This window comes from Plecotus auritus (genome assembly GCF_963455305.1).
Source record: "Plecotus auritus genome assembly, chromosome: 8".
NCBI classification, from domain to species: Eukaryota; Metazoa; Chordata; class Mammalia; order Chiroptera; family Vespertilionidae; genus Plecotus; species Plecotus auritus.
In genome coordinates this window covers 170,233,885-170,378,063 of record NC_137782.1, presented here as the reverse complement: position 1 = coordinate 170,378,063, position 144,179 = coordinate 170,233,885, and the positions used below count along the sequence as shown (strand labels likewise).

The 144,179-nt window shown below is 46.5% G+C and overlaps 1 protein-coding gene across 5 annotated transcripts; it reads right to left on the bottom strand.

Annotated features, from left to right (window-relative positions):
* Nucleotides 1–48,684: 48,684 nt before the first annotated feature.
* Nucleotides 48,685–140,458, bottom strand: CYRIA (CYFIP related Rac1 interactor A). Of its 5 annotated transcripts, none has more exons than XM_080684743.1 (13): nucleotides 140,342–140,458; nucleotides 98,582–98,622; nucleotides 96,455–96,604; nucleotides 74,674–74,753; nucleotides 63,725–63,846; nucleotides 62,361–62,466; nucleotides 60,323–60,459; nucleotides 59,793–59,870; nucleotides 59,299–59,415; nucleotides 59,129–59,208; nucleotides 57,332–57,458; nucleotides 54,088–54,158; nucleotides 48,686–52,516 (listed from the first exon to the last, which is right to left on the bottom strand). In XM_080684743.1, the coding sequence occupies exons 4-13, from the start codon at nucleotides 74,741–74,743 to the stop codon at nucleotides 52,453–52,455; spliced, it is 972 nt and encodes a 323-aa protein (XP_080540869.1). In that variant the 5' UTR covers nucleotides 74,744–74,753; nucleotides 96,455–96,604; nucleotides 98,582–98,622; nucleotides 140,342–140,458; the 3' UTR covers nucleotides 48,686–52,452. The 5 variants fall into 5 exon arrangements, with proteins under 5 accessions (XP_080540868.1, XP_080540869.1, XP_080540867.1 ...); XM_080684744.1 differs by having other exon boundaries at nucleotides 49,182–52,516; nucleotides 96,455–96,607; nucleotides 140,342–140,434; XM_080684742.1 differs by lacking the exon at nucleotides 98,582–98,622 and having other exon boundaries at nucleotides 48,685–52,516; nucleotides 96,455–96,607; nucleotides 140,342–140,450.
* Nucleotides 140,459–144,179: the final 3,721 nt, after the last annotated feature.

The following is a 144,179-nucleotide window of genomic DNA, read 5'->3' as shown; positions in this document are numbered from 1 at the left end:
AACTTGCTCCATAAAGCTTCTCTGAGAAGTAGACTCTGCCTTTCTCTAAAAGGCATATTTGCCTGGAGAATTTGGCTGGAGAGCCATAGGTGGTCAGGCAAATTGCCTTGGTTTGGTAAATAAATTGAGCATTTTGATTTACTGATGGAATTAATTTGGGGCCAGTTAGGAAGAAAAACAGGAAGAAAACACAGTCTCCTCTTCTTTATTTTTGCAAGTTTTACCAAAAATGTATCTATAATCCCCTGGCCTTTTTTCAAATTACTGTGGGACTTAGAGACCTGTTTTATGGTGGTTTGAGGGTTGTCCACCCTTAACCAAGATGTTCTCTGTCTGGGACATTTCATAGGTGAGGCCACACAGCCTGGGTAGCATGTAGGGTGGTAAGTTCAGAAGATTTTTCTATGGACCGTTACTTATTTTTATGTTTAGAGCTCTAATCCCTTAATAACAAGAAAATATTAGCATTGAATAGAGAAGCATAAAGCAGCAACAACAACAATAACAGAAGAATCACAGAGAAACAAAAAACAAACAACAACAACAACAACAAACAAGTATAAACAAAACCTGCCTTGTTTTGAAGTCAACATGGAAAACCATTCTTGGAAGAAAAAGCATGTCCATACCGAAAAGGCTCAAGGAAAACAGCTGGGATTGCATGAACGTTGACAACTTTGATGTCATCACTTTGTTTGTCACCTAGATTTGCACTTACTTCTCTCAGAACCCAAAGGTAAGCAAGTCCTTACTGACACCTCCCCACACTCACACACAGCAGATTCCCAACCATCTCCAATTCATATATATATATATATATATATATATATATATATTGATTTCAGAGAGAAAGGAAGAGGGAGACAGAGATAGAAACATCAATGATGAGGGACAATCATTGATTGGCCGCCTTCTGTATGCCCCTCACTGGGGATTGAGCTTGCAACCTGGGCATGTGCCCTGACCAGGAATAGAATCTTGACCTCCTTGTTCATAGGTTGATGCTCAACCACTAAGCCAGGCCTTCCAGGCTCCAATTCTTGATCTACGACCTTGGACAAATCATTCTCCATCTGTCTGCCTCAGGAGCTAAGTGTAAATGGGAGGATTAAACAAGCTGATTTCCAAGACCTTTCATGCTCTAAGTCACTATGACTCTAATATTTATATTAACTTCTACCTTTTATTTGGCCAAGTCACTACTTAACATCATTGCAATGGGAAATCTGTCAAAATAAACAAGTTAATAACTGACTAGGTTATTCTGCTCATTGCAGCCAGCCTTGAAGTTATTGATCTTCCATTCTCATATTCTTTGCGCTCTTGAGGGATTGTGTTACTTTCATCATAGTATCTCAAATGCCTGGCTTCAAAACGTATTCAATGATTACTTGTTGAACAGATGAAAGAATGAATAAAATTTTATCACCACATGGAAATCTGAAATCTTGCTTTAAGTCGTAACATCTCTTAATGATATGTATGAAACAATAACCATCGTCTCAAATCCTTTAGTAGAATTAGGTGGGAGAAAACAAGATAGGAATAGTATCATCTTTGTATTAATTGCTGTGCTTTATTTTAATGTGTTATTTTCAGGAACAAAAATCTGATTTATTTATGCATTATATACTTTATGGCTCAGGTAGGAATTCAAACCTGTTGGCTCCTTTGGCCTAATCTAGGCTCAGTTGAAATGCAAGCCTGATGCTAAGGAGAAATATATACAGTAATCCTACTCCCTAGCTGTCTAAAAGCACTATCGTCTGAAAAACACTGAGGGTGAAAGTCCTTAGTTGGCACTAAAGGATTTTACTCATTTTACTAAAAATAAGTTGGTGGAGAAAATAACTGAAATAGTGCTATAAATAGATTTTAAAATACAATAAATAAAACTTCCAGGAAAAAGATCTTCACTTTCTAAACTACTTGTGTCCAAGTTAACCCTTTGGTTGCTGAGGTGTCCTCCTCCCATTGTTCAGGAAAAACTCTACGGTAGATTTTCACACTGGTGACCTCTTTTTACACTGTTTGAACCAACTGTAACTGTAACCAAGTCAAATTGTACTTTTAGTCTCTCTTTAAAAATTGTGCATATCTTAGCAAACATGCATGGGTAACCTCCTAGCTTTTTCACAAATGATTGTGGAGCCTACAAACCTGCTTTGGTGGTTATCAGGCCACCTGCCCTTACACTGGGATGTTCTCACTCTGCAACACCTCATAGGTCAGACCACGTGGCCTGGACAGAGAGAAAGAGTGGTCAGAAATGATGTTTATCATCTTCTCTTGCTTGAGAGAACTGAGTAAAACCTCAAAGAATAAAAAGAAAGTCATGAGTTTAAACATTTTGACATACAATCATAAGCTGATATCAGTGCTAATCTATATGTTGGCAAGAGATTGAAAGTTTCTGACTGCATGTGACTGAGTAGAATTAAGAAGACTGCTCCCTCCTCCCATCTTTGTCTCCCCATCTCCCTCTGAAAACTCCCCAATATCTTCAGGGGGGCTAAGTAAACACCATGAGCCTATGGGAGAGGAGCACCTCCAAGTCCCAGGAGCACCTCCTACACCAGTTGCAGCAGGGAGGCATTTGGGGATGTGCAAGTTGAGATCTGCGGATAATTAAACCGGAGAAAAGATCCAAATGGGTTGTCAAAACAAGGAGGGCCTGGGGCTCATGTGAGGAATCAGATAACAGAATCAAAGTGTGGGAGAGCCTGTGAGACTGAGCAAGGGCAGCAGGAAGAAGGAACTTGTGGAGGAGGTTCTCTGGGCCACTGTCAGAGGCAGGGCACCATGGAGCCTGGCTGGGCTCTTCCATGGCCCCTGTGATGGGGTATGTGTGGGTTGGAGCCATTGGAAGGCTTGGGGATGAAGCCAACCCATGATCTTTTCCCCTTAGTTCTTTTCAGTTGCTTATTTTTACTTCCTTACACACCCCCATGAACCTTCCCTTCCCACACCCTTTCCTCTCCCCACTGGAACTCTGATCTAATTTAGGTTTTCTAGCATAACAGACCTGATGGTCTTACTGTGCCTAGGGCCCAGTATCAGTGCATCCCGTGCCTGAGGGATAGAGGGTGTAGATGGGGGAAGATGGAGAATACCATCTGTAGCTAAGGCTCATTTCTAAAGGAGCTCTTCTCCCCAGATCCCCGAGGTCCACATTGAACACCCACCCCCAAGTCCTTGGGCTGCTAAACATCCTGCTGGTGATGTTCTTCCAGAGGCCAAGTGTGATGTGGCAGACCACACACAGGGTTTCCAGCCCAGGTCTTCTGGCTTCCAGTGCGAAGCTCTGTCCCCAATACTGTACTGGAAATCTTGACTGGGCATGTGTGCTGACACACCCAGGCACTCAGGAGTGACAGAAGACGGAGAGTCCCTTTCTTTAAGCAAAATATTACATAGTAAGTGAGATGGCGCTAACACCCAGTGCAATGAGAGACCAACACAAACGCCACACAAAACTTACAAGGTCACCTGAATGTCATCTGGCCCATAGGTGCTGGGAAACTCCAGAGGGTCAGGGCGGGAGGGTGCTGGAGATGCTCATCTTTGGAGCCAAGATACAGACTCCAGGAGAAAGTTCCACATGCAAATGATAATGATTAAAAAATCATCATACAAATAATAACATAACTATTTTGAGAGCCTAGTATACGTTAGGAATTGTGCTAGGTGCTTTATTTTGGATTGTTTTAATCCTCACACAAATCCACAAGCTAGAAGTTTTTAGTCATATTGTATAGATGAGGACATTGATGCTCAGATGATGATTCTGACCAATGTCACATAGGCGGTGCTAGGTAGAGCATAGGATTTGTCCCAAATCTGCCTGTCACTGATACTCCTATGCTTTTTCCTTTGTATTACAGTGTCTCAAACCGGCAATGAAAGCTTAGTCCAAACTCCTTCATTGAATAAAGTGAAAGGAAGTCAGTCTTTCAACTGGGCCAGCCCTCTGAATTTCAAGTTATTTGCTTTGCTTCCTCAGTTCATTTATTTAAAAAACCATGGCCACAAAGCAGCCCACAAATAGAATTCTTAACCAGAAAGTAAATTGAAGACAGGAGTCTCTGGAATGTCTTTGTGTGTCTTATTTCCAACTCCTTTACTGGGCTCAAAATAACCTATTAAACCATGTGGTCAGAATAAATTGACAGAAATATTTATTCTTTTAATTTCCATTCTAAATCTTTCATCATTCTTATTGACTTGTTTACTTAAGAATCTAAGTTTAATTACTAAGTGACATAGTCATTATTAATTCCATTTGTTTTTGTAAAAGAAAGCACTTCTTCAACGGGAACCTAAACTTCCCATGCCCAGCAGTTGGCTGCCTCCATTTCAGCTGCGGAAGATTTTGCTTTTCCAGGGAGAGCGTCTGCACACAGCAGAGGGGCACCTTTGCTCTGAGTCAGCCTTGGGGCTTCCACAGCTGACCTTGTTCAGTTTGCTCTGATCAACCAGGGTTTTTTGATGCTGCTTTTGAAGATGTCATTGAAGTATGAAAGTTATGAGGACAATGTGTGCAGTATGTGTGTCTAAGAGGAATGGAGAGAATGGTGTGTGATCTGAGTGTGTGTGTGTATGTGTGTGTGTGTGTGTGTGTGTGTGTGTGTGTGTGTGAGAGAGAGAGAGAGAGAGAGAGAGAGAGAGAGAGAGAGAGAGAGAGAGATTTCATGGCTTGCTTTCTTTGGAGGTGATGCTTGTCTGGACCCAGATTTTTATCTTCATATATGGCACTCACTCATCTGCTTCTTCCGCACATCCTTTAGATCGGGATACTGTTTGCGTCTTTCAACTCTGCTTACTGCATATTCCCAGACACATAGTCCACAGCAGGAGATGGCCTCCCTGAGTCAGTAAAGTTAGATGTCTTTCTTACAGGGCTCCGGACTCATCAGCTGAAAATTTCTATTTCCTCTTAGACCGAACAGAAGACTGCAGGACATAGCCAATATTTCTCTGAATTTTTATATCACCATCTCTAAGGCTATAGATTTGAGGGTACATGATCATCTTTCTTTTTTAAATTTTTTTATTTTTTGTTAATCCTTACCCGAGGATGTTTTCCATTGATTTTTAGAGAGAGTGGAAGGGGGAGAGAAAGAGAGAGAGAAATATTGATGTGAGAGTGACCCATCAATTGGTTGCCTCCACTACACACCCTGGCCAGGGCTGGGGATTAAGCCTGTAACCCAACTATGTGCCCTTGATCAGAATCGAACCCAGGACTCTTGAGTCTGTGGGCCGATGCTCTATCCACTGAGCCAAACCGGCTAGGACTCATCTTTCCAAAGTAAGTGTGACTTAGTTGTTGTCACTAAAGTTTTCCCAATGTAAAACCAGAGATCCCTAACTTCCCAGCCTGACCTAAAAGAGTCTTATCATTATTCTTTACTCACTCCAACAGCTGAGCCAACTTCCCATTTTAGAGCCTGTTATTTTAAGAACTCCCACTTCTTGCTGCCTGATTCTATACCAGTTCGGATTCTTTAGGAGCATGATTCTCCTCCCTTCATCTCCCAGTAAATACAACACCTTCTGTTTATTTTAAATAGTTTGTAACATCCCCTTTATTATTCTGTGATTGAATCTGTAGAGAATTTAAGGCATCTATCATATAATGAAGAAAATGTATCCTGCCCTACCAGCAGTATAGTTGAGAAATAAAAAGAAAGTACAATGTAAAGATGAAGGACTTGTCAGAATTTGGATCACCCAATAGAATTGCTGTGAAAGTGACAGCTACAAATGCAGACTAATAAAGGAGTATTGTGTTGACAACTCATGCCCCATAGTGCCACTGTCATTGGTAGCAGGATTTTCTGAAAAGGTGAACAAATCTTGAAAGAGTTTCAAACCAAAGTTTAATCTTCCCTCGATTTAAACAATAGGAAATTTGGTGTGTATTAAAACCAGACAAAAATTAAAAATACTTGGTGTGTATGTAAAATGAGTTAGGCTCTAGGTTCAGATAATATTAAATAAGTTGTCATCTACTTGGAATCCCAATGGATCATTGAAAAATTGTGCAGGATGAGGGAAGAGTGTTGGTCATGCAAGCTTATCTCACAAACTCTAGCTTCCTCGGTTTTCTTATGTTAAGTGCCAGGCTCCACTGCCAATGACTTGGACAACAAAAACATCCTTACAACTTTCCAAAGGACACTCATTGAGAAACAGCTGTAGGTCAATTCAAACTGACTTAAGTTTGAAGGGGGTTTTGTTTAAAGAAAACCTAGCTGATCATAATAAGCAGGAGGAATTGGAGGGAATTCAGTTCTCTCTGCAAGAGTTTCAACCTCCAGCTAGCAGCAAGATGGTTGCTGTAGTTCTGGGATGCTGACCTGCACAGAACCTCACCCACAGGGAGAGAAATACCTTATGTTCTGGTGGCTCTTTATAATGAAGAAGCTACTATCCCAGAAGCACCAGGACGTATCCCTTAGGCCCCATTGGACCAAGTTGTAGCCTTACACCTCCTAAACCAATCAGTAGAGTTCCTCTAACCTATCAGACCTGCTACTGGAATTGGGAGTGGGGTTAGCTTTTTTTGAAGTAGAGAAGTGAAGGGAGAATGTGTAGATATGTGAATAAAAATTAGGGAGGAAGGAAGAAGTGAATTCTGGGTAAGAAATCAAAAATGTCTCCTGCATATTTGCGGGGTTGAAAATTTATTTTATTCAGGGAGATTCCAGGTTTGTTTATGCCTTGAATGACCACCTGGGCCAGAGGTTACATATAGGTGGTATGTGATGGATTCCAAAGGCATAGTTGGAGTAGCTGAGAATGGGACTTGGGAGCCCCAGAAAGGAGGAGGCGGCACCACAAGTCCGGACGAGCTGCCTCGTTAAAGGATCAAAGCTCTGAGAGCTCCCTCTGCCAAAGCTCTTGCAGCCTGTGACAGGAACCCAGTGAAAGATGGGTGTGAGTGGAAACTAAAAGAGACCCCTTGATGATTTCCTGGGGAAACTCACCTGTTTGGCAATGAATCTGCTCTGCAAGTTTTCTATCCTGCATCCACATGTCCTAGTCAACCCCACACTCCCAGGGAAACATGATGGTTGTGAAATTGGAAAGCAACTTTTGGCATATGCAGGCAACTCAAGTTCAAAATGAGAGGTTATGCAGTACTGCTTGGCACCCTTATTACCCTTTTGGATGCCTTCCTCCCCTTTGCCCTGCTCTCAGGCACTTCTCTAGTCCTGACATTCTACCTACATACTGTCTCTCCACCCACCTCATCACTACTTTTACTGCCTTTGTATCTCTAGCTCTCCTCTGCATCCCCACCTCTCAACATCTGCCTTCAGCCTTTCCCTCCACTTCCTCCTGCTTGTCACAATCAGCTAGGTTTTCTTGAAACAAAGCTCTTACTCCTTCTGCTCAAACACTTTCAGCACATGTGTCCATCGCCTACTGAATTACATACAAATTCTCATCTTGGATGTCCACGTTCTGGGACAAACCCAAAGAACTCTAAGTACTGGTTAGTATTTTGGCAAACACGTATTGCTCTGCACCAAGCGTTGGACAAGGCTGCTGAACAGAATTTTTCATCATTCCCTTTCTTAGATTTTTCAAGCCAAGTATTTTCCGTCCATCAAAATGTGTGAACTATGGACTCTTCATGACGAACTTGGGTTGTATTTCTCCCATCACATTATGTATTATGGTCATTGTAGTCCACTGATATTCCAGCACTCTGTACAGTACTGTGAATCAGTCATTGTTTAATTTCCTCATCTCCCTCGGATGATCCTATTGCCTTTGCGGTCAGAGGTATATATTCATTGAGTATCTCCCGCAGTTCTGGAACTATTACAATGTGTACCACCCTTTGGATCTCCACCCCATTGAAAGCAGAAGAAACTGACAATCCTCACAGTGATTGGGTAATTTTCAGTAAGTCACTTTTCAACATTGATGTATATTCTCCAATGCTTAACATTTTGGGGGGTGGGGGGAGCTTTCATACTATTTTTTTCTTTTTTTGCTCATTGCAGATTTGGAACCCATAATGTTACCAGTCTTAACAACTGTTAATATTTTGCTATGTGTCCTTCAAGTCTTTGATCCTGATTTAAGTTTATAGTTCAGAAATTGCATAAAGAATAAACATTTTTTTTTTACTTTTCTTTCTTTTTTCTTTTTAATCCTCACCCATTGATTTTTAGAGAGAATAAAAGAGAGAGGGAAAGACAAAGAGAAATATCAACGTGAGAGAGAGAGAGACCATCAATTGGTTACCTCCTGCACATGCCCTGACTAGGGCCTGGGCCGGGGAGGAGCCTACCGCCCAACCAAAATAGAACTCGGGACTCTTCAGTCCACAGGCCGATGCTCTATCCACTGAGCCAAACTGGCTAGGGCTTTACCTTGCTTTCTTTACTTGACATTTTATCATATTTTTCTGCCAGTAGTATTTCCCAGGAGTATTTTACTCACTGTCCTTTTTGCTACCATAAACAACAGTGTAATGAACATCGTTGTGTACAAACCTTTCTTACCTTTATGGGTGTTTCCTAGAGATATCATTCCAGAATTGTGATTGCTGAGACAAAAGGGTATAAGCACTTTATGATTCTAAATTCCTGCCTTGGCTTTGCTTTTAAATATATATTTAAAGGGAATGCATGAGTGAAGGCGACTGCTTAGCAGAGATCTGAGGGGGAGTCTCCAAATTCTGCCATCCAGGACTAATTTATTTCATGACTATGTTAATGTTTGCCTTTGCCTTCTTCTCAGTTTCAAGAAAAAACACAAGTTGTTGAAATCGGATTCAGAGCCAACCTCTCCCTCTCACTTATAAAGTATGCTTTCTTGATGTGACAGGCTGAGAACTTTAAATCTCTCTCTGGGAAAACATGCAATGAAATTGGAGATGGTGGGACCCCAGACCCAGAGTCATCTTTGAATGGATGTGTTTTTCCAGTGCATTGCGGGGACTGAAACCCCTAACAAAATAAAATCAAGACCAATCCCACACAGTTCCGTTTCTTAGCAATAAGGACCTCATTTCTCTATTCCTGAGGTAGATATGTGCAGATGCAAAACACAGACAGACTCTTCTTGCCCTGAGTTATAAAACTGTGATTTTTGTTGAAGGTCATTTTCCTTAGGGGAAAAAAAAGACTGGTAGTTGGCAGGGAGGCCATTGAGGTTGGTGCATCTCTGCCAAGAACCTTCGATATGGGCGGCCTGGGAGAGCTTCCACCTCACCCCAAAGCAGGTCATGGTCCTGGTTACTGAGGGAGGAAGAAGGAGGAAGGTCAGAGTTGGAATAAAATGAAAGAGAGAAGGTTATTCTCTGAATCTTTTGAATTCTAAATCTATAACCCTCCTAAACAAATTAAAAAAAAATAATAATAAAAAGCAATTGGACCCTTGGTGTGGATATCTTAGTCTACACAATCCCCCACACAGAACCTCTCCATTCTAAAAATGGGCTGTTTGATGGGGAGAATGAGCGCCGTCCAAGATTTGTGGAAGGAGCCGGGCAGCTTGGTAACCTCTCTCAAGCTAAGCATCTTCAACTAACTCAGCATCCCACCCACCACTGGGCAGGATGCTTGATGGGAAGGGAGGGTCTGGTGGCAGCGACGATCCTTTTATCCTGTCAGAAGTCTCAAGAAAGGCCATATAGGAGTCCCCTGGTTCTGGCCTAGTGTTAGATTTCGATATGCTTTTATCTCCCACACATCTCTTGTCGATGGCCCCACAAACACCACAAATTCAACATGTCCAAAGCTGAACTTTGCTCTTAGGATGGCTTCTCCTCTACCCCAGTCACCCAAATCTAGCCTGGGTGATTTCTTGCTCTTGCTAAAATCCTCTAGTTGATTTCCCTTTCCCAGTCTTTTTCTCACCTTCCTTGTCCTATTCTTGATCCTGCCCTCACTCTCCCACACCAGGGCCAGAATGATCTCCCTGGACAATCTTATCAGGTTACTCCTCTGCTCAAACCATTTTAAAGGTTTCCCGATGGTTCCAGGAGGACGGTCAAGCCTTTTGACACAGCCCTTCCTTGGTTCCTCAGGTCTTCCACATTCCACCTCACTTTCTATACTTTGAACATAATATATTCTTCAAATATAACAGACTATTTGAAATCTCCATCCTTTAAAACAGGTACTGCTTCTTCCTGGAATGCCCTTCTTTCATACATATTTACTCATTGCCAGACTCATCCAAAATGTCAGTGACGTGCTCTCTCTGATCGCAAAGCGGCCTAGGCATCAACTTGTGTTGTAATCATTGGTCTCTATGTCTAACATGTGAACTCCTTGAGGATAGAAAGTATCTCTTTCCCATCTGCATCTCCCAAGAGCCTTAAATGATCCTAGGCATGTAATACGTATTTAGTATGTGGAATAAAAGAATAAATAACATAAACAGTGGAGAAGATTTCAGTACTCTGGGCTGGCTCTCTGTCTAAACTACAGTAGTTGACCCTTACTTTATCTGTAGGAGAATAGAACGTCTTCCTGTTTTATAGATGTTCAAAGGCTGAGACTAGTGTGTGTAGGCATGTTTATAAGTATGTGTGTAGGCGTGTGTTTGTGTGTGTGTACACATACACATGTGTGAATATGTCTTAGTCTGGGTTGATTACAGGCATTATCACCTGGGGGATATTCTTATGCTAGGGTATTTAGGAAATAGAAATCGATGTTCCATGCAAAGTGTACTCCCTATGGAACTGGGACATTTCCTAGGAAATGCAATCACATTTACATACAGTAGATTCAGAATGAAGGATCTTGGTTTTTAACTTGAGTCCATAGATGAACGTGGTACCTATTCACAGCTTCTTTAGAAGGGGTCTTGCCTATTATATAAATTAATATCTAGGCTCCCAAGGTGACTTCCTAAAACTGTATATTTAACAATTCAATTAGTCATTCCCAAGTAAAACATTCTAATTGATTATTTTTCAGTATCTTTTGGTAATCAAGATAATGGATGTTTTTGTGGAGTAAATTGGCTTCCTTACTTCATATCTGTTTCTTGATGTCATTGCCCAGCAAATAAATGGTGAAGGGTGTCGCTATAAATAGCAGGATGTCTGGCAGAGGAAAAAATAGCTGTGTTTCCTGACAGTGCAGATTTCACACAGTTTTAATTACCACAAACGTTCACTTCTATCTCCGAGAGCGGGGCAGGAAACTGGGAATAACCGAACATTTGTAGCTGTGGCTGAAATGACAAGCCTGGGATGTGGACCCACGCCCATGTGGCCAGGGTCCCTGCAACATCCTCTGGGAACTCAATGTCCACAAGGTGAATGTGGACCCACTGGGAATCAACCAGATATAACTGGGAACATATTTTTGCTATTTCTGTTATCACAACTTTGCAGAAAAGGAGAGACACCTATCTCCCTAAAATAAACATCTTAAATCTCAAAACAACACCCCAAACAAAATAAAAGCACGGAGTGTTGAAATTCTCCTATTCAGGTGGACACCTATACACATATACAGTTCACAATTTAGTCAGTGTTAGAGAAATAACAGGGCTAAGGTTACCTGAAGATATTCTCTGGATGCTAGACTTTGCTTCCTTGCACTGAGCATTCAGAGCTCTCTCTCAGGTGGCCAGGATCTTCTTCCCATTTCCTCCACAATCACCTGTCTTCCTTCTGAGCTTTCCCACTCTGCCCCATTACCTGACACAGCCTCTTCTTTTCCCTGAACTCTGGACACTCCCTGGCTCTCCTGAAATCCCGTTTCAACATGAGAATGGTGTGAAAATGGATTTGTTCCAACACCAGAGATCCTATTTTGGGGACTTTGGTTGATCTTGAATTTGGGTGAGAAATCTCTGGCTCAGACCCAGAAATCTCTACAATACTTTGTAGTAATGGAAAAAGCATGCACTGGCACGGGCATTTGTAGTTTGTGCCAATGTTTCTTCTGCTTATTCCCGTGTGAGGGTAAATCCCACTGGGTTTAGACTCAATAAAATTGGAAACAATAGTATCTTAGAATCACTCAGAGGAGTTTTAAGGCTTAAATAGGTGGTGGAGAAGGGACGGTCTTCACTTCCCATAGTGATAAAGATGTAATTTTTTACAAAGGGTAGGAGGTATGTCTCCAAGGCTTAGAAAAGGCCCAGTTTGGTTTGGCAAGGATAAAAGGATCCAGACAGTGTTACAACTCCATAGAATGAGGAGAAGTGGCCCTTCTCACCTATTATAGGATAAGCATTTAATGAATATTAATTGATTGAACAAATGAATGTCTGAAACTAAGTGAATGGCTTAAAAGGGTGCAGTGCAGATTGAAAATCAACATTACTGCCCAGACGGCATGGCTCAGTGGTTGAGCGTCGACCTATGAACCAGGAGGTCATGGTTCGATTCCTGGTCAGGACACATGCCTGGGTTGCAGACTTGATCCCCAGTGTGGACGTGCAGGAGGCAGCTGATCAATTATTCTCTCATCATTGATGTTTCTATCTCTCTCTCCCTCTCCCTTCCTCTCTGAAATCAATACAAAATATTTTTAAAAAATCAACATTATATATGTAATACCTTAATCAATAAAAAAAATTGGAAAAAAATTAGGCAGACACAGAAAAATCAACATTACTTAAAATTTAATTGGAAGTACGCTTAATAAAATCATGCAGTGTCCTGGAAGCCAAAGTCCACACCATACCAGCATGTTTCAGTATAAAAGAGATGTCCATGCTAAGGAAAGTGCTCAATAGTCCTGCTCGGCTCTGTGTTTATCAAGAAGCTTACATGTCATGGTTAACATGTGTAGCAGACATGTTCGAAGCGGTCCAAGAGGAAAACCCTAAGGCTATGTTGGTGGAAGTTAGTCAAACAGACATTAGTTTGGTATAAAGAATTGTATATGGAACTCAATAATTAAAGGGGTGGACTGTGTTCCTTATCAAATTGCCTTAGCCCTAAATTTTCTTTTTCCCTTGCCCTTATAAAATGGAGCTGGGCCCTTTAAATATTTTCCCTTTGGAAATGAATGAGAAGCTTTGTCCTCAGGAAACAGTGGAGAGACAGCGAAGAAGAACAGCTTTGCTTCCTGGTTTCAGTGAGTTTGCTAGGCAGGGTCCAACCATGCACAGTTTCCCCAGCTCTGACCTCCTGCAGCGGGGCGACTTCCACAGCATTAGGCTTTTGTAGAATGCATGGCTTCTGCAGTGCATGGGGGCCAGCAGCAGCTGGTGGCACTCAGCCTCAGGTGGCTTTATAGCAAAGGACCTCTAGTGAAACTCCTCCCCATGAATCCTAGAGGGCGGTTTTCCAACAAGTTTCACTGGCATGGCACCAAAGCGACTTCTCTTAAAGCCTAGGAGCCCTGAACTCCCCAATAACATCTGGACTTCAGCCCTGGGCAACTCCATTCTTAGGTGCTGTATCTCAGTTCTTCGCTTAGTGGCTGCTCCTTCTATCTGCTATTTCTATATTCTTCGGTGTTCACTTCACTTCTTACTGGCAAATCTCTCATTACAAATTCCTTATATTAGATTTTCTCTGTTCAAGTTACTCTGTGGTTTTGCTTTACTGATTGGACCCTGACTCATATACCCAGCAACTGCATGGCATCCTGAGAAATGGGTAGAATTTAGGTAAGCATAGAGGAAGGAGAATGAGTACTCAAGGCAGAATGAAGGCATTAAGCTCATATTTTCAAAGCTTATATTATTTTGTAAGAATGGGAAACTAGCAATAAATACACTTAATCTGATTATAAATTCCTTGAGGCAAAGATTATCTGATTCTTCCACAAGATCGATAATCTTGATGAGAAAACAAACTCTCTGAACATTGACTGCTCAATCCCAATCATAACAGACCAGGGAAGAGAGACCAGTCCTCACTGCATTATCTTGAAAATAATAGTAATAATGATAATAAAATATACTATTAGAAAAATACTTTGAATAAAACTATATACCAAGCGTTGTATCAATGAGAAAAGACTGAAAACCTCTACAAGATAACTATTATTATATCTGAAGCTCAGGGAGGTTATGTAACTTTCTGACACTCACATAACTATTAAGTGGCCATGCCAGGACTTAAAGTACTCGGGCTCCAGGACCCTTCTCTTGCTCACAACACGCTGCTTCTTCCAAATATGCCTCGAGTTGTGATTACACACCACAGCAATCAAGATCTCCTCCTCCAGTACTCTAGGAGAACAAAAGATGGGGGTCTTTACACATTAAAGAAGGAAACTCTCTGTAAATTCAGGTAACTTCCATTGAAGGTAAGAAATAGGAGGGACTTCAGAACTCTCCTGTTTCAAATATTGGGAATTCAAATGTTCTGTATATTCACTGATACACTCACTTTTGAGGAGTTGTATGTCCCAGGTTTCTATGCTTCCTACTTCCTTTTTAATCCTCATCCTTAAGGAGTTGTGGTTTTAAGTACTTGGGTCCCATCACAGAAATTCAGAGAGCAGTAGGCAGGGCCTTTTTTGGAACAAAGGTTCTTTCTAGATCCCTGAAATGACTTCTTCTCATTACATTCATGACCTGTTCTGATTCCCTTGCCACACAGAGAAGTAATTGGGAACCCACGTTGGCCTATACCCAAGTTTTCTGTTTCTACATAAAGCGCTTTTATTCTGGAGAATTTGGAGTCTAGGACCCATATTCTGCTACGTGGATATTAATGCTCCACAGGACTCCACACTGGCTAACAACCAAAGGACTTGTATGCATGCACATAAGCCTAACCAGTGGTCACGGACAACAGGGGGGGGCGGGGCATGTGTGGGGAGGGGTTTGGGATGGGAATGGGGGGATGAGGACAAATATGTGATACCTTAATCAATAAAGAAATTAATAAAAAAATGTTTTGACCTATAAAATCCTGCACAGATGGTTTCTTCTGCCTGGAATGTTTCTTTGTCCCCTTTTTCTCATCCTGCAAGACTATCTACTCAAATAGGATGCCTTTGTGAGGCCTTTGCCTTCCTCTTAGAAGCCTTAGAGTTCCCCGCTGTGCTCCCGGAACACAGGGCTACCATCTCTCCGTTAGAACGTGTTATGTTACTCCAGGACTGACACATGCTTTTCTTCCCTCCAGATGAGGAGCTCTTGGAAGGCAGGTGGTGATCGTAAATCCATACTTGTATTCCCACAGTCTGATGTAATCACTAGGGTTGAGTAGCTGCTCAATTTATGGCATATATAAATAGATGAATAAGTGAATGGATTGGGGCCTCTCACAATCCATACTGGATATGTGGGCTTGGACAAATCATTTCATCTCCTTTAACCTTGGGCTAATCATCTTTAAAATGAGTCAATGTCAATGGTTCCTTCCAATTCTGTTATAGATATGAAATCCAGTAATGATCTTTATCTGGTTCCTGAGTTTGACTAAGAAACTTTAACAAATCCAAAGTTGTTGGTGTTTTTTTTTTTTTTTTTTTTTTTTAATTATTTCAAGCATTTTAAACAACCTCCACTCCAGACCTTTCAGGTAGAGAAGTTCTGTTTATCTCCCCTTGAGAAGACCCATGGGCTCAGATGCTAATAAAATTCCTCTGTCTACGGCAAAGAGTCCATTGTATAGATAAAAGAAAAGTCACGTTAACTAGTTAAGCATCTTTGGGGTATCACATCATTGACCCCCGTTCTGATACCAACCTGTCGATCTGAGACTGGGGAAGAAATTGACTCATTTGATACTGTTATAAACACCTGTAACACATCTTCACCACTCTCATTGAGAATGTTGTAGAGACTAGTTGCCTCTCTTGCTGCCCTTGTTTAAGAGTTGATATTGAAAGCTTTAACCTATAAAATCCAACTAAAGCCTCCTCTTTATTTTATTTTTATTTTTATTATTTTTTTTTTTTGTGAGATTCCCAAGTGCAGGAGAACAGAGGAGAAATGTCTCTCCTAGAGCGGTAGGTTTGAGATATTTGCATACAAGGACAAATTATAATTGTATAAGCCATGAAATTAGAAGGGAAGCTACATTCCCAGGGAGATTGTTCTATGTAATCATGCCTAGAGCAGCCCTACTATCCTATAAGTCCAGGGACCTTGGGCACAATTGAATAACATCTCTGAAGATTTTCTATCTATGAGAGAAGATCACCATTTTGGTTCCTTCCTCATTTTGAGACCTGTAATGCATTATTTTCATCTTAACCTTATTGAACTATGAAATCATCCACTTCTGGGAAGCACAGGGTTTCTTTGTGCTTGATCAAGAAGTTAAATGTGCAGTTCATATTTACAATTCCATTATCCAGGAAGGGATGATCTGCTATTGAATTAGAGGCTGTGGTAACAGTCTCTTCTCTCCTTTCCAGATGCCAAACATAGCACAACTCCAGATTATTGGTTGATCAATGCCAAGGGAGGCAACGCCCCCATCTGGCCAGAGAGCAGAAGCAAGATGAAAATAGTGATAAAGAAATTAGAGTATATTTATTGACTTCTCTTTAGAGATGAAGAAATAGGATCAGAGAAGTTAAGTAGTCAGCCCCAAGTTACAAAGCTAGTAAGTCTGATTCTAAAGTCTGTACTTTTCTTTGTGTGTGTGTGTGTGTGTGTGTGTGTGTGTGTGTGTGTGTGTGAGTGTGTGTCAGGGGGTGGGGGTGACCAATGAAATACAGACTACATTTAAAAATAGAAAATGATAGATATTTTTCTGTTCAAGTCCACTCATTTCAAAGAAGAAAATGGAGGTGAAAGATGAACTGCTCAAAGTCATATACCAAAGTGGCAGTAGAGACGGATTTAGGGCTTGTCTCTCTGGCCTCAGCACCTTGGTCTGTGTAGAGCACTCTCGGGGAAGCCTGGCACATATCTAGGGGAAGAGTACATGACAAAGCTGCAGTTGATATCTAGCTTTGGCATTTATCAACTCTTTGACTGATTTATCAATATTTCATCAATGAGGAACATCAGGCTCAGGACAGACAATGACCACAATGTATTCATTTTATGACAAATAAACTGAGATGATGTATGTTATCCTGGGTTCAATGTATGTTATCATGGTTCAATAAATGTTATGTCTCCTCTTCTTGGAATAGGGCCATTTAATTTTAAACATTTTAAACACTTAAAAAACCAGTTCATGCACATGAAAAAAAAATGTAAAGGTGCAGAAACTTAATGGAAGGAAATGGTCATTCTCCCCCTAAGTTCATTCCCAAGTGTTAATTATTTTTAACCTTTTCTTATTTCTGTCATTCTTAGTTAGCAGCATAATTCTAAATATTATAATCATAGTTCTATTTATTTATTTATCCACTTGGTTGTTTTAAATTATAAACTTCTATTTCTTATTCCACTAACTGTTATCAGAGTCTCTTTACTCATGTGATAGCAGAAAAAAATTGTCGCCCTCTGTCCCTCATCCACTTAATACTTTCCAAGGTCCAACATGGCAGCTCTACAGTGATGTTTACATTGTCCAGGTTTGCAGAATAAATGCGTTCTGTTACTATGATTAAGTCTTTTTATTTATTGGGTGAGTCTATACATGAAAACCAATAAATACTTGATCATATTAATATTATTCACTGTTAGACCAAGGGGCCTATCTACACCAATAAAAAAAAGAAAGAAAGAAAATAGAATGCTTTAACCCTAATATGGTATGTTAAAAGAGATCCAATCAATATATTCAGAGTAGTTCTTTTTTCTTTTACCTCATTAAATACCCCAAATCATCTCATATTTTAGTTTGCTTTATGTTTGATTCTTAAATTTGTAGAATCAAATACCCCAAATCATCTCATATTTTAGTTTGCTTTATGTTTGATTCTTAAATTTATATTTCTCATGGTGTTCCCAATAGCACATTGCTCGATTATCAAAAATCCATTTGCTTTCATTACATTATCTGTAACAATATGCATATCTTAATCAATCATATTAGTTGTTTAATGATCTCATTTGAGTCAATTGCTTTTCCAACCAGCTGCTTTTCAGTCTGATGGAGATTTTGTTTATTTATTTATTTATTTATTCCTGGACTAGTTTCACTGTTTCTTGAATCTCATATCTTTTTCTTTTCTTTAGTGTATATGTGCTTATTATTTTGCTGAAATGCCTCAAACATTTTATCTTCAGAAATAGTGAATGAAAAGTAACTTTCTGAGTTCTTGCATAAAGAACAATGCCTTTATGCCCTAATTTTTAAGGACATCTCCATTTGCCCCTAATGTTGCTGATGAGAAGTTGATAATCTGATTATTATTATCATTTTGTTGTTGTGGTTAATATTTTTTTAGTTTTTTGTTTGGTTCTCTGTCTCTGTCTCTCTCTGTCTCTCTCTCTCTCTCTCTCTCGCTCTCTCACAACTGGTATATAGACTTGTCTTTTATTCTCAACTGAGGCCTGGTGCGTGAATTCGTGCACGGGTGCGGTCCCTCGGCCTGGCCGGCAGGCGGAGGGTTTGGGGGGGGAGAGAAGGGACCGTGAGAGGTTGGTCAGCCATGGAAGGTTGGCTGTGGGAGCACACTGACCACCAGGGGGCAGCTCCTGGATTGAGCATCTGCCCCCTGGTGGTCAGTGCGTGTCATAGCAACCAGTCATTGCGTCATTTAGGCTTTTATATATATAGATAGGCAGAACTTTCTTAAGGGTGTGTGCATTGAAATGTGGATTATGTTTCATTCATTCTTCTTCTTGATCTATCATGGTAAAGCTTGGTAGTCTTCTGCTCTGGAAAATTTTATTCTATTATTTATTTGATAACTTTTTTTTTATTTCCTCTGTTCTTTTTTACCCTGGAACACCTATTCATTGGATTGTGAATATCCTTAATGGGTCTTCTGTGTTTGTTTGTTTATTTTGTTTTGTTTTTTTACATTTCTCTTTCATTTACCTGCTTTAATTTTTGTTCTTCTTTCTGAGAGATAGCCCTGATTTTATCTTTCATACTTTATATTGCTTTATGGGGGGCAATTATGGTTGCTTATAAAATTCACATAAGTGTTTCTTATTCTCCATGTGTTTTTCTTTTAGTGATTCCCATTTTACAATAATTTTAACATTATCTAAAATCTCCCTAAGAATAATCATGGTACATTTGCATTCTCTTTGTCCTGGATTAGCTCTGCTTCTTCTTTTTGTTTTTAAATTAAATTTATTGGGGTGACATTGGTTGACATGATCATATAGGTTTCAGGTCTCTGCTTCCTCTTTTGGAGCTGATTTATCCCCATTTCTTGTCTTGCTTCCCTCCCTCCTCCTGAAATGTAGGGCAAATCTCAGGCATCCATTCATATTTATGAATGAAGAATTACTTGACTAGTACAGATAGCTGTCTTGAGTTTCCTCCGATTGTTGCTGCCTTGTTGGCCGAGCAAGCCTTTCTCCTGAATGGAAGGGCTGATGGTGAACTATGTGTGGGTGCATGAGTTTGTGTTGGTTGGCAAGGTTCAGATTGGAATTTGTAAGCAGACAGCCTTGCTTGCACCTTTCCACCTGCCCTCATCAGTTTGCCAAATCAGAAGGATTTCACTCTGAGGCCAGCTCTAACACTTGGTATCTAGGACTTCCGTCAGCAAATGTCAGCTTCTTAGAATGGAGTGTTCTCTGCCTAGAGGCAAGTAATTGCAGATTGCTCTGTATAGGGAGAGAGGATTGAGTAGTTCAGCTATACCATGAAGAGTCTTTTATTAAATAACATAGAAATGACTCATTAATTATTGGCTTTCCTTACTTAATCTGGAACCTGTGTAGGACTTTGTTAATACACAGCTTCCCCCAGCTGCAAACTTTTCCTCCTCGGTTCTGATCATCCACTTTCTCCACGCTAGGTTTCCATGCATTTGATTTAATGTACTTGTCATCTTTTAGAGATTGGTTAAATTTTCTGGCATGCTGGTGTCCCTATTTCTCTTCTCTACATTTATTTCTTTTGTCATTTCAGTGAAAATTGGAAAGAAAGAGTTGGTAAATATATATGTTCAGGTCTTCATCATGAATCACAAACCCCAACCAGTTGAACATACTATAAACTTTTGAAAGGATTATACAAAGTCTTTGGCATTTTCTCTATCAAGAGGAGAGAAAATTTTAAATACAGCTTCTATTATTTAACTTCAAATTAATACTACACTTGGGTAAGACCTAAAATGTAATTCTGAACCATTTCTGAGTATAATCTACTAAGACCAATTTAAACCTGTGATTTAAAAAAATAGAAGATGAATTGTAGAAGATAAAGAACCCAGCACAGGTAAATAGTTCTCTCTCTCTCTCTCTCTCTCTCTCTCTCTCTCTCTCTCTCTCCCCCCCCCCCCTTCTCTCCCAGTGGCTGGCAGGACCTTCTCTAAACCATGGCACTTAAGTCCAAACCCACCTCTTGGGCTGCACAGATTTGTAGTCTGACATGGCTATCCTTATCTTACTGGCAAAGGCCCATGGCAATTAAAATGACAGCGGAAATCTTCTGATCTGCCATTGTATAATGGAAAATTCAGATTAGGAAAAGATTATGCTAATGAGGAAGAAGATCTTAAAGTGGGAAGAGCTGTTTGAAGACAGCTTGTTTCGTTCTCCGACTGACATATACTTTCTGTCTGTAATATCCTGCCTAATGGTCTTTTTTTGATCATCTCTAGTAACGAGAAACGTGTAGCCTCCAGAGGCAGCATTTTTTATCTGTACACGGTGCTGTTAAAAGGCCTTTAAATGTAACCCTGATCTGGCTCTCTGTACCTCCCAGTGTGTTCACCAGCTGTGCTCTCTGCAACGGATAGCACAAATCGGAGCAACCGTCACATGGAAGAGGAGTTTGATATTTCGTACGTTTAACAAGACAGGTAGGAAAGAGATCTATTTAATGTCAGAGACAGTTGTCACTTCCCTGTCTAAAGATGCTGGCATTCCTCAAGCGGCCTTTACAAAGAGCAAGCCTGTTAAGCGAAAGCTTTAAAAATAATTCCATTACCCACTTTACAAAGACAGAGTGACAGCCGATCATTAGAAGAAGAAAGTCTTCACGGATGATGCACAACTTGCAAAGACTGTGATTTCACCCATTATCAAAGGAAATAGACAATAACTTCCCACCAGGATTAGCTGCCTTTGCTGGTGGCTCATATCATTCCTACAGCTTCGGTGTAGAAATGAGATTCATTGCACGTCTCCCTCACACTGTTAAAGAAAGTCTATGAACACAGAGAATTTGGTTGGCAGCAAATACCTGAAACTTCCACCACTCAGATTGTCTGCAAAGAGCGGAGTAGAACGTGCAGGAGCATGGGTAGCCCACGCTATGGGTCCTGAAACAAATGCGCCTGGAAAGCTGCGGGTCTGAGTGCTTCCCTCCCCAGGGGTCCACCTGAAATGCCTAAGCAAGGCTCAGACCACAGAGCTGGGAGGTCCTTAGTCATCACCTCCAACCCCCTCATCAAATACATAGGAAGACAGCTGGGGGAACGGAGGGGGAGTGAGAAGTAAGTGGCAGAGAAAATACTGGAATCTGAGACTGTTTTCCTGGTCCAGATTTTTTCCCCTGTCCTTTACTCTTCTGTTATGGCCTGAGGTTCTTTGTGACCTGGCCCCAGACCCCATCTGAGACCCTCTTCTGGAGCTGTCCCCCTTGCTCCTCCTGCTCCGGCCACAGGGCATCTTGCTATTCTTAAAACACTCAGAGCAGACTCCCTTCTCAGGGTCTTGGCACTTTCTATCAGTCCACCAGGCATACTCTTTCCCCTTATAGCTGCATGAACCTCTTCCTTCATTTAGGTCTCTGTCCATATGTCACCTCCTCAGGGAGGCCTTCCCTGATCATTGTGTCTAAAATAGGACTCCCTGTCACTCTCGGGTTCCTTATCCTGATTTATTTTTCTTCACAGCATTTACCGGTATCCTGACATATTCGACATCAAGATATGTTTGGTAGGTATGTAGATATATCTTTTTCCAATAAATGTAAGTTCTAAGAGTATGGGGATTTTGTGAGTTTATACACTATTACCGTGTTTCCCCGAAAATAAGACCTACTTACAGGTTTCCTTCTGAGTGAAATATAAGGCATCCCCCAAAAATAAGGCCCCCAGGCTCTGTCTCAGAATGAAAATTAATTTACCGTAAACTGGAGTCTAGCAACCAGTGACGTTACGCGGAGTCCTGACGTCACTGCTGTGTGGAGGCGGAGCGGAGGTCAGAGTGAGCGGTGAGCGCGTGGGCGGGAGAGAGGAGGAGACTTTCGCAGATGCGTGTAGAAGAACAGGAGGATTAGAGCGGACGGGATGCGGCGAAGGTGGTGAGTGCTGGTCTGTCTCTGGTGACACTACCTGATGCTTGCAGCCACCTTCATGATGACTGAAGGTTCTCAGTCAGTGGCAGACCCTGCTCCAGCCCAGATCCAGGCCCCAGCAAGCCCAGTGACAGTCCCCAGGCAGGCCCCAGGGGGTAAATGTCTGATAAAGGGGTAGGGGGGATGTCTGGTGAAGGTGTTCAGTGGCACAGGGGTGGGGGGAGGGGGATCACTTAAAATGACACAGGAGGATCAAAAGGAGTTACTAAAATGGTAATCCCCCCTCTAATCCCCCCTGTGTCATTTTGAGTGATTCCCCCTCCCCCCACCTTGATACCCCAATTCCTTTTTTTTTACCCCTAGAAATGAGCGCAAAAAGAAAAAGCTACTCTGTGGAATACAAGAAAGGAATCGTGGAAGACTCTTGGGGCCAAAATCTTACTACTTTCTGCAAAGAGAAGATGTTGAGTATCCGATTGGTCTGAAAATGGCAAGCAGAGTATGGTAACCTCATTAAACAAGTGGACAAGGGAAATGCTAAAAAGCGCAAGTGTGGATCAGGTCGGCAACCATTATTTTCCGAGCTGGAAGACCTGATCTGTGAATGGGTTGTTGACAGGAGAGCAAAGGCTTTGGTTGTGAATAGGGCTCAGATTCAAGAATTTGCCCTTGCAATGGCACCACAGTTTGACATAGCCCCCGAAGACTTCAAAGCATCACAACACTGGCTGGATAATTTCCTTCAGCGAAGTGAACTGTCTTTAAGAAGATCTACAACATTGTTTAGGTTGGAAGATACTCAAGTTATTAAGCGAGCACTTGCATTCAAGTCCTTTATTGATGATGCTGACTTCTCTACAATCTTTCCAACATGATTGCTATGGATGAAACTGCAGTGTTTATGGGCCAATCATCTCAAACAACAATTGAACAGCGGGGTGCCTCCTTAGCATACATTCCCTCCACTGCTTACGAAAGTGCACGTGTTTCCTGTATTTTGGCAATTCGTCTGGATGGCACTAAAATCCCACCTTTAATCATTTCTAAGGGCAAGAAGGAAAAGATTGAACGTGTTTTGGGCGTTTTTATTCTTGAAACTGAAAAAGCCTGGGCCACACAAGCAGTTATAAGGAAGTGGATCGATTTAATGCTGCCGCTTGTTGTGTGAGGGAGCCAAAGAGGTCTGCTAGTCTGGGATGCAGCCAGCACTCACCGCGCTAAAGACATGAAGACATTTCTTCACGAAAGAAAAATAGATCAGATAATGATTCCCGCAGGAATGACGGCCTATCTCCAGACTCTTGATATTGCAATAAACAAGCCACTCAGAGACAATTTGGGCATGGAAATTAATGACTACATTGAAAATAGAATGGAGAGAAATCAGCGTGGAAACTTTGTGAAACCTAAACTGCAAGAAGTTGTGACTTGGGTGAAGAATTCATGGGAGAAAATCACTGACAGTTGCATTGCAAATGCACTGCGAGCAGGCTACCTTGACAAGAAGTACTCATTTAAAGACAGTGCTATTGCTAAACATGAGAGATTTGGTCCACTGATTCTGAAAGAAATGGAGTCACAAGAAATTCACCAGGAAATTTAGGAATTGGATTGTTATGATGATGTTCCAGAAGATGATGACATGATTGTCATTGAATAAATGAGTAAATTCTTGATACTGTAGGATTCACAGTTTGTCTGGTTTGTGTTGACAACTACCGTACTACCGTACCGTATACAGGTAATAAATTTCTTTTATTTTCATTTAACAATAAATGTGTACCGTATTCTTCTTCATGGAAAAATAAGACATCCCCTGAAAATAAGACCTAGCGTGTTTTGGGGGGCAAAAATTAATATAAGACACTGTCTTATTTTCGGGAAAACCTGGTATGTCCCCAGCGTCTAGTGGGTGCAAGTTAATATTTCTGAAGACCTCGTTAAATAACACCTTTGGAAGTGTTTGATGCTATTTACAAGGTGAATCAATTGATATTTCAGGTGGCACAAGACACCCCTCCATCTGCTGAGAGCTTAATTCAGAATCTCATCCTATCAAAGGCAATATGAGATTGTTTTCAATTCCTAGTTCAACTCGAATATTCATGGAGTCCAATACACTCAACAAATGTTTATTAACTTAACTAGCAGATACGGTAACTTATTTTAAAGGCACACTTTGTGGTAGAAGAAGCACAGAGGTCTGGATGTTGGGAGACCCAGAATGCGAATCCCCACTCTACCATCAGCTGGGTCAGTGTAGGCAAGTCTCCTACACCATCTCTATCTTCAATTAATCACCAAGTAATCAATAATGAAGTGAAAACAGATCAGTTCTAAGAGACCTTCCAACTCTGACATCCTAGAATGTCATAAATATTCTCTTAAGTTACTTTCTTCTTGTAACTGGTTAGTATTAATTGATTTTAGAAGTACCACTGCACTTGCAGGCCTTTAGAAAATTTGTTCTTTACCACAGCAATGGCCAAGGGCTTTTCAAGCAGCCAACATGCCAAGCCACAATTAGACTCCATTTATCCGCAGGTCCATTTCCCAGCAATCTGACTCACTCAGGACCTTTTGATCCTGAACTCATCAAAAGAGTCCCCCGGGTCCCCACAGGAGCTGCCAGAAAGCCCCAGCATTAAAGGTTACATGCATTGCTTCTTACTCCCTCTTTCCAAGCCTGGTAGAGTGAAGATTCTTGTTGTCCATCAATTACTCAAGTGTGCTGTTTCCTCTACTGGAAATTGTCTTTCCTGCCTATTCTTGCTGGTAAACCCCTCTATATTTTTCAAACTCGTCTCAAATGTTCACTACCCTGAGCAGCTATTTCAGACTCCAACTGCCCGATGAGTTTGTTGTCCCATCTTCTATGCTGTCACCCTAAGTCGCGCATGCCTTCCTGACAGCCTTTGCCATTCTGCACCATGGCTATGCTTGTGGAGAGTTTAAGCTTGTCAAGATCAGTGCCATGCTTTATTTACCCTATTCCTAGGATGGAGCCTGGCACTGAGTCAGTATGCAGGATGTGTTTTCTGGAGACCTCTAACAATCTGGCTTCCTGAACCTCAGCAAAAGAAATATGGTACTGGTACTCTGAAAGGGAATGGGTGGAGAAGGCATTCAGGAGACGCAAATGCCAGGGTCTTAAGCAAAAATCACAGGTGACATTGCATGACCCTGAGGGAGGAGTCAGAAAGACCTAAAACCACATACAGAACTGTGATACTGCTCAGGATGCTAATGGGTCTTCAGAGTGACATCTCTTGAGTGATTTTGAAACTACACAGTTCTTTATGGCAGATGGGAACTCAGAATTTCTGGAAATGTCAAATACATTTCAGAAAGATGTCTATTAAAAAGAGCTTACTATTCCTGTTTGGTGCTTGACAGTTGAAACTTCGGTTATCTGGAAAAGGCCAAGATGCAGAGGAAGAGACATTTTCTCAAATCGTACTCTGATAAGATTGATTAAATGTCATCATGTGGCCAGTACTGTACATTTGGACAATGAAGAAACAAAGAATGGACTCATGGAAACAAAGAGACAAAATTGTCACAGCTACAATGGTCCACATGCAAGTTAGCACCCAACTGACTGGCCCACATCGTGAGGGTTATTGGCCCTTAGTGGAGGGAGGAGAGATCAGGAGTCAGGCTAGGCTGCTAGAGATGGAGAAGGGAGGCTTCCCACAGGAGATGAGACTTGGGCCAACCCTTACAGACTGGGCAGGATTGAGATTAGTAAAGAGAAAGAGAAAGTTCTCCAGCTGGCTTGGAATGAGCAAGAGAAAGTAAGACCAGTAGAGTTTGTCAGTGTATACTTGTAATACTAAAGATGGTGTGTATGTAACTAGTAGTAAAAAGAACTTGGACAGATAGAAGAAAAAGTAGAGAAGGAAAACATTTAAAATATATAAATACATTGCTTATTTATTTCATCTACAAAGCTATATGCACTTTGCATATTTGAACTGGTATTTATTGAAAACATTTGGAAGTCGCATAGATGCTGTGTAAGACCCAGACCTGACCTTGAGCTCCGCTTTAGGAAGACTAATTCTGATGTGTGTATAAGATAGAACAGGAATAGCCTTGAAAGGCAGTGGCAGTGGCTGTAGTAATCCAGGTGAGAAATTGTATGGGACTATAAAAATGGATTGTTGCATTAGGGATGGCGAAGAAGCAAAAACCACAAGGGATGTTTGGGAAGAACATATGATAGAGGTTTGGTGACAAGTTTTTGTTACTTAGTCACTTCATTCATTCAGTTCCTTTTACAGAACTCTTTCGGCCAGACTCTGCAGCATCGTAAAAGAATACAAGCATTGTGATACGTTGCATTTGTTTTGTCTTCCCAGGAGACAGACATAGTAAGAAGTCTGTATACATCATGGCATTTAATGTTCAAAAGGCCCCTATAAATAGGTATTGTCATTCTCACTCTACAGTTACAGAACCTGGAGCTCCAAGACAGGATAAACAACTTGCTCCAGTCACACAGCTAGGCTGAGCTGGGGTGAAGGTGTGTGGATGCTAAGCCCGACTCTTTCTGCTGCAGCAGAGATGACAAGGTTGTGGCTCATGTCACTGAAGGGGACAGATATGATGGGAAGTTGTAACAGAGGCACACCCAGAGCCTCTGAAAATGGAAGAAAAAGTCAAAGGAGAAAGAAAATCCCAAGGAGTTTAAGCTGTTGACTCTGAAGACGTTTGCTTGCCACCAGCTCCACCAGAAGATGAAGAGGTCATTTGGGAAGTGCTCTGGGCTGGACCTCCAAATGTTGGGAGGGGGAAATCCTGTTTCCACCATGACCTTGGGCAACTGACTTCCCCTCAGTGGGTCTGAATTTTCTCATCTATCAGGAATATTGGACTAAATGTTTCCCAAAGTCCATTCCTTCTCTATGCTGGGGGAAGCACATGGGGAAACTGACTTTCAGAACAATGACAAGTGAATAGGGTTGGCCTTTTTTTTTAATCTTCTCTCCCCCTCTGCCCCCCTGAGATGTTTCTTTCAAGTTTTCCATTTCATCCATAAGTGTGAGCCATTGACTCAAAAGATTGGGGTCTTGGAAGGATGCCTATGAGGAATCTGGTTGGGAACCTAGACTGGTCCTTTATCTCTGTGGCCCATGACATCTCTCACATTTCCCTGGAGTTTGGGGTACCAAACACCCATTCACTTTATCTGATTAGAGAGAGGCACAGCTGTAGATGACAGGATGCCCATAGATAAAGAACACAGATTGAACTCTGCTCTCAGCACCGAGAATGGGGGATGGGTGAGTCAGGAGGTGAGCATGGGGTAGAAATGGATGGAGAGAGAGCACATACTTCTCCCAGCTGACACCCTGTACCTTTCAGCCAGAACTCCATGTGGGTGAACAAGAAAGCTGAATACCCAGCCATCGCCAGGGGATGAGCTATTATACACGTCTGGGCAAAAGCAAAATTGGGGCAGAGAATGGACTTCTGTTCAGGCAGGACTTTCAAAGGGTTTGGTGCCCACACTGATAGTTTCTGTTGGCACAAACGAAGCCTGTTCAGTTGAAACTGAACATGTTCATAAACTCTGCTTCCTCCTACCCACTTTCTCCATCTCTTTCCTTATACCTTGCTGAACAATACCAAGAAATAGAACACTTTTTGCCCAAATTCCAGTGAGAATTCATTAGACCTTGACAGTGTGTGCTCAAGCCAGATCATAAGCTGATTGTTAATTTTTTAGAAATTTTTGAGCTGGTTGTTAAACCCAGCCATTATTAAAAAATAATTTTTATATCTTAATTAAATGAATTATAGTAAACAATAGTAATAAATATTCAAAATCATTACTTCCTAATTATTCTACTACATTTTATCATTGTCTATGCTCTTGAGGTTTCGTACATTGATCATATCTGTGTAGTGAAAATGCTATATAATGCTGTGCACATATTTTTTCAATGCCATGTTCAGTGACGTTTTCTTGGCAGCTCTAAATTGGTCATGGTTGGAACTATGTACACCATAGAAATCTGCAAACATCCCAAATCAAGGCTTGATTGATTTGTCGATCGTCTGGACATAAGAGAGTGATGAATAAAATGTTAATAATGTAAATTGAACTTAAAAGTGTGCCACAGCTATAGCCATTATGTTGTGAGTAGCACAAAAATAGGAATATATTATTTTAGTATTCAAAAATAATCATCTGAGTCAGCAAAATGTTGCTCGTGTCATTGACAAACAAGTGAAATTCCAACACATGCTTTCATTATTTCACATTTATCTTACTCATCAACTAAAATGAAAATATCAACTAACATTCATGCCTAAACCACAGGCATTATTCATCAATAGCTATCCTAGGTTGGCAACAGATGGAAGAGTCTTTTAAAAAAATCAATGAAAGCATTCTGTGAAAATCAGTTGGCTATATGGAATTTACAATAAAGAATATTTCATTTATTATCATTTGTAAATTGTGTATGATAATTTCATATTAGCAAATTTTATAATCAACTTATGTATAGATATGTTTACATATTTATATATTATTATTATTATTTTTCTCCCTGGATTGCTGGTTGGTAAATATTTACCGGCCTGCCACTAGTTCTTGAGGTCATCATTTGACTACTAAGAGAATGGACACCATATTTATATACACTGCCACCATTTTTTTTTACTTTGAACCCAAATAGCATGCGGCCCAGAGTAAAAACACTAGTTAAGTGACTTGGAGCCTGTATCTAGATTCCATAATGTTATTAGATTATATTAAAGTACTCTATCATGTTTATCTCCAGTGCTTTCTGTTAACTGTCTAACACAGTCATTCATTCCTTGTTTCCAAATAAAAATTTCTGACCAGTCTTTGACACTGAGGATGCCTAGCAGGGTAGAAACAAGCACACAGTGGGAGCTGGAGGCTGGTACTCAGGGAGCGAGCTGGGAGCTTTCTCCTCTGAAAGGTTGGGGTGTCCTGGGAGTGAATTCCATGCCAGAACAAGCAGTGGACATTTCTAAAGGCTAGACCAAAGGTCCTCAGACTTTTTAAACAGGGGCCAGTTCACTGTCCCTCAGACGTTGGAGGGCCGGAGTATAGTTTTAAAAAAAACTATGAACAAATTCCTATGCGCACTGCGGGCCCGGGACGAGTCGGCTGCTAAGCAGGACAGGCAGCGGCACCCGGCGGGCTGGATAAATGTCCTCGGCGGGCCGCATGTGGCCCGCGGGCCATAGTTTGAGGAAGTCTGGGACTCCTGGCAGCCCACTTGGATCACCCCATTTTGCCTCTGTGGGCGTGCACTGAGCACTAATAAATGCAGAGTCCACAGGAGTCAGTACAAGCCTGATCAGTCCGCAGCAGCTACTATCTATTAAGAACATGCTCTGTATCTGACTCAGTGCTTCATATCCACTGACTTTCACCTTTAAATGGACCGTAGGGGTGGGGTGGAGGGGCAATGGGCCACCAGGTGGTCTCGTGCCCCTTCTATAGCGCTTGTGTGGATGGAAACATTGAATTGTTAGAAGAGGCTTCCTCAGGATCCCCCAACAACATTCAATCCACATTTGCTCATTCCCGAGCTCTCTGCATCGTGTAGCCTGGATAGTGAATGTGCTAGGAAGTGTGCTTTACCGCAAAGCTGCGCCAGCAACACAGGCATCCCCAACCTCCACTTCTACAAATGGGAGGCTGGAGTCTTGGGGGGGTGGGGTGGGCGGGAATTAACCAGTTAGAAAGTGGGCTGAGGGTGGGGTTCAAATTCAGTCTGACTCCAGGCTGTTCTTTCCTCCCAGCACCCCATACTGCTTTGCCTGAAGTAAGTGCTGCAAAGAGCTGAGAATAGCGACCCCAGAAAGTCAGTGTAAAATAACAGGAATCATGAGAGGGGCTTTGACACCAAGCTCCCTGCCCTCAGGGAGCAGTACCAATGCTCCCAGCTGCCATGCGGGCTCAGGCATGTCCGGGAGCGAGGTCCTCCCTGGAGCGCCTCCTGTCACCACCCTGTCCTTGAGGTCCTCGGCCCAGCACTGCCTGGGTGTGAGCAGAAGCAGGGAAGGGTGGCTGAGTGTGGGAAGAAGAAGGCAAGCAGGCACGTGCGCCCCAATTTCACAAGCTCACAGCCAGGGCCCCTTTCCCGGAGTCCCAGGTCATGTCCCTCCCAGCCCAGAATCGGGGGGTGAATCAACAATGAAGGAGTGACAAGCTGGGCTGGCGAATGGCACGAAGGGGCTTTCTAAAACGCCACCTCCACCGGGGTTTTCCTGAAAGAGGGGCTCAGGCCCAGCTCCTCAGAGAAGCCCTGGCGAGTCAGCCCACCTGCTTCCCTGGAGGGGCCGGTGGAGGGGTGAGGGGGTGGAGGGGCAGTCATGGACCCGACCCCCAGGCCCCGGGCGCGCCCACAGGCAGCTGCTCCTCTCTCTCTTCTCAGCAGCCTCAGCTGCATTGCAGGGTCCCTGCCAGCCTTCCTTTGTCAGGCCCACCTCTGCAGCAGCCACCTCGCAGGGCTGCAGGCGGGCGCTGCGCTGCCCGGTGCACCAGCACCATCTAGGGGCGGCCCGGGAGCCGGGGTGGCGTGGGAAACCTGGAGAAGCCTCGCACAGGCACCGGTGGGTCACAGCGTGTCTCTGCGCGGGTCGCTGCCCCAGCCCTGGCCTGGGCTCTCCTGACAGCTGAGGACATGTGCTCCCCCCCGTCATGCTTGGTCACCCCCACACCCCCTGGCAGGCCGGGAGGGAAACTGCGGCTCTGAGCAGTTAACTTGGCCAAAGGCAGACAGCATCTGGGCAGAGCAGAGGATCCGAGGCAGGCGCACCGGAGGCAGAGCTGCCTGAGCTCCCGGCTGCCCCGCGGGGACGGCGGGTCCCGGACACGCGGGGCTGTGGGGAAGCTTCTATTGCTGGGTCCTCGTCCTCTGTCAGCTACCCTGTGTGACTGTGGCTGAGCCACGGTCCCTCTCTGAGACTCTCTTGAGCAACCTCAGGGGACATCCCAAGACCTTCCTTTGTCCCTGCTCACAGGATGAGCCTGTCAACCCTGGGAGAGTTTCTCAACATTCACCCTGAGCAGGAGAATCAGAGCCTGTGAGTCACAGTGCGGCCCAAGAAGAAAGAAAGGCCCGCCGAGAAAGCCAGCTCCATAAACATGCCAAACTACCCTTTGCGCAGACACGCAGCTGCAGGGCCTCTGGCCAGAGGCAAGCTCCTTCAGACCCCGGCTTTGAGGCCTGCCGCCGTGTGATTATGTCCATTTTACAGCTGAGAAAACCGAGTCAGGGGGAGCCTCAGACCTGTTCTCAGAGTTGCGGTCCCAGGTGAACCAAGGCTGAGGTCACTGTCTGCTGCTCAGGGCCCCTCTCCCCAGCGGGCGACACCCTGCAAGCACTCTGGGAGGGCCGCACAAGGCCCCCTGAGCCCCCACCGGGGAGTGGCCACCTGAGGACACTGAATCTGGAAGAAGGGCGGCAGTGGGAGGGTTTGGTCTGGAAAAGAGAAGATCCAGAGAGACACGAGGAAGACTTTAAATAGCAGACGGGCTGACACACGGATGTGTAGGCAGAGGCATGAGACAGAGCAGAGACAGGAGGAGGGCGAGGCGGCATGATGGGCTTTCAGACACAGACCTGAGCCGGCCAAAGCCCACTGCCCAGGGGCATGTGCCAGTTTCTCCCTGAGGCCGCAGCCCTGCTGCTCCGGCTCCTCTGGCACCTGGTACCTTATTCTCAAAGGTGTCCTAGCAATAGGCCCGTGGGCACCACTTGGGAAACCATCTTTGCCCCCATACCCTGTGAAAGCAGGTGTGTATATATATTGATTTCAGAGAGGAAGGGAGAGGGGGAGAGAGAGAAACATCAATGATGAGAGAGAATCATTGATTGGCTACCTCCTGCATGCCCCCCCCCCCCCCACACTCACTGGGGATCGAGCCTGAAACCCAGGCATGTGCCCCTGACCGGGAATCTAACCGTGACCTCCTGGTTCCTAGGTTGATGCTCAACCGCTGAGCCACGCAGGTGTGTTTTGATGTGCGGTAGAGCCTAGACCCCCCTGGGAACCACTGGCCTTCCTGACTATTCCCCATCACCTCAGGGAAGCAGGCCATCTATTTCTTACACTCCAGGAGCTTTGCGGAGGCAGCCCTCAGTCATTTGTCCTTTCTCAGAACCATGGCCTGGGGGAGAGTCTTGTTCCCCAGGCACTGGGACCGCTGAGATCCTGGACTGTCTCTTTCCTTCTCTGCCCTGCATAGCCCACTCTTACCCCAGCACGGTGCTGAGAACAGGAGAGAGTTTTCTAGAAACACTGTTGAAGTGCTAGCATCATTCTTATCGGCTCCAGCCCCTTCCCGCCATCTGCGGTCACTCCCGTGGATTTCTGCCCCAGACATTGGCTGAGGATCTGTGCCACGCCAGACCAGGTGGCACCCTGGCAGATTCTCCCCACACACCTGTGCAGGCCGATTGCATTAACCCCGCTGCACACGTAACTGGTAGGAACCATGTCACCAGCTTGTGAATGGATACAGTCAAATATTTATAATTTTTCCAGTTCACCGTCCAAGCCCCATTCGCTCAGCTTCACAGGAAGTCCTTTCTCTCCCTCCCAAGGCCAACCCCTCCCCCTCCCCCAGTGTCCACTGGCACGTCAAGGACCCGTAGGTTTTGATCTGCCCCTTGATCAGGCCCAAGGGATCTGTCCTGCTTTCAATCCCAGAGGAAGAGGGCGGTGGAGTCTGGTCAGCAGCACAGGGGACCTCAGTGGAAACCTGGCCTTGGACAGACTGATGGAGCCCCTTCCACCATTCCTATGGTGCCCGCACTTGACCTGTATCCTGCGCAGCCTCAGTGATCCCAGTCACAGCTGTCACAGTTTTTACTCACACCCTCAGCCATCCTCTGGGCCACCAAAGCTGGGTCTGCAGGGGCTGCCGTCATCCATTCCCAGTCATGTGGATGCAATGCCCCACCTTCCCCTCACAAGGCACCTGGTGCTGAGCCCAGCCCACCCGCACCCCTCCACCCTCCTGACAGGGGGCTGCATTCTTCCAGCGATGGCCCAGCTACAGAGGATCTCAAAGAAGGAGCTCAGGTCTCAGCTTCTTTCTTTTCAGAAGCTCTTTTTTGCCCCTGTGCAAACCTGCCCCCTGCTTTCCCACTAATCAGCTTACTAACCAAGGGTATCAGAAGGCGCTGGCTGTTAAACAAGGCAGAAAAAGCCCACAATGCCCTTCTCCTCCCAGAGCCCTGGCCTGCGTACCTGATTTTTACCCAACCTAAGGCACTTCCTTGGCTGGCTGAGCAGAGATTTGCTGCAGCATCTAAATAGAGACGACCTGCCTTTCCTCTCACCAACATAAACCAACAGACAAGGGGCCCTGCTCCCACCGACACCCCGTCACTGCAGTCACCCTGCCACCGCAGACAGGGACGCTGCCAGGCGACCCTCTGAGAGTTCTGCGCACGGACACACAGCTAAAGTGGGGGAGAGCTGGCATTCCAATCCAGGTCTGCCTATTCCCCAAACCTGGGCTTTTTCCATTATTCTTTCCAGTGGGAATAGTTAGCTGTCTCAAGGATGACCCACTCTTGCAACCTATTGGTTCTCTGGTATTTGGACTGCCAGTACTATTTAAAGGGCAGCTTCCTGTCCTTCTCTGTCCCTCCCAACCTCTGGTTAAAGTACCTTGGAGTCAATGGGTCTGTTTTTGCTCTCTGATCCCCAAGCCAAGTGTGTGGTTTCTGGTGGGCATCACATCACACTGGCTGATCAGGTGGGCCAAACGAGGCCCTCAGTCAGACCCGTGTCAGCACGCCAGGGTATGCCAGAGAGCCTGCTGTGACCCTGGCCTTCCTTCTCTGGGCACTGACAGGTCCAGTGGGGAAATGTGTCCAATCTCTGCTTTGCAGTGTGTCCACATCTCTGCGGGGTGAAAGGGCAAAACATTCCAGAGACTAAGGGTCATATGCAATCGGAGCTGAAGGGGTTCCAAAAAGGCATGTGGCTCAGTCCTTCTACTACAAAGGTGACAAGTCTGGGGCCCGGGGAGATGACTTCCCGTGGCCATACAGACCTGAAGGAGCGAGGATTAGGAGAAAGAGATGATTTGCGTCGGAAAGCTTCGTCCAGCAAGCATTGCTTTCTCTAGATCTCTCAGTGATAATGTCTTTTAAATACATCATCACTGAAACATCTGTAGGGTACTCACTGCTATCACTAACTTGTAAGTGAGATCCTGGGACCCCGGTGGTTGACATGCCTTGCTCAGGGTCCCTTAGCTGGCAGTGGAGCCAGAACTATGACCCAGATCTCGTAACAAGGCGGTGTTTCTTCCTGCTGCTTCTCCAGGCCAGGAGCGAGGTGCTAAGCAGGTGGTCAACCTTGCAGGTGAGCTGCTTTCTGACTCTTCCTTTCTGGGAAAAGGAGTGACATTTGGGAACTACTCCACAGGCACTGAGCCTCGGGCGCTGAGGCTGTACGGTGCTGGGGTGCAGGAGTCAGAGAAGACGAACTTGAACAGTCATGTATTGAGCCTTCCTTCATGTTCCTTTGGGGAAGGGTCATCCTTTCTTGATTGACGTAGAACAGCTGATGTCCTGATCTCAGGTGGCAGTACCAGAGAGGCTTGGCTGAGCCTGGCGTCTTGAGCAAGGCAGGATGTGTGAACTTCAGATATACATGTGCCCTGTCATCTTAGTCCCTCTATTGACTGTCCAGAAGTGAGTCTAATGAAGACAGAATGTCTGCTGTAAACAAATCATTATCTGTGATCACGGGAGTGTAAACAGGACCCGGCCTGGGAAGCGGGCTCTGTCTCTCCCTACCACAGACATGGAACACGCTGGCTCTGGGGACCTGCCGCAGTCTGGAGTCAATAATGAAACTTCCTGGATCTTGGGGGGAAGACCCCAAACCAGACATGCCGAGGGCTCTGAGAGTGTCTTCGGCATTGGATCTTATTGCAAAGGTTGGAAAGATGGAAACCAAGCAGGAACAGATGAGCTTTATTAAAAAATAATTTCAATGATTTTAAGTGCTTAAAATGCTGATCTATAAAGGGTTAAAAATATATCACAGAATCATTTGCTACAAGAATACTTTTGAATGATAGGACCTACGTGGAATTCAATTTACTTAATCTTACTTAAATCAACATTTTTCTTTCTCTATGCTTTTAGACAAGTAATTAGAACCTCTTGGTTCTTCGTTTATAATGCATACTCTACTTTGTAGTTATAATACATACTGTATAAATTTTATTTGGTTGTAGGGGTTACATTTATATGTCTAGCATATCAGTCCTTAACAGATAGTAGCTCTTATAATAATTATTATAATTATCACGATCTCCATCATTCTCACCATTTAATTACCACTGTGTAAACTAAAGGGCAACTGTATGTTCTAATTAATAAGGGAACAGTGGATATCTCTTATTGATTATAAACTAAAAGCCAGTTTTATACTTGGTGCTTCACACCGGAGTGCAGGAAGCAGAGAGGGCAGACTGAGGGCCAGGGTATGTCAAATGAACCTGGGCGGGCTTTACTGTGATGGCCCCGAATCCCCTCTGCCTGAGAGCCCAGGGCCTGCCCATTTTCTCCTAATGGACCACATTCTGGCTCCCTCCTGTGGTGTATGTGCCCATCGGTGAGACTTCCTGGCCACATCCCACCACGCCCACCTGAGCCCAAGCGACCATCCCTCTTCTCTGGATGACTGTGGTAGAGTCTTAACTCCTTTCTTCCCTTCCCTTCTTTTCTCCTGCCCACAGGCTAGTCTCACTGAAGAAGTCAGAGTGTTCTTTTAAAAACGTCATGTATATGTCACTCCTTTGCCGGAAACTCTACGGTGACCCACCATACCACTCAGGATGGACGCCCAAATCCTCACTATGTCCAATAAGGCCACTGGATTGTCCCCTGCTCAGGATCTGGCGCTCAGCTCTCCAATCACCTGTCCTCATGCTCACACTCCAGCCAGCTGGCTCCTCTCATCTTCCAACACCCCTGCGGGTCGGGGGTGGGGGCCGTGAGCTGCCTCTGCTCCTCCCTGTCACTCATTTCTTGCAACTCCATCCAGGGCGCTTGTCTGCGCAGCCCATTTAACAACGTTGAATTCCCGGCCGCCTCCCACAGGAGACAGTGGGGCGGGCTGGAGGCTGGACATGTTAAGAAACACTAGTCTGTTCATTAAGGATTTCCTAGTCTGCTTCTACCTGAAGCCAAACATCTGGATGGAATATGCAAAAGCCAGACCACATATTTGGGTGTTCTTCACATGTGACTTTTTGCCAGCAGAATGCAGACCATCTGGTGGCGGTTGCCGCTTCACTCTTTATCCTTGCGTTAAGGTTCAGTTACTTTAAATTCAACAAACATTTGTTTACACCAACTTTTTGCTAGATGCCCCTGGTGGCACAGGATATAGAGATGAATGATGCCCCCCCCCCCACCTCACCCCTGGAGGAACTGCCAGGCTAGAGGGATGGGTGACAAGGTCACAATTATTTCGACCTAAGACAAAAGAGCCACATGAAGGTTCCAGATCTGGATCCATGAGCCACTTCACGATGGGGTTCCTGACAGCCAATCACAGGCAAGCATTGAACTTGACTTTGGAAGTCTTAATCTGACAAGACCAATGAGATTCATCCTAGTTTGTTCTCCCCTACAACCTACCCCAATCCCCTAAGCCCACATGGCGGCCAATCACCAAGTTCTCTAGATTATTCTTCTGCTCCCCTTCCCAATCCCCTGAGCTCTGTCCCCACCAGCCTGATCTCCTTCCCTGAGTTTCCCATGTCACCCCTTCTCAGCTGACAACTCATGATGCTTTCATTTTTAGAACTTGACAATGACTCTCTCTCTCTTACCAGGTCAAGCCTACCCGGTCATCTGAAAATCAGGTGCTGTCCATGACACAGGCTCATGAAACACTTCTCATCTCATTTGCTCCTCTTCTCCTTTGGGAGTCAAACCAGGTTCTTTACTCCTTCCGGGGTCCGGTCCACAATGTCCTGATGCCTCCCCTTCCTTCCTGACTTTTGTACTGTATGGAAGGTATCTCCTATTTGTCCACATGTTACCTGTCCTTCATACTTAGCTCAAATGCCATCTCCTATGGGAAGCCTACCCTGATTTTTCCAGGATAAAGACTTCTTTCTTTTCTCTAAATCCCCTGAAGACTTCTGTTTGTGGAAGCATTGTGGCAAGAGTGGAAGCTTAAGCTAAAACAGGCATGGGCTTGAAATTTGATGAAGCCACTGAACAGCCAGGGTGCTCTTAGGGAGTGGACCTCTGTAAGCCTCAGTTTTCATATCCATGAAATGGGAAATAATTACACCTCCTATATTTGTTGTGAGGATGAGAGAGAATATATGCAAAGCCCTTAGCACATTGTCCATAGTAGGTGGTTGACAAAGGGTAGTTTTCATTATTAATGATGACCATGGTTATGCACTGTCTTTAAGTTATGTGAGTTATGTGGTATTATCCAAAGCTCCTGTCCGGGAGACCCGAGTCCATCTCACACGGGGGCTACCTCAGGGCCCAGCCCTGGTGGGGGATGGACAATGACCACACTTAATCCATGGGGAGGGGGTGTTCTGGGGCAGCTGGGGGCACAGTGCGGTCACAGGGAACAGCAGGCCCAGGGCCCACACTATCAAAGGGCCGAGGTCTCACGAGGACCAACTTGTTTCATGAAAACAAAGGCCAGGGTTCCCTTGAAAATCCCACTTTTCCCCAGATTTCCCTCTCGGCTGCTTCTGTGGCCACACATGTTTCCGATGAACCCGCATTCAAATGAATTTCAGCCGACAAATAACTCGATGCAGCTCTTTGGTGGGAGAGAATTCCTTCGGGATGAGGTCATGGTTTGGCTACAGTAAAATTAAAAATAACCCAGAACCCCCAGCCGCCCAGCCTGGCATCCACCCAGGACAGTGCATTTGGGAACCATTAGCGGGTTTATCGGGGGAACGTATCGCAGAAAACCTGCTTCTGTTTATAGACCATTTTATTATTCTGTTTTGACATTTCCCTTTTTTCTTCAACCTTTTTCCCCCCCTTAAGCAAATATCTATTAGACTGAGTTGAAATGTGATCCAACCAAATACACTCTTTTTTAACTCCAGGCTAAAGCAGGTCTGACTAGAAGCAGAAATACTTAAGTGAGAAGTTATGATTTACTTTCTTTCTAAAGGGAAACAGTGTCAGAGGAGAGTTTTATGTGACAAGGGCACTTTTGGAGCACAGAGCAGGGGCTGGCAGCTGGCACAGACCTCTCTTGGGAAAGCGCTGCTATTTAGAAGGCTGGGCACAACCTTGGTCAGCATCACTCCCTGCCCCCAGACCCCCAGGCAAACCCTGAATCAAGTGCATGGGCAGAACCAGAGCTGGTCCCAAGAAGGTCAAGTCCCCAGATTGGATTGTAAGCTTATGGATGGTCAGATCAGGAGAGGAACTTCGAGCTCATACACTCCCCTCCACGCCCATTATCTTACTGTCGGGTAAACTGAGGCCCATAAGGATACAGTGACTTGCCCACAGTAACTACACTGGAACGTGGTGCAGGAGGGAGTGAGCCTTGGAGTGGAGCTCAGAAGGCATGAGTTGGAGAACCAGCTCTGCCACGTGATCCTAAGCAAGAGACTTGATTTTATTGAACCTCGAATCCATCATCTGGAATATGGGATAATAATCTGTGCCTTGCCTATAGCACACAGTTACAAAAAGATCCAGTGAAGAGCAAATATTGACTGAGTCTCTGTGCTATGCGCCCTGCTAAGCCTTCACACAACCATTGGACACTCACAGCAACCCTGCCAATTAGATGCCCAAATGGTCCCATCCTGAAGATGGGGAAGCCGAGTGAGGCTCAGAGAGGCTCAGCAACACGACCAAAGTTGCATAGATGGAGGATGGTAGAGGCTGGAACTGAACCTAGAGTGTCCGAGGCCAGAGTCTGTGCGGGTAACTCTGATAGGATTGGGTCTCTGTGACCAATTAAAGGAGAACCCAGAGGCGAAGGTGAAAGGTGAGATCTGAGCTGAGCCAGATCAGAGACCTGGGTCTCCTGCCTTCTGCTCCGTGTCCTTTTCCAGAACCCTGGGCAGCCCCAACTTCTGGAGGGGGAAGGCGGTCAGGCTGCTCTGCTGCCCTTTCTGTCCAGCCTGGAGCAACAGATTAAACTATGAAATGGAAGGATGGTTTGAATTCTCTTTAAATGCATCAAAGTCCAGACCTGAAAGGAATGTGTGCTGGGAGGGTCGGGACTTGGAGAGGCGGGCCTTCCCTGAAGGTTGACACACATAACAGCATTTCACGGACATGGCTGTGAGGCTGTGAGGTCCCCTCTGCCCTTGCATTTGCCCCCCTTCCCTCCCCCTCCTTCCCTTCCACCGCTGATTGGTCCAAGGCAGGACTACCTCTGGCTGCCTCTTCACAAGCCCTGCCTGATCCGATGGCCTGTCCCAACTTCCTCTTTAATCTCTGTGTTTGCCTCCCATTGGTCTCCATGCTCCAGCTCCACTTGCGTTTGTGTTTGTGTGTGTGTGTGTGTGTGTGTGTGTGTGTGAGTGAATGTGTGTCAGTGAATGTATGTGTGAATGTGTGCGAGTGTGTGTGTGTATGAGAGTGTGTATGTACGTGTGTATGAGTGTGTGTGAGGGAATGTGTGTGTATATGAGTGTGTGTGAGAATGTGTGAGTGAGTGTGTATGAGTGTGAGTGAATGTATATGTGTGTGTATGTGTGAGAGAGTGAGTGTGTGAGTGTGTGTGCGTGTGTGTGTGTGTGTGTGTGTGTGTGTGGTCCCTGCCCAGAATGCTCTGTCCTCCACTCTTTGCCCAACTAACAGTTCACCCTTCGGGTCCTGGTCCAAGTGCCCTTCTTCAGACACAACCTCCCTTACCCTCCGGATTCTTTCATCTCCCCTGTGTCTCCCTACGTCTCCCAGGGAACCGCTGCTTTTTCTTTGTGCCCTGCTTACACTCTGTGCTAACACATGTATTCATTTTTTTTTTATCTCTATCTAGACTGGACCTCAACAAACTTCCTATTAATATAATAAGTGTTTGTTACAACCCACATGGCCTATGAGTTTAAATGATTTTTACATTGTAAATGGCTATATGAGCACCTTCCTAATGTCCTTGATTTTGCTTCTTTGCCCTACAACATCCAAAATATTATTTTTTATATTTACCTTTTAAGATAAAGTTGCCAACCCCATTCTTGAATGTAAGCTCCATGAGAGCTCAGAGCATGTCCCTTTACCCGCTCTCCATACCCAGTGCCTCACTCAGGCCTGGCACAGAGGTGGGCGTTCAATAAATGTTGGTCTATGGAAATTATCTCTCTTTCATCCAGGCCCCCAGGGGAAGGCAGTAAGCTCAGTAGAAAGAATTAATATTGCATCCAGAAATCTCGTTTGAACTCCAACTCTCCTGTTTACTGGCTGTGATACTCTGGTGAGTTTATACCCATTCCAGAGCTTGGAATGTAATGGAAAGTAAATACAAGTTTGACTAAAAGAATGAAGAGTGCATCCAAAACATAGATCTGGAAGTAAATGAATGTAAGGTAAAAAATAGGACATATTTTAGCCAACTATAAAGAACATATTAAAAATCAATGTCCAAGAGTTAATTGACCAGTGTTTCTTGAGAAGTCCAAGCTCCCGTGGCTGGAGTGTGCAGGCACTGGCAATGACCCTCTCCTAGGAGTGTAATAGAAGGGCATTTCCGAATGGCACGGGACCCCAGGAACACATGCCTTACTGTCACGATCTGGATTTATGCTGATTAAGCTGTGAGATTTACATGTGCGCTGGTCACCTGGGGTTGCCTTTCTCCACATATCACATCAGGGAAAGGAGGACTTCCTTTGTTCATGGGTCTATGTGTGAATTTCATGGAAATTATAATGCTGATATATCAGCACTTCAAGATTTTTTCTTAAGGGAAGCACAGACTTGTAAGAAGAAATAAGAGAAGACACAGAAACCCGGGTGACTGCCACCAGGCTAAATTGAATTTGTCATGAATAATAAAATAAAGATAAAATATGCCTTATTATTTGCAAATTTTAACTAAATCTATTAGCAACATTTAATTATAGCTATAAAAGTTGTCATCAAAGTGGCCTGCTCTAATATGAACATCAAAAAAGTAGACAATGAAATCTTCATTAGTTAATTGAAATTTCTTCATTTAATGAAGTGTCATTCTGATAGATTATGTGAAATAAATGATATGCACTGTAGTTTACAAATGAAATGGTGATAATAAAAATGGTTCAAAAGAATAATATTGTGTCTCTGCTTTGTTCATTCATTCATTCAATACCCTCACTCTTGTTTAACATAACACACAACACACATGCTGCCCAATGTCATTGATGGCAGTATCCAAGACAAGGTGTGGAACTCAGTAGACATTTCTGTGTGAACAGACAACCATCTAGCCAACTCTCAGCCATCACGCACCCGGAGGAAGAAACACTCGGTGCCAAAAACAGTTGCATTTTACTCAGGATAAAAGGTGTCATCTACAAGGTTATTGCTGTAATGGGGACATTATAGACAGTATCTTACATCTGTGGGTGAGTTGCTTAGGAGAGATGCCAATGAATGTGTTAGGTTGAGGCTGGGATGAAAGATTGAGGATGATTAGATGCCTGTCTCTCCCCCTACTGCATGGCCATCATCCATCCTTCATAGATTGCAAAGTGAGTTTAGAAACTTCATTAACTGATAAAAGTCCCAGGATAGCTCTTGCTGCAAGTGAATGCAATAACACTGGCTATTGGAGGAGAGTGGGCCAACCCCAGGAAGCTAGCAGGAGGCATTATTCTGACCTTGGGATGTAAGCTAGCGTGTCCAGATTCACTTGGTAGAGGGTTCCCTTTCCCCTCTCATGCACACCTATACTTTGAGTGATAGTTCTACACACGAACTGAGCTGAAATCTATTCTGGATCCCGTCTCCCAAGGATTAGAGATTGAGGTCACCATCTCCCAACCCTCCATTTGTATCTCCTCATGACTTCCTGAAGCCACCTCTTCCCTTGCTCTGTATCCTATGAGTCTCTAGGTTGTGGAGACCCAAGTCCCAAAGATCCAATTCTGGGTTTTCTTAGGGCCATCACAGCTGCCCCAAACTAGCATGTTGAGGAGAACCCCAGGAGATGTGTGATGGGAACCGTGCAGGTTAAGAGAGAAGAAATCCCTCATTCCCATCAACACCAGTGTGATGGGGCACTAAGCCTGGTTTCCTAACAGACAGGCTCAGCTGCCTGGTTTAGAATCCCAGAACTGCCCCTCACAGCCCTAAGAACTTGGAGCATTTACTTAATATCTTTGTGCCTTGGTTTTCCCCTCTGCAAAAATGGTTTTTTTAAAAAAATAGTACGTATCACATAGAAAAGTTAATATGCATAATCACTTACTTGGTCTAGCTCCTGGCAAGTGCCGTATAAGCATGTACCCTTACTAGCAATGGCTGGTTTCCTCTTCAGTCTATTTTTCCAAGTCATCCTCCCACCCAGCCTTCAGTTGAAGGTGTTTCCATGGCTTGCTATACCCCTAATATCTTTTCACCTTGTCCAGCCTTACCTCTCACTGCAATCCCATATGTTTTTTTCTCTCTCTCCTCACCCCAAAACCCATATGCTCTAGCCATGTAACTCCCTGACAGTGTCATGCCTTTGCACATACTGCTGCTTCTAACTGAAACAGTCACCCCTTTGACCTTGCTCCTCTGAATGTCCCACTCCAGTCTTCAATGCTCAGTGGCCATCACCCGGACAACCTCCTTGTCATCTCTCAACACGACCAGGCTACGTTAGATTTCTCACGCCCCTTATTACATGACACTGTGCTTGTCTCCATCACAATCATTGTCAAATTAAAATATATTTTATGCCCCCCCACTAGAATGTGAACTCTCTGATGTTTATAACTACATTCTTGATAATTAGCCCATGGTCTTATTTATACTCAGTATAAATAACTCAGTAACTGAGAAATGAAAAGAACAGTGACTGAGTTTTAGAGAAGAAATGAAGGATATTTCCATTGAGGACATCCTCCCTTTGTTCCCGAGTCAGCGATCTTCACTTATCACCACAGGAGCTCAGAGATGCTAATTTGACAACCCTTTGAAAAATCATGCAAGGGAAACTATAATTCCACAGGTACAGTCTAGTTATCTTGAGGCGACAAAATGAGTTAATAAGAGGTAGTTTAAGTCAACATGCCAAGCATTTCTGCTTCTCAAACAACCCAACTCCTGTCTAAGGCTAGAATGGGACATTTATTAAAAACACTAGCGAAGTCTGTCAAAGTGAGACCTTTCATACCCATAATTCCTACCATCTGTAACATCTTATGTTACATAAGATCCCCAATTACCAGTAGCAGTGTTAATCCATCATCTGTCCCAAATATTTTTAGATGTTCTTTATACACTCCACTTAGCTCCCCTTTTCTGTTTTTATAAATCTATGTTCTTTACTTGCCACAATTAATTTTGTGCTGACTTTATCATATCAGGGACTATCCAAAATACTTTGGAAATTATTTTTCAGAAGTAGTATAAGGTATAATAACATGTTATATTGGAACCAAAGAAAAAAATTACAAGTCTCTTAATTAAGGAGAACCAATCAAGTTTTCATCTCCCATCATATAATATTACAAATAGACTTCTTACAGGATTATTCTTTCTACCTAGATAAGAAGTCACTCTATAAGTCTGTGGTATGATTTGTAATAATAGGAGAGAAAACAATATATTTTCAGAAATTCCTAATGCTAATTATTTCATAATGTATCTATTCTATTAATTCTTAACCAGTACTAGAGTACTGATTTACTTAAAGAGTTATATACTCTTTAAGTTCCAGTTGGACATCCAGAAACTCTGAGTCAAATAAATATGAGCAATTATTTACCATTTGTTAAACAAGAAGGTATAGAACTGTACCTATTTCTTTTGAAAAATGGTAATACTATCATACATCCCTAAATAGAATTGTGTGTCTTGTAAGGTATTGAGCTTCTCTGTGATACAAATTTAGAAGCAAAAATGAGATATCACATACGAAAAAGCCGTAAATAATAAAATCTGATTGTTGGCACACTTCATAAGTAGAGGCGATTTTATGTGTAACATACATTGTGGGTAACCACACCAGAGCCCCTAGGTCTACCTGGATGTCAGTGGTGGTTGTGATGGGCAGTTACTATGTGCAGTGTCAGTGGTCTACCCAGGGGCCAACTCTTCCACTTTTCTGTTTCCTGGCATGCTCACACACAAACAGATAAATTGTGTATTTGTCTAACTGAGGTACAAAAAGAATATAGTCAAAGAAGAATTCCTGCCAAGGAAATGGAGCCAAGGAAATTGATATAGCCACAGGTAAAAAGACAATATTGAGAATTTAAAGACAATAACCTGTAAAGTTTTTGCTGATTATTTCTAAATGTGAATAAAATATATTATTTTCTATGAAAATGCAAACAACTACTAAAATTCAAATGTATGGAGTGCAGGAATAAGGCTCATAAATATGGAAGAAATCAAATGTACTGAGAATATCTTCCTAAAAATGTGGGTTGAAATGGCTTCTTAAACAATTGTTTTGGATCTTCAAACAACATATAATTGTTTAGGTTTTTTAAAAATGTAAACCCACTCTTTTTTACCATTGTACTAGAGGTTTTAGTCAGTATTAGAGGGCAAGAAATAAAAGGGATTAGTGTTGATAAAGTAAAACTTTGGGTCCTTATTGATAGATAGTCTATGTCAAACATTTAATGAAATTCAGGAAGACCTATCTAAATTAGAAGATTTACAGTAATGGATGGTAAGACTCAATTGTTAATATGCTTATTCTCCCAAAGTTAATGTGTAGATTCAAAGAAATTCCAATAAAATCCCACCAAGATTTTTTGGGGGGGTACAAATCAACAATCTGCTTCTAATATTCCAATGGAAATGAAGGGACTAGAATAGCAAAACTTATTTAAAAAAGAACAAAATTAATTTTTTTAATGGAACAGCAATTAACATCTCTGAGAACATATTTCAGGAAACTGGCTAAGACCAATAGTATGGCACAGACATTGCCAGACATATGTCATGGAAAGATGGATGTTGACTGTGTAGAGAATGGATGGGAAGAGGAAGAAAGTAATGTCTGAGTGATCTAAGGGAAAGATAATGAAGCTTGGAGTAAATAAAGCAAATGAGCCAGGGGGAATTTGATAGTTTTTGAGAGCTCTTTAGAAATTATATTTGTTAGGTATCAATAATCAGCTGTAAGAAGAAGAAAGAGTCATGCCTATGAGTTGGGCTTGAATCTAAAGACACTGTGAAAATGGAAACTCAAGATGATACCTGGGCATTTCCAAACTACTTTCTGCTCATCTTCTGTGATATTCAGAAGCTCCAGGACAAAGAAAAATACATTCACAGTACCTAGCAACTTTATTTTTAGAATGAACATGTTGTCTTTGCCAACCAAAATTCTAGAGACAAAGTTGAACCAACTAATAGTGCTTATAGATGCCAGGATAAATGACTGTGGACTGTTAGGGCAACACTCCTCGATTGCTATCCAAGGTGCTGAATAGATTTGTCTAGTTTTTGGAAATGCCTTCTGTTGCCCTTCTTCCCTTGCTTCTGATGGAGTAACTGCCTCGTCCCAGACTGAACAAGACCCCACCTGAATAGCACACCTGCCCTTGCTAGGACTAGCTGACTCGAACTTTTAATCAAGACATCAACCTGACTTCTCAGCTGGACTCCTAGCAGACCAGCAGCAAGCTGCAAGCTCTCTGTGTTCATAGAAGTTAAAAATATCCTCACAGATAGGTAAATATTTCCTCTAGGAATAAAACTGACCAACCAGGAGAGCACAAAATTTGTTACTGTGGATGGTTGTGAGCTGTCAAAATTAATTTTCAGGGATTCATGTCAGCAAACTCAGGTTTCAGAACCCTGAAGTCTCCAGTGTGCAGGAAGCTTCTATTGGTCATAAACATATGTTGAGCTCGGTCCTCTAAGGGACATTTTCCTGCCCTCAGGAACTTAAAATCTAGTTGAAAAGCAAACATATAATTTAAAGTACTATATGGTGACCTATATTTAGTATCAAATAAATTAAATACATGAGGAACTAAAAAGAGAGAGGATTAGCATGTACTGGGGTAGATGGAGAAAGCTTCATGGGGGAGGTGAGTATGACCTGGGTCTTGATGTAGTGGTAGACTTCAGATAAACAATGAGGAAGAGGGTGTGCATTAATGACAACATGATGAAGTAGAAATTCCCATGGTACATTTTGGAGGTAAATACCTCCAGATTCAATCTACAGCTCCCTATCATTTTATCTTCCTCACACATGGAATACCACCACCTTTATACCCACCCCCACAGTGATTATATCATTTTTTTTCATACAGAAGTAAGAAAATTATTTCAAATATATTGACATTTGAAAGGAAATAATTTAATAGCTGCCCCAAGTACTTTCAATATTTTTCTAGAAACATGCTTCTTTGAGGTATAAGGGGCCTTTTAAAACTACTGGTCCTTAAGTCACAACATGGAAGACTTGAGTGGCTTAGAAATGGTTAATGAAATAATAAACATAGCTCTGTCAGGGTGCAAAGACTATTAAAAAATGATCAGAAAGCACGAAGAGGAGGGATCTGGATATGTGCTATTGATGGGAAAAACTGAAAGATTTCAATGAGAAAAGACTTTCTTAAGTGAATTTATAAGAACTTTCCGCCAAAAGACTCTTTCTAAACTAAATTCTAGGACATTTAAAATCTTATCACAATTTCAAAGGGTATTTTGATGGAGGTATTTTGCAGAAGGTATTTTCATGATATCCAGGATACTTCCAGGATTTCTGCACTTTATGTCATAGAAAACAGGCAAGAGAAGAGCTATAGAAGTAAAAATACAGTCCCAGCAGCTTGATTTGACCATGGGAAAAAAGCTCCCTTCTTTCGAGTTTTGAGTTTTGAGCTGGAGCAGACAGAATGGCCAAAACCTCTCATTATTTAGATACCATGTAGGTGTGATCAGGAGCATTTTCTACTAATAGAGATCAGGATTTTGACACTGGATAGATTAATGCACTTAATGTATATAGTTTACATAAATTAATCAATATTATTATTAGTATTATTTAATCAGTCACTTAGTTTGTGATGAGTAAATAGAGTGCATAATTTTCTTCTTTTTTAAAAAAAATTTAAATATATTTTTATTTATTTCAGAGAGGACGGGAGAGGGAGAGATAGAAACATCATTGTTGAGAGAGAATCGTTGATCGGCTGCCTCCTGCAAAACCCACACTGGGGATGGAGCCCACGTCCTGCAAACTGGACATGTGCCCTGACTGGGAATCGAACCATGACCTCCTGGTTCATAGGTCGATGCTCAACCACTGAGCCATGCTGGCTGGACAAGAGTGCATAATTTTCAAACAGCCAACACTTAGGAATTCTATCTACTCACTGACAACCTAAAGCATAAAATCAGGTGTGAACACAAATTGCAAATATTCACCAGGTTTCATGATTCAGCCAGCTGAACCCCTCATCCTATCCTTCCAAGAGAACCCTGATTAACAATAAACTTTCTGGTTGGTATGAAGGGTGTTCAGTTCCTCATTAGCTGTATTCCTCTTGACAATCGCACATATGCTCTACTCAATTTTTCCTGTCACTGACTCTCAACCCTCATTTAATTAGGATTTCTCCCTCCCTTCTTCCCCTCTCCTAGCTTTTGTCCACTTATACTTTGTCCAATTATGTCAATTTATAGAAAATGTCCCATTTCTACTAATTTCTTTTTGTCTTTTGTATAAGACACCATAGAAGGGTTCTCTTGGGGATTCTGATCCATTGAGAACACACATAATTAGGTCTCAGGTGATTTGCTCGCAGGCATTGAAAGTAATGCTCTAGAATAGTTTCAATGTTCAACAGTGAAGAGAATTGCCTTGGTGCTAAAGTTGCCTGAAAAACTGTACTTATAAGGAATAGATTATTTGTTGACTTTGCCAAATTCACAAAGTACTATTGTACTTAAAAGAATAATTGAAAGAGCATTTATTAAGGTTTCTTAGCCTCCTTGGACAAGTATATCTCATGCATTTCTGTACTTACTTTATGCTTTTTTTCCTAATGGAGAGTCTTTGCTGAAATGAATAAGACACAGCTGATACCAAGAGCAGTAAATTTTGGGTATTTCATGTTGTACTTGAAGAAACTGAGGCATAGAGAAGTCAAAGGCAGCTGATGTGTTTTCCTGGTGCTCAGGACAGATCTTTGGCAAATATCTATGCATGTCACATATCTATGATCATGTGCTTATCACCCACTCCACCTTGAACATCATATAAAATAGAGGTGTACTTTTAAATATATGTACCAAATTTTAATTTTCATTTCACACCCAAAACTTCTGTACAAAAAGAGGCAAAGCAGGCAAAAAATCACAATGATACCAAACAAGATATGAAAACTTTAAAGCAGCTTTGTGTATGCACCAGCTTTCATGGATGTAGTGGGGAAATTGACCTTCAGAGGGTTTGTTTCTTTAAGATAAAATTTCAACATTTATTATGACTATCTAGAAAACTCACAGCTGTCTAGGCTACACAATTGAATGAGAAGTCTCTGAATCTGCTGGACACTTGGATTCGCAAATTGAGTAGTTTTATTTTTCTTTTGAGGAAGCATGAAATTATTTTTACTTCAATGTGATGATGTATCAAAAACTTCAGATTGCCATTAATATCTTGGTTTAATGGTAATGACTAGGAGTGAACTTGGATGAAGCATGATATTAACTGGTAGTTAAAAGATAGTATCCAAGACTTTCTTTCTGGTTGTTAATTAATATGCCAGTCTGAATGGGTCACCACAATTCAAACATTTATTGCCACTTGTTTTGCGCTTTTTTTTTTTTTAAACTACTAATTCCTTGTGGTACATGAAAGGTTTCTGAGAACAAAGTTATAATGCCAAAATAGCAGTGGTTCTGAGAAATGTAATTTTCATTTTGTTGCTTGCCCCCCCAATAAATATGGGAGTAACAGAAAACACTGTTTATTTGAAAACTATGAGACAACAGATATGAAATATAGTTAACATTGACATGGAGACTGTTGCTAGCACTTTCCCTAAACCACCCATAGGTCTTGGATGCATGTGCATGCAGCATAGAAACCATGATTGTTCAAGGACTCCTGATGCCTGAAGGACAGACTGTTAAAAGAATTTGTCTCCCACAATAGCTCTGGAGTGGGCCCAAGGTCCACCACCTGCCCGTGATCACAGACATTCAGTTAACCTGCCCTCCTGACACTCCGAGGCAACCTTTCAGACCCTGGGCTTTGGAGAACCCACATCCTGGCGAATGAATTTTGGCTTTGAGACAAGACAACCTGGCTAAACTGGGGCAGGCCAGCAGCCCCTCCCATATATTTGGTCCCTTTTGATAGAAAGTCTAATTAAAAAATGATACCCGTGCTCAACTATTTGCTCTGCAAGTCCATTCCTCTTTCCAAGACTGAATCGCCTTTCCTGATAAAGGAGGAAAACGGACCCAGTGATGATGAACATTCAATGCCTCTATATGTACAATCTTGACAGTTGTCACCCAAGGATACCATGTAGCTGCCAAATAGAAGAACTCTTCTTAAGCTGAATATTTAATGAATGTGTTCACCCGTCATTACCCCATTTTCTGGCTTCCTCTGGGACATTAGAATCCCTAGGCTTGAAAAGTTACTCAAGGCCAACTAGTGCGATTCTATTCTGGTGGGAGAAAAGCCATCCAAGAAGCTGTACTGGTTCAGCTTGAAAAGCTTTAAGGAAAAGGGTCTTTCCTCTTTCTGTTGACTGACATTTAGATACAGATCACAGAACCTGTTCTGCCATGGCTGGATTTCTTTGATCAAAATAAAACAAAACACATGTATACCTCCCCTTTTCTTGGAGGACTCAAGGGAATGCCAGCTGGCCACCAAAATCTGGGGAGCAAAGGTGTGACAGCTCATTTCTTGGGACATTGTGAATGGCGCCAAGCTCTAAGGCACCCAGACCAAGCTTCTGGAATGATTATCCTCTTGGTAACTTGCTGTCTACCAGAAGTAGGTAAGTAATTATCTAGGCCAGACTGAGGATTTATTTTAAAGTATCCAGTCTCATCCCATAGTAGGTATATATAGGCCACATGGTGAAAAGAAAGAGCATGGAGTCGGGAGTGAGGCATCCTGGGTTCTAGTCCTACATTGGGGCAGTGGGGTCCTGATTGACTTCACCCTCTATCTTCTTTTCCATTCGAGATTAAATTTCTTGGATTTCGTTCCAAGCTCTGATCTTCAGATAGAATAACTCTAGGATAGTGGTTCCCAACGTGGGGCACATGCGCCACAGGGGGGACAATTTGATTTTTAAGGGGGGCAATTCGAGAATGAGATATTAACAGTGAATTTTTTGCATTTATTATGGTTCTAGGGGGCTTCATATACAGTATATAAATATATAGTGACATATTTATGCATTTCAGTTCTCTATTATATGTTTTGAAACTTTATTTGCTCTTTTTTTTTCATATCACTTCATATTATTATTTTTTTAAACAATTTTTTAGTGATTTCTTCCTCAGTACTTCAACTGCCCTTTCGTTCTTTTATTTTTCTCTTTCATGAATGTCATGTTCTTTGGAAGCTTGTTTAGACCAAGTTAATGGCCTTTTAGGCTTCCTCCGTGTGAATCGGAGTTCACTTTTTGAATAATAAGAATTATATGTCACAGAGGGGCATCAAGATTTGAGAGATGCTTAGGTGGGGCATGGCTAAAAAAAGGTTGGGAACCACTGCTCTAGGCCTTGTCATACCATCAATCATCAGGATAAGGTGGAATGATGCTTACTGGGCTCCACTAACTAAGGAAGAATGTGGGAGTCAGTCATTTTAATGACGGGTAGCCTTAAACTCTAAGGTAGCCTTAGGCATAGAGGGCTCCTGGAGATTGTCGGTTTTCAATGTCCGTTTTAGAGATGAGAAAGGTGAGACACAGCTGAAGTGAGTTTCCCAAGATCACACTGTGAATGAATAGGGCTAGAACTAAATCCAGGAACTCTGACCAGGAGAAGCTGTGTTTTAAAGACAAGGTCACCAGAAAACGTAGATTTTTTCCCCCTCCAAATTCCCCCAGTTTTTTGATAACTAATGAAGTACCCCAGAACTCTATTGTCACATGAATGGTCCACAGAGAACAAGGCTCCTGTGTGGACAGGCTGAGTGCCCAACACTATGCAAATAACTGCAATGTCAGCAAACTTACCCACAATTTTAAAGCCAGAGCTCCACGTCCTTGTCCCTGTGACAGAGGGTTGAAGATTTGTCCTGTTGTCTGGGTGTCCTTCCTCCTAACGTGTCCCCAACTTCCGAGACAACCACTTTCGACAGCCCACCTACGACAGCCCACCTACGACAGCCCACCTATCTATCCTGGCTTCTCTCCCGCGAACTGATTCAAACACAGGTGATTTTCCACTCGCAAATGGAAAGGGAACTGCAGAGGGGCATACAGCCAACAGAAAGGGAAAATGCTGATGAATGAAACACGTGCGAACAGAAAGGCCGCACGTGTGGTCTGCAGTCTTGGGAAAGAGAGGGGGCGTGCTGAATTCCAAACACCTGGGCTGGAACCGCCACATGCATTTTTCTCTTTTCTGGATTTCTCTCTCCCTCTGCCAGGATACCAGTCATGTTTCTTGTAGCTGAGCCGATACAGGAAATCAAATACTTTGTGTTTCTATCACTATACTTCCCAGAGAGATTACACATCTAGAATTTAAACACTACCACAAACTATCAGCAATTTCTGATTGTTACAGGTGTAGTTAAAGGACTCCAGTGGCAAAGTTCAACATCTCCAACTTTTGCCTTTGGAGGAGGGGGTTTTGTTTTAGACATCAAAGGTAAGGCTCTCAAGTCAACTTATGCTCTGCTGGGTTGAGTCAGTCAGGATACAAATTAAGGTCCATATATTGCAGTGACAAGAAGGAAACGGTTATGTAAATACACAAGTATTAACATCAATCTGTATTAAATTATGTAAACATATACATCTTCTGAGGTCAGTACATAGATCCTCTTCTTGGAGCAGAGCTTTACTGAAGCATTGCTCGAATCTGTTTGGAAGTCGACTCATCGTTCAAGTGCTTTGTAGTGAACCTGGACGGAGAGAGAATGATGGCGTTCACTGTACAAATAGTGCTCTGTGAAAGCTTCAATAATGACTCACCAGCCCATCTTTGCCTTGGGAGACACAAATGCTATTTATAAATCAAGCTTAGGCTTGGTTCTTTAGACAGAGAGCCACATTCCAATGCCCAGAGTATTCTCATATGGATTGAATATTTGATTCTTCCTTCCAGAGGAATTGTGTATTACGGTTATTAAACTAATAGATCAAATACTCAAATAATTACGGAGGGGCTGTTAAGCAGTCTCATTTACAGGGAAGTAGACTTCGCATGACTGAGTGCAGGATCTCGGCCATCTAGGCCACCCCTGCTAAGTCACGAATTTGAAAATATGGATTTGCATAGCAACATAGCAGCTCTAAAACATTCCTAGTTTTCTACTTTCCAGGCAACACTTATCCTCATTGACACCACCAGGGGGCACAAGTGGAAGTGAACAACAACAACGACAAAAAATGATGCAATCTGCATCCTCGCATTAACCTGGTGCAGAAATCGTTTATGAAAAGGAAAGGGAGGAGAAGTAACATGTAATAAAACCTTGACCATGTCCTAGGCTCTCCATGTAAGTTCTCATTTCACTGACACTAACTCTTTGTAAGAGAGGTTATTTACCTCCATTTTACAGATGTCAAAACTGAGATGTGGAGAGGTTACATGACCCATTCCAGATCACAAAGATGACCAGGAAGGATGTGTGAACAATTTGGATACAGGTCTGGCTGCCTCAGAAGCCTGTGCTGTCTCACTTGATCAGCGCCTAGGGGGCACACACATGCCAGCACACACAGGAGACCCACAGCCTACCACAGTGCCCTACTCTGGAAGTCTTGCTTGATTCAAAAATGTCAGTAACTGAAGTCTCTTTACTAAGATGAAAAGCCAGCCTTCTGTGAAATGGGCACCATTGGAGAAACCCTTGGTAGACCCTCAGACTCCTGAAGGCCCTTACAGTAATTCTAAAACCGTTTTAAACAATGAGCAATGATGGAGGAGCTCCACAAAGCAGGATCAATCTCAGTGTCTAGTTTATTCATTTCATAGGCATCTCATTCCTTTCCTGACTGAATGAAGATAATTGATGGGCCTTACTTCTCTGCGTTGTGATGATGAAATGTGACAACGTGACTGGGAGCGGAGTACAAAACATTAAGTGTCGTACGCAGGTGGAATATTACTGATCTATCCCTGAAGCCAGGGAGGCTGCTTCGTCTGACGAGCCCCTACTAACCACAACCATTAAGCAGTGTGGCCGGGAGTTGGGGGCCACAACCTAGGTTGTGGTCCTAGCTTGGCCATCTGTTTTGCAAATTTTGGCAAGTTATTTGACTTCCCTAAATCTCATTTTCTTCCATCTATAAAAAGGGGATGATAAAAACGGCACTGACCTTAACAGGTTGTTGGGAAGAGCAAATGTATTACAATACGCAAAGGACTATGCCTGATGCCTTAGCCCTCAGTCCCTAACAGCATCTACGTTTGCAAAAGATCTGAAGGACTGGCCACCCCTGGCAAAGCTACCCCAGGCCTGAGGCTCACCTGAGGGCATTCAGCAGCCCCTCCACACTGTCCGGGGCCTGTTCCTTCAAAACCTTTATGCAGCCTTTCATCTGGGAGGAGAAAGCACAGCATTTGTTAATATCCTCATAATTCTCTTCATAATAACTTCTGTCCATTATAGTATTTGTCCATAATAATATCTCATTATTCCTGCACACAGAAATAACCAACAGACCTTCTTCTTCCCCCGCCCCCAGGCCAGTGAGTTGCTCCTCTGGGCTTCCAGAAGGTTCCACCTCAGTTGTTATACTGTCCTGCAGTTGAACATTTTACATATCTGGCGTGTGGGGACACAGACTTGAGCTTTTGATCGTCTTGTCTTTTACTCCAGAGCTAAGGGCAGGGCTTTTCCTCCAGGAGGTGCTCAGTAGAGGCTGAATGGATTATAAACCTGACCACTTTATCCCATCCCTCTGCCATGAATGTTTTTCCTCCTTCTGCTGTTTGTTAAGACTCAGCTGAAGATCACCAACACCAGGAAGCCTCTTCTGACTGCATTGCCTTCACCAGGCAGAAGTCACCGCCACCTTCCTGCGTTCTCAATAGGGCACTGGCAGTTAGAGAACCTTGGGGATGTTAGTGCCCACATGGACTGTCTCCCTCACTCCACAGGAAAGAACTGGGAAAGACCAGTGGTTGGGAATGTGAACCACATGGAGGCAGAATGACTGGGTTTCGTCCATGCTTACTTGTTTAATATCTTCATGAACCGAGGCAAGTTTCTTAGCTTTTTGTGCCTTTGGAATATAATTTATTCAAAATTTGGGGAGATCATGAAAATCAAATTTATATCGATCACAATAATATTATGCATACCCTGGAAATTTTTTTTTTTTTACAAAGGAAGAATCTTGCTGCAGAGAATATGGTCACTCATTTTAAACTCAAATGTTCACGCACTATATCAGGTTTGGGTACATTCAAGACCTCTTTTATAATGGTCACTTATCAACATTTTCTGCGGGTATACCTCTGGTATGCTGAAAGTTTTTCTTTTTTTAAAAAAAATTGGATTGATTTTAGAGAGAGAGAGGAAGGAAGAGAGAGAGAAACATCGATTTGTTGTTCTGCTTATTTATACATTCATTGGTTGATTTTTTTAATGTGCCCCTACTGGGGATTGAACCTGCAACCTTGTTGTATTGAGACAATGCTCTAACTGACTGAGCTACCCAGCCAGTGTGAAAGTTTTTCTTAAAAACCTAATAAACCCTGATAGTTGGATGGAGGTAGCCAAAGCACAGGGTTGAGAATCATTTGGGGGTCATGTATAGGCTTATTGAGAACGAATGTCATGGTCGATCAGAGATGCCAATCATGGGTACAGGATGGGACCAAAATACGTGATATAGAGATTTGTTCACTCTCCCAATGGAGCTCATAGTCCAGTGGGAGGAGAGAGACAAATAGCTCATTATCCTATGTGTTCTTGTAAAGGATGGGAAAGGAGCAATGGGACCATAGATTAGAACAGACCTGTAAGAGCAGTGGGTACGCTTTGGGAATGTCTAGTTCTATTTCAGGCTGATTAAAGTCATGGGTGTGAATAACAAGATGCAGTTAGGAATGTAGTCAGGGCCAGATTCAATGTGGGCTTCATAGTATGTTAGGAAGTTAGGGGCATTTTCCTGTAGAAAACACCCTTGATGGGTGTTAAATAATCTAGCAATGTGACTAATATGGAAATGGATCAGAGGAAGCAAGACTGGAGATAGGAGGAGCAGTGGGGAGCTCCTAAGGGTATGGTCATCTGTCTATGGTGAGGTTACTACAGATCATTTTAATTTTCTGTATTTTGATTTCCTGTATTTTCCAAAAGTTTTCATACTAAATATTTTTTTGGTAAACAAATATTTACAAAAAAATAAGTAAGACTCCCTGAAGAGTCGTGTCTAGCTGTGCTAGGAAGCTGGATCCTCAAAATGAGTAACCCAGGTTGCATTTTTAATTGATAGATTTTCTCACATTCTGCAGATTCATGACCCCTCTGGGCAGGCAGACATCAAAGACGCTGTTCCGTGCAGATGAAGGATCATAAAGGGTGCCAGACTGTTAGTACAAAGAGGTCCTATTCTGTACTTAAAAGGTTTTAAGTCAACAAATGGGATACACTACTGGGGATGCTTGAAGCAAGTGCTGGGCTGAGAGGGCGCATGTTTTTATCCCACTATCAACAGGAAATCACTTGCATACCGACATCGACTGTTTTCCCATTATATTCATTCATTCATTCATTCATTCAGTAAAAGCTCTGTGGCATATCTATTGAGTCCCATGCTCTATGTGCCATGGACACTCCTGAGTAGTAAGTCAGACATTAGGTGTATAGATAATGGTCTCTGCTCTAGTCAAAGAACTGCGTCTGTGAGGGAGTCAGGAAATCCAAAATGGTAAATGCTCTCGGGGTTGGAAAAGAAGGAGGGCCCTGATCCATGCAGGGGCAGGATGAGGGGCTATTTGAGGAGGGTATTAAAGGAATCCACTCACAAGAGAAGAGGAAGGGTGCTCAGGGCAGGGAAAAGAGCTCAGGCACCTGCCAATGACAAGAAAAGGCATGGGACTCTGGTGGAGGCACTGGAAAGTGGGGTGGAGAGGAAGTTGGAATGTTGTTTGGGATTTGAGGATGGTGTCTTGTGATCCAGCATCTCTTAATGCTTTTCATATAACCTATTAAAAATATATTTTGCCCTAGCTGGTTTGGCTCCGTAGATAGAGTGTTGGCTTGCATACTGGACTGAAGGATCCCGGGTTCAATTCTGGTCAAGGGCATAAGCGCAGGTTACAGGCTCGATCCCCAGTAGGGGACATGCAGGAGGCAGCCGATCAATGATTCTCTCTCATCGTTGCTGTTTCTCTCTCTCTCCCCCTCTCCATGCCTCTCTGAAATCAATAAAAATATATTTTTTAAAATAAAATAAAATATATTTATATAACACTGTGATAAACTGTAGGGGCACTTGCAGCTAAGTGACTGTTCATCTGCTCAGCTCCTCTACTGGCTGAGTGGATCAGCTCCTCCACATTCCTGCTATGCTTTTGAGGTTGGATGCTCTGTTGTAAGCACATAAAAAAGACTGGACTTCTTCCTATGAGGAGAGGTACCAGGATGGGGCTCGTGTCTTGGAGAGGTCATTCTTAGTGGGAGGTGGAGGAGAGAGAAGCAAGGTCTCCTTGGCAGCATTTATGTACTCTTATTGGAAAGCACATTTTATAATATTCTTACATCGATCTTGGACGTCTTGCAGAAAGCTCCCACGGGGTGGACGTGGTCGTAGAGGATGATGACCCCCACCATCACCCTCATGCAGAACATCAGCGTTTCTTCGCTCGTAAACCTGCTCCTGTACTCCCTGGGAGAGAGGGGAAATGGCAGGAGGGTTACTTCCTGGACCGAGCATGCTCATGTCTGGCTCCACACTGGCTGCCTTTAACTCTTCCAATCCTCTCTTGAGAACAATCCCAGGCCTGCACCAACCAGGTTAATATGCTCTTCTAGAAACCCATGATGATAATTCTCTTCGACTCTATCCCACCAGCAATTCAGTGCAAAAATAAGGTAAATTAGAGGGCAGTCAATTCTCTTCTCTCTGCCCTTCAGTGAGCCAGCTCACCGCGTACATCACTCCCCACCCATCAATCCTGAATATTTTATAGCAGTTCCCTCTGGCTGTCCAAGATTATAGAGAATAATGGCTTCATTATAGAGAAAAAGAATCAAGCTCATTTCCACAGAGCAGCTATCGTGTCTCCAGTCAGGGTAACTTCCTTTGTTAAGATACAGGCTGCAGATTGAATTAAATTGTGGAAGATACCTTAAAGAAATGATGTGCAAGTCATTGGGCTGTGAGTATTCCTGAAGTCTGAATTTTGTTCACTTACCCTGACAGGGTTTCTGATGATTCAGATAATTCTGGCCAATACCAGAGGCTTTCTTAATATCTACTTCCTTATGCATTGGCCCTTCAATGAAGATGATTACTGTTTTTGTCTTGGAATAACTATTAACTTTGGTATAAGCAAAATATTTGAAATTAATATCATCTTCCACGTGAACATAACATCAAGTTTTATAAGGCATTTTTTATCCCTCTGGGCATCCCAAACACTCTGCAACTTAGATGGGGTTCTGAGAATGGTATCATCTGAGGAAAGCAGGGCCCAGGCCGTCTCTGGGCTCAGAGGGGGCTACAGGTATAAGCGGAACTCTGACTTTTGAGTGTGAATTTCCTCATTCCCATGCTGCCTCATCCTCAACAAACTCAACCATTTTTTAAAAATATAGCAACCAGCTTAAATACAAAGAGATGCTGGGAGAGAAAGTGAGAGAGAGAGAGAGAGAGAGAGAGAGAGAGAGAGAGAGATCGTCATTATCACTCCTGTAACAGTCTTACCACTTCTCCTGGTTCTAAGTCTTCTCTCAAATCTTTTCTCCAACATATTACTAATAATATCCAGTTATTTCACCTAATCCTCCATTTGATTCTTACACAATTTCTACAGCATCTTTCTTTTTTTGTTAATCCTCACCGGAGGATATTTTTCCATTGATTTTTAGGGAGAGTGGAAGAGAGAGGGAAAGACAGAGAGAAACATCGATGTGAGAGAAACACATCAACTGGTTGCCTCTTGCACGTGCCCTGACCAGGGCCCGGGCTGGGGAGGAGCCTGCAACCAAGGTATGTGCCCTTGACAGGAATTGAATTCATGACCCTTTGGTCTGCAGGCCAACGCTCTATTTATCCACTGAGCCAAACCGGCTAGGGCTCTACAGCATTTTTGACTCGTTTTGGCTCTGCCATCTAACAAGTTTTGCAATCCTTAGAGAGTCAGCTTCAGCTTCTCCAGCTCTGACATGGGATAATGACACCTACCACCGAGAGTTCTTTATGAGATTAATTCAGGTAATGGATGTGTGACTGCTCATGCGCTGACCCAGTGGTTAGGAGTCATCGGCATCATTACACCAACAGGCTCTGCCTGGTGAGTTCTCGACCACCAGTACAGCTCCGATGTCACTTACGGTGTTTCCAGCATGACTTTACAGACACTCGTCATGGTACTGAGGCAGTCTGTGGTGTTCTCTATCGGCAGGGTTTTGTTCTAAATGGGAGACACAAATGGATGTTAGCTCTGCCAGCAGCCTTTACCCGCAATTAAGGAAAAAGCACCTCGATGCTCAAGTCCACTTACTTCGGAGACAAAGTGCATTGTGGCATTGCTAAGGGTTTTCAGCATGGGTGTGGCTTCCGCATAGAAGAGGGACATTCGATTGGCCATCTCGTTATTGACTTCATTCTCAATGTCTAGCTGATAAAAACAAGAAGAGAAGATGCAATTGATAAAGAGATGGTCAAAATCCCCAAACAATGTCCCCTGGAAATGGAAATGTAGATAAGACTATCTTCTCCCTGAGACCTGCCCGATGCAGACACACGAAGAGATGTGGAGTGTGGGTGTCTAGACCAGGGGTGGGCAAACTTTTTGACTCGAGGGCCACAATGGGTTCTTAAACTGGACTGGAGGGCCAGAACAAAAGCATGGATGGAGTGTTTGTGTGAACTAATATAAATTCAAAGTAAAGGAGCGGAGGGGAGAGCAAGAGAACTGGATAGAACAGCCGGATCCAGCCCACGGGCCGTAGTTTGCCCAAGGCTGGTCTAGACCCAAGGGACCCAGGCACTCACGTGCATGTTGTTGATGCGGTTGCGGCTTATTGTCCTCCTGTAGTAGCTGAAGTCATTCTGAATAGCCGGGTTCCTCATCTGAAATTCAGAAGGGAGGGGAGAAGGGCATCCCTCAGCATCAGGTGGGGAATGCACATGGGGAGCCCAGCACTAGATCTGCAAACACACCAAGACTTCTCTTTGCTACATGAGTCCATGCAACTTCTGGTTAAAAATAAGCACTCGGAGCTTCATTATTTAAAAATATGCCCTGTTTTCATAGGGAAGTATATTTGTTCTCAATGAGGAGCAGACACTTGAAAATGTCTCTTATTGCATTAACAGAATTTGAATTTTCACATGAAAACCACCATCGTAAGTCACTTCACCACAATGAGTGCAAATTCTCGCCACATTCTATGTCTCCCTAGGGAAGGAGCTACGGTATCTCACTCATGTCTCTCTTCCCCACCCTGCAGCTCTGCAGAGGATCTGTACACAGTAGGAACTCAGTGCAAGCTTAGTAAATCATCAAACATATGTGGCCTAACCTTCAGCTCATCGAATCGAAGAGTAAAATGCAGGATTTCCGCAAATTCCTTTGCCAGAGCCTGCTCTCGCTCCAGGTGCTGGGTTGGCGTGTAGGGCGGACAGGTCAGAGATTCTAATAAACTCTGAAGAGCTTTTTCTGAAAGTCAAAGGGATAAATACATATTGGAGATGGCCTACAGAGATCCTTCAAAAGCACCATATGCAGCCCCCGTTGACATTCTCAGAGATAACCTGCCGGGGTGGGTCTTTCTTCTCCCTGTGCTTCCATGTCATTGTGGGTAATATGATGTGTGTGGACCAGGAAGAGAAGAAGCCTTCACCCTGAGCAGGCTACCTCCACTGCAGAAGTCCCCTCGCAACCCCACGCCATGGCCACACGGTTCTGTAAATGTCTCTCCAAGCTCAGCTGCACCTTCCCCTGTTCAGTAGTGCCAACTGCCAACAGTGTTGGGAAACCATAAACACATGTTTTTGGGTCATGTGCATGAGATAGCCATTCATGATCCAGGATGAGACGGCATGGCCCAGAACACATGGGTCAGATAACCTGCTTTGCAGGGAGAGACCTTGGGTTCCATTCCCGCTCTTCTCTGCACATACAGTCTCACCTATTCCCAGCAATATTTCTTCTACTAACCCATTGCCATATCTACCTCCATTATTGCCCTTGAAACCTTCACATTACTCCCACTTGTCTGTTTTTAAACGCTCCTTCCAGTTTTCACGTCAGTGTATTTCTAATAACACTGAGTCATTTAATCAACCTTTTTACATTAGGGGTTGGGAAACTATGGTCCCCAGGTCAAATCTGGTCTTTTTATTTAAAAGTCTTATAAAAAGTTTAAATAAAGTTTTATTTAAAAACAGGCACACTCCTTCCTCTATATATTGTCTATGGTGAGGTCTGTGTGACAATGGCAGAGTGGATTAGTTGCAACAAAGACGGGATGGTCCACATGCCTAAAATACATATTATCTGGCTCTTTATAGAAATGTTGCCAGGACCTGCTCTATAGTCCTTTGATGTCCTTCAGCATCTTTACAAGGGCGTTTCCAGCTCTTTCCACCCCTGGGACTGCACTGTCTTCTGAGGCAGCTAGTTCTACCTTGACCTCCCCTAGCAGGGGGATCTTTTTCCTTCTGTGAACTGAAACGTGGCTCCTTAGGTTTCAGTTCATGGGTATAGATACAGACTTTGAGGAAACAGAGAAACTGATCCTGCATCAACCTGAGAGTCTTCAAAAGCTCTGTCTTCCTGAAAAACTGTTTTGGTTTATTCAACTACTCCTTCTGGGTCTTAGCTTCAAGTTCCCTCAAAATCAAGGCTATTATTCTCCTCAATTTCACTGTTTTCTTTTTAAAATGTAGCACTTATCTGTGGCAAAAAATAGAGCAGAACATGATTATGCCTCTTCTTCATTGTAGATATATTGGCTAAGGAAACCTCAGCTTTCCTGTTGAGGGGAGTGGTTACATCGGATGGATGCTCACATTGAACCTGTCATGCAGACCTGACTTTGTTCTTGCTTCTGCAAAGCCATCTTATACTTTCCAGGGTCCTATTTGTCTTGTTTCTGTTGTTGTTGTTGTTCTAAAGTTTAAGGGCAGAGCATTCTATTTGTTTTTCTTGTATTAAATTTTATGTATTAAGTTTTTCTGTGTTAAATTTATCACATGACTCCCGCCAACCAAGTTCTTCTTAGTTTAGCAGGTAACCTGTATCTCCCAACTTCTCTGTCACCCAGAAATGTGATCAGACCACAGTGAAACTGTTAAGAGTCACAATTAGCTGAGAATAAGACCAAAGGGACCACTGGTAGAGACACTCTGAACATGCCAAGATATTCAGGAGAAGAAACATTGAGGTGAATTGAAAGAAATGAAGAGGACAGGTGTTGTTGTCCATGAATGGCCTCTGAGAAGACACAGCGCATGGATGTGGGACATTTCCTCAGGCACTGAGCTCTTCCTGTGACTTTCGCCAACACCGTAATACAACTTCACACGTGGGACGTGAAACTAGAAACACGAACTCACCTAGCCTTATGGAAAACTCATAAAATCTCTTTAGCCTCACGACCAGAGGACACACTGCATTCCACGCTTTTTCTTGAAGCTGGATGTCATTGGGATTTTGAATGGCCTATTAAAAAAAATCACAGAATTGTTTAGAAAGAAAATAAGCTCCACATCAAATTACTTAAAGTTCAGAGAGGATTTACATTTTCAAAAACACAATGGCCGATGGCCTTCCCTAATGTGCACTTGTTAAATGGACATCAGTTCGTCAGACTGTCCTCCAGGATGCTCGGTTAGAATGGAGGTTTTAGCACGTGAACATCGTGCAAATGACTCTGCAATTAGATCCTGGGTCAACCTACTAGTTTCTCTTATCTTAAATGTAAAAAATACACATCTAACAGCAAGCAATGCAACCCTCCTCCATCACCATTTATTCTTCTAAGCAGAGCTGGTGCTCATTGTGAAACGAAAATTCTGTAGATCTTTCCCTTTCTCTGTAGTATATGTTACATTCCTGCCAGTCTGTGATGTTACCTAAATGACCTACACTCACGGTGACCTCCTAAGTAGAAAAAACAACTTTTTAACAGGCTGTTACTTCCTTAGAAATGCTGTTTTGTCTGGGCTTCAGCAGCTGGAGGACTGTGATGTTAGCGGTGTTTCTTTTCCAGAACGATTTTGGCAGCGGCAGTAGGGGTGTGTAAGTCTGTGTGTACATATGCGTGTGCACATGAATGTGTGTATGTGTTGGGACTGCCACAAAACGAATGCTTTCAAATCAGAAGGGTGAGAAGTTTCTTGCCTTTCAGGCATTTGGAAGTCTCAGAAGCCACACTGACAATTTCCTTTTCTGTTTTGGTGGCTGTCTTGTTTTCCACGTATTTATTTATTTTTAAGTCTCCTAAGTCAGTTCAACATGACAGACCTGCAGGCTACGTAAAGCGAGACAGTTCATGACTGTTGTTTGTGGTGTCGGTGGAACCTGCCCAAATTATTATAAAAGGTTGGAAAGTTCATAGAAACCCAGGTCTCATGACTCATATATCAACTGCTGTTCACAGACTTTCTATGTACGTTTCCCTCAAATGAAGTAACAGGCTGACAAATCATTGTATGCATGTGAGTCTTGCAATGTCACATGTGTGTCTGGGAAGAGAATGGCTAATATTTGACATGACCTACAGCTGTGTGTGCTCAGATTAATGTCCTACAATAAAAGGAGTTATTCATACACTTTTGTCGAAAGGACACATTACCGTCCTTGTTCTTCCTACTACACTAGGAACTACTAGGCCTATTACTTAATCCTGCTGTGCGTGTGCGTGTGGGTTTCCCTCTCCCGCAAGGGTGTTGTCAGCTGGGTATTGTCATTGGCATACGTCTCGGATCTCCGGGCCCGCGCCCTTGTACGCCTGCAGGTCTGCGAGGATGCTCTCGGAATCCTGGAGGACGGCGCTGATCTGGTTCCATATCTCCCGCTCGCCTTCCGTGGGCTGGGCATCTGAGCAGAAGGGACACAAACAGACACGGAGGGCTTGCATTTACAAACAGCTGGGGAAGAGGTCAGCACACAGTTTGACTTGTTAGACAATCTTCTTTTATTCCTGCAGGTTTGGTATTTATTCTTTAGTATAATAAGCCACAGGGAAGGGACCGTTAACTCCTGCCCATTACTGGGTACAAAAATACTCATCCATCTTTCTGTACACAGGAGACCATGCATGTGGGAATCATTATGGGTTCTCCTTTACTTGTGGAATACACTTCCTGCACACCTACTAAGTGTCAAGCGGTGCACCAGCTGCTGGAAGGTATAAACATCGTCTTTTTGAGATGACTTTTAACAGGAGAAGCTATTGAATGTTTTCCATTATGATTAAAAATCTGTGAATCTGAGTATAGATGGGGAAAAAACCATTCCCTTCATATTTCCACATAAAAATAAGCTGAAAAGATTAGATAATTTTCCTTCAGAGCCAAGAGAAAGGTATCTTTCCAGAGCACACGAATAAGTGGCACATTCGACCTCACACAAGTGAAGAACATGTTCTAACAGCCCCGGAAACAACCCCTTTGCTCCTCAGTGAATTCTCACTTGATTGCATCCCTGTAGCCAATGTAAGCGCTTGTCCCAGGAGTAGTTATGCAGGCTGGTGGATGAGCGCCGAGTCGGGAAAGGCTGGGCTTTGCTCATCACACAATGCCTATCAGATGGAGTATTTGCCTGGGCTAGCAAGAACATTCATCTCCATCCAAAGCAAAGGCACTGCTAAGGAAGGAGATAGATGCCATTTCCCAAAGCTCTGTTTCCAAAAACCTAAGTCCCAAGGCACTACATTCTTTCAGAAGACCCCGCCGATGAAAGGGCCGGACAGAATTATGTCTGGTCTAACACTCCCCTGTGAACTGTAATCATTCACAGTGTTCCTCGGGGTATAAAACAGAACCCACGAGACAGGTGAATTCTAAGCGAGGTCCTCACCACGCTGACCGGGCCTTCAGAGAGGCTGAGTATGGGAGCAAGGGTTAGGCCAGATGTGCTGGACCTGCACTCACCCAAGGCGAGACCCTTGAGCAGTGATGCCCAGGGGATTTTTGGACCATTTTCTTACTAGGCCCTGCTAAGACCCAAGAAATTGGTAGAGTTACTTGGGAAATGAAGGGTGTAATTCTCTTTAGAAAAACAAAACCAAAACCCTATAGATTTTCCAGAAACGTGGCAAACTATACTTGTAGGAATGAGATGGGTTTCAACCAGGGAATAAGGAAGGACTCACGTACATGCACAGGAGGGTTCAGAGAAGAGAAAGATAGTGCGGGTTGGGAGGAGTAAAATCCCCCTCATGTAAAGGATGAGACCAGGGCATAAGAGGGAGGTGAGGGGAGTGTATCTATGGGGAGCTTAGGACAGGCGGGCAGCTGGGGAGGAAAGAGGCTGCTGGGTTGGATCGAGAACAGGATCTGGGCTGGGAAACAGAAGGGGAAAGAAATGGTTGCTCCTTTACCTTTTGCAACCTTCTGCGCTTTCCCACAAGCACGTGGTAAGTTTTCTCAGGTACCATGTTATCCACAATGTTAACAAATTTATAGTTTGTCTTTCCCTGCTTCTCCAAACTTTTCTCAAAGCCATAGGGTTGTCTCAAAACAGAAACCTAAACACCCACAAGCTAGCAAGCCCCAAACTGAAGGAAGTATGTAAGTGGAACGCAATTCCAGGGTAAGAAGGAAGTCAGGGAAGTGAACACGGGACAAAAATGCAAAGCAAAGATCCTAGAAAACAAATAAAAATCAAACACGCCAATCCTTTCCCCTTCGGATAAATGTATCCAAAAAAAATCGTAAGCTAAACAAAGACCATTTTTCTCAAAGAGATGTATCTTTGAAGAGGAGGAAAAGAAAAATCGAGCCTGTGACCAAGATTCCGAGGGGTCAGTGTGTTTGCATATAATTATAAAGTAGGTGTAAACTGAGAAGGAACTTGGCAACCAGGAGTCGAAGCCTCCTAATCGTGGCTGTCACGGGGCTCTGTCCCTGCAAGCCACCGCTGGGTAAGCTTTAAACAAAACCGAAGGAAAGCTGAGTTGGCTGGAAGAGGGATGCTGGGCAAACAAAACCCCCAAACCCATCCTTTTGACAATTACTGAAACACAAAAGGAAAAAGATTTCGAAGTCAGTTTTTAAAAATAGAGGTCTTATGTACTCCCAAAAAAGACGGTGTCTCATCGAGTGGCCTAAAGGAGTGACCCTTTCTGATACAAATCAACCCCGACAGTTATGTGACCACGCAGAGCTGGACAAGCAGCACAGGGTGATCACCTCTCTCCCAGCAGTGGAACAGTGGAGGGCTGTGTCAAGAACCTTCCACTACAAGGTCACTCACCCCTGGAAACTGGAGTGACCTGGGAAACGGGACCCTTGTCCCTAGCCTCTGTCTCTGGGAGAATGTTTCTCTTGGCAGGTATCCTAGCGTCTTGTTTGAAATATTTCATGTGGCCCCGGTTAGCACGGGTGGGATGGGAGAAATCCAATCCGCCGTTCCTTCTTTCATCCCCACTTAGAAATGAGTTGGCTCATTTTCTTCCATAATTTGTTGGTGTTATCATTGCATGCCCTAATTTTTCCTCCTTCCCCTGTGATGGAACTGAGTCACCTCTTCTTCCAGTTACTGATTAGGTCCTTGATGCCAGCAGCACGGTCCCTGTCCTCTGGGTGTGTAAGAGTCTCAGGGGACCCAGATCCCAAGGGACGTTGGTTTTCAAGGAGAAGACTGCTCACTAGGGGAAGCTCCAATCTCCCTGGCTGTTCCTTCTTCCAAATGGGAAAAGGACTGTGCAACCCTAAGTGACATTTGGCGGCGGCCCATGTCCCTGTGGAAATCCATAACTCATCCTATCTTTATCCTCCAGCTAAATGATCAGTGGGGACTCATTAATGAGAATCTGGTCCATTAGAACGCAGGACTCTGGCCTTGTTTCATTTAATATCATACCTCCAGGGCCTGGCACATAGTAGATGCTGCCGAAAAATTTGCTGAATGAACAGTTGACTGAATGATCCTATATAATAAAAGGGTAATATGCAAATTAACCAAACGGTGGAATGACTGGTCGCTATGACGTGCACTGACTACCAGGGGGCAGATGCTCAACGCAGGAGCTGCCCCCTGGTGGTCAGTGCGCTCCCACAGGGGGAGTGCTGCTCAGTCAGAAGCAAGGCTCATGGCTGGTGAGCTCAGCAGCAGTGGCAGGAGCCTCTCCTGCCTCCATAGCAGTCGGACATCCCCAAGGGCTCCCGGACTGCGAGAGGGTGCAGGCCACGCTGAGGGACCTCCCCACCCCCAACACCAGTGCACGAATTTCGTGCACCGGGCCTCTAGTTTAAATATATTTCTCACACTGTGTTTCATGATAATTTCCCTGCGTGTCTTTGAATTCTGCAATCTTTGGAGATGAAGTTGGTATTCGTATCCTTAGTGCCCCCATATGCCCTACTGACTGTGGATTCTCAATAAACATGCCAAGAATCAATGAATAAATGAGGAAATTGACCAGATGGCAGAGAATGTGAGTATTGGGAAGTAGTGAAAAAAAATCCTATTACTTCTAGATGGTCCCTTCTGTCCCTTCTCTTCAAATGGCTATTATATCTCTAACTATTACCGTTAAGAAATATGTATTTTCTTACAATCAAATTAGCACACTTGCATTAAGATGTGTGTTTTTAAATAATCCATCACTTATTTATGGCCTCAGTGTCTCCTCAGTGTAGTTAACACACCAATCGGGTATTTGTTGAGTAAACTTATGTTTACTCTCCCAATTTAAGACTCGTATCATTTTGCTTTCTAGAACATTCCTCTGAGAGGCTTTGGGGTCGATACTTCTGGCATGCTCCACATTGGTAACCCTATTTTTAAAAATATATGTGTCTGCAGATGTCAAGGCGAGAGACCTCTTGAAAAAGACCTTGACAAATTAGTGATTGAAAGGTTATTATATTTAACCTATCAGCCACCTCCCAAGGCATGTGCTGAGTCAACACCAACTCTGAATTACAGGCTTTGTTTGTCTATTTTAACACAAAGATTGACCTTTAGTCAACGGTACACACATACACACAATGCTCGCCAATTGTATTACTGATGGAAATGGATCTTTTTTTTTTTTTTTCCTGCTGCAGCCAGTGAATTCTTTCATGACGGTTCTTCTAAGAACCACATTCTACACTTCTAATCATCACCAATAATTTCATCGAAATCGAAGAGAATGGTTCCATGAAGCTGGGCTGCTCCTGTCGACCAATGACGCTGTTACACACTGCTGTGATTTACACAGGCAATTTCAGAAACCAATACCTCGAGGCGCCCTGGAACCAGCCCTTCCAGGCCATTCCCCGGGCGATGATTTAAACCCCTGTCCTGTACTTGCCATTGTGGAAAGTGTGACAATGTATCATGTGCTCTGTGACCTTGAATATATACATTCATCATCAAGAACTCACTGAATGCCGAGTGCCTTGAATCTTTAATGGGGAAAATTCCCTCATCAATTGAGAGAGGTAAACAGGTATTCATTTTGTTTGCAGGGGATCTATTTATCTTTTTTTTGGCGCCATGTGCTAGTGAGGGTGGAGAGTAACTGTCAGCGTTTTGGTGTCACGGGGTCAGCTGGAGGTTTCCCCCGTGGAGGACTAGGATATTTACTGAAAGCGGGATGCTTGGCATTCCTCTGTGGGGATGGAGAGGAAGGTGGCTGTGTGTTTTGTTTGTCAGGAATGAACATCTTAGGTGAACAAGCCCCAGGGAGGGATGGCAGGGCTCAACCCAGAGCAGGCTGTCACTTCAAAGGGTTCTTATCTTAGTAAATCAGCCAAGGATCCCTCTGTCTTCACAAGCATCAGGGGCACACACACATACCTTCTCCTAACAACCGATGCGGGACTGTATAGAAAAGCTGACAGAGAATCAAACAAGTCAACCAAAGATAACACGAGGGGAAGATACAATTGACTTGAAGATGTCTTTGGCTTTGAAGGAATCCCTGGCATTTCATCAACAGGATCTATCACTATCTCTTCATGCCACCAGCTGTTTTATAAACACCAAGAAAGGTACAAAAAAGGATTTGCCAAAACTGCAAATGAAATCTATAGCTTTTCTTCCCAACCCGCATCCTCACTCCTCCACCCCTCTCCCTTTCGGGGTAAACTAAGAAACATAAATAATTACCTATTATTAACATTCCGGGATGTAAAATGGCAATGATTTATAGCACCATACTATAACTGCTTACGGAAACAACATAAAATTGCACAGGTCCGCTGGAAAATATAAGTGTGACTGGGGTGACACGTTTATTTGTGTAGGAACATTAGTCATCCCACACCAGAGCCCAGAGCCCTTACCCGTGGAACAACCAAGGAGGGATTGCGAAGAGCAGTGAGACTGGAGGTGCTTGAAGGCTTGTTTATTTCGCTCACATGCAATGGGATCCCTATGATGTCATGGGGGAAAGGGGACACTCCAAGAATGGAGTTTTTGGAGACCCAGGTCCTATTGCCAGATTTGCCACTCGCTATTAGACCCAAGGACAAAATGATTAATTTCTCTAGGCCTCAGATTAATTCTTGGTAGAGAAGGAAGCATACAAGAGCCCCCTTAAAAGGCCCCCACCATCCTCTCCTACCTCTATGGTCCTGTAGGAGTCATAATGAAGATATGGATATAGATGAAAGGCACATAAAAAGCGAAAGTACTAGAAATTTAAGGAATCACTGTGAATGAATCCGTCTGCTGAAATTCATAATTCGCTTCCCAAGTCTGTTTTGTTTTATTGGAGTTTCATTGTCGGTCTGTTTCCTCATTTGTAAAGTGACCAAAATACATCTTATGTTCCTCCTTTCTCTCCAAGATTATCTGGTGTCCTCTGAACAACCTTAGCAGATGTGAGGGTACCAAAGAGGGACAGATAAAAGAAGAGGTCAGTAGTGGCAAGAAGTAATCTGTGTCAACCAAAATATCCCAGATGGTCAGCTAATCTGACACCCTCTTTGCTTTAAAGAGTGGGAGACTAGAGTCCTAATAAGTCAAAATATTCAGTCTTTCTGATAGTAAATGGTTTGAAGGCTTTAGAATTTCTTTCTTAACAACCTCACCCCGCCACGTTTGTTCTCAGCATTCCTATTAGTCTCATAAGGTTTGGTTTGTCTTAAAAGAAAATCATTTATCCGTCACTATCTTCAGCACAGCCTAGAACCTTTATTTCTTCTGGATCTCTGTTCTAGTACAGATTTCTCTATTACCTGTACTATTGTCTCTTCAATGTCCTTGAATCTTATCTCCCCAATAAAATTATACACGCTTTGAAAAATATATATTCTTCTAATGTCCCTATATTTATGTCTGCTATGTCACCCCTCTGTGCCTCCCTGCCCAACTCCCATCCCTGCTATTCCCACTTGATGCTATAATGCTAGAGATGCTCTGACTATAGTGACTGATTTAGCATCAATAAGAAAATCCAGGTTCCTAAGCCTAGGCTTCAGGCCCAGCCCTACGCTGGACACTAGATAAGACACATAATGATAGAAGCTTCAGACGCCATCCAAATCCTCTCCACAGGAAAGCTGTTTAGGCTGCAAGGAAATAATACCAAAGAGACTTAGTTACGTAAGAAGGAATGGAGAACACCAGAACAAGTAAACATGAAATATCTATTAAAACCACACACACACACACACACACACACACACACACACACACACACACAAAAGGTTACTGAGAGTTTAAAATTTAAAAATTGCAATGAGAAGTTTATATCATATGTAGAAGCAAAACATCTAACACTCACAGAAAGGGGGGCAGGGTGGTGATTGGAAGTATACTGTGATAAGGTTCATAAATTCTTCATGAAGTAAAGAATATACTTTGAAGATAGATTTCCATAAATTAAAGATGTATATTATAATATCTAAAATAAGCACTAAGAGGCATAAATAAAAAGTCAACAGAAAAGACAGATGAGACTACCAAAAATTATTTCATGTAAACAAAAGGCAAAAAAAAAAAAAACATTAAGAGAGAAACAAAGAGCAAATGTAACAAATGGAAGTCAACACCAAGACAGATTCAAATAACAACATTAATTAAATGTACATATGATAATTAAATGCAAATAGATTAACCACTCCAATTACAAGGTAGATAGTATCAGCTTGGATGAAAAGCGAGGTGAACTATATGTTGTTTGCAAGAATACAGTATATAGATTAATACATAGATAGGATGGAGACACACATACCATACAAACACAAAACAAAAAAACTGTTATGGTCAAATTAGGAACTGCTCTAGGGTATATTCAACAAAAGGTATACAAGATCTCAAAAACTATAAATGAACTTAAAAGAATATCTAAATAAATGGAAAGATATACCATATTCATAAATAGGAAGAATCAATATTGTTTAGATGCCAGTCTCAGCAAACCAAGCTATAGATTGAATATGATTATAATCAATATCCAAGCAAGATTTTTTTTGGTAAAAATTGAAGCTAATTGTAAAATTTATTTGGGCAAGTACAGTTAACTAATTTCCGATAAGGGATTTAAAGCAATCTATCTGAGCTAGAACAATCTTAGTAGTATAAAGAAAAATAATCCAGTTAAAAATGGGTAAAAGACATGAGTAGACAACATTCCTAAAAATGATAATCAAATAATCAATAAGCACATGAAAAAGTGTTCAGCATTATCAGTTACCATGTAAATGTAAATTAAAGCCACAATGAGATACCGATCCCATAACCACTAGAATAACTAAAAAGGTGAAGATTGACAATACTAAGTGTTGTAAACCATTCTGAACAGCTAAGCTCCCTATCTTGTTAGTAGGAATGGAAAATAGTACATCACGTTTGGAAAACTATTTGATAGTTTCTTGCAAAGTTGCATATAACTGACCAGCAACCCCCTACTAGGGATTTATCCAAAATAAATAATGCCTACCAAGATTCTATAAGAATGTTTATAGCAGGTTTAAATGAGGGGAATAACTACTGATACCTGTGATAACTATGTAGATTTTAATCTACTTGAACTTCTACCTATCTTGGAGACCTTCCACTTCAAGGTAGACGGACACTGTGTAAAGGACTGAGGAAGAGTATTACTCTAGAGTTGTAGCTCTGACTTGCAGCCAGCTCTAACTTCCTGCTGGGCAAGGGAAAAATAGGAGATGGGAGCTATAATGGGCCTTCTGTGATCAATTCTGGAGACCATAGCTCTGGATCTTGGAACTCAAGAGGATGCTTTGTTAGCACTCTGGTCCCACACAGTATGCTGGGCTAGTGCCTCACTTGGACCCATTAGTTAAATGTGGTTCCCAAACTGGCTGACCTTCAAAAACACCTGGGGACTGTGGGCAAAAGCAGATTCTTAGGACTAAACCACTGAATCAGAATTTTGGGGTGAGGAACAGACAACTATAGAAAAATAAGGTTTGCTCGATGTTTCCAATGGTCATTTCAGTCTGGCAATCACTGGAACTATTTCACGGGAAGGCTAATGCCCACTGCCCACTTTGGGTGCCGTAACGGGTGAATTCGATTAAAGTTATCAGCAGACCTTCAGGCACACATCTTTCCATACACTGTCCCCCCAAAAAAACATTACTCATGAAAGATTAGGTTCATTTTATTCCCCTTCTGTCTCCCAGCCTTCAAAGAGGAAATGTAGACATGGCAAGGAAGTAGAGAGAGAAAAAGAAAAAAAAAGTAGTGGGATGAAAAAAAGCAACAATGAAAGAGATATTAAGTGGCTGTGCAGAAACGTGAGCATAAAGAGTAGAACTCACTGCAAAGGTCAAACGAGAATTTGAATCAGGTCTACACAACTGGAAACCTAAGGACAGATGTGTCTAATTTTGTGTTATATTTTGACCCAGCTTAATTATATCTATTTGACCCGGTTCAATTATATTCCATCACTGACTTCAAAAAGAATATTCAACACTCAAAGCAGAGGTGCCAAATTCATTTAAGCTGTTGCTACATGCTGTTCAGCCTTCCTTCCTCCCTCCACTGGTTCCTACTTAACTCTTTGCAACCCAGCCTCTGTACGCAAAGCAATAAATCTTAAATCAGTTCTCCCAGTGACTACCAGGAGGGGGGCAGCTCATGACCTAACTCATCATCCCCTTTTCAAGCCTGTCCTTCATGATCACACTGCAGCATTTGAATCCATTTACACTCCCTTCTTCTTGAACATCTGTGCCCTCCTGGATCTAGCCTGTTCCGTCCCATTCCTTCACATGGCCAGCATTTGTCACTAAGTCTCACTCAACAAGAGCTAAGATCTGGGTCACAGAACTGAGTGGGACCCAGATTCTGCCATCAAGAATATCAATACAGTATGATATCTTTCTTCCTCTACAATGTGGCCTCTTTCCTGGATCCTCTAACTAATCATGTCCCCACTTTAGGCATAAACTTACCTTCCCTTTTGCTCAGATCTTGTCTGCTCTCTAGTTTTTCCCTACTGATACCAGCTATTCTCTCTGGAGATGCACTCCTTACTAAACCCAGACAAACACAGCCAAACCCAACCCAACCAAACCAAATCTAGCCAAACACAGCCAAATCCAACCATACACAGCCCAAACCAGCCAAACACAGCCAAACCAAACCAAACACAGCCAAACCCAACCAAGTACAGCCAAACACAGTCAAACCTAAGCAAACACAGCCAAACCCAACCTAATCCAGCCAACCAGAGACAAACCTAGCCAAACCCAGCCAAACAAGAACAACAGCAGCAGCAAAATGAGTTAAGTTAGAGGTGAGCTGTCTTTCACTGAATATAATCTAAATATTTTTTTCAGAACACATGAGCTTTGGGATCAATTTCCCTGATTTTTAAATATTTATTTTAGACCCAGAAGAGATTCTGAGAAGATATTCCTAGAGAGCTTTCACCTTTTGGTGTACCATACCTTGAAAGGGTCTTCTAGCATTTGCCTAGAAAATGTCTGTTAGGAAGTTTACTCCACATGTAAGGAAGTTTCTACTTATTTTTAATATAGATAAAATACTTGAAAATTTAGAGTTTAAAGTCCGCGGTAGATGATGAATACTGGCAAAAATGACATTTCAAAGTGAATGTGCCCACTATTATAGAATTTTAATTCAAAACGAAGGGGGGACACAGGAGGAAAGGTGGAAACATGAGCTTAGTCAATTAAACATGAAGTGTCACTCGATTGTAAATATTTTCAATCAAAAAAATAAACAAGATAAGAAAGAATCTGCGTTTATTTAGTCATGATTCATAAGCCATTTTATCTTGGAAAAATATTTAAAGTTTTTGATAAAAGAAACATAACCTTTCAGATAAAAGTTGTGTGTCTCAAAATCCTGAAATAGTGTTGCATTACGAAATAATGAATAAAGAAGAGGTAGCGATGGCTGAAAAATAAATCACCTGTAAGCTTTATTCCTGGTATTGATCACTTTTTTTCTTTCACCCCCAATGATAATTTGCTTTACATTAGTCGGTGGAAATTATGATGAACACTATTTTTATTTAGAATGTGATAGAAATTCGTGAAAATTATTAGGAAAAATGCATGATGATGATTTATGCTAAGCTTACAAAAGCTGATCACTTCTAAAAGAAAAGAAAACTGTACATATTTTAAAAAGATGTTCCATTTGTTGTTGTTGTTTTTTAAACAGGAAAAGAAAGGAGACATTTTTTGTTATAAGCTTCCCTATCAGCATGCTATAAAAATGAGAAGTTTTTATCATCATCTTTAAATTTTTAAAACTTACTTTCAAAATCCAGAAAAAAATGTGGATAGTTTTCAATTTCCCTGGTAAGGACTTTGAGCAGATTTCCCATGCCAGCAAACCTAGGAGAAGCAACACAAAACCAAGTATCATTAGCAGTATAAAAATAAACTTCGAAAGCATTGACCATATTTGACTCACTTGCGTAAATACCCCTGGGCCCCATAACTATGTCTTAACACCCTATAAAAAGCATCTTCATACGAGGAGATGGGTAATATCTTAACCACTATTTCCATGAAAAGAGTCAGGTATTTTAGTTATAGGAAGCAGAGTTTAGGTATAGTCTACAAAGTATTTTCCTTCCCCCCTCACTAATTCCCTGATTCCTCACAGTTAATATTTCATCTTTGCTTTGTTTCTGTTCCGTTGATGCGGGAACATACCATGTCAATGGATAAGCACAAGAGAGGGTGTTATTACAATGTCTGTCCAGAAAGGTAAGTTTCTTAAAGTGTCCAAGGAAGAGTTCACAAAACGCAGATATACAACCCCAGCGACCCCTTTGAGCCTCTACTAGAAACCACATTTCCCACAGATACAAGTCCCAGGCAAGTCAGAGCCTCTCAGAATTTGACATGTCCGTGGTGACGAGATTGGGTACTTCATGAAATGTAAAAGTGAGAAAGTATAATATCCAAAGCTTATTCTCAGTGAAACTGCAGCCTTCAGCATTTGCAAAAATGAATCAGACCTACAGAGAAATACAAACTTGTTACATAGCTGCAAGGTCACCCTAAAAAAAGAAAAGGCCAGATGCAGTTATTACTGAAGTCAACAGCAAAATCTTTACTGCTCTAGACACTAAACTATCCTCCTGGGGAGGCCCCCCTTCATTCACTCAGCACTGGGTGAGGGAGGTGCCATGCGATGTGGGTGCTGCGCTCTTTGCCAGGCATTTCCCTGACCCGTGCCTCAGACGCCTCCGCTGGGGAGAGATCAACTTGAAAAACCACTGGACTCTAGAAGAGAACTAACTACAGGGCTGCCATTTTCTAGGCGTGTGGCTTCCGACGGTATTCATGCCAACACAGGAATGTCTTCAAATGCCACTGTAAGAAAGATGTGGTGAGAACACACTGAAAGGAAGCTTCCTCTGTGCATGAAACGAGAAAGCAAGCCATGCCGTGGGCGCAGCAGGTGGTATCATAGAGACTCCGCAATCCTCCCCCGAGAAAACAAACACTGGCAGCCACCATCCGGGGTGTAAGTCACTGCCACTGCCAGGAAGCTAGCAAAGAGACCATTTGGGCAGGCCTGCTTCCAATCCTAGCTGTCTCCCGCTGGCTGTTATCCAGGGCAAGCTACTTCACTCTCCTCTGTAAAATAAATTGTTATGCGTACCTATTTCATCAGCTCGTGAGGATCAATGAGATAAAACAGAAAGTGCTTAGCATAGCCCTTATGGGGACTGCTCACGACATGTTATGTGCGGTTACTATTGATGATGATGATGATCGGTCCCACCACCACCCTCATCCTCATGATCACAACAAGCCTTCGAATAATGATTGAGGATTCTCCTAAGAAAGATAAATTAGACAGGTTGTATGCAGCTCTAGGGAAGGGGGAATGATGAGGGAGATCTTCATTCAAGATCACGAAAAAATTTCTAACCATTAGAGTTGTCTGAATATTGAATGATTTGCCTTGTGAAATACTGAGCTTCTCATCACTGGTGATGTTTAAGTAGAAATATGCCATATTGACCCTTTAAAATATTGTAGAAATGAGCTATATGTTGGGCAGACAGCTGGACTGGAGAATTCTTAGAACTCACCCACCTTAAAGTATAAAAGTGTTTTGGGTGCGCGCGCACACATACACATACACACACACACAAACATGAGAGGCAAATGCCATGCTTCTTCCTTCCAAAAGAATCTTCCCTATTCTTCCTGTCATTCTTTTCCTGTATGCACACCTCCTTCTAAGATGCTTTTGAGCAAAGCCCTGTATGGGGTAGGTTCTAGCAATTAAAATTCAGAACTGATATAATTCGTCCCTGCCGCTGGGAAACTTTCACAAACCCTCTGGATTTGTAGGAAAGAATCTGTTTCCAACTTAATGAATAATTCTAATCCAGGCTTTTCTTATAGGAAGATGATCCTGCTGCGTAGTAGCAGCCCACCTTTCAGATGAAATGCCGTAATGGAAGTTAAATATTCTTAATTCCCCTCGTTTTGTGCTATTAATGTGTCACAAGGGACCTGAGTGGATTTAGCTTTCTCCTAAAATTCTGTCTCGTGCATGATTTTACTGTCAGAGGTCCTAGGTGGGAAATATGTCAAGCCTTTGAAATTGGGGACAGACTGAAAGGAACGCACGTGGAAATACACCCAGATACGAGCTGGCTGTGGATGTCTATCTGTTCAGAAGTTATTTGAGCTGGTTGCCTGATATGGTCCAATATTTTGGAACATGTAGCTTACATCAAGCAAGGCCAGTTAAGGAACTCTCACTATTCTGGATGTCTGACACCAATGACTGTGGGATGTTGCGTAGTATTAGGGGTCCAGTCCAGATGTATGGAACCTAGAAGACATTCATGTCAACACAAGCTCCTTGAATAAGTACAAAAACATGTCAACTCCTTCATGTCAAAAGATTTTTTAAAATATATTTTTATTGATTTCAGAGAGGAAGGGAGAGGGAGACAGAGCTAGAAATATCAATGATGAAACACTGATCGGCTGCGTCCTGCACACCCCCCACTGGGGGCTGAGCCCACAACCCGAGCATGTGCCCTGACCGGGAATTGAACCGTGACTTCCTGGTTCATAGGTTGATGCTCAACCACTAAGCCATACCTGCGGGGCAATGGCAAAAGATTTGATGCATCCTACTTCCTCCAAGAATCCATGTAAGTATGTTCTGGTTGAAGGTGTGCAAAGTGAGTTAACATCATACAGATGGTCCCTGAGTAGAGACAACGGTTGTGTGGAATTGGACCCAGGGCTCCACATGGAAAGGCCCCTCACCCAGGGGACTTCCACTAAACCCACACACATCCTCATGACAGAGGCTGTCTACTCTTTTCTAACAGCTCCTTGGTGCATGCACAACACATTGCTATGCACCACGTTCCTAGTGAGATAGCTTACTAATTCACATGAAGATCATTTTTTAATATTTTATCTCACTCAGTAAAAGAATTTAAGAGAAGTTATATACCATTAGAGAATACAAATACTTACAGAATGGAAGTAGAGGAAAGAGAAAAATAGGAGTAGAGTAGGAAGATAAAGGTAGAGAGGCGAAGAGCAGGATTTTTAGGCCAGAAGGCCTTCACATTGGCTGGATGGAGGTGGCTTATCAATTCGGGCCTGAGCTTCTGAGAGTCAAAGCAAAGGAGAAAGGTGGGTCTCTTTCAAGATGTGGTTTTCCAAAAATAAAACAAATGGATTACAATGAAGAAGCACAGCTTTTTACGATGAAAGGAAAAAGTGATCATGGCTATGAGATCGTTGAGAAAAGGAAATCTCCAGGTAAGAGTAGCTTCACACGGAGGAGGTCAAACAATAAAGTGTAAACATGCTTATTATTTAAAACGAGGGTTTTTGTAGATATCATAAAGTTTAGGTTTACTTTAAACCACACACACACACACACACACACACACACACACACACGCCCCCTTAGCCTCCCTAGAGGTCACTGAAAAGCGACACCTCCTTGTACGGGATATAGTTACTGTGCAGCACGTGAGTGTTGCGACATCTGAATTCATTTCTGTGACGAGGGTCTGGTTGGGGCACAGCAAGGGAGGGTCCAAGGTCTTGGCTACCAGATGACGAGGCAGGAAAGGGTTTACCAATTGCACACATACTCATGAAGGTAGTGCAAATACTACCCATCAGGTAGCTGTACGTATCTCCGAGTTTATTGGAAGACAAAGAGGTTCAGATGGTTAACCATATTTCTGAAGATGACAAAAGAATGAAAGATAGAGTCACATTTGACCTTGAGAACCTGGAAACCCAAGGTCTAGGTCAGGGGTGGGCAAACTTTTTGACTTGAGGGCCACAACGGGTTCTTAAACTGGACCAGAGGGCCGGAACAAAAGCATGGATGGAGTGTTTGTGTGAACTAATATAAATTCAAAGTAAACATCATTACATAAAAAGGGTACGGTCTTTCGGCTCCGCGGGCCGGATAGAACAGCCGAACGGGCCGGATCCGGCCCGCGGGCCGTAGTTTGCCCATGGCTGGTCTAGGTTCTTTTCCTTACAGGAGGAGACCTGGGGCTCTAGACCCCTAGAAGGTCCCTGTTTGGGGACTTTGAGCATCCGTGATCTGTGGAAAGTGCACACAGGATATCCTATTATTGTATGTAGATGCTCATTTTTCCGGAGGAGAAAGTTTGCAGTTTCTGTTAGAATCCAACATGGCCTGCTTCACACACAATGGCCTGAACAGGGAGGGCATACTTCTTTAGGAATTCAGAGAAAGAGAAAACCATGTGGATGGGATCTTTCAGGAAAGATGGCTTATAGAAGAAGTAAACTGTCACCCAGACATGAAGGATGCTGGGAGTCTGGAGAAGCCCTCCAACTAGGGGGGGATTAGGACTGAGAATGCAACGAAAGATACAAGTTGGGTGACTCAACAAGTTTTCCAAAAACAGAAGGCTTCTCCCTCAAGGTTCATTTACTGCAAGATCATTATGAAATGGGTCCTTTCACATTCTTTTCCATGCAGTCTAGAAAGAGGGCATTTCTCCAGCCCCTGTAGGAGGGCTAACAGCCTGTAGAGGCGGCCCACACGTCCCTGCCAAGGGCGGCGCTCCTCCCTGGGGAGACAATTTGGGATGTACACACGGTGTTTTCTATGACTACTTTCCTGGCTCTGATCTCCAAACCATTCCCAAGGGGATTGGCTCTAAGGCTGCTGAGTAGAAAACAATTACTCTCTTAAAGCAATAGTTCTCTGCGAACATTTCCAGTTCCAAAAACAAGGAGATAATTGGAGTGTGTGTGCACGCACACGCACACACATGCGCACGCACGCGCACACACACACACACACACTGTTGTGTTTTTTTGTGTGTGTGTGTTTTGGGGTTTTTTTTTTTCTGTTTTGAACTCTGTTTTTGTTTGGGAGAAATAAATTAAGTAATAGCATTAGTTGTTTTCCCAGAACAGAAAACCAAGTAAAACCATCAGGGCTTGTGTTGAAAAGAGATGACCCTAGTTTTTGAGGAAACTTGTTGTTTTCTATAAACAGGACGTAATAAAGGACGCAGGTCCAGGGTGTGAGCGCTGCGTGTGCTGGCCCTTGCCTGCCTCCACCAGAATTTCAACGCCCCGTTTTCCTGAATAGAGAACAAGCACTCAAGACTTTCTCTGCAGCTATGATATTTGAATGGAGGATTCCTAAGCCAATACCCCTCCTGTCAATACAGAACAGAAGGTGAGGAAACAAATAACAAAATAAAATAGCAGCCCTGCAGGGTTTTATTTTTGCTGATACTTTTCTTAGGCTAAGATAACGCATAGGCAATGCACGGCTTTTGCTAGCACTCTGAGTGAGCCAATGCCTCCCAGGATCTGCAATTTTTAGCATCCCTGGTGCAAAGACTTTAAGAAACCAAAGACTTAGATTCTCTGTCCACAACTCAATATTTGGGGGATTAAGAAGACCTGGTTGATCCAAATATTTTCTGGCAACATAGTCACCATATAAACCATAGACCAGTCATGACTACCACAATGACATATATTTATAGAACATCACATCTTTGCCCATCACATCTGGCCACATTTGTCCTCAACTTGCGTATATGTCAAAGACAGATTATTGAACCGATTTCACAGATCAGAACTGGTGGGTCAGGTATAGTAAAGTGTCTTCCCCAGAGTCTTCAGATGGACCCTGAGCTTCCTGATGTGTAGTCCCACCGCATTCCCGCACGTCACCAGAATTCACGCCACTGAGGCACCTGCTCCCTGTCTCAGGCCAGCGCCTCCAGCGCGCCTGCCGCTGCTACCTGCCTGTCTTCGTTGTAGCATAAGCCTGGCCCCCTAACTGCAGCGGTGCCCAGCAGAGGCGGGGGGAAGCAGCCCGGTTCTTGTGCAGGAAAGCTCCTGGGGGCTGGATGTGATTTTAGTGGGGGCTATTGAGACAATCCACCTTTCAACCTGATCAACAAGGTTCAGCGGTGGAGAAATCATGACAGCAGCCAGGATAGTGGCTGCTGCCATCGCCCCAGAGGCTGTGGACTCCCCACACCACCCTGCAAGGTAAGCAACCCCTCTGCTTGCCTCCCATGATGCATCAGCGTCCAGGGCGCCACCTGACATGCCAGTAGTCACATGATTCGGAGACCCGCTCCTGGTAACCGACGAACCCCTTTGTACAGCATCTCCACTACTTCATTGTTTTGAATTACAAGCAAAACCAGTTAGTCAGGAGCCTACAATATATCAGATACAAAACAGTGCGCTTTAAAAAAAAAAGTACTTCTCAACTAAAGTCAAGGTACATTTCTTTCTTAAAACAATATATTTTTATTGATACCAGAGAGGAAGGGAGAGGGAGAGAGAGATAGAAACATCGATGATGAGAGAGAATCATGGATCGGCTGCCTCCTACACGCCCCACACTGGGGATCGCGCCCACAACCTGGGCATGTGCCCTGACTGGGAATCGAACTGGGACCTCCTGGTTCATAGGTCGGTGCTCAGCCACTGAGCCAGGCTGGCTGGTTGTAAAGGCACATTTCTTAAAGGATATTAGGCACCTGCTTTTCTGGGGGAAAGGCACCCAGATAATGAAGTAGCTCAGCCTGTATGTTCCGGAAGCCTGGTCTGCTCCACCAGGTGAGTGACATTAGGTAGCTGGGCCGGGTGCGGGCCCTTCCCATCTGCCACTTCACTTCTGCAGTGAAGTCACAAGGTTTTCTGTTCTGTTGCCCGATGTGTTGCCAAGAATCCAACAGATGATTTCATTCCAAGATGAAGGAGCAAAACTGAAGTAGAGTGAGTCTATTAGGCACTTTCATCTGACAATAAAAATGAGTTAATGGCTAAAATGTGTTTTCAAAACGCTTTAACACTACAAGTAATGGCACTCAAATGGGAAAATGCCTTGAATATTCTCATCGATCATTAATACCACCACCGTGTCCCTCAAAGGGGGCATTCTCTGCGGAATACACGCCGCTGCTGGGGTCCAGTGTAAGCCAGTCCACAGGAATTCTCCAAAAAAATTAATGATAATATTGGGAGACCATTATAGAGCCGAACAATTAAGTACAGGTCAAACATAGCCCTGTCAATATCTGCGTTCGGTTTTCTAAAATAGACTATTACCTCATCATAGCTCATTTCCCCCGTAAACATCAATAGTATAGCGGCAACAGTCTCCCAGAAATGAAGGGGAAATTAGGTTCTTTTTTAGGGCATGAAAGTCCATGGGCCCCCGAATTTCCAATGCTGGTGAGCATGGAAATAATCCAACCGGGGCTGCGTTCTAGACATCCCAGCGCTGGGAAGTCATTAGTGAATTTGTTCCCTTTCACGTGTGAGATCAAGAACATAGGGACGACGGAGCTGCTGGGTAAGCCTGACCCTTATCTGGGAGGCCTGGCAGTGTCCGTCTCCCCCCCTCATCCCCTCCCTCTTTCGGCCACATTCCCGAGGGAAAGAGACCCCCTGTGGAGCCAGCAGCCCAGGCACCTGAGGGCTGGTCTTGGAATTGCCTCTGGCTGCCTGAGTGATGCTGGGCAAGTCTGATCTCCCCTCGGTACGGCCTCACTGTGGGCTGGACGTGGACAGGGAACCCGGAGAAGCTGCCTCGTTTGGGCTGCTCAGCCCATCGGTGGTTTACAGGAGGCGGACGGTCGGTCTTCGGGATTATAACCCTCCTTTGTCCCGAACGCCCTTCCCTTCTCCGCTGCCTCTGGACGGCCTGTCTGTCTTTCCAGGTCCAGATCAAACGGCATTTGCTCCCAGAAACCTCCTACCCACAGCCCAGGCCGAATGAGCTGCCACCCTCGCTGTGAATTCTTTCAAAGACCACGTCTTCCTCATTTTCAGAATGTCCCCCATTTCCACCCTCCTCCCCAGGCACCGCTCCACACAAACCCTCATCTCCTATGCCGGCGAAAGGGCTGGGGGAGGGAGATCAGGACGCACCGCTGAGCCACAGGGACAAGGTGCCAACTGCAACCACACGGAGCAGCAAAGCAGTCACTGGTGAGAGGAACAGGTGACAGAAAACAAGTATTCCCTCAATACGAATATTTTGGGTGCGTGATTCTGTTGCTTTTAGGACCACAGATGACTTGGAGAATGTGACCATAATCAGCTTTCTCAGCAAAACGCGCACACGCACAGACCCACATCGTTTTGCATGCAACACCAGGAAGTACAGGCACACAGAAGCCCAGGAATAGAAATTCCTCATCCATTTTCAAATGACCGGCCACACTGGGAGGGAAAGAGAGTCCCGTAGCAGAACCAGCACCAGCTGAGGAGACCTGGGGCAAGTCGCTCTCCTCATCTGTAAATGAGCCCGGGTTTCCTTCGCGGTACCGTTCCTGAGGACATGAGACAATGCAGGTAAAGCACCCAGAGTCACAGCTGGCATGCAGTCAGCCCCTGTCCTGCATTTCAGAGATTGCCACCGCGATGCAAACGAGCCGTTTCCCTTTTACAATGACTTCTGCACTGCAGCTGCAGAGCCGGGGAAGAAGGCCCTGCTCAGACCACCGCCTGGGTGAAGCCGAGCGCGGAGCGGCTGCTGCGGGCTCCTTCGCGGGGCTATTAATCACACAAGAGCCCATTGATGACAAGCGCAGGTCCCTCCCTTTGCATGACAAGGCATACGGGTCCACAGAGCCCCATTATCCAGAAAACCAGAGCATTGTGGGCGACGCGGGCGAAGCCGAGTGCACACACACAAGCGGACATTGTAAGGCTGTTTGCACAACCCCGCAGCGCTCCTCGCGGATTTCCTGCCCAGGAGACGTTTAGATCTCACGGAGTCGGCGGCAGACGTTTGCTCATGCAATATGGCTTCAGGCCTGGGCTGGGGAAAGCCGGGCGCGCGCTGCCCTCTGCTGGCCGTCCACGGAACTGCATGCTGGGACACGGAGCGGGGGAGGGGGAGCGGGGAGGAGGGCAGGGTGTACTCTCAGGAGCCCAGCCTCTTCCTTTCCTTTCTAAGGAGTCCAGTGCCACAGACAGGACCTTCAGGGTCTGGAAAGCCCAGCTCAAAGCTGTTAACCTTGGAGTAGCCATCTCGTGCCCCAGATCTTACTTCCCCTTTGGAGTCCGCGGCACTCATTTGGCCGAGGCAGGCGTCAAGGAGTGCCTGCCCGTGGCCAGTGTGGAACAGATGCCCGCCCGCATCCCCTCTTCTCCACTTGCCTCCAGAGGAGGCCCTGTCATCTGACCTGCGAACCTGACAAGGGACATCAATAAGCACCTAGTGGTACTATCTTTGCTTAAGCTGCAGGCCGGTGTTTGAAGCAGAAATGTGACTTCATCTTCCTAAGGTCTCATCTCTCTGACCTCTTGTCAAGCTGCTCTCCCTTGCTGTCCACTGTGTGTGTGTGTGTGTGTGAGAGAGAGAGAGAGAGGGGAGAGAGATGGCCTGGACAGCACCCACATGCACAGTTTCCCCTGGCCTCTGACATGCGGCCTCCAGGGCAGGCTCAGCGAGGAGCTGGCAGAAAGTCTCGCTCAGTTGCCTGTCTCGGAGAGGAAAGCAAGGCCACACCATTGCACTTCTTAACCTGCGCTGTGAACTGGTTCCCGATGGTCAGTATGGCACCAAGAACGCGAACTGGAGTTGGAATCCCAGCTCAGCCATTTATTAGCTGGGTGCTAATCAATGCCTTTGACAACAGTTACTTCACCTCCCTTGAGTCTGAGCTTCCATATGAGTAGCACAGAGATGAATTCAACCTCTCCAAGAGTGGTTTTCAGGAATAATGAGACAACATGTGTAAATCGCTAGACATAAATGTTACTGTAATCACTGTTACTACCGTCATTTCTATTGTTCTACCCACTGGCCTTAGTTGTTCCTCTGGCCATGAAGAATAATCCCTCATTCTTACATAACTATTAATACCGGTGAGGACTTTAAATACCGTCCTAGTATGTATGTTGATGACTTCCAAGTTCATAATTGTCACCTGACTCACATATCCATATCCAATTGACTATTTTACTTCTAACAGACATTTCAAACTGAACACATTCAGAATTCAAGTTTTGGTTTCTCCCCCTGAAATCTGTCCCTTCCCAAGTCTTTCCCAGCTGAGTCAATGGCAATTATGACCATTCCACGTTTCCAGATGCTCGGTCCCAAAATATTGGTGTTATTCTCAACTCATACACCATAGCCAAGCTAACAAATTCCACCAGCTCTACTTTTTTTAGGGTATGTCTTAAATTCAATCATTTCACACCCTCTATCATCAGTGCCCCAGGACAAGCTACCAGCCATCACCAGCTCCTGCCCTGAGTATCACACTTGCCTTCTAAACAGATCTCCTAGCTCTAACCACGCCCAACCGCTCAGTCAGTTGCTGTGTGGCAGCTGCAATGATCATGTCACACCCCGGCTTAGCGCCCTTCAATGACCTCCTGTTACACGCAGAGTGAAATACAAGGTCCTTATCATAATCAGCAAGGCCAAGGTGATGCCATCCTGAGGTAGTTCATCCCCGACATCTCTCCCTCCTTCATTGTACTAGTCCAGGGGTGGGCAAACTTTTTGACTCGAAGGCCACAATGGGTTCTTACACTGGACCGGAGGGCCGGAACAAAAGCATGGATGGAGTGTTTGTGTGAACTAATATAAATTCAAAGTAAACATCATTACATAAAAGGGTACGGTCTTTTTTTTTTAATTTCAATAGTTTTATTAATTTCAAACATTTTAACAAGAAGAATGTAAACACTAATTATTATAATTTGAAACTTCAAAAAATGGAGGAATCATAGCACAATAACATACCTTATATTGAAGATGGCAAAGGCAAAATAAAATTGCCTAACAAAGGAAAGGTACAAAAGCCTTTCAAATTAAACTTAAATATAATACAATAATTTAAAACTAAAACAAATAGAAAAGAACAAAATGTGTAAACAGTAAATTAAACATTTTCTTTAGTGCAACTTCCAAATGATGCCCGGGACGTAGATGTAGATGGCAATGTAGACTGGGTTGAAAGGTTTTTGGTCTTTAAAACATCCACTTCAGTGGGAACAGTGTTGTTGGTCTCCTTTTTAGCTAATGCTCTGATACTGTGCTCTCCAGGGCCGTGTCTCCCTACATCACCACGATAACGTGTCTCCGCATTCCCAGGGTGATGTCGGGGGACGCGTCCGCAGGCATTACAAGGAGCCTCTGGAAGACTGAGAGGTTGTTCCTTCTACTGAATGGGGATATAAATCCGCCCACTCAGAAGAAGGAGCTGCGGCCGTGTTTCCCGACGTTGCCATGTTAACACTACTGCTGGTGAAGGAGCGGAGGGGAGAGCAAGAGAACCCTCCGCTCTTTCGGCTCCGCGGGCCGGATAGAACAGCCGAACGGGCCGGATCCGGCCCGCGGGCCGTAGTTTGCCCACGGCTGTCTCTGCTGGGCAAACTTCCATCCCCCACCATCCTGGGGCCTGCATGCCTGTCCCAGTCCTGCCTCCTGCCTCTCTTGCCATAACCCCGTGAGTCTTCTCACAAGGCCTTTCCGCATTCCTGCCCCTCCTGCTTACCTGCCTGCTCTCCTGCTGGGAGGAGAGCACGCCAGGTTGGGACCTAGGACTTACTTATGCTTGAATCCCAAACAGGCCACTCAGGGAATGTGTTTCTGAGTAAACAGGAAAAAAAAAATGGGCGAAGTGAAGGCGACCAGGCCAAAGCCTATGTTCCAGAACCTCTTGTCTGAGTTCCAGCTGATTAATTAGGAAGAGAGAAAGAAGGAAGGAAGGGGGATGGGTGGGCAAGAAAAGGGAAAAGAGAGCGAGAGAGAGAGGACGGGGAATGAAAAAAACGAGAGAAGGAAGGAAAAAATCAAAAGATTACTTTCCTCAGTCCCCTGCTTCAAAAAAATCCTTCCCACAAACTATCTCAATTAATTCTCACAATAACTCTCAAAAGCAGGTAAGTCGTTTGGTTTTAAGAGTTACTAAAATGATATATTTAAAATAGCTTTTCTTGAGGATCCAAGATGGCGGCATAGGTAAGCACCTAAACTGCTGCCTCGCACAACAATTTCAAAACTACAACTAAAAGACAGAACGTCTATCACCCAGAACCACGGGAAAGCTGGCTGAGTGGAAGTTCTACAACTAGAAGGAAAGAGCAAACAGCATTGAGGGGTGCACAAGTGCTGAAAAGCTGAGGTACGGAGGCGCGCGAATCGGGCTGGCGACGGGTGACTGGGAGCGCTGCTTTTTTCAACCCGAAGGGAGACAAGCTCCTGATTACTCCGAACTCCAGTTTCTGGGGAGATGCGGGGGACCCAAACTCCTACGGGGAGAGGCTGGACTGTCTGCCATCGGGTCAGAAAGTGAGGGTGGCTTGCTTGCAGGGCTGCGTGCAGGAATAATTGTTTGCTGTGCTGGGGCATGGGACGCGGGGACGCAGTTGGAGACAGAGCCGGCTAACTGGCAGCCATCCCTGTTTGCCACGCCCTAGCCTAGTGACTCCCTGAGACCCCACCCCGCACAATCTATAAACCCACCCAAGCTCCACACAGCGGCTTTAGCATATGAATGGCCTGCCCTATCACAGCTTAACCTAGCAAACTTGCAGCTGGGTCAGACAGCTCCAAAACCTCCAAACCCAAAGCAAAGAGGAGAAAACTAGTTCTCGCTGTAGCTCCTGCTGGGTGGCCTCAGACAGTAGCTGACCTGCACCCCATTGGAGATCCAGAAGCCAGTGTACCTAGTGGTCAGTGTGAGACACCAGATTTCAACTCCTTACATCCGTAAGTGACACATTCAAGAGGCAGACTCAGTGAGCATCAAGGCCCCACTGAAATAAGTCCTGCACCATAAGCGTGTCTCCAGCGCAGCAGTTCTTCCATTATAGACACAGCGGGTCCTCACAGCCAATTGGCCTGGAGGTCAATTCCACCCAGTGTACCAACAGCAATCAAGGCTTAACTACACCAAGACTTTGCACTCAGCCCACAAAGGGGTGTACCAAGAGCGTCCACCTCAGGTGATTGGGGAGGCTGAGCTACTGGCCCCTTTTGGTTACCTACCACACAAAGCCACTCCATCAACACAGGGAAGCAGCAAAATGCAGAGACAGAGAAACATGTCACGAATGAAAGAAATGGAGGAAAGCAAACTACTGGACGACATAGAGTTCAGAACCACATTTATAAGGTTACTCAAGAATCTTCTAAAAACCGCCGAGAAACTTGATGAGACCTCCGAGGAGCTTAGTGAGACCTTCAAAGACCTTAATGAGAATGCCAAAAATATGGAAAAGGACCAGTCAGAAATTAACCATACACTGTCTAAAATAAAGAATATACAGAAATTCAACTGTAGATCAAAGGACCCCAAGAATCAAACAAAGATCTGAAATATGAGGAAACAAAAAACACCCAACCAGAAAAACAAAAAGAAAAAAGAATCCAAAAATATGAAGATAGTGTAAGGAGCCTCTGGGACTTTAAGTGTACCAACATCCGAATTTTTGGGGTGCCAGAAGAAGAGAGAAAGCAAAATATTGAAAACCTATTAGAAGAAATAATGACAGAAAACTTTCCCTACCTGGTGAAAGAAATAGACTTACAAGTCCAGGAAGCACACAGAACCCCATACAAGAGGAATCCAAAGAGGACCACACCAAGACACATCATAATTAAAATGCCAAGGGCAAAAGACAAAGAGAGAATGTTGAAAGCAGCAAGAGAAAAACGGTTAGTTACCTACAAGGGAGTACCCATACGACTGTCAGCTGATTTCTCAACAGAAACTATGAAGGCCAGAAGGGAGTGGCAAGAAATATTCAAAGTGATGAATAGCAAGAACCTACAACCAAGATTACTCTACCCAGCAAAGCTATCATTCAGAGTTGAAGGTCAGATAAAGAACTTCACAGACAAGAAAAAGCTAAAGGAGTTCATCACCACCAAACCAGGATTACATGAAATACTGAAGGGTATTCTTTAAGAAGAGGAAGAAGAAGAAAAAGGAAAAGATAAAAATTATGAACAACAAAATGACATCAAATACATACCTACCAACAAGTGAATCTAAAAATCAAGTGAATAAAAAATCTGAAGAACAGAATGGACTGGTGAATATAATAGAATCAGGGACATAGAAAGGGAGTGGACTGACAATTTTCAGAGGGAAGGGGGTGTGAGGGGTGCGGGAAGAGATTGGACAAAAATCTTACACCTATGGATAAAGACAGTGGCGAGGGGTAAGGGCATGGGGTGGGGTGGGGAATCAGGTGGAGGGGAGCTATGGGGGGGGGGAAGAGGAACACCTGTAATAATCTGAACAATAAAGATTTATTTTAAAAAAATAAAAAAATAAAACAGCTTTTCTTTGGGCAAATTCAAGAGCTTGCAGTTAAGTAGTTTCTCCACTAGGGGGAGATACCATCTCATATTAAAAACTGCAAGCCCCTGTGTGGGTGGGTACTTAGTATAAAAACAGAAGTTTGTGAAAAGCGGAGGATCAATTTCAGCATCTGAATATTTTCTAAATGTTATTTCTCTTAGTTGTAAAAATTGTTCATACCCACAGCTGTAGCACCCAATGCAGTAACTCAGTTCCTATTCAAGATCATTTCATAAGATTGGTCCTAAGTAAAGCAGCAGTGACATTTGGGGATGAAAGATTAATAGATTCAACCATTTGGCTTAGGAATTGCCCCCACCCCCTGCTCCCAGCCCCTTCCGCTAATTTCTTAAATTTAAATCACGTTTTCCACCGAGGGAAACATCTGTCTTGTGGCTGAATCTTCTTGACTCCAGTTGCAAAGAGTAAGGATTTTTTTTTTAAAAGGCTAAAACCCTACTCCAAACTTATCAAAATGAGTTCTTATCACTCACTCCGGAGAAACTTCCACTTCCAGTTATATTGTGAAACTGGACGTGCACATTGAGACAGTGGGAAAGCCTCCATCAGCGGTCTGTCCGTCCCCCCAGCCTGGGGCTGACAGACCAACAGGGGCAGAGGGACGTGTCTTGCACGGAGGTGCTCCCACAGGAAACTGTCGATACACAGAGAAGGCAGCGAAGTCACGGCGGGACTTCCCTGTTTGGATTCATCAACCCGGACCACAATGGAACCAAACAAACAAACTCACCAAGTTTATCTCCCAATTCATGCTGAAGCCCAGCCCTGTTCTTGATGACTAAACCATGTGTTGTCCTGATTTCAACTTGACCCTGCGGCCCGGGTTCCCAGGCTGGTGTCTGCGGCCACACATGACTAACTTTGGAAGCTCTGCCCTTCGCTGGCTGTCGGGTCCGCAGCCCTCACAGGCAGATCAAATATTGTTTAGGCTACTTCTTAGCTCCACAGGAAGAGAGCAAAGCGTTATTCAAACTCCAGGCCCGGGGCCCCCCAGCTCAGTTCATACCATCTGAGAACCCGGCTAAACAAACCATCTCGGGGTGTTGGGTGCCCAGTGGAGTGTGGGAAACACGCTGGAGGGACAGTGGAGACGCCGGCTCACCTTTCAAGGGCTAGTCTGACCTTGGCCGGAAGTTTTGAGAACCACCACACTAGACTAAGCATTGAAGTTTCAATGTCAAATTCCCTTTCCATCCTGTCTCTATAACCAGCGGGTTGTTTTAGGACCGGTCGGTTTAGGGCAGGGGTGGGCAAACTTTTTGACTCGAGGGCCACAATGGGTTCTTAAACTGGACCGGAGGGCCGGAACAAAAGCATGGATGGAGTGTTTGTGTGAACTAATATAAATTCAAAGTAAAGGAGCGGAGGGGAGAGCAAGAGAACCGGATAGAACAGCCGGATCCGGCCGGCGGGCCGTAGTTTGCCCAAGGCTGGTTTAGGATGAAGAAACTCAGGAGTTTTCTTGTCCTGGCTTAATATGCATGTTGTTTTAGGAGGGAGCTCATTCACTGGATAGCACAAAGGAAAGTTCATAAAGCAACCAGGAGCACCGAGCCCCCGCTGTGGGCCAGGTCTGTGCTGAGTGCCTTCTGAACATGTTCCCACCCTGGAACCTGGGGTTATGTGGCTATAAAGTCTTCCCTCTCTCCACTTCCAGCACTGCCTCCCACTCTCCTGGCCTCGGTTTATGCACCTCAAAAAAGGATCAGACAGAAGCTAGACCAGACCCTCTCACAGAACCCTCTAAACCAGGCATCCTCAAACTACGGCTCGCAGGCCACATGCGGCCCGCTGAGGACATTTATCCAGCCCGCCGGGTGCCGCTGCCTGTCCTGCTTAGCAGCCAACTCGTCCCGGGCCCACAGTGCGCATAGGAATTTGTTCATAGTTGTTTTTTTTTAAACTATAGTCCGGCCCTCCAACGGTCTGAGGGACAGTGAACTGGCCCCCTGTTTAAAAAGTTTGAAGACCCCTGCGAGTCTAAACAGTGAGCTTTTATGAAATTTCTGAGGCCAAACTCTCTCTACAAGTCTTTGCTAAAATAGAAAACCCAGGTGTTTAAATGCAATACTTGCTTACTTAAACAATCAACCCATTGTATGCAGCTAGGACTAATGTCACCCTCTAATGTATTGTCCATGATTGACCAGACAGCTAGCGTCTCTCATCTCTCGGGACCAATGCCAGTAGCTTCTATTTTGGTTGGACCAGCAGCTCAGCAGCCTGGGGCTGTCCTGGGTGTGGCCTGGTGGGTGTGGCCTGGCAGGTGGGTAGGCGCTCAGGGCAGGCACCACGTCTCTAGCCATCACTCTGGTTGGCATGGTGACGCGGAGCCAGCCTTCACTTGATCCCCCCTTCCCTTTCACTCTATTATCTCTCTGTGAGATCTTGCCCCAGAAGGACAGAGAGATCCTGAGGGCCAGGCTGATGTCAGGGGAGAACAAGCAAGTCTTTGTGGGCCTTCGAGAGGCTGAGGCCAGGCCAGGCTCCCAGGCAGCACACAGAGGGCCTGTGCTCACTCACTCGCTGGGAGCAGCCCTGTCCTGACGTGGGGGCCTCCATGTCCCCGTCCTGGGCCCTCTTCCTCCCCCGACACCAGAGCTGGGCAAGTGGAGGGATCTGCACCTGGTACCCGCAGGCATTTCACACCAAAACATCTTAATGCACAGCTAACCTGCACCAAAATCGAAACACCACTGTCAAGCAATTCCTCTCTTTCGGGATGATGGTGGATTTCTCCTCCAGAATCTCTCCACCTTTTTTTCTTGGGCCCCTTCATCCTCTTCTGCTCATTCACACCTCCAAGGGGTCAGAGATCAACTCAAATTAGTTAATTTAACTATTTTTAGTCCCTGTTGGGAACAAGGTGGGAACATGAGGGGGTGGCTACGAATGGATTTTTAAAAGGCAGAGTTGAGGCATTATCTGTGCACGACAATCACTCTGGCTATTTCCTCCCCACCAGCATCACAGAGAATTGAGTGTTGGCCCTTGTTTGTAGGATGTTGTTCAGTACTAGGAGCATCTCTCTCCCAGATCCCAACTCCTAATCATCCTTCAGTGCCCAGCTCATCAGCCCCTCTTGGAAGCCGTCCCTGACTTCGCTGGGCAGAGAGCATGCTCCTTCGCTGTATCCACATCGCTCTGTTCAGGCCAAAACTCTTGCTCACTCTCCGCTCCTGTGAGTTTGGCTCCTTCCGGCCCCCACAAGCTAATGCACTCCTTGAGGGGCTGCCCGTGTTTGATGCGTCTTGATGTTCCAAGGCCTCACACAGTGTCTGGCCTGAGGTAGGTACTCGGGTATTCTCTACTTAATGAATCCGTTCATTTCTAAAGAGAACACTCTTATTTCAGTATTCAGCAGAGAGAGGGTTAAGAGATGGATATTACCCATCCATTTTCTCACCAGGAGAAAACACATCAAGACTACATTCCACGGTTTCTACTAGAACAGCATGGCCTTTTGTCAGCCGCGCTCTCCCATCAGAAACAAGGCTCGTGTTCCAACCATCTCCCAGCAATTTAGTACCGAGACTGCCCATGAAGCATTGTCCACAGTGAACATTCATGGGGGCACTCAGTGCTGGACGTGCCCTAGATCCATCTGCTCCCAATGGACATCCCATTCAGCCCGTCTGTATTAACCTCCTTTACCGCCGAGGAAACCGGTCTTATAACGTAAGAAGGAATGGGTGTAACATAAGCCCTTGAAGGAACTGGGCTCATAAAATTAGACCCTTCGCTTCATAAAACTCCAACCTTAGCCGCCCATCAATCTTTGCTTAAAGAACGGTTCACAGCGCCGAGCTGTCCTCAGGACATACTCAACCCCCTTGGCCTGTCATTCAAGGTTCCAGCTTCTCACTCCACATGAGTCCCCCCGTCTCTCAGAGTCGCCTCACGTCACATTCCACAGCTACAGTGAATGGCTGCGCACAGGGCCTCCCAGGGGCAGCCTTGCGTATGCCTCCCCTCTACCCACATGCCCCACCCTGAAGGGCCCCACTCCCTGCTGTTCACCTGCCTGATGAGCCCTCAAGTCTAGGACTGAGTGGAGGTAGCGTGTCTCTAGGCAGCTTCCCGGGTTCTGCACCTCAGTGTGGGTTGGGGACCCCTTCTCTGGGCTCCCACACACCCACTCGTACACAATGCTGGCAAGTGTGTGTTGTCTAGTCACTCGTAGGTCTCCCAATAAAACCACAAACAACTGGAGGGCAGGGGCTAAATCTAATCACCCTGACCCCTGGTGTCTAGCACTGGCGCTGACATGCAATAGGCACTCGAGTGTTTGCTGAATGAACTGATCTGCCCTCTCCCCTGAAGCCAAGACTTGGCAGTGGTCTAGGTGAACCAATTCCAAGATAATTGGTAGCAGTGACCAGTGGGAGGTTCCAATGGAAAATTCCCATTCTAGCAAATGTGTCTCACAATGCCCAAGTCAGGACAGCTGCTCACTTCAACAAAGCGACTTCCCCAAGCAGCTCTGTACGAGCGCCAGTCCACGGGCCCCTTGCCTGGCACCAAGTCTCCTTCATCTCCAGAGTCTCAGCAACTAAAACTCCATGAGAAAAGCACATCCACCCTTATTTCTACTGGGGATGCTTTAGGGATGGGGCCTTGGCTCAGGTCCTCCTCAGGTAACGCCAGACCAGGGAGGCTTCCCTTGTGCCTTAGAGAAGAGGAATGCCTGTTCTCCCAACTTCCCAGCCCTCTGGCGTGAATAGACTTACTTTTTTGCCGCACTTAACACTGCCTGAGATCATGTATGTATGCCTGTTTCCCTGCTGACAATCCCTGGAGCTGACTAGAATGCACGCTCCAGGAGACGGGAACATGGTTTTGTTCCGTGCTGTACCCCGAACACCAAGGATACCTGCCAAGTAGCCCGTGCTCCATAAACGTCTGTGGAATGCATGGATGGCTGCATGAATGAATGCCCCACAGAGCTGACAGACACGGGAGAAAGCCCATGTCATGGCCCTGGAGGAACACATTCTTGAAGCGAACTCCTGCTGAGTGCCAGGCCAGGAGGCCTGCCCCCAGATGAACTGATGCCAGCTGCCAGGATGTCCCCCTGGGTCTTGAGACTCTGCTGGTCTAAAAGAAAAGGGGCTGCGGGGAGGGAGTTAGTTTTCACCTAACACCTTGAGGGACAAAGGATGGGTCAGGAGGCTGGGAGAGGAGCAGGCCCTGACGTTGCGTGTAACAAACAGAGCAAGCCTTCCCCGTGCCTGGGCTGCAAGGGCACTCGGGCCAGAGCCGAGGCGAGGGAAGGCTGCTCTTGAGGACAAGCTCTGAAATCAAAAGCCTGCTAACAGCTTCTCTCTTCTGTAACTGCTTGGGACTTAGGGTGTGTGCGCGCAAGGGCCGCCCGCCGATGCGCTAATTGCTGGTGTCACTGTGCCGTCCTCCCTCCTGAAGGGCTCCTTCTTCTTCGAGACACCTGGAGGCTCCTTGAAAACGAAAACCAAAGCCCAAGGCGCAAATGGAACCCAGTGGAGGAGAAAAGCGATATTTTAACAGTTCGAAGTAAGGCTGGACGGGGAGAGAAGCGAACCTTTTGTGAGGTCTAACATGAGAAAGAAACAAAGCCTAACACATTATGTCCTTTGATGGTCACCATAAGTCTACAAATTATACTGCACTGCGCTGACCCGCAGATGAGGAAACAGAAGGTTGGGGATTTAACACGATCTGGGCCAAACCGGTCAGCTCATAAATAGCAGAACTGAAATTCGACGTCAGGTCTGCCTCATTCCGAAACTCGCCTCCTTCTTCGGAGTTAGCTCTCTCTCAGGGAGCTCCACGGGGAAGAGGAACCACAGAAAGAAAAGGGAGCAGCCGGTACACCCGTTCCCCAGCGAATGAGACTCTGGCGTGCGGAGCAGTGTGCGATAAAAGGATGCTGGGACCGCAGCATTGGAAAATACCTTAGAAATCACCTGGTCTTACCTTCTATACCAGGGGTGGGCAAACTTTTTGACTCGAGGGCCACAATGGGTTCTTAAACTGGACCAGAGGGCCGGAACAAAAGCATGGATGGAGTGTTTGTGTGAACTAATATAAATTCAAAGTAAAGGAGCGGAGGGGAGAGCAAGAGAACCGGATAGAACAGCCGGATCCGGCCCGCAGGCTGTAGTTGCCCAAGGCTGTTCTATACTGTGCTCAGCTTTAGGAAATGCTCTGATTTCAGTTTTTAAGGAAACTCAAGATAGCTAGATGAAAAAGACGACCTTTAGGAGAGAGGATGGCAAAAGGCGACACCAGCCAGAAGTGAGGGGTGACAGGCGTGGGGCCAGCCCGGCGTATTGGCACCTCCTGAGTGATGCCTGACCCTGTAGGTGGGTCCCTGGGCCAGCTTAGAGGAGCTGTGTTAACATAGCAGAGTCCAGGCGCGGAACACTCAGTAGGTCTTTGGTCATCAGGAAGGAATGTCAGCTCATGTCAGGTCCAAGTTCAAGGAAGAAGTTCAAGCAGATGTGACCTTCTCTTTGTAGATAAGGAGAAAAGTGTCCATAACTGATCGGGAGGAGGTGAGAGAGGAGGGAGGTAACGAGAGAGCCAAGGTGTTGGCGGTGAGGGAAGAGGGCGAGGGAATGGTGATCTGCGGCTAGTGTACCGTGTTGCTCTCGGATGACGAGTTCATGAACTGAATTTGTCTCTAAAACTGTTTCAGCAAGCAAGATGCCAGCCAGACCTCTGCCAAGACCTAAATCCCCCCCAGGTTGGCGACTGAAGGACTTCTCCCCCTGCTTGGCTGGACGGGCAGAAAGGAACCCTGATGTGCTTGATCCAAAGTGGATTCTGCAAGAACAAAGCAACCCAAACCAGCTGGGATACTCTCTCCTCCTGCACACAGTTCAAAACCACACAAACACTCAAACGTCTCACGATAGCTCCCTCTCAGAAAGTGTTGACGGAACCCGGGGACCTTCAACCACGTCAACATCACAGCTCCCTTGAAATGCATGTCAATTTTTAATGAGGTCCTTGTTGTTTGGCTTTTTTATTTTTCCTTGTACATGCACGTGAGGTTAGGAGGCACGGCTTCCAATCAGAGATGACAGATATGGTGACATGACCCTCCTGTACGTACTCTCTAGACGCGCAGATCACCCATCCCCCCCGCCCCCCCTCCACCCCCCAGAAAGCGCTGGGCATCGCTGTGCAGCCTGCCATCCGGCAGCTGTTTCTTACCTGGAGAGGGCTCTTGGGAGTCGGTTCACCAGTCCAGGCTGATGGGACGGACCAGCGGAGCAGCCCTCGGACACCCCAAGTCTGGCTCCCGGGTCAGGGCTGCGGCCCCCTTGAGTCCGGTGGTTTCTCTGTCCTTAAGTGAGTGGTAATCTGCTAAAAGGAATGCAAGTCATGTTACTGAGAGGCCATTTCCTGTGCTCCTCTAATAACAATACTTCTTTCTAAGGAGAGCAGAGAGTCCCCGAATCTCAGATTCCCAGGTTGAGAGAAATCAGCCGTCACCCTGCTTCATGCTTCCATTTCGTGGTTGAGAAGACTGGGGTTCAGAGAAGCCTCGCTCGGGGTTCGGCAACTTGGATGAGGAACCCAGAGGAGCATGTGTCTTGGACTCTGTGGCCTTTGGAATTTTTTAAAAAGCAGCCACATGGTCTGGCTGACTCCTCAAACAACTGGTCATTGACCCTGAATGCAAAGCCTTTTTTTTTAAAAAAAAAAAAACACAGATTTTCAGAAAGGGAGGTGGCGTATTTTCCAGATCGCTGTCTGTTGTTTTTGCAGTTTTACCCTGGGAGCTCAATCAGTAAAACAGTCCCCGTCAGGCATGCGGTCGGGTGGCTCTCCCCGTTTCCCTTAGACAAATATTGTGATGGAGCAGCGTGCCAGGAGCCCAGGGTGGGCAGGCCTTGTTGTCCAGGGGTGGGCATGTGAGCACCAGCCGGTAGGTCTCTCAGTGGGTCTCTCTCTGTCTCTCCCCTCTTTCTTGTTCTGTCTCTCCCTTCCCTCTCTCTCTCTCTCTCTCTCTCTCTCTCTCTCTCTATCTATCTATCTCTTTGTCTTTATTTGCCTCTCTCTCTCTATCTCTTTGTCTTTATTTGCCTCCCTCTCTCTCTCTCTCTCTCTCTCTCTGTCTTTATTTGCCTCTCTCTCTCTCTCTCTCTCTATCTCTGTCTTTATTTGCCTCTCTCTCTCTCTCTCTCTCTATCTTTGTCTTTATTTGCCTCTCTCTTTCTCTCTATCTCTTTGTCTTTATTTGCCTCTCTCTCTCTCTCTCTGTCTTTATTTGCCTCTCTCTCTCTATCTCTCTCTATCTCTTTATCTCTTTGTCTTTATTTGCCTCTCTCTCTCTCTCTCTCTCTCTCTCTCTCTCGCTCTCGCTCTTGCTCTCCCTGTTTCAGGAAGACAGCAACAGACATGGACTCTCCCCCATGGCATCACTGATGAGGTGATTTTTCTGGCTACTGTACTTCTGAAGAGCCATATCCCTGAGCAGAAAACCAAAACCAAAGCAGGGAGCTTGCATTTGTTAAGCAAATACTATCTGCCAGGCGCACCATGTGAATCTCACAGATGTATTTCCCTAATTCCTCCTCATCGACTTCATTTTCCCAAAGGTCAGGGAGCTAGAAAGATCTGCAGAATCACAAAGAGAATCATTAATAAACTCCTGTCTCACTCCACACCTAGGCTGTGTCCATCGACACTTGACTGTATTTACTCGGCCAAAACACTGGGAGTTCTGCAGTGTTTTAGTTCGAACGCAGGAGGGTGTAATTTGGAAGCTGTAAACTGCTGTGAGGGCATGAAGAATTAGTCTTAGGAGATTCTCTTTCAGACCGTGCTCTGGGGCCCCGGCTTCCTGCCTGCTCCCTGCCGGGGCTCCAGTGCCCGGAGAGGCTGGGCCCTCTGGCTCAGGCTCTGAGCAGTGACAGAGGGCTAGTAGGTCAGGAAATCATGATTATCAACGCACTATGCTTGTTCCTGTTCTCAGGCTACAGGACAGGGCTGAGAGATGGGGTTGGGGTGGAGAAAGAGGAAGAAAAAACAGGAAGTGGGGGCGGAGGAAATGATAGAGAAAACACAGCAAGTCTGAAAAGTCCTTGGCCTGATGAGAAAGTGATTCTGAGCCGGTGTCTGTGGGGCTGGCTCTGTGTTTGGGGAAAGTGGGTCATGGTGGCAGCGGGGAGAGACTGGGGTTGGTGCCCATGACATCTCCAGCCCAGGGCATGGCCCGAGAAGACGGCGCCCTGGCACAGGCACTGTCTCTCACAAGCACTTGGTGCTGACAAAGAATAGAACCCCAAAAGAAGAATTCCCAAAGAAGAATCCCGGTAAGGCCGCGTCCCTCACCTCTTGGCTGTGGCTGAGAGCCCAGGTGCGCCCACAAGGACCTGGAAATGAGGAGAGAGGAGCCATTGAGGTGAGGGGTCTCAGGGGTGTCATTCCCTCCCCCCACCCCCCGCCACTCTCCTTCTCAAATGCTCTCTAATGTGTAACCTGCTCTTAGTGTTCACGATTGGGGCCCAGCCATAGCCCCACTTTCTTCTACCACAAAGCTAAGTGGGCCCAGCCGGAGGAAGGCGAGTCGCCTCCGGACCTGCCTCTACGCACCTCCAGTCTCCTCCAGTCCATGGTGTCCACTTCACTTGCTTAGAGACTCTTACAGAAGTCCCCACTCCCAATGGGCATCATAAGAATGTTAAGCAGAATAACCACGCAAATAGGCAAAACCGATGATCGCTAGTCACCCAAATAGACAGGCCCAATGATCGTTAATCATGCAACTAGGCCCGATGATCGCTAGTCACACAAATAGACAGGCCCGATGATCGCTAGTCACCCAAATAGACAGGCCGGATGATCGCTAGTCACCCAAATAGACAGGCCGATGATCGCTAGTCACACAAATAGACAGGCCCGATGATCACTAATCACCCAAATAGACAGGCCGATGATCGCTAATCACCCAAATAGACAGGCCTGATGATCGCTAATCACCCAAATAGACAGGCCGGATGATCGCTAGTCACCCAAATAGACAGGCCGGATGATCGCTAGTCACCCAAGTAGACAGGCCCGATGATCGCTAGTCACACAAATAGACAGGCCCAATGATCGCTAGTGACACAAATAGATAGGCCCGATGATCACTAGTCACACAAATAGACAGGCCCGATGATCACTAGTCACACAAATAGACAGGCCCGATGATCGCTAGTCACCCAAATAGGCAGGCCCAATGATCGCTAGTCACCCAAATAGACAGGCCGGATGATCGCTAGTCACCCAAATAGACAGGCCGATGATCGCTAGTCACACAAATAGACAGGCCCGATGATCACTAATCACCCAAATAGACAGGCCGATGATCGCTAATCACCCAAATAGACAGGCCTGATGATCGCTAATCACCCAAATAGACAGGCCTGATGATCGCTAGTCACCCAAATAGACAGGCCGGATGATCGCTAGTCACCCAAGTAGACAGGCCGGATGATCGCTAGTCACCCAAATAGACAGGCCGGATGATCGCTAGTCACCCAAGTAGACAGGCCCGATGATCGCTAGTCACACAAATAGACAGGCCCAATGATCGCTAGTGACACAAATAGACAGGCCCGATGATCACTAGTCACACAAATAGACAGGCCCGATGATCACTAGTCACACAAATAGACAGGCCCGATGATCGCTAGTCACCCAAATAGGCAGGCCCAATGATCGCTAATCACCCAAATAGACAGGCCCGATGATCACTAATAACCCAAATAGACAGGCCCGATGATCGCTATTCACACAAGTAGACAGGCCCGATGATCGCTAATCACCCAAATAGACAGGCCCGATGATCACTAATAACCCAAATAGACAGGCCCGATGATCGCTATTCACACAAGTAGACAGGCCCGATGATCGATAACCATGCTGCAATGCAAATACTGATGAGTGGAGACTTAGAGCCTCCCGATGGCACCAGGAGGGCGGGGGCACCGGCCCCGGAGGCCACCATGCAGCACTCCCTCTGCAAACAGTGGCAGCAGCGAGCAAAGGAAAGGGCGAGGCACAGGAGGGCAGACCATGGGAAGAAATCAGGAATAACAGGCAGAGGAAGGAGGCAAGGCTCCAGGTGGGGACATGGAGAGGTGCTGAGCCCACAAGACCAGGAATTTGTCCCCAGTCCCCCTTGGGTGGCAGCGCCCCCAATTCCTTCCCACCTGCCCCCACCCTTCAACACTCCTTGCTCCCCCAACCCCCCCCCCACGGGAATCAACTAGCACCAGTCAGTGACATCTGTCCCTGGTGTGCACAAAGCATGGCTTGGTGGTGGGAGGGAGGAGGGAGGAGGCTAAGCTGGGGAGGGCACAGGGAGGGTCGAGATGACAGTCCTCGGGTGAGTAGAAGGCCTGGTGCCTTGGGAATCCATCCCCATGTGAGAGGGGAACGGACCTACTGGACAGGTGGGTGACCATGATGTTGTCGAAAGTCCCACCTCAAACACTGCACACGCTCCCAGGTCGCACACACTCTCACAGGTCACACACACTCTCACAGGTCGCACACACTCTCACAGGTCATGCACTCTCACAGATCACACACACACTCACAGGTCATGCACTCTCACAGTTCGCACACACTCTCACAGGTCACACACACTCTCAGGTCGCACACACTCTCACAGTTCGCACACACTCTCACAGGTCGTGCACTCTCACAGGTCACACACACACTCACAGGTCACACACACTCTCACAGGTCACACACTCTCTCAGTTCGCACACACTCTCACAGGTCATGCACTCTCACAGGTCACACACACTCTCAGGTCGCACACACTCTCTCAGGTCACACACTCTCACAGTTCGCACACACTCTCACAGGTCGTGCACTCTCACAGGTCACACACACACTCACAGGTCGCACACACTCTCACAGGTCGCACACACTCTCACAGGTCACACACTCTCACAGTTCGCACACACTCTCACAGGTCACACACACTCTCAGGTCGCACACACTCTCTCAGGTCACATACTCTCACAGGTTGTGCACTCTCCCAGGTCGCACACACTCTCCCAGGTCACACACACTCCCCGGTCGCACACACAGCAACACCAGCTCTGGTTTCAGCCTCATGAAGACATGGGAGCAGAACAGCAAAATCACCTCTCACCACTTCAGAGGCGGGAGATTAAAGCCCAAATAATAACAGTCATGGAATAATAATAATGATGATGATGATGATGATGATGCCATCTGTGGCAGCCTATTATGTGTCAAGAAACAGGTCCTTAGTAATTACACCCACTCTGTGACGGCCGTGTCATTACTTCTCATTTGTAGCTGAGCTACACTAAGTAATTTCCCGGTCTGAAAGCCAGCCGGTATGAGACAGGAGCTGCTGTACGTTCTGTGGTCTGTGTGACATTTTGTCCCATGATGTCACCACCTGTGCACCGCCTGTGCTGTGACATAGTGACATGCCTTACCCATGACCGTGCAGTGGTGCCGACCCACAGCCAGCCTCTGCGCCATCGGCAACACGGGTGCAGGTTTTTGCCTGAATGCGTTATCCCCGTGGCATCTGCACGCAGGCAGGTACCCGGTCGCATACAATGCGGGCGACCATGGGATTCACCATCTAAACTGAGTGCTTGTGGGAGTGGAAAGCAAACCATTAAGGCCACTGGGACAACAGGCATGAGCCGGGACGGTCGCAGGCACCCTGGACATGAGGGCACCCTGATGTCACCCACAGCCCTGAGGGCCACTTATGCTTGTGCTGTTGTGTCGGGAGAGAACTGTCCTGGCAATCCCCGGCTTTCCAATCCACACACCCATTCCTTTGCAACCGTTCACGCCCCTTGGCTCACCGAAGGTCTTCTCCATCCGCTGGGCCTGTAGGCTTTGCCTATAAAACAGGCCGATGACACAGGTTATGAAGCCTCGTGCTACAATGGGAGAAGCAAGGGTGTGACCAGCTTCACTTATTTTTTAATACAATTTTTATTAATTTCAGAGAGGAAGGGAGAGGGAGAGAGAGATAGAAACATCAATGATGAGAGAGAATCATTGATCGGCTGCCTCCTGCACGCCCCACAGTGGGGATCGAGCCTGCAAACTGGGCATGTGCCCTGACTGGGCATCGAACTGTGACCACCTGGTTCATAGCTCAATGCTCAACCACTGAGCCACACTGGCTGGGCAATTATGTATTTCAAAAGGCTCGGCGGCTCTCCTACCTAAGGCAGCTGGAGACTGCAGGCCACCGACAGGACACAAGACCCTGTTTCTTCAAGGGGCAGCATGCTGCTGGGACAGGCCTGGCCTTTCTCCACCGCCAGTAGGCACTGACTCTGTCGGAGGGGACGGAGTGGGCCCTCTGGACGGGCCTCTCCCCTTTCACCCAGGGAGGACAGAGACAGCACTTAAAGCCAATTTTTGTTTTGCTCGTTCCCTCAGCATCTGCCTTCTTAGGAATCTCTGCCCAAGGAGAGGAAGAATCTGCCTTCTTAGGAATCTCTGCCCAAGGAGAGGAAGAATCTGCCTTCTTAGGAATCTCTGCCCAAGGAGAGGAAGAATCTGCCTTCTTTTGAAACCAGGGACCCGTCTTGACCCACACTCTCCCATCAGTTCAGGTAAAAGTAAATGCTAACAAGAAACTGTAGGCCTCCGTCCATTGCTGAAGAAACCCTGGCATTTATTGAATCACAGAGCATGACAGGACGTCTAGGCCACAGGTTCCTGACAGCTCTGCCGAGGCTCAGGGCCTGAGGGCCCAGGGGCGCCTGGAGGGGGCCCTCCTCCCGCAGCCACGCAGACAGATAAGCCAGGCTCCTTATCTGTTCTGTGTAGGAGCTTCTACAAGCGGTCATACTTGGTAAGTAGGTAAGACCCTTTTTCCAAATTAGGTCACGTCCACAGGCTGTGGTCGTTACGGCATGGACTCACCTTTGGGGGTGGGGCGCCATTCAACCCACTACCTCTATTAGTATCATGATAACGACTATTATCATTTCTAATATTACTCAGGAGACACCTCCATCCTAGAGAAGGGAAGAGACTTGTTTAAAGCCATTCAGCACGCAGGTGGAGAAGCCAGGACTGGGACGCAGGTCTCACCACCGTGTCAGCGTGCTGGAACCCACTCAGGGTCTTCCATGTCAGCGTGCTGGGAGCCCACGATGGGAACCCTGTCCTGGGAGCAGCCTAGTGACCTGACGGGGGCCGACCAGAGCGGCCTGGGCTCGGCGATCCAAGACTGTCAGGGGTCAAGGAGAGGGTGACGGTGGTGGCACCGCAGAATGCCACTCTTCCTCACTGGGCACTGCCTATGCCCAGGCACTGTGCCGCCCGTCACATTACATGACCGTCTCCCTCAGCCCTCACATGGGTCCTGCTGAAAATGAGGGCACGCCCACTAGCCACATCTCACAGATAAGCAGCTGGAGAGTGACTCAGAGAGGCCGGGGGTCCAGCCCACGGTTAACAGCACACGTTTCTAAGAGTTGGTCGTGGAGCACGCAACTGAACCCAAGTTCAATCTCACGGCGCTCACTCCAACCCCTGCGCTCCACAGCCATGGAGGGTCCGTCCATCACGCCAGATGGGGCGTCTGATGCAGGGCAGGAGGGCAATGGCCAGTGGCAGGACGAGAGCCCGGGTCTCTGCTCCGAAGCTCACATTGGCTCCATTTCCCAGAACTGTGGTTTAACGTCGGGTCTGACCTCTGTCCCACCTACACATCCAAGAAGGTGAGCGCCCCGATGTGCGTGGCCAGGGACTTGGGTCAAACTGGCTGAGGGATTGGGGAAACCCCACCCAGTCTTCCATCTGAGCAGGTGGGCCAGGCCTGAGGCCTCCTTTCTGTCTCCGGCAGGATTTCGGTGTTGGTGTCATCAGGCCCTCCTCTGGGCTGGGAGCAGGGACACGTGAGAGATCAAATGAGATGAGTCTCCTCCTCCCTCTGACAGCCCCGAACATCAGAGCGATGACATCGCAGTCAGCCCGGGGCCTTCAGTGCTCGCTCCCCTCCTCCCAGGGCGGAGACTTCAGGGATGTCGCTGTAACAACTTGACAGGCTGGAGTCTGAGGCGTCGGCGGCCCGCTGCCTTGTCTCCTCCAGGCAGGCAGCAATCAGAGAGGAAGACGGACAAATTGCCGGTTATACAAACGGTCATGGGCATGGAGGGCGGCTCAGGGAATAGGCAATAACGTGGCAATAACTACGGAAGGTGTCGGACGGGTACTGCCTCATCAGGGGGATCACTTTGTAATGCATAGGAATGTCTGATCGCTACGTTGTACACCTGAAGCGAATATCATATTGTATGTTAACTGTAATTGAAAAATAAATTTTAAAAACCGTCAAAGACAGAAATGAACACGGTTCCAGCTGCAGAGGCCCTGCGGGACCACAAGCCAGGACGACGGCTTGTGGGAGCAGGAAGGCTCCACAGGGAGGCGAGGAGACCTGGGCCTGCCCCCAGCGTGGCCTCAGCGGGGCGATGTGACCTGTGGTCCCTCATTTCTTCTCTCTGATCATCAGATGCAAAGTCTGTCCAACGCTGACCTTACAATGAAGGGTATGGCCCAGCAGGCCGCTGTGGGCTACTCTGAAGACCCAGTGAGCTTTCTCCTCTAACGTGCCGTAGCTCTTGAGGTTCATGTTTCATCTCTGCCGATGGATGGAAAGTTTCCCGAGAGGAGGGGAATGTCTTACGTATCCAGAGGCCCGCACACATGACGCGTGTGGAGGGTGGGATCTGTAAAATCCGGCTTCCTGGAAGGCGGTGAGCGGCTCAGTGTGCCGGGGAGGGCGGAGGAGGTGTAGGGATACAGCCCAGAAAGAGGCTGGTGAGAGCTGGGCCTGAGGCTGCCTGGGATGCCCTCAGGTAGCTAGTGTATCAAGTGCTCCTGTCAGTATTGGTGGGAGGATGGGCTGTGGGAAGAGCCTGGGTACTCAAGACCAATGCCTCTTTGAGCCCTGGATACCCCATCTCTCTAATGGGAGCAGTAGCTCCATGTCAGAGTCCTTAGGGTTACCCCAACGTTAAACGTGGCCAGTGCAGTACTTGGGACCTAGTTGAACTTCAGCAAATACAACGGCCCCTAAAAACAATGCTGAGCAGCGCGGATAGAAAGCGCTGACCTGGACTGTCAGGGTAGATGACGGCTGTGGAAGTTCAAGGTCAGTGCTGCCCAGGAATAGGAAACTAAGAAATGGGGGCCTGGCCGGAATGCCCTGGGCACCATCTGAGGGCCAGTCTGGCTGCAGCCATTTGTTGCCCACGTTCCTGCCGACGCTGGTGTGCTACGGGAATCTGCAAACACTGGCAGTACCCATGTACCCAAACCAGGCGGGTCTCCCACGGCAACACCACCCAAGGGCCACAAACCACCTCGAGCTCCCCGCAGCCCCTGGCCCACCGTGCCACCGACAAGGGCCACCTCTGGGTGGCTTACACTGGGTGTTCTTCTATGAACACCCACTTGCCCCCTAAGGCTGGTGGATGGCAAAACACTGCAGCTTGAAAAGCAGGCCATCTGGGCTCCTGTTACAGCTTTGACCTTAAACATTCTTTTTTAAAAATTTTTTATTTATTGATTGATTTAAGAGAGAGAGAGAGAGAGAGAGAGAGAGAGAGAGAGAGAGAGAGAGAGAGAGCGCTTTGTTGTTCCACTTATTTATGCATTCATTGGTTGATTCTTGCATGTTTTCTGACCGGAGATCAAACCCACAACCTTGTATTGGAATGACGCCCTAACCAATTGAGCTCCCGGCCAGGGCCTGCTGTGACTTCACATCTCTCTAAGACACTGGGCAAGCCACTCCCTGCCAGTGAAGTGGACTTTGGAACTTGGGACCTCAGTGTCTGGAACAGCCTTTCAACAAAGTGTAACTGTTAAGAGCTTCACCTACGAGAGACACTGCCCTTTGAGAAAGCGATTTGCTACAAAACCCCATTTAAAGGAACCTGTCCTGCAGAATGCCCCCATTCTGATCTAACGGGAACATGCTCAAGTGCACGGGCAGCTGGTTCCTAGTTCCCACCCCACCGATTCTTGGCTGTGCAATCTCTCGTGAGTTGCTTTACTCCTCTGAGCCTGTTTTCTCCTGTGAGCCTCAGAGGCAATGGTATTTGCTTTACTTCCCAGAAAGCACCGATCTCATTTTACTCAAACCTACGAGGCTGGCCATCCTTCCCTTCCGTCAACGGATCCAGATACACATTCACCAGGCAGGCGTGGGAGAAAACGGGGAATTTCCATTACTCTTAGTAAGGGGAGCGATTCGGGGATGACGCGAGGAGGAATGATGGAAAAGGTACCTGTGACAGCTGGCAGCCGGCTTATCGCTATCTACTCTGCTGAGGACGGTCCCCTGGCCCAGGCAGCAAACCCTGGAGACTGCACTGAGAGAACAGCACAGCTGCTCCTGGTCCAGGGTCCCTGCTGCCCGGCAAATCACCAGGCACATGGTCAGCATTCAGGCCTGGTCAGCCTCAAGACTCAAAGCGATTCTGCCTTCCCCAGCTCAGGGCTGTAGCGGGTGCATCACACACCCTCATCTGGTCCCAAGCTTGGGAAAAAGAAAGGAGGGAGCTCTGGACAGGAAAATGCTGGGGATAAGCTCCCCACAGAAATCAACTACAGAAAATGTACTTTGCCTGCCTGTGAGAACCACCGCTGGCTAACAAAATCCATATTCTTAGGTTTAGCGTTCAAGTCCATACGAATTGAGAACCATCCTTCATATAAGCTCTCGACGTAAGCCCCATATGGCTTGCTGCAGCTTCATGTTTTCTTGCCCTGATAGCTCCACACACCTCCATTCTTTCTGTCACCATCAAGGCCAGCAGCAGCCTCACCTTCTCCAGGAAACCTTCTCTGATACGCGTACATTCCCCTTCACATTGACCTCTCCTTCTCTGAACTCTCACAGCACTTTCTATCTGTGCTGCTCAGCATTCAGCAGCCATGGGGCACCTCATCCCTTTTGGACTGGACTGTTGCACCAGCCTCCTAAATGGTTTCATCCGGCCTGCACTCTGGCCCAGTGCTCTGCAGAAACTACTTCCTAAAGCACAACTCTGATGGAGCATCGAGTCTTCGCTGCTGCTCAAAACCCTTCAGGCACTTCCCACCACCTCCGGGATCAAATCCAAACACCACAGCATGCTCCCACCCCTCCTCTGGGGCTACCCACATCCAGTCACACCAAACTACTCCCCGAGATTATGTAACGAGGTAGCACCAACAGTGGGAAGAGAAACCAGGTCTCCTGATAACCAGAGAAGGGTTCTTCCCACAGTCCCAGGCTCTCCCAGCTTGGATGCTGGACCATGGAGAAGATGGCTAGAAGCATATGGCACGGAACCATGGCCAAGGTCAAAAACACAAGACCAGCTAGGTCCTTAGGCTTGATGAGTTTTCAGTATGATGACAACCAGCCAATCCACAAACAAGCAAATGCAAGAGCAGGCATTGGAAGCTCAGACATAAGAGAGTGCATTTGCTCTTTCCATCGACAGTGAGAAGATTATTTGTCCTTTCACACGTGTGGACACTGAGGCTTATATCTGGACTGAAACTCCAGCCAAGACACTTCTCCTGCACTCTGTCTAGCACAGTATATCCAACAGCCCCCCGGCCCTCACTATCTTGTACCTCCAAGCACTACACACTCAACATATCTGGTGCTGAGCAATGGCCCTCGGTTCCTGCCCAGGGGTTCATGCTGTCCAGGAGATCTTACTGATGAGCTCTCTAGGGATTCTGCTCTGTCCTCCTGCTAGAAAGATTATAGAAAGAAATGTTTACTCAACAAAAAAGGGAGAGAGAACATTTCATTCTAACAGCTCTATCCTTATTCAAACAAATGATAAAAAACCCTTACCAGGCTAAAGCACCCCCATCACACTCCACACTAATAAATGTGTGTGATTATGAGAGAAGGAGGACAGATGGAAGGACAAGGTCCAGAGGAAGCAAGATGAATATCTGAGCCAAGTACTCCTGCATCCAGGTGACACCAGCTTACCAGAGCCAATTATACATATATCCTCCCTAACTTCAGCTTCAATGAGGTCTGGTAAGTAGAAACCAGCCATGGTGGGAGTATTTACACCATGAAATTGGCAAACATTCCTCATCAGGTGTGTTTTGTCTTTGTTTTTCCCAGGGAATCAGTTCTGTAATATGTATCAGCCCACCACTAAATGGATCCAAGAGAAGGACACTGGGTTGGGAAGACAGGAGATTTAAATTGTAGCTACAGCTCTGCCTCCAACTCACTGTTTGATGGGCAAGTTTCTTCTCTTCCTGGTCCTCAATTATTTTATAAAAAGGGAGCAAAAACCCTGGCTTTCCTTACACATAACTATATGAACTAAGAGGACAGAAGGGCATTTGGGTCCATGTAAAGTCGTGAGGGCATATTTGCCAATGTCTGCAGACATGTTGAGTTGCCACAACTGAATCGTTGGTATCACCCAGGGATACTGAGACCATCCTACAATGTGTGAGATGGTCCCCACAATGAAGACGGAATTTGTCCTAGATGTCTGTGGTGCCAAGGTTGAGAAGCCTGATCTAAAGATATTCAACACAGTGGCCGATTCAAGTTCCCTGAACATATCCGCGTCCAGGAGAAAACGGAAGGGAACTGGTCTGTTGTCAGGAACCCTAGAGGCCAGTGGCAGAACATTGTGGGGATCCCCACAGGTGACGATGCAAGAATAAGTCAGCTCTTGTCCTACATGGTGCCGGGCACACAGTAGGTGCTCAGTCATGGTTTTGGGGAAAAGCAAACGGGTTCAGTTGCAACCATACTGTGCTCAGGCTACCAGACCCACACTCCATGGGGTGCACATTCCCCCAGGCCCCAGGTGACAACAAGTAGAAGAACCTGACAAGTACAATCTCACCTCCTCTGCGGGGAACATGGGAAAAGTGGTGTGAGGTTCCCACCCCGGAGACGCCACTTAGGCAAATAATCACCAGCCGGGCGAGCACAGTGGCATGGTCAGAGGAGCGATTTTATTTAAGTCACTTTCTAATACGAGTTGAAATATCTTGAAAGGTGAGGCTTTCAAACCCTCCTCTGGGGAGGCAGTTGTGAAAAACACACAGCAGGCAGCCCTGCTTCTGACACATTTAGAAACCACTTTTTTTTTCTTTTTTTGTAGAAAATCCTTTTATCCCTTGTACCACTTGGGGCTGAAAATACATTTAGCACAAACCACCCTGAGCGGAAACAGCATTGGGTAAGAAACACCCTGGGCCTTGTAGCCACCACGGGGAAGGTATCAGAATCGGACTAGGCTGACACAGCTCCGACACCAGGGGAAAAGCCGCCACATGGAACACACAGACTGGCCCTGGGGGCCTGGAGTCAGTGGGGCTGTAAGGGAAGCTTAACCGCAGCCTCTCCCCAGAGTCCCCTGCCGGGATCCCAACGCCGCCCCATCCTCGAGCTGGGAGTGGCAGATTTCTCAAGGAGTGGAGGACAGAACAGAGGACCTCCCTGGAGTCTCCCAGAAGATCTGAATCTCCCCCTAAACCATCTGACTCACAAAGACCTTTAATTAAAAGCCCGAGGCCTCAGAGCTCATTCTAGACCTGCAGGACCCTGTGGCTTCCCAGGCACCGGCACTGGGAGCAGAACAGTGAGCTGGTTTGCCCTTCCTGGTCTATGAATGACAGCTCACTCAACTCTAAATCAGACGCACAGATGCCAGAGCTGGAAGCCCCCCCCCCCCCCCCCCCAGCAACCCAGTGCCCCACCCCTTCACTCTGTGGATGAGGGGCTGGGGCCCAGGGGAGGAGGCGGGATGCCCCCAGGGCTGCTCTGAGTTCCTCACTGACTCCCAGTCGAATGCAAATGTTGCACGTGGGTCCAGAGAACTTGCTCAGGTCTCTAAGCACTCAACTCTGGCTGGTTACAATCCAGGTAGGACCTGGGCCTGGAGGGTGGAAGCAAGACAGCTCCAGAGAAATATTTCAAAGCAAAGACCTCATCAGAACCCACTCTGTCCGTGCTGAGCTTCGCCCCTTCCATGCCCCTCCCATCCTTCACCTCTCACTCACTCCTGCATCCAGGACCCTGAAACATGGGTCTTACCGAGCCCATAATGGAGAGAAAGGAGCCCATGCAAAGAAAAGTAAAGAAATGCCCCCCAGGCTAATCAGCTAATGGATTTACTTGGTTCTGATGCTTTTGCCTTAAACCAATTCTTTTTTTTTTAATTTAAAATGATACAATCCAAAACAACAATGTGATAACTCCTTCAGTCATGGTAAAATTATTCTGTTACTTTATTAATAATTTCCTGACTTATTAGATTGCAAGCTTGGCTTTTTTCATCCTATTAATGGCCAACATTTCTAAATACGCTCTATATGACAAAATAACCTCTCATTGTTAGCAATTAGCTTTACATAACCTCTCTCTCATTTTACTGATCTGGACACAAAGGCTCAGAGTGTTTAGGTGGATTTCCTGAGATCACACAGCCCATCAATGGCAGAACTGGGATTCTCAGGTACGTCTGTCTGACTCTTGAATTTTGTGTTCCTTCAACCCTAATGACCTGCGTGTCCCCCGTTGATGGGCTGACTCAGTGCTAGGTCAGACACCACAGACTTGGGAGAGTCACCTCCTTCTTAAATGTGTACACTGGGCCCAGGGCCCAGGGCTTGGGTCAGTGGAGGTAATGAATGGGCAGCGACTGCGACTTCACCGTGGAGTCTGAATGCAGCCCCACACCTGAGAGACAGGCAGGACAGTCACCAAACTGGACCTGGTGGGTGGGGCCCTTCGGTGAATCCAGGGGGACAGCAAGGAGGAGGAAGGGTCCCCCCGAGGCCCACCCTGCACCCTATCAGTACCGCCTGTGTTTTTTCTACTTCGCAGATGAAGATTCTGAGAACAAAGTGTGGCTCCTCATCATGTTTGCTGGTGGCTCATGAGCTCGCAGAAAAAGTAACTACGTAAAACAACAATGAAAATACAGAAGCTCCTTGACTTACGATGGGGTCACATCCCGATAAACCCACAGTACCTTGAAAATATTGTAAGTCAAAAATAGATTTCGTACACCTAACCTCCCAAGCATGATAGCTCAGCCTCGCCTGCCTTCAATGCGTCTGGGACACTTACACTAGCCCACACAAAGCTCATTCTACAATAAAATGTTGGATACCTCATGGCATTGATTAGGCATGTTGCTCCTGCACCATCGTAAAGTGGAAAATTGGTCATTCGAGCCATCGCGAGGCAGGGACCGCCTGCACAGGGTGGCCGCTGCTGTCATGGAAACAGGCTGATGTGGAATCACCAGTGATGGGCACCTACCTTCACCCGGTTTGGTGGGAATGGTGGACAAAGGCTTCGTGGAAAGGTCACTCACTGCCTGAGCTGAGACTCGAGTCCACATGAGACGTGGGGGGCAAACAGGGCCCTAAGAACGCGAGTGGGCAAGGGGGCACACGCAGAGGCCACAGGCAAAGAGGACAGACAGGAGTGAGGAAGCTCTGGAATGGGCACTGCGTGGAGTTGGGTACGGCTGGATGTGAGAAGAAGAGGGGATGTGAGAAAAAGAGGGGCGGGGCGGCGCAGAGAGAAGCCTGGACCAAGCTGGGAGGCGGGGCTGAGCCAAAGCTCTGGGCGGGCCAAGACTCATGGAGGATGGGACACTCCTAATGGGGGCTCCATCACAGGGTTTTCCCTCTTACTATTTGACCATGACCGAGTGGTGTGTTGTATCATATTCATACACATCTCACTCTGGTGGTAGGACCTCTGCCCTGGCCTTAATTATTCTCTCTCTAAAATGGGGAAAACACCGTGTCCCCTCCAGATCCCAAAAGCATGATGAGAATACAGTGACAAGGGGACTAAAAGGATTCTTAGCGATTTCAAAACAAAGAGAAACTATGTGGAGAATTACGTATGACTTCCCTCAGGCCTATAAAGCAGAGGGCAGTTGAAACACCTCCAACCAGAAGAATAAATGGGGCGGGGAGGAGATCAGGGTGCAGGGAGCTGAGACTCTTTCTGCTCCTGCCGGGAGGGCCCCGCCCAGTGCTGAGCCTGCGCCTGCGCCTGGGAGCGCGTGTTCTGGGCTAATTTTCAGATCCAGGCAACAACTGTAAAGTGGCAAAAAGCAACCACCCAAAGCCCACCTTTCCAAGTACCCAGTTAAAGTTTCCCATTTCCGGTGGAAGAATCATCTCCACAAAGCCCTTCCTGAATCCCAGCGAAGGCAGAGGTGGCTAAGGGCACCTGCTATTCCGGTGAAATGACAGTGTCTTTGCCCTGGCGGTGGGCACAGGAATGCCGGGTTGATCCCATCCCCCCTCCATCAGCCCGGCTCTGTGGATGTCTGCCTCCTGCTGGAAGCAGGCAGGACAAAGCTCCCCAGGCAGACTGCCCGACCTGCCCTAGTACCTGGGGTGCAGGCCAGTGAGGGGGAGAAAAGCTCCCTTCGGAGGGACCCTTTCCAACCCTTGCACAATTGCCTTTATTAGCAGCAAGCCTCCTCCTGCGTTTTATAAAAACGCTCCCTCTCCATCTCAGGAAGAATGCAAGGACAGAAGTTGCTGCCACCAGCGGGAGGTGGGGAGGTGGGGGGGGGGGGGTTGGGGTTGGGGGAGTGGTGTCTGAAAAATTTAAACCATGGGGCATTTGTCCAAGACTCCTGGGTAATGATGTCTCTTGATATATAATTCATGGCCGCCTTACAGCTTGGCCTACTTTGACACAGAGATCATATATTTTGGAGACGACAGGAAGGGGGAGGGAGAAAATCGCTTTTAAATGGATCTTCTGTATTTGCCTTTTGAGTAAAGACAGACAATATTTTGGACCATTCTTTTCTACCATAAGGCCTTCCCTTAAAGAGCCTTTTATTTTATTTTTTTTTTCTCTCTCTCTCTTCAATTGAAGAGGCAGCATATCACCCAGTTCCAGTTTTGTCTCCTGTAACACTAGATAAAAGATGAGGCTGAACCATCTGTTAGCACATACAGGCTGCAAACTGTGTGAAAGTGGGAACACACACACTCACTCACGCACGCACACTCCTTGCACAAAGGTGAAAAAATATCCACACTTTAAAAAAATTGATCATCAGCAACCCTACCCAATGCCGACCAGAGAGCAGCGCTTTTATCCTTTTATGGGCAAATTCAGGAGGAAGCCAGCCTTGCCACAAAGCCTGTTCCCCCAATGCCATGCCACTGCCACATGACTCTGGATGCCAGGACTGGCTGTCAGCCAGGCCCTCCTCCCACAGCATGGGGTTCTAATCTCCCTGAAATCGGGGATGACCGCCCCCCCCCCCCCCCGCCCCTGGCCCGGGTGCCATTACCTGCCCTGTCTCAGCCCACCCAGCCGATGGGGAGAAAATCACAGAGCAGCTGGAAGGTTTCCATGCTCCGGTACCACGGCCATGCTCCTGGGGCTGGGCTGGCTGGGGGGAAGGAGAAGGCAGGCTGCCTGAGCACCATCTGAGCTGCCTGGCATTTCTGATAGCACTGCTGGTCGGCGTGGCACCAGGAATTGCCTCTCTGGGCTTTGAGAACTGGGCTTTGAGAACTGCGCTTGCAAAGCAATTCCTGAAAATGCTGTACGCAGCTGATCAGCTCAGATGCAAGAGAGGATCCGAGAAGGGGGTTGGAGGTGACTGGGACGGGCCCTCGCAAGCACTCACATGCTCACCTCTCTGAAGTGGGTGCAGTGTGGTAGACAGTCCTGAAATGCTCAGGGGTCCTTTGTTTCTTAAATCCAGCAACCCTGTGAATCTCAGAGCTCTAAAAGTCAGCAAGCTTCAGTTCATTACTGAGCGAGGTAAAACCTGAACCCTGGCACTTTGGAAGAGGATGGGGGTGGAGGTGACAAGGGACCACCTGAGTCACTGCAGTTGGTTTTGGGGGTGCTCAGGGCTGAAGCTACACTCCCCGCAACCTGCACTCTGGAGTGCTGTGTCCTGTGGATTCGGCTTCTGCGGTGTCTCTCCGCCCCTCCTATTTCTGCCCATGGCCGCTGTCCTGATTTAGGCCTATTCTCTGTCCAGGATGGTTGTGCACAGGCAGCCAGATGACTCTTCCTGAAGGAGCACAGCCACCACTGCCCCACTGCGTGACTCAAAAGCCATGATTTTCCTGTTGGCTAAGAGATAAAGCCCAGCCCTGGAGGCTCTCCGCACAGATCCCGGCCAAAATCCTAGCCTCATCCTTCTTTCTCCTCCCACAGCCTTCCCTCCAGCTCAGTGCCTCCTTTCCAGCAGGCCCACCTGCATGGTCTTGCTCTTCTATTGCTCTCTAAGAGTCCGTTCCACTCCATCTCCTTCATTTCAAATCCTATTCATCCTTCAATACCAAATTCAAAGACCACTTCAGCCATGGACTCAACCTTGACTCCCAAGGAAAATTTTCCCATCCTTTGAACTCTCACCATTTTACTACATCTCAATAGATTTTTTTAAAAATGTTTTTAAATACATCTTTATTGATTTCATAGAGGGAGAGAGAGATAGAAATATCAATGGTGAGAGAGAATCACTGATTGGCTGCCTCCTGCATGTCCCCTGCTTGGGATCGAGCTCACTTGTGGGCAAGTGTCTGGACCAGGAATCCAACTGTGACCTCCTGGTTCATAGGTTGATGCTCAACCACTGAACCATGGTGGTTGGGCCGATTTTTTTTTATAATGGGTTCTATACACCTTGTTTTTCTCCTTCCATTGCAAGGTATCTGTAGACAGAGGAGTGCCCAGTTGACCTCAGTATAGTCATGCTAGGTAGGTCCTGATTCAGGCAGGGTCCTCTCTTATGCAATGTTCATGGGAATGGCTCCAGGATTGCGGGCATGCAACTATTCTGTGGGAGGCACAGCTACCCACACAGATCACATCACTGCGTGCAGAAGAGCATCACTAAAGGAGCACACAGGATGCAGAGGAGGCAAGGTGCGTGAGCTGGGGTCCTAGGTGGATGACACGAAGACCTCCACGAAGCCAAATCCAATGGACAATTCCCAGTCTTCACCTTTACAAGACCATCAGCAATTATGACACAATCGAGTCATCATCCCTTCTAAGGAATCTTATTTACCTGACTTCTGGGAGATTGCGGTCAATTACTTTTCCCTCCTACTTCATGTCTGCTCCTTCTCAGTCTCCTTGACTGGTTCCTTCTTTCCCCCCAGACATCTGACATGGGCCTTCCCAAGACTCAGGTCTCCAGTCTCTCCCTTCTCCATCAAGACTCGCTCCCTGGATGATCTCACCCAGCTGCATGGCTTTCCGTATCAGCCACATCATGCTAAACCTCAAATTCAGATTCCCAGCCTTGACCTCTCCTGTGCTGGCAATAACTAACAGCTCACTCAAAATCGACACTTGGATGCCTAAGGCAAGCTTACTGTGGCCTCTCACTGAACTCATCCCCCCTCCCAACACTGCTTCATCCCCAGTGTTTCTCATCTAAGCTAATGGCAATTCCATCCTTCCAGTTTCTTAGGACGAAACCTTGAGTCATCTTAGCCTCCTCTTTATTTCACGTCCCACATCCAATCCTTCAGGGGATTCTTCTGGCTTTATCTTTAAAATGTATCAGCACACATCCCAATATACCCCCTTTGCTCTGCTCCATTTTGCCCCTTCCGCTTTTGATTGTCTGATATACGAAAAGGCAATGAATACCACTTTGCTCTACTTGCCTGAGTTATTCGCAGTCCTATCTATTTATTTATTTATTTATTTATTTATTTATTTATTTATTTATATCTAATTTCTTTCACCAGTGGCTAGAACTATGCATGGCACAAACACAGGCATTCAATCAATATTTGCCAAATGCTTGAATGAATGACTTTAGCTGATGATCTCTGAACTGCAGTTTAAAAAACAAACAGTTTCCAGCCACAGAGAGAGGCAACAGCAAGGCATGTGTAGGCAGGAGAAACCCAAGAGGCAAGGACCTGGAGTAAACTCTTCCCCAACATCTTCAGAGGCAACAGCGTCCATACAGCCTGCCCGGGTTCTACCACACCATGAAGAGGGAGCGCTGAGCAGTTTCCCACGTGTCCAGACCAGCCACGGGAAGTTTCAAGCGATTTCCATGGACAACTATACTTTTCTGTAAGAAAGACTTGCAGTCACAATGGAAATGAAACACACCCACGCCGGTAAATAATTGTGTATAAATGTTCCTCTACGATGTCATTTGCATCACATATTTTCACACTCTTCCCCTAAAATATTACAACTATAATATCCTTAGTTCTATCTACATTCGCCCACAGCACCAGGCCATGTCAGTCTTGCCCCCTGTCATACCCTCAGTGGCCACCCAGACACAGTGTTTTAAAGTCACTTGTTCAGTGAATGAAGAAGTGAATGAATGCCTTCACGTCTCCCGCCAGGGCCCGTTCCAGGATATAAGAAAATCATCTGAGAAGCAACTCTGCACTAAACTGGTTGTCGAGACAGAAAATGCATGAGCCCTCACTTAGCCCCCTGTGTCTAGCACAGTGCCTGGCTTCCAGCAGACATTCAATAAGGATTTAACGCCTACAAGTCAAGTTCATTCCTGCAGGCATATATATCAGCTCATTGGATATACATGCCCCTCATCTTGACTCTGTACCGGCTCTCAGCATTTTCTACTCTGTTGCTGTGATTTGATCCCAGACAGAGCTGGTGTGGGGGCCCCACTGAGTTGTGGGGTCCAACCTGCCAGGCAGGAGGGTTATGACTGGAATCAGAAAGGCTCTCCTCTGAAATCATTCCCACGGAAGCCTCAGTGTTTGCATCCATAACAAGGAGTCGTCACACGCTGTGCCACGAGGACCGTGGAGAGGATCTGTAGGACCCTTCGGAGACTGGCCTCATGGAGCGCTAGCCTCGGATAACTATCTCTTCTGCGGGCACTCCCTGCCATGGCCCCAGTGAGCTGGAGCTTGCCAGGCGATTCCAGATGCATGTGGCTGGCGGGTGCTGTGGCTTTACTACCGCTGGCTCTCTCCAGCTTCCTCGAGGCGTGTTTTCTTGGCAGATGTTTGTGGAGAGACTGGCCATTACCCAACTCAGAAGCATGATCAGGGGCTTGTGAGCTCTGATTAGAGCCAGGAATGCACTGGGCTCGAGAACTAACTTCCTCGGAGGCCACACTCAGCTAATCACATGGAAAATGCAGTCAGCACCGCTGTGCCTGTTCCTTCTACCTTTGGAGGGTCTTTTACATGGAAGGGGGTCAATTATTGCTATGGGAAATAAGAAGAAAGTGGAGCATAAAAATAAAGCAGATGCTCATAGCCCTGCCACACACACACACACACACACACACACATGGAGCCACAGCCACTAAGCCTCCCAGGGGTCAGCAGCTGAGTGGATTTACCTGGTAAATGCAAGACGTCTCAAAAAAACTGATTAATGTCAAACGAAAAAGTACAAATCCCTGTCTTTACTGTGGCAGAAATCAGGGGAGAGAGAGTTGGGACAGTGGGAGCATTCTTTCACCCGAAAGTCATATTGCAACGGAACTCGCAGACATTCCAGGGGACAACTGGCAGGCGAGCAGAACACATCCATGAGAACCAACATTGTTCTCATTTTTTCCAACATGAGGGCTCTTTTACAACCCCTCGCAAAAATCACACATGACTTATGTCGGCATTTATTGGCCTCTAAATCAATCAATTCGTCTCTTCTTGGCTTGTATATTTAGTCAACAAGCATCAACTGAGGTGAGCAAGGATGTATCCTGGGCTGGTGCAAAGGTTATGGTGTTTGGAGCAGAGGTCTTGGCTGCAACTAAGAGTCCTGAATAGGTAGCTCCCCGCTTCGAGCCTCAGTTTCCTCACAGGATAACATGAACGTAGTATGTATATGCCACGCCCACTGCCCACGGCTGCTGAAGATCCAGTGAGCTTTTGAAAAGACAGACCTAGTGCAGTATCTGAGGTGCAACAGACCTTCCAAGATGCTGGTCTGAACTGAATGCCTGTTGAGTGAACGCCACTCTGCGACATGAATGGCACTTCCTTCTGCTTTCAAAGTGGTTGTGTTATTGGAAAGGGAGGTGGACTCCATTCACCCATGACTCCAATAGAAGGTGGAAAGTAGGAAAGGCTCTAAGGGATCACAAAGAAAATGTTCTGGAGCATCAGATGGAGCAGCGAGTATCTATAGCCAGGGACATCGGGGAAGGCTTTCTGGAAGAAGGGACACGATGTAGGAGGATGCCAGTGTATTCTAAAGGATAAGGACGGATGCTTATTCCTTTACATACATAAAGAAGCCCAAGCCATTGTGCTTGCTAATGTGGAGGGTAGAAGAGAAGAAAGAGAGCATGGCAAAGACCCTGTCTCTAGATAATTTATAGCCTGGCTGGGAATAGGTCATGTGTGTCTATACACATGCACACACACAGACACAAGTCAGCTGCCCCTGCCAATTTGTGACAAATGGCCGATGAATAATTCAGAAACTCAGAGTGACTGCCATGGCAAGGCAGCCATGCAGTGCAACCAGGAGCGTGCAGGGAGGTCTCAGACTGGGGCCAGGTAGCTCGGGTTTCCCCTCCCTGGGCCTCAGTATCCCCATCTGTAAGATACGTGGCTTGGTCTAAAAATCACCTTTTCCTAACCACGTGGCAAAGTTGTGCTCATTTATGTTCTCAGTCTAAGGAGACAGCTGGTGGGATCAGGGGGGCCAAAGCCCTGCTGGCCACACCCCTGTGGCCACAAGTGGCTTTACCCATTTCTTATGTGTACTGTACAGAAATTACTATTTTCCATGTGGCCACGACAGAACATTTTAAAATCCCTAGTCCAGATGATCTTGTTAAAGAATGTGCTGTTTGGTGCTCAATAAATATTTGTTAACAGAATAAGGGAATGAATGAATGAATAAACGAATGAATGAATGAATGAATGAATGAAGCAGGCCCAGTCACCACATCCTCGATGCCACTGCACATGCTCAGAGGTACAAAGGGTAGCCATACAGCCTTGGGTAGAAGCTGACAGCAGGGTACAGAGGAGAAGACCCGCCCACGGGTACCCCAGGATGGATTAACCCTAACCTCCCCTCACTCACTCTCCTTGACACGGCACAGTCAGGAGGGAGGGGACCCGGTATGGGGGTGGGGGGGGGGGATCACCGCTCCTGACCACCAGCAGCAGCCTCACATGAACACTTTGAGTCACATTATAAAGATCTCCATGGCCGAAACCGGTTTGGCTCAGTGGTAGAGCGTCGGCCTGCGGACTGAAAGGTCCCAGGTTCGATTCCGGTCAAGGGCATGTACCTTGGTTGCGGGCATGTCCCCAGTGGGGGGTGTGCAGGAGGCAGCTGATCGATGTTTCTCTCTCATCGATGTTTCTAACTCTCTATCCCTCTCCCTTCCTCTCTGTAAAAAATCAATAAAATATATTTTAAAAAAAAAAAATCTCCATGAACACAAATCTTCACCCACCTCGGCCTTCGGAAAGCTTGGTCTCCACATCACACCGCTGACCACTACCCTCTGCAGAGCCAGGAACACACGCAGGTGCAGGCCCTGGCCCTTCTGTCACCAGCTCCTATACCCCGGGCCAAGAGCCATGCCCTGAGCCTCAGTCCCCTCCTCCATTAAATGGCCGTTAATCATGCGTAAGTTCCAGGACTGTTGTGAAGAGTAAGAGAGACAACATGGGTGGGAACCCACCTGAAATTCAGTGTCCTTGGCCCTTGGACACGTCAGAGCTGTACAGAGAACATGTTCCCCGACTAATGCTGGCAGAAGGGACATGACTAACATGTAAATAAGGCCTAGATTGTCCCCGCTATGACTAAAACACAGCGTTTAAATGAGCTGTTTTGTCTCGCTACAACCTGCTCATCCTGGTGACAAAAGTGTTCCATGTTGAAAGGGCCTTTGAAATGTCCGGATGCTCAGGATGGAATTACCCAGATGCGTTAGAGAAAGGGAAACCTCCCTTACAGAATGAAAGGCGGGATGACGTCTTATCATTCTCAGGTTCACACGGCAGCTCACACTGGCCCCTTAGAACACTGGCAGCTCAGGGTCTTAAAGGGACACTGAGTGGGGCGCTCCGCACTGTGAACGTGTCCTCCCCCCAAACCCCCCGCCCCGGAACCCAAGCCTCTTCCTGAGACGAGGCTCTGAGCTTGTTCCCTTCGCACACAGAGGCCCACTCTTCCACAGACATGCCGGGGACTGCCCGACCCAGGCCACGCAGAGACATCATCAGAGGCCCCGGACAAAGTCTGACAACGTCGATGCGCATGTCTCTTGTGCCTGCTGTTTAGTGTTCAAGAGTGACCCTTGAGTCCATGGCCGGGACTGACTAGGAGCCCTGCCCACCACGAGGGCCCGCTGGGTCCCGACTGCCCAGGCACAGCAGTGCCCGGGACGCTGACGCTGAAGAGTGTTTGGGTGTGTGCACCATGTCCCCAGACTGGTCCAGATGGTGTGGCCACCTCTGCTGCACCGCCCGTCCTCCCTCACCATCCCCCTCGGTCCCTCGGTGCGGGGGCCCCACATCCCAGCTCAGTCCCGAACCGCATTTCCACGTTGGCTCTCCCTTCTCCAAAGGCCGGCAGCATGCGGAATGGTCCCCGGGGAGCCGGCTTCGGTGCTGCTCCCGGCCTGCTGCTCTCTGCCAATGCTGGTCAGAGCTGATAACTAAAACGGACCGTGACTGCACCGAGCACTCACTGTGCATCGAGCAGGGCTCCAAACACTCCACAGGCATCACCAGTCAGGCCTCACAGCACCCGCAGGAGGAGGAAGCAATTACTACTTATCTGTATTTTGCAGAAGTGATCAGTGAGGCACAGAGAGGCTGAGTGAGTAACCCGAGGTCACACAGCGGGTGAGTGGAGCAGGGGGCCCGCACCCCCCTGCGTGGCCTTTGGCTGGGCCCTCTCATCTTGGTGCCTTAGTTTTCATTTCTCTACATTTCAGAGCCTGCGATGGCTTCCGGCAAGATAGGGCAGGAACAAAACCAACAGCAAAGGGCAGGGAGAAGAGCAAGGGTCCTGCGCAGCCCCGAAGAAAGACGCAGCGACGATCGCACGCAGTGTCACCACTGTCCCTGCAAGGACGGTGGTCGTCAGCCAAGCTGGACACTTGGAGTTGTGTCTGCACCACGGAAGTTCTGTGATGTGGTGAGTTCCAACACAGGTGGGGGGGAGGGGAGCTTCACAGACCGAATTACATCTGAATTTAAGAAACACATTGATAAACCTGTGTATACAGGGGTGGGCAAACTTTTTGACTCGAGGGCCACCATGGGTTCTTAAACTGGACCGGAGGGCCGGAACAAAAGCATGGATGGAGTGTTTGTGTGAACTAATATAAATTCAAAGTAAAGGAGCGGAGGGGAGAGCAAGAGAACCGGATAGAACAGCCGGATCCGGCCCGCGGGCCGTAGTTTGCCAACGGCTGATTCTAGCACGAAGTCAAAATCCATGCTTTGCCATATTTTATCATCTTAAACAGACCGTAGAAACTCTCATCATATTTGACTCGTGGGTATTGGAGCAGCTGTGCCTCGGGCAGTTATTCAGAATAACTCGTATCGTATCAAAAACCTACTCGAGGCACAGCGTTAGGTACCACCCGCACAGCCGCGCATGGGGGTAAATGCAACAGGATCTCTCCCAGCGTGGAGCAGCTATGTTCTAGTCCAGTGGTCGGCAAACTCATTAGTCAACAGAGCCAAATATCAATAGTACAGCGATTGAAATTTCTTTGGAGAGCCCAATTTTTTAAACTTAAACTTCTTTTAACGCCCCTTCTTCAAAATAGACTCCCCCAGGCCGTGGTATTTTGTGGAAGAGCCACACTCAAGGGGCCAAAGAGCCGCGTGTGGCTCGCGAGCCGCAGTTTGCCGACCACGGTTCTAGTATCACTGAATGTTGGCTAGTACGGTGCAGGCCAGTTGAACAAAATATCTGCACCATAGATAGCTCAATTCCTACAACAGCGTTAAGTGTTATTTTATTAAGAACATAATGCTCGCCTCTCGGTTAACAGGTTTACAGTGTGCGGGTTGGGCTGCATCGTGTTTTCAAACGTAAAAAGATGACACTGTTTTTCCGGCTGCCATGGGACGGGTAGGTACCACCTCCCTCCCACAGGGGGGAACACGACTGATAAGCACTTGGCCGTTTGCCCTGTTTAGCAAGTGGAATGTGAGTAGAACAGAGCAGAAGCTTCAAGAAGCATCTCAAGTGTCTGCGACCTTGCTCACTTTCTTCCCTCGTCATGAGCACCATCCGATCCAAGAAGCAGCGGCCCCGTCAGCCAGCTGCTTCTTGGGTCGGGATTCTCCTCCGGGAGAAGAAGAAACATGGAGCAGTGCCACAGGCCAGGCTGCTGCCCCAGATACATGATAACAAGCAAGACGCTTGCTGCTACCGCCCCTGAAATCTGGGGGTTACTTCTTACGCAGCAAAACTGACGAATACGCCACATTTTCCCAGTTTAAATTACTTCACGTTTAGAGGTATTACGTGGAGGTCAGCAAAGAAGGACTTATGTCCATTTTAGGATGAGGTCCTCAAGGCCCAAGAGTGGGTAAGCGATGGCCCAGAATCAAAGAGCAAAGGCATGCGCGCAACGGGAACAAAACGGTGTACTTTATCACAGCCGAGGGTGGTTCAAAGCAAGCCTGACTCAACTTTAGTGTAAAAATCCCTTCTGCAAACTGCAGATTGATGAAAACGCTAGCGAATAATAAAGGTTTCATCGGTCTCTGGGCCAGTTCCTGGTAACAGGGATGATGCAGCAAAAAAGAGATCAACACTAAACGGGAGGCAGACCGACAGAGAGCTTCCATCTGCCCTGCCCGGGCCGGGCCGTGAGCCTCAGCTCTTCCTCCCGGGGCCCGGCGGCTGCCCGTGGTCGGACTGACACTTGCCGGGGACAGAGCGGGGACAGCGGCTGTTCTCCTGCCCTCAGCAGGCTTCCTGCACGGGGCAGAGCAGCCCTGCAGCATCTCCAGCACAAACAGCCCCAGGCCGCCCGTCACGGGCCTGGAACCAGTCCTGGGAATGGCGTGTTATTTCACCAGGAAATGCAAACATACAGGGACCCTGACCTTCCAACCCAGTCAGCAGTGACTCAGGACAGCGGCTGACAGGACCCGGCATGAGTGACCAATTCAATGTTCTTGTTCCTATTGTTTTAAATTCAAATCCTCTCTCTCTCTCTCTCTCTCTCTCTCTCTCTCTCTCTCTCTCTCTCTCTCTCTCTCGGCTTTGTTCCTGCTTTCCCTCTCACTTTCACTTTTTTAAACCGAGCGAGTGGCCTTAAGCATAGGTGTCGGGCTCTGTCCCGCACGCGGACATGGATGGGAAGCATCCTGCAGCCTCCGATCTCTTCCCCTGCAGCTCCATTTCCAATGACTGCTTTCCGGGGCGTCTGACAGAGCTGTCATCCTGCATGTCGCTTTTAGAGACAGTTCACACTGCCAGTTTCTTACCCTGCCCTAAGTCCTCCCCCGACCCCCGCCTTCTGACACCTCCCTCCCCCTCAGGCCCACAGAGGCCTGTTTTCATGTCACACCCAAAGCTTTTCACATCCTGAGCGACCCTCCTGGCCTTTCTCCCCCATTAGCGTGAAACCAAAACAAAACCCACTGGGCCAAACTGGCTGGGGCCTTTTGTGTTATTTTCAAACAAGCCCACCACCCATGTACCAGCTATAAAGGAAGTGCTTCCCACCCCAGCCCTCATCCATTAACACTCCCCCACGTCATGACTACGGCACACACAGGGACACAGGGACACACACACCTCGCCACTGCCTGGCCTCGCTGGAATTCCCCAATGGCCTCAGGATGCCTCCTGCTTCATCCAATGTCCACTGACGACTACCCCCACCCCAAGCTCCCACCCCACTGAGCTACTTGTCCCAACTGCCATGAGTGGGAATAAACTGCGCGAAGGGTCCTTTAGTTCCGAACACACAGGATTCAGATGGGAAACGAGCCTGCCAGCCCGGGAGGTCCCCGACCTGGCCCGGGAGGTCCCCGACCTAACCCAGGAGGTTTCCCGACCTGGCCCGGCAGGTCACTGGTGGGAGATGCTCCTGCTCAGACCTCCTCCCGGCCGCCCGACCCACCTGCATGTCCCACGTTCTTGCCCTGCCTCTGAGGAAGCCCGCCTCTCAGGGACCAGGTTTGCTCCGAGGAGAGACTCCTGCCAGGGAGAATGTGCTTTTCCCCAGAAAGGTCTCCAGAGACACAGCCTTCCAGCTCCCCGCCCCCCCCCAGCTTCCCTCTGAGTCAGCAGAGTCCTGGCCGGGGTCCTGACACGCTCTGAGGATTTCTCGAGAAGCCTCCTTGTTCCAGCCATGGCCACCCTTGCAAACTGCCGTCCCCGGCAGGGATGGGCAGTCCCAGGAATTGGACCCCACTTAACACTCTCCTCCCCCCACGTTCACTTCCAGCTCTTTCTCGGCACCTAGCAATGCCCCTGTGATGGGTGTCCAAAAAGGAACTGGCTAATTGGAGTTTTGAGGTGGCATTCCTTCAAAATCCCCATTTTTATTAAAAAAAAATTACAAATGGCATTTCATTAGAACTCTTGGCCTTAAAAAGAAAGAAGAAAGAAGGAGCAGAGTTATCCTAAAAGCTGAACTCTCCTTCTCCCCTGCCCTGGAGCTCATGCTGGGGATATGAAAACAGATGACAAGTGAGATCTTCCCTCTGGGGTGACAGGCCAGGGTGGGGACAGATCAGTGGGGAAAAAAGACTGTAAAAATATAGGAAACGTTCTCTGGGAGCACCAAGGGGTCCTGAAGTCACAGGCTGGCCTGTGTATGTGTCCCCAACCTCACCACCGGCCACTGGCCACTGGCCACTCTGCTAGGGCCGAACACACACCCCGCCCTGGTTTGACGCTTGCCAACTCCCTGCCTGGAACACGGAGCTAGCACATGGTTCCTTCTCTTACCCCCTGCAGGTCTTCTCTCCTGGCCACCTTCTAGGGTGGTCTTCCCTGATCGTCTTAAACTAGCAACTCTTTCTCCCAAGCTCCCTCTGCCGACCACTCTTTGTGTACACCCATCTCTGCTTCATCTTCTTCCGGAAACGTATCCCCATCTAACTCAATAGACATGTTACTTGTTTATGGGCTTGTGATCCATCTTTCCCAATAGAAAATAAGCTCAGTGGGGGCCAGGAGTTTTGTCTCTTGGGCGCACCTCTGAATCTCCAGCAAATGGCCCAAAGGCAAAGTGCTGCCTCACTGTGGGTGCTCAGTATCTGTTGAATAAGTGGATGAATGGATGATGGATGGATGGGTGATGGATGGATGATGGCTGGATGGATGGGTGGATGGATGGATGGATGACAAATGGATGGGTAGAAATGGATGGATAGATGGATGAATGGATGAATGGATGGAAATGGATGATGGATGAGTGCTGGATGGACAATAAATGGATTAATGGATGGATGGATGGATGGATAGATGGGAGGATGGATAATTTTAGTGAAGAGTTGGGGGAAGTTTCCAGGAGAATGGAACACCAAAGTGAATCTCAGGGCTATGTCTGGATAAAGAAAGAGTGTTTTGGAAAGAAAATATGGACCTCACGTGTCATCTTGGATGAGTCACATGACTTGTTTTCTCTTCTGTAATATGAAGCTCATGCATAATATTGGCAAGTCCCTGATGAGCCATAAAACTAAAATAGGAGTTTGGCTAACTGAAATGAGCCACGGCTCACATAGGTTGGTGCGGCCCAGAAAAAGATAAGAGGGAATGTGCCTTTCTCCACAACCACGGCACCGAGTTCTGACTGCAGCAGGCAGAGACGGAGGAGGTGGGGCACCGTGAGGGTGAGCGCTGGTGGGTCAGAGGATTTGATCTCACAGTTCAGAAAGGGGTGCTGCGGTCCTAGGCTGAAGGCAAAATCCCAAGCACCCTACAGAACTGCACTCTGAATTGTTACTCCCCAAAGCAAGCCACAGCCTTTTGTATGCTGCCTGCCTTTGGGTAAATAACTGCACCTCCCAGTCTCAGTCCGACTTCCTATAAATGAAGTGTCCAGCATCTTCTCCCATGAAATGACACGTTGAACGTTCCCAGAACAGTGTCTGGCCCTTCAGCAGTGCCCGGCGGAAGCCTGTTCAATGGAAAGACATCATTCGCACGAAGTTGACATTAAGTTAGGGAGAGCCCTGGGACTCCGTTCTGGAAAAAGGCAAAGAAATCCAGCTACGACTGTATTTTCTGAGGCTTAAGTGGAGTCATGGCAGAAAAAAAAAGATTTTATTTTCCTAAAAAAAAATAAAATTGTGGCCTGGAAGCAGTGTGAACTGTGTGGTGTGTGGGAAACGGTAGGATTTTGTGAGCCAGGCCGACCTGAACCAGAATCCTGGGGCCCCACGTACAGTCCTCTGTCTTAAAAAGCAAGTTTTTAAAACCTCCTCAGCTTCAGTGTCTTTGTCTTCAAAAGCAGAATAAATATATCTACCTTGCAAGGTGGTCTGTAGGGTGAAAAGCGTGCACAAACAGAATTAATAGGTGCTAAAGACATGCAAAAGGGCATAATTCATTGTTATTAATATAATTAAAAATTGGTGTCTACTTTGAAAAATTAGGGGCCATGTGGGTACTGGCTAACCTGTAACCACTAAGTAAAAAAAAAAATATATAACTCACGTGCATATACCACAAAACAGCAAGCACACTGTAGCTATTTTAGTTTATATGAACTACTCAAATTATTTCCTGAATTTGAGGTTGAACCGATAAATTTACACAACCCACAACCTCATTAGCAGGTTACCACATGAATAGAGTGAAGGAAAAAGGGATAGGGCCTTGACGCACAGGTGGTTTCATGGGAGGGAAAAAAAATAGGGGCTATTACAGGGTAGAATTGCCTTTCTTAGTGATCAGTGAAAGATAAGAGTCCCTCAGCCCCTCGAAAGCACCTCTGTGACCAGTTCCATCCTAAACACAAAGGCCAAGGGATGGGCCGAGGCACAGCCTTGTCCAGAGGGTGACAGGCAGCGCCGGGCCTTGCCAGGATCTGAAAGGACCCCCAAGACATGCGTGCACATGTAGTCACACATGCTCTCTCTCACACACAAACATACATTTGCATACTCACACATATATTCACACTCACACACCATGCACACACTCACACATTCAAATACTCATACACCCATGTACCAGGCACATACTGGTATTCACAAATGCCCATTCCCACCCCCGCCCCACCCCCACACACACACACAGGGGTCCAGTCTCTCTCATATAAGGACCAGCCATTATCAAAAGTATCGTCTCAGTGTGCCAGGGTTCCAAGCAAATTTACGGCTCCTGAGCGGCTCCAACAGTCTCTGCAAACGGCAGGCCTCCAGGGCCCTAAAATTCAAGGTCACTTCTCCATCATGGAAACCCCCTGCCTGCAGTCAGGCCCCTGGTTCCTATGGTGAGTTACCGCTAAGTGAGGACCTCCTGGAGGGACACACCCACTGCTCAGAGGGGCCGAACCACCGGCTTTCAAACCTCTTTAGATTCTGGAGGAAATGTCAAACCTCCCACCTGGCAAAGTCAGAATTATGATACATTAAGCATAACATCAAAGCAAAGAAATGAAAAAGAGAATGAGATAGAGAGAGAAGGCCGCAGGTCTCCACGCCCCTTTACCTAAACGTTCTACAGCCACAGGCCATACCAAGGGCCTGCTCCATTTCCTTGGGGACATCCTGCACTGGCCCCACGTTCTACAAAGGGGGCTTTCACTTTCCGTCATGACGCCTGTCCATAACGCCTAGCATGCCTCCACTACAGCCCTGAGGATGCCGGGCCAACTGAAAGGCTCCCTTACACAGTGAGTCCCTGCTGCACATGAATGGGGGGGCTAGAGCCCAAGTGAATCCAGGACAAACCAGCCTAAGGCATGAGGAGACCAGGTGAGAGAAGTAAAGGAATTTCCAGGAAACCAAGACAGAGCAGGAAGCCTTTCTACATCCTTCGAGTCTGCCCAGGGGCCTGAGGGAAGCGCCAAGAATGCAGCCCTGCAGGTTGCTCAGCACTTTCCACCTCCTGTGGGGTCCCCCTCAGCGCCTAGAGTCTAGACCAGCCGTGGGCAAACTACGGCCCGCGGGCCGGATCCGGCTGTTCTATCCGGTTCTCTTGCTCTCCCCTCCGCTCCTTTACTTTGAATTTATATTAGTTCACACAAACACTCCATCCATGCTTTTGTTCCGGCCCTCCGGTCCAGTTTAAGAACCCATGGTGGCCCTCGAGTCAAAAAGTTTGCCCACCCCTGGTCTAGACTCTAGACTCTCAGAGATGGAGAATAAGAAAGAATTCCTGTACTTAGAACCGGAGCTCCTAGGAGTTCCTAGGGCCCAGAGAAGGGAAGCAACATGCCCAACCAACTCGCTGAACAAGTCAAGAACAGACCCAAGATAAGAACCAAGACCTTCTCACGCTCGTCAGGGCGTTTCACTTCCCCATGCTCACGCTTCCAGCCCTGGTTCCTCCTCACAAGGCTAAAATGATGAGTAGGCTTTAAAAACTCCCTTCTACCCCCTCCCCCCTCCCAAAGGCCAGTGAGGAAACTTGATTACAAACCACACTAGACCAAAAATTCCCAGCTCATTTTCAGTTCTAAGGAATTTTAAAAAAATTTTATTGTTGCGAGTTTTACAGATATCCCGCCCCCCCCACCTTTTCCTTCCTATTGCCCCCTCCATGTCTTTGTCTATGGGGCATGTATACTTACAAGTTCCTTGTTTAATCTCTTCCCATCCCTATCCCCCTCTCCCATTTTTTAAAAAATTACTTTGTTCCAATGACATTTTGGAACCCACAATTTTAAAAGCGCTTGTTGTTGTTTTGTGCCAAGATGGTCATTTCATTCACTTCCTATTATGTAAATTGATGAAATATACACTGAATGGCCAGATTATTATGATCTCTGAACGCATAATAATCTGGCCACTCAGTATATATATATTAGAGGCCCGGTGCATAAATTCGTGCATGGGTGGAGTCTAGCCAGCCTGGCCAGGGGGAGGGGACATGGGCGGTTGGCTGGCCTGCCTGCTGGTCGAACTCCTGGTTGAGGGGACAAATTGCATATTAGCCTTTTATTATATAGGATATACACTGAGTGGCCAGATTATTATGCGTTCAGAGATCATCATCTGGCCACTCAGTGTAAAACTGACCATTGAGGCTTTGGAAGAGCACAAGGTGAAGCAGGTCACCACACCATCTGGTATCCAGAGGTAGGAGACTCCAGGGCCCACCTATGCCTTCCCAATGCCCTGACCCCAGAAATTGTGTCAGTTCCTGTGGGCTTATTTTTGAAAGACAGGTCTGCAAACCCTGTTTTTTGAAACTCTGCGCTCAGATGTGCATCAGAAATTTTCAGATTTTAGGACAGTAATATAATACATTTACCATGTTATGTACACCCCTGGCAAGGTCTAGGGCACACAGCCCATGAAAACATGTTCATCCCAAGCTGGATAAATGAGAAGCATACAGACATGACTCTTTCTACTGCACTTCACTTTATCACGCTTCCCAGATATTACGTTTTTACAAATTTAAAGGTGTGTGGTCACCCCATGTCCAGCAAGTCTGTTGGCATCATTTTCCAACAGCATTTGTTCACTCTGTGTCTCTGTGTCACATTTTGGAAATTCCTGCCATCTTTCAAATTCTTTCATTATTGTTATGTTTGTTATGGTGACCTGTGATCAGTGAGCTTTTGATGTGACCTTTGTAATTCTTTTGGCGTGCCACAGACGGCACCCACATAAGATGGCAAACTTAATCAATAAATGTTGTGTGTGTTCTGACTGCTCCACTGACCAGCTGTTCCGCCACCTCTCCCCCTCTGCTAGGGCCTCCCTATTCCCTGGGACACAATAATATTGAAATTAGGCCAATTAGTCTCAACACTGCAATAGTCTCAAAGTGTTCAAATAAAAGGAAGAATTGCACATCTCTCACTTTAACTAAAAAGCCAGAAATGATTAAGCTTCGTGAAGGAGGCATGTTGAAAGCCAAGATAGGATGGAAGCTAGGCCCCTTGTACCAATTAGCCAAGTTGTCAATGCAAAGGGAAAGTTCTTGAAGGAAGTTAGAAGTGCTACTCCAGTGAATACATGGATGATCAGGAAGCAAAAAAGTCTTATTGCTGATAAGGAGAAAGTTTTGGTGATCTGGCAAGAAAATCAAACCCACCAGAGCATTTTCTTAAGCCAACGCTTAATCCAGAGCAAGGCCTTAACTCTCCTCAGTTCTGTGCGGCTGAGAAAGATGAGGAAGCTCCAGAAACAAAACAAAACAAACAAACAAAAACTGTTTGAGGCTTGCAGAGGTTAGTTCATGAGGTTTAAGAAAAGAAGCCATCTCCATAACATGAAAGTGCAAGGTGAAGCAACAAGTGCTGGTACAGAAGCTGCAGCAAGCTATCCAGAAGACTTAGCTAAGATAATAGATATAGGTGGCTACATAAAACAACAGATTTTCAGTGTAGATGAAAAAACAGCCTTATATTGGAAGAAGATGTCATCTAGGCCTTTCGTAGCTAGAGAGGAGTCAATGCCTGGCTTCAAAGCTGCAAGGACAGGCTGACTCCCTTGTTAGGGGCTAATGCAGCTGGTGACTTTAAGTTGAAGCCAGTGCTCATTTATATTCTAAAGATCTAGGGCCCTTAAGAATTATGCTAAATCTGCTCTGCCTGTGCTCTAGAAATAAAACAACACAGCCTGGATGACAGCACATCTGTTTACAACATGGTTTACGGAATATTTTAAGGCACTGTTAAGACCTACTGCTCAGAAAATCAGATTCTTTTTAAAATATTACTGCCCATTGACAATGTACCTAGCCACCCATGAGCTCTGATGGAGATGTACAATGAGATTAAAATTGTTTTCAGGCCTGCTAACACAACATCCATTCTACAGCCCATGGATCAAAGAGTAATTCGGACTTTCAAGTCTCATTATTTCAGAAATACATTTCGTAGGACTATAGCTTCCATAGACAGTGATTCCTCTGATGAATCTGGGAAATCCTTCTGGAAGGAATTCACCATTCTAGTGCCACCAAGAGCCTTTGTGATTCATGGGAAGAGGTAAAAATATCAACATTAACAGGACTTTGGAAGACATTGATTCTAATCCCCTGGATGACTGAGAGATTCAAGACTCCAGTGGAGGATGTGACTGCAGATGTGGGGGAAACAGCAAGAGAACTAGAGTTAGAAGTGGAGCCTGAAGATGTGACTGCATTACTGCCATCTCATGACAAAACTTGAAAGAATGAGGACTTGCTCCTGATGGATGAGCAAAGAAAGTGGTTTCTCCAGATGAAATCTACACCTGGTGAAGATGCCGTAAAGATTGCTGGAGTGATCGCACAGGATTCGAACACTGCATCAAATTAGTTGAAAGGACTGACTCCAGTTTTGAAAGAAGTTGTATTGTGGGTGAAATGCCATTCAACAGCATCACACGCTACAGAGAAATTGTTTGTAAAAGGAAGAGTCAATCGATGAGGCAAACTTCATTATTTGAAAAAAACTGCAAAAAAAATGATTAAAGTGCCCTAACCGGTTTGGCTCAGTGGATAGAGCGTCGGCCTGCGGACTGAAGGGTCCCAGGTTCGATTCCGGTCAAGGGCATGTACCTTGGTTGCGGGCACATCCCCAGTGGGAGGTGTGCAGGAGGCAGCTGATCGATGTCTCTCTCTCATCGATGTTTCTAACTCTCTATCCCTCCCCCTTCCTCTCTGTAAAAAATCAATAAAATATATTTTTAAAAAAATGATTAAAGAAATTGCCACAACCACCCCAACCTTCAGCAACCACCACCCATCAGTCAGCAGCCAACACTGAGGCAAGACCCTCCCTCAGCAAAAAAATTACAACTCACCAAAGACTCAGATGATGGTTACCCCCCCCCTTTTTTTAGAAATAAAGTACTTTTTAAATTAAGTATGCACATTTTTTTTTAGATATAAGGTTATTGCACACTTAATGGACTAGTCTAGTGTAAACGTGACTTTTGTATGCATCAGGTAATCAAAATTTTTGTGTGACTCCCTTTATTGCCAAACTTGCTTTATTAAGATACTCTGGAATTGAACCCACAGTATCTGCAAGGTTCGCCTGTAAATCGTCTCATGTACAAGCAAGCCAGCTTTGCCGCCAAATGAGCTATGAAAAACTTGAACTTTTCAGAGTACTTTGGGTTTGGGACTTATAAAAAAGGGAATGCCAGAAAATAGCTTACGACCCCATTTAGTTTTGAAGGGCTCAAGGGCCCAGATTTGAAACCTCAACACTCCCAAACACACACACACACACACACACACACACACACACACACACACACACACACACAGTAAGAAAAAGATTCGAAGTGGGGGAATCGATCATATAGTAAGTGCAAAGCTGGATGCTGCCTGGAATCGTTATCCTTGTTACACTCCAGTAAACATCATATCCAGGTTCATTTCAAGAATGAAATGAAGGCTCACACGCTGGAGCTAGAACTCCAGAGGAGTGGATATGGAGAGCTTTGCCGCGGGCAGACCAGGAACGTGTCTGTTGGAGAAAGGAGAGATCCCTGTCCTTCCCCCCTGCCCTCCCCCAAATACAACAAATAAAGTGGAGCCTAACGGAACTGGCCAACACTTTTCAAACACATTTTCTTCAAAAATTGGGCAAAAAGCAAGACTGGCATGTTTGATGCATCTATTCTTTGCAATATTCCTTCTGAGCCACAAATACTGTCAGCTTCAGTTCACTAATGAGGAAACGTAGCAAACCTAAAGAATCTGCCCAAGGGGGAGCCAGATCCCAAACTAGCTCTCTTTGCTTGCAGAGCACCCTGTGGCCCTCGGGTATTTTCCCAGAACTCCTAGAGCACATTTCCCGCTTCTGGATTTCAAAGGTGTAGGCCAGCTGTAGCTTTGGTAAGGCTGAGTTCTTGTCCCAGCCTTGGAAAAGCCTTTGACTTTGGGTTTCTCTCGATCATCCATCTATGTATGTATGTATGTATGTATGTATGTATGTATGTATGTATCTATCTATCTATCTATCTATCTATCTCTCTATGTATCTCTCTATGTATCTAGCTAGCTAGCTAGCTATCATCTATCTATTTCTTGACCTAAGTTCCTATGAAATAGAAAAATTAGACTACAGTTGTTCTTCCTGCTTTGACACATAGGGGTCTCCCATTCTGCAAGCCGAGACCAGCCATCCCCGGGTTCCCATGACTTCAGCTGTCCCGGGGAGGGGTCTAGAAAACAAGCTCTATACAACTTGCCTCACTTGCTGGACTTCTCGGCTCAGCCAGGCCATATACTGCCCCCACCAGAGGCTCAGCTCATTTCTGCCAGACGGCATTCTCTGGTGAAGTGAGCTGGGCAGAGGCCACCAGGAAGGACATCAGTCCAAAGCCAGAGATACGGGTCATAGGAACGCTTAACCCACAGCCTATATTATATTTTATTGTTTTCAATTTTCAGGTGTGCAGGCACAGCCAGCTCTTTGAGATGAGGATTTTATCCGACACCTGCGCATGAATTCCACACTCCTCACACATGCACAGCTCCCATTTCTAGTGTGGGTGGCAGAGAAGGACCAGGCTTTGAGGGCACCCAGACGTGGTTGCACATACCAGCTCCCAAGCTTCCTAAGGAGGTGACATTATGCCAGTCCCTCTGGACGTCAGTGTCCTCAACCATAGAACGGGTCAGCATCTATGGCCAAAGCTCCTCAGAAGCTTGCTACAGTGGACAGCGAGGCTTGGTATTCCTGCTGCGGATGCTCTAGTGGCTCAGGGGTGCTGCCGCCCGCCTTTCATCGCTGCTACCGGAAGGGCATGCGTCTGGTTGCCAGTGGGAACGTGAGTGCTGACGGTGTGTTGAGGGAGTTGTGCATTTATCATTGTTCCGCATGACCCTGAAACGACTGTACATTTTACCTTATTCTAAAACCTGGAAATGGTCAAACCAAATGATTTCATTAAAGGACAGTCACTTAAAACACAAGCAGGCTGCGGTAACGAAGGCATCTGTGAGGTCGAGCCCTCCGTGTCCTCATCAGTGCGGGGCCTGGGACCTGGGAGGGGGCTGGTGACTCTCTCCTTCCCCCCCTCCACCACTCCCTCCCTCCACCGAGCTCCTGCATCCTTTTTTTTTTTTTTTTTTTTGTCTCTCCCTTTTGTGATTGGCCTTGACTTCCAGCCTTTTATCAGATGCTCAACAGGAACGCGAACACGATTCCCTTTCTGGGAGGGAAAGCAAGGTTTCTCTGTGCCTGGAGAGGAAGCTTTGGAAACACGGAGCTGTCCCCGTCCTGGCTCTATCTGCCGGGGTCTGCTCCTTCACCTGTCACTCGGGGCAAGGAGCCCAAGGGCTTGTAAGACTCATAGGCCGCCGTGCAAGTTAGGAAATCCAACCTTCCCATTTCCCCAACGGTGGGGCGGAAGTAGAGACCTGCCCTGCTCCCACCCAGGCAGCAAGGAGCAGAGCGACCTGGGTCCAGTCCAGGCCACGTGCTTCTCTGTCCCATGCGTCACCCCCCTGCTACCCTGCAACACGTCAGGGGTGATTCGGGTGCTCCACAGGTAGCACTCGGGGAAGAAAATGGGCTGTGTGGCTCTGAGACAAAGACATCTCTGGAGTCCCCTGGTTTCCTTGGGACACCGTGCTCCGCCTGGATCCCTGCTTCCGCCCCTCTGCCTCCCCGTGGAACGAGAGCCACAGTGGCCTGTCTCCTGCAGCACAGGGTTAACGAATGAATGAATGAATGATCTCATTTTGATGCTTCATCCATCCTAAAAGTGCAATTAAACTCTTTGGGGACACTGCATTCCCCAGTTTCATTTTAAATACCTAATTATCCAGGCCCTATAGAAGTTTTATTAGAAAGGGAAGTCATTAAACAAGCAGACACCAGACGCAGGCCTGAGATAATTGCAAATAGAAGCGCGTCTGTCGGCAGGGCCAGGCGGACCCAGGAAGCTCACGGCTGGCAAACGCCACGCCCGTTGCCAGCACTTGGACTCGCTGGTCCGATGGGGCGCCTAAACCAGGCACACAGACTCCCACGTTCCCCGGGAAAGGTTAGTGAGAGATTCTAGAACTGCTTTCCAGTACCTCCAGGTTCCTAGACGGGAGTCAGACTGCCGAATGCACACCGCCCCTGCCTGTGAGCAGCCACCCACCCACTTTCTGGCCTCACTGCTTCTGTCCCTGAGTCCCTGGGATGTACCTGTCCTGCTTTCCCTTCGCATGTTCCGTTATGAGAACAGTTCCATTTATTTCAACGACAAGACCGGCAAGCCATTCTTGTGCAAAGAAAGCTACTTCCAGCGTTCTCCAATGTTTCCTCCCAGCTCAGATGTGTCAAGCTCCTATTCGTCACTTTCAGAAAAGCCTCGTCGGTGCTGAGCCGAGAGCAGAACCCTAATAAAGTCTCCAAATATTTACTATGAGTCCGAGTTACAACACTGACCAGTTCCACCCCCGTTGAAATCCGCACACATTCTTCAAGCACAATTATTTTAGGTCACTGGCACGCCGGCCAAGAAAATGACGAGACTGTGTGCAGTGGCACAAAGAGCCGGCGGGATCCAGTTTTACATTCTGGCCCTGCCACTCGCTAACCGCTGGGCTCTGCAAGCGACCTCACCTCTCCCCGTTCCCTTAACTGGAAAGAGGGGATGGGAACAGTAATGCCCAGAAGTTGTATTGAGGATTCGAAAAGCAATGTAAATACACACATATAATAACTCTGAAAAAAACAAAAGGAAGCTAAACGTGCTCAGAATAAAAACGATGGAGCATTCATTTTCAAGTATTTTCTGATGGGGGAACCGAGAATATGCCACGAGGCAAGGGCAGTCTCTTTCCTGAATGGTGTTAGGCGAACTGGACAGCCACGTGCAAAGGAACCATACTGGACCGCGGCCTCCCATCAGACTCCCAAATCCACTCGGAATGCATTCAAAACCTGAACGTCAGACCCGAAACCATCAAATTCCTGGAATGGAACCTAGGCAGTGAGCTCTTTGCCATGGGTCTTGGTGGTGCATTTTTGGATGTGACACCCAGGCAAAGGCAACAAAAGCCAAAAACACACATGGAAGGAACTCCACCAAATTAAAGCATTCTCAAGGCAGGAACAGGCCTTTGAAAATCGGGGGCATTTGTTGCCATTTCGAATGTGTTCCTCTTTGACAAAGCAAAGGCCTTGGGGATTCACACAGTGTCCCGGTGCTGTGGAACAGAGCTTATCTGGTGGGAGATAACGCAGAGATTAACCAGCAGCGTGAGGAACCTGAGCGGTTTTTAACCTTCCCAGATAACGAATGGATCTCCGAGGGCCAGAATCAGTCCCACCACGCTTCTAAGAGGACCCAGAAGCCCAGTAACTGCGAACCCTTCTCTAATCAATATAACTAAATAACAGCAAGTCTAATGTGAGGTGGGCGCCTGGCCAGACCCTATACATACGTAAGATCATTTGTTTCTTAGAAGGCAAGCATTGTTACTGCCATTCTAGATGCAAGAATGGAGGCTCAGAGAGGTGGTTTTTGTTGTTGTTGTTGTTGTTGTTGTTGTTGTTGTTGTTGTTTTTCAGAGTCTCACAGCTAGGACATCATAGCAGTAAAGTCTGAACTCAGATCTGACTTCAAAATCTACTCTTTGCCATCACCATGTAGCCCCCGAGGAAGGATTTTGACCAAGATGAGACAGGAACCAGCGGCTACTACGAGTGGATGAGTCAAAACTCAGCGAGGAAGGCAGGGCTGGCTCCCTGCCACATGCCTCTCTCCTGGCCCTGCTCACAGGAGCTGAACGGGGGGCTCTGCAGCAATCACCCCATCGCGGTGAGGGCCACCCCATCGCTGTGAGGGCCAGACCAGGGCTTGCCAAGTGGGCAGGGGCAGGGTTGCCTGCCAAGTGGGCAGGGGCAGGACTGCTGGATTTCAGCCACGAAGCACAGGCTGCCTGCGTCAACCTTAATGGGTGACCCAGTCAAGTCACCACCTCTGGGACCCGCGTCACCCTGCCTTTTCCCTTATGACACCACCTCTCTGACTGTATTACAAGGATCTCTTTCCATGTCTGTCTTCACCAGCAGACTCCATGCTTTGAACAGTAATTGTACTCATTTTTTTTAAATCCCCAATTCCCCAAACTGCATTTGGTACAGAGTAGATGCCCAATTAATGAAAGGTACATAAATAAACAGAGTCAACATCAAGGCTGGACAAGATGACTAGAGAATGCCTCTAACCCTGAGAGTTTGCAGCTAATTATTCCTAAACCAGTTCTCAATCTCTGAGCGGTGGTTCAAGGTCTCTTTACCAGAGAGGATGCTATGGGTGCTTCAGGCTTTCAACCTTTCAGAGCGCTCTCTCTATAACAGGGGTGGGCAAACTTTTTGACTCGAGGGCCACAATGGGTTCTTAAACTGGACCGGAGGGCCGGAACAAAAGCATGGATGGAGTGTTTGTGTGAACTAATATAAATTCAAAGTAAAGGGGTGGAGGGGAGAGCAAGAGAACTCTCCGCTCTTTCGGCTCCGCGGGCCGGATAGAACAGCCGAACGGGCCGGATCTGGCCCGCGGGCCGTAGTTTGCCCATGGCTGCTCTATAAACTACTCCATCCCATCCTACAAGCACAAGCCAACGTGGCCGCGAGGACAGATGCTGCCAACCCATTTTAAAGCCTGAAACTGAGGCCCAGATGAGTGAGGCACTTCCTCAGGGTCAACGTTTGACCTTGAGGCTGTTGCTTCTCCGGTCTTTTCATGTGACCAGAGTGCTTTCCCAGCTTATTAACAAGCCCAGAGCCTGGGCGATGTGAGGGGAGAAGGGGAGGGAGTGGGGAGAACAGTGTGGGATGAAGGGGAGAATGAAAGGGAAGAGAAGAGGCGCTTCTCTGGCGAGTGTCACTGACAGCTGCCAGCCGTGACCCCGGGGCCTGGTGCGCTCTGAACGGGGGCCAGCCTGGGAAGGACAGATGGGCTCTCAGTGTCCCTCACTCATCCAGTTGCATCCAGGCCCTGAGAGTAAAAGCAAACTGAATGCTTCTCAGTGCTCAGTGAAAACAGGAAGTTGCAAGTGGCTTCACTCTCCTCTCAACTGGGGTCCCAACACTTGGGGTCAAGGGACCTATCAGGCAGCTCCCAGCAGCTTGCCCCCACCTCCGTGGGATTCCAGCAGCACACAGAGGGGCCGGGAGACTGGGGGCCACCTCCCATGAGCCTCCCAGAACACGGGCTCAGGGGGCCCGCCCGCCCACAGTTGAGAAGAGTCAGGGGGGATGCCAGCTCCATCACTGCCCATTCATTTCACAAAAACTGAACGCTATGCGGAAACATCAGCGGGACCCCAGGAGGACAGCTCACTCTGCAAAGTGGGGACAGCCCCGACCCCACAGGGCTGCCATCAAGATGAAGGGAAATAACGCCAGCCAGCTCCCCCACCACACTCGACATCTATTATTAGGACCGAGGCAGGATGCTACCCACGGGGTGCCTGGAACTGTGGTGCCATGCCTGTGGGTGCCCCCCCACCCATCCCCCCAACGCGCAGAGCTGGGAGCAGGAGGGGGTGTGGGCAGGTCTGTCCCCACCTCTTTGCCCTATTTTCCCTGGCAGGAGCGCAGGGCCAGGATGAAGTGAAGTTCTGCTAGCCCCCAGCCTGGCCCAGTGCCCATGTTTATGACTGTTTATCCCAGAGCAAGTAGAAAGGAGAAATTAAAGCCATAAAAGACAGGACAACAGACCAATAAAAACCAGCTCCCAGAAGAGTCAGGAGGAGGAAGGGAGGCAAAACTGTCGCCATGGCAACAGAAGACAGTCGGAAGCATGCAAGAAAAACAGCCCCTGCTCTGCCTCCTCTCTTCCAGGCAAAGCAAGCCCTGGGACCCCATTCGGAGCTCAGGGGGAGCCAGGAACCCACCGGAAAGCCCTGGCCCTCAGGCCCCGATGCCCAGCCTGCCCTGGCTGGCAGCCCCCCTCCTGGTGCCGGCCCAGCACAGGTCCCGGCCCTGCACGGTCCCAGCCCAACTCTGCGCCCTGGGGACTCAAGGCGGTGCAGAGTGATGGTGCCTGGTGAGAGGGGGAAAGTTTCAAACAGGGAAAGGAAGGAGGGCCACCGAGCAGTGGGGAGACCAAGGCCCTGAACGCCAGCCCTGGGTCCCCCTGGAGCAGGTGGGAAACCAAGGGTGTGGGAGGGGAGACGGGTGGCTGGGGAAATCCTGAGGATCTGGGGTGGGGTCGGCAAATAGCTTTGCAGATCTTAAACCACCAAGCTCTTGGGCCTGGTCTCTGGGGATACCGGCCAGTACATCAGGGCGGCTGGGACGAGGACCCAGGGACCACCTGGCCCATCTGGCAGAGGCTTCTGGGTCCTTCAGCTGGCAGGCAAGACAGGTGTCTCCACCACACCGCCCTGCTGGCCAGGGCCCAGCCTTTCAGGAAGTGGGTGGAATTGTTCCCAAAGCTTGGGATCCATAAAGTCCGTCCCCTTTTCCAGATTGGGAGGGGAGGGAGGGAGGGGGTGGTGAGGAGGCCTGGGTCCCAGGCACAGCAGCTTTTGCACCTGGCTAAGAATCTCTGGGCAGGTGGCAGGGGAAGGGTCCAGGTGTGCAGGCGCGGAGAGCGCTCACCCTGTCCCTGGGGCCTTAGGGACTCATGGGGAACCGGCCTCTCCTGGTGGGAAGGGGATGCAGAGGCTGGGGTCCCCTAGAAAAATGGTTTGGGAGCTGATGATACCTGGGGGAGGGAGGGGGACCAAGAGGGGGGTGGAGATTGAGGGGCGAGGGCGGAGATCGGGAACATACCCGGAGGCTGTCCTGGGGAGAAGCGGCAGTGGGCTGCCCAGGAGGCCGTCCGGGCGGCGATTACCGGAGAAGGGCTGAAGGACTGGGTCCTCCACGCTCCCGCCCTCCCTCTCCCACGGCTGGGGAGGATGCAGGGTTCACAGGCGCCTCCACAGCCCGTTCCCTGCAGACCCCCGGCCGCGTCCCCACCGCGCCCTCGCCGCGCCCGCGCCGCGCTCACCGGAGCCGCCGCCGCCCCGCTCGGCCGTGCGTCCACCGCCGCCCAGCCGCCGCCGCTGCGAACGCCTCTCCAGTGGCCACCGCAGCCCGAGACGGTTCCGGAGCCCCGCCCCGGCCCGCCCCGCCCCGGCCCGCCCCCAGCCCGGCCCGCCGCGGCCGCCCCGCCCCGCCCCTGGAATCCCCACCCCCGCGGTCTCTGGCCTGGTCCCCCTGTGCCCGGAGCTGGTGCGGACCAAGTGCACCCGCGGTGACCCCTGCCCGTCGCTCAGCCTTGGCCGCGGGGCTTCGCCCTCCCCCGGGGACGCCGGGATCTGCTGTTTCTAGCCATGGAATTCCTCCATACCCACTCTACCCTCCAAAAAGAGGAACAAACAACAACAAAAAACTCAGGAAGGGCCCAGCTATCAATTCCTAGATTCACACCCACCCTCAAATAGTGCCCCTGCGCCCAGTCAGACCATCGCAACCCCTCTCCCCACCCTCAGATCACCTTGGATTAGACACCCAGCTCCCTGCTCACTCTGGTAACAGGTTCCCAGCCCCCGGGGAGGGGGGGGGGTTGGGGGCGCAATTATCTAATTGAGGAGACGACTAGAAAAGTCTTCACAGATGCTTAGTTCAAATATAAGTACCCACAAGAGTAAGTCTACAAAAACACTTAAAAAAACAACAACTCCGTGATGCGAGGGGAAAGCAGGGATTACAGTGTCATTGTCATGATCATTGTTCTAAAACATCTGCCGCGAAGGCTTTTTGCATTAAAGAGAAATTCAGGAAACCAGAGAGGGCTGCCCAGTGCCAAACAGGTTGTGAGTCAGAGCCCCCGTTGGGGGTGGGGGAGTGGGGAGGGGGGGCTGGGCCGGTCCTGCAGGCTCTGGCTTCTCCTGCTTCCTGATCCAGGCCATCAGCCGGAGCATCCCCATCCAGAGACATTTATTAGACTCCTACAAGGGGTCAAGGCGTGTGCCTGGAGCTGTGTCCTTGCAGGAGTGTGTGGGCTGGTAGCATAAGGCAGGCGGCGGGGGCTGAGTGCAGGAAGCTTCGGGGAGAGCTTGGTCAGGTCCCCACTCTTTCGGAGCTGCAGGGTCCCCACACAGATCTCCCTGCGGCTCTGACAGTCCATAGGTGGGTCTGAAAAGCTCCCATGAGCCGCTTGGCATGGCTTTCTGTGCTGGGTTTTGGCAAGAATTCAGACAGGAGCCAGGAGGGCACAGTCTGGTCAGAATGAAATAGTCTCCCCATTGGTAGGGGGCCTTAGGATCTGAATAAACACATCCATTCTTCATGTGTGGCATTCCTGGCCCAGCCCCTGCTGTCATTCCCTACAAGGACGGCCCACTTTAATTTGGGGTGGTTCTATTAGAAAATTCTTCTCGTCCCACCCCCACACGTACACACCAACATGTCACATTTATTCCATCCTCCTTGAACCTGGTCAGGCTCTGGGAAGGGCAAGGATGAATCAGCCACAGACGCCATTCACCCCATAAAATACTACCATTTCAGAAAACAAGAGGACTCCTCACTTCCCACCTGCCTGTCCTCAGAATACAGCTTAGGTTGGTGAGAGGAGACTATTTGATGCAGGAAATTTTACTTCCACGCACGTAAAGACAGCTTCCGTTTCAGTAACTGAGGGGTACGCTCATGGTATTGCCTCGCCCCCTGTGGAATAACAGGGTTTCTAAAGATCAGTGTGGAATTTAACAGTTAAGTGTTTCCTAAGACACAGTGATCAGATGAAATAGTCTTTCAGCGTCATCAGTCATACTAATAACAAGTTTAGAAGTTTGTATAATAAAGATTACAGCGAAATTAAGCTATCATTGAGGGAGCCAGGTAGCTTTGAGATAAAGTTTCAGACTGTTTTTATTCACACTGTACATTTGCTAAAATGAACCTGAATGTCGTAGTTAAATTAAATTTAAACTGAACTATTCTAGTTTCGTGGACACCCTCATCACTTACTTGTTTTGTGTGTTGTTGTTTTTTAAAGAGATTTCTTGAGCTTTGGCAAAGTGCCAGGTACTGTGCTAAATGATGGACCCTGTGCCAGCCTGGGAGAGTGCACGGACAGCTTGCCAGCCCAGTTTGTGACAAGGCAGAATAGGAAACAGATGAGAACAGGGGTATTGGCGGTATGGACCCAGCACGAGAAGGCATTCATTGTGATTGGGGGAAATCAGGAGCAGAGCCTTTTATGTTGAACCCTGAGGGATGAGCTAGACTTCCACAGGTACGAAATGGGGTCAAGGACACTCCAGGTAGAGACACAGAGGGGTTCAGTGTGGCCACAGCACTAGAAGGACTGGACAAAGTGAGGCTGAGAGTGAAGAACCGAGAAGGCTGCACTTGACCCTGGGAGCTTCCAGGGATGGGCCAGCCTTGACTGGAGCCTCCAATAAAGAGAACGATGATAGGCTAAGAGCACTGGGGGACCAGAGACGGAGAAAGAGAGGAGGCAGCAGGGAGAATAATCAGAAGAGAACTACCGCCATTGCTCAAGGGTTGTGAGCTGTTCTCCATGGACCAGGCTCTGCTCCCTCACATTTGAAAAGCATCCCCAGGCTGAGAATAATTCTTGCCACAAACCAGTCCCCGATTATATTTATTGGATATTAGAATGATAGGATCCTGGAAGATGGGCATCCACTCTGGAGACAGAGCAACAAGGGTTGATTCCACCCAGGGCTCCTCTCCATCCACTGAGGTCCGTCCTGGGGCAGGTGGAACATGGCCCTTTCTCGGCAAACGCCCCCTTGTTCTTTGAAAGATCATTTCTGATTCTGTACCTTTGCTCCTACACAGGCACCAGGATGACCGCCTCCCCATCTCCAGCCAACAAAGACCACTTGCCCCAATGCTGACGATGCCTCACCTTAGTGGTGGCACGAAGGGTAGCACTTCTTCTATCTGTGTCTCAGATAAGAAAAGGACCTTATCTGAGACACGGATAAAACCCCCACTGGATGTGGAATCAAAGCGGAGCGTGCATCCTCATTCTGCCACTCACTAGCTGTGCGAACAGAAGTTACTTAAGCGTTTGGAGTTTTGAATTTCTCTTCCAAAAAAAATGATGGGAGTAGTAAAACCTGCCTTAGAAAGTTGATGGGAGGGCTTTGTAGCTGTGAAAGAAAGAATAGGGGTGTGTGTGTGTGTGTGTGTGTGTGTGTGTCCTCCTAGTGCAGGGGTGGGCAAACTTTTTGACTCGAGGGCCACAATGGGTTCTTAAACTGGACCGGAGGGCCGGAACAAAAGCATAGATGGAGTGTTTGTGTGAACTAATATAAATTCAAAGTAAACATCATTACATAAAAGGGTACGGTCTTTTTTTTTATTTCAATAGTTTTATTCATTTCAAACATTTTAACAAGAAGAATGTAAACACTAATTATTATAATTTGAAACTTCAAAAAATGGAGGAATCATAGCACAATAACATACCTTACATTGAAGATGGCAAAGGCAAAATAAAATTGCCTAACAAAGGAAAGGTACAAAAGCCTTTCAAATTAAACTTAAATATAATAAAATAATTTAAAACTAAAACAAATAGAAAAGAACAAAATGTGTAAACAGTAAATTAAACATTTTCTTTAGTGCAACTTCCAAATTATGCCCGGGACGTAGATGTAGATGGCAATGTAGACTGGGTTGAAAGGTTTTTGGTCTTTAAAACATCAACTTCAGTGGGAACAGTGTTGTTGGTCTCCTTTTTAGCTAATGCTCTGATCCTGTGCTCTCCAGGGGCATGTCTCCCTACATCACCACGATAACATGTCTACGCATTCCCAGGGTGATGTCCGGGGCCGCGTCCGCGGGCATTCCAAGGAGCCTCT

Excerpts from the sequence above, each read along its gene's own strand:
- CYRIA (XM_080684743.1), bottom strand. The coding sequence starts at position 74,743 with ATGGGAAATCTGCTCAAAGTCCTTACCAGGGAAATTGAAAACTATCCA. Across the intron at positions 63,847-74,673 it reads TTTTTTTCTGGATTTTGAAA|ATGCCCAGCCCACGGAAGGC; the intron begins GTAAGTTTTAAA and ends CCTTCTGCTCAG. Across the intron at positions 59,416-59,792 it reads ACCGCATCAACAACATGCAC|CTAGACATTGAGAATGAAGT; the intron begins GTGAGTGCCTGG and ends TGTTTTTATCAG.